At 36.1% G+C, this 144,179-nt stretch overlaps 1 long non-coding RNA gene across 1 annotated transcript; it reads right to left on the bottom strand.

The window, feature by feature from the left end:
* Positions 1-54,643: 54,643 nt before the first annotated feature.
* LOC141421644 (uncharacterized) lies at positions 54,644-143,909 on the bottom strand. Its single transcript, XR_012446285.1, has 4 exons — positions 142,963-143,909; positions 142,051-142,313; positions 140,039-140,139; positions 54,644-68,469 (listed from the first exon to the last, which is right to left on the bottom strand). It is a non-coding gene; the product is annotated as an uncharacterized lncRNA (long non-coding RNA).
* Between the last annotated feature and the right edge of the window lie 270 nt (positions 143,910-144,179).

Below are 144,179 nucleotides of genomic sequence, written 5' to 3'. Positions count from 1 at the left end.
TCCAGACAGAGACACTCTATACATATATGAAAATAATTTGCTGAAACCAACTACCCTGGCAGCATGTCCTCCCCACTCCCTATGTCCAGCACCCCTACAAGAAGACCTTCCATTTGACATTCCAAGCAACACCTTTTGCCTCTTCATAAGTCTCAGAACCAAGCTAAATCTCCTGAGACCTCTGAGCTGCCACTAGCTCTTCTTGATGGACATATATCCTTTTTGTAATCTTCTCACCTGGCTATCATCTCCATCAATTATCTTTAGGAGTTTTAATAAGAGAGAAAACAGTTTAAAAAGTGTGGAACACAAGGGACAAAGTCCCTAGCATCAACACAAAATCCTTGTAGCTTTAAAATTAAATAGGAAGACCTTTGATAGCTTTGTGTGAATGAACAGATGTTGCTTGTGTCTGATAATTCAGAAAAGACATGAATATCCCTACTCCTATTCTACTGCAAAGAGACCAGTACTACTCAATGTGCCTTCATATTCTTCATTACCTTAGGTTTTGCTAATATCTGGTCATCTGGACAGCCCATGAATTCCCAACTACCCTAAAGACAATTTGTGGATTTCTGAAGGTAGTCTACAGACTCCTCCACTACCATCATTGAAAATGAAAAGCAAACAAATAAACAACAAAAGAACTTTTTTTCTATTAAGTAAATCACTGCCTCAAGGTTGAAAGCAGTAGTTTTAGAAAGTAAATAGATTAGTTTCTCAATGCCTTAAGGCTAAAACAATGTGAAAACAAGCATCTCAACTTGGCATGCCACTCATGCTTATAATCTCAGCACTTAGGAAGCTGAGGCAAGAAGATCATGAGCTCAAGTCCAGAGTGAGCTACACAGAGAAACCTTGTCTCAAAAACCCAAAAAGTACTTGAAAGTATTTGATGTGTCCACAGTAGAAGAGTTAGTATAGTAACCTTAAAAGGATAGAGGTCACTATGGGAATGTGACTGGGAAGTAGTGAAGAGATCTGGTAGAGATGAATCAATTCAGGTTGTAATACACATGTGCATAGAAGCAATGCTAGCTGTATAGCTATCCTTATCTCAAACTAGCAAAACTTGTATGTCTTTCTTATTATTGCTTATGTCTTCTCTTCAAGAAAATTGGAGAAAAGGGCAGAACAAATTTTGCCTGGAAGCGAGGGAGGTGGTGGGAAGACAGGGAGGGGTGGTCAGGGTAGAGAAGTGGCCCAAACAATGTATGCACATATAGATAAATAAATAAAAAACAAAAAGTAAACAAGAATCCAACTTATTTCACCTTTATTTCCCTTCTGTTCTTCTCTCAATTGCTACACTAGCAAAACTCAATTATCATATTTATATTATGGAAATTAAATGTCCTCAATATATTCAAACTCTGGACATTCATCACTGATTCCATGTATGGCAGTATAATACAGAGTTACAAATTATTTTACTTCAAAAAATCCAGATGAAGTATCAATAAGATAAACTCCTAACAAGAAGCTCCTGCTGGCATTTTATTACTATTTTTGTTCTTATTCTTAAATTACAGCCAGTCACCCAAAGACTGGCAAAAATTAAAATGACAACATCAAGTGCTGGTGAGGATGAAGGAAAGCCTGGACTTTCACACAGTGCTGGCATGGTATGTAAATTGGTACACTTCTTTTAATACTTGTTCGCAGCCAGGTGTTATGATGAAGACCTATGATCTCAGATATTCAGAAGGTGGAAGGAGGAGGATTTCATGTTCCATGCCAACCAGGGCACAGTAAATAAGACCCTATACAAAAACAAAATAAACAACAGAAGCCAGTGATTCACACCTATATTTCTAGCTACTCAGGAGACTGAGATTGGAAGAATTGTGGCTAGATGCCATCCCAGGCAAATAAGTTAGCATGACCCATCTCAATCAATACTTGGGTATGGTGATGTATTTCTGTCATTCCAGCTATGCAGGAGGCTGAGTTAAGAAGTATCATAATTCCAGGCCAGCCTGTACAAAAAGTCTGTGAGACACCCTCTCAACAGAAAAATACTGGGTGTGGTGACTCATGCCTGTCATCTCAGTAGCTGTGGAAGTCATAAATAAGAGGAAGAGGATCATGGTCCAGGTCAGCCTGGGGAAAAAGCCAGACCCTATTTCAAAAAAAAAAAAAAAAGAACTAAAAGAGCTATAGGTGTGACTACAAAGATGGTAGCATGCCTGCCTAGCAAGTGCAAATCTGAGTTCAAACACCAGTACCACAAAAAAAGTACTGGGAGCATAACACACAACAACAACAACAAAATCCTGAAGGCAGCATCTTCAATGACCGCACTCAGCAGTTCCACTTCTCTGTATGTAACTGTACGAAACGCACACATATATTCACCAGACACACATAAGAGTGGTGAGGGGATCACAGCTCATACAGCATGGAAGTTCAGACAGCCTAGATGTCCATCACCAGAATGGGTCAGGACTACATTCCTACAACAGATAACACAGCAATGAAAATGAACAAATTGCACATGGTATGGCCCCAGCTCAAAATATTACATTGGAGTATACCAACTGAATGAGTCAAACACATGATATGATTCCATCTGGTGAAATTCTAGAGAAGGCAAATCTCTAAGAAAGCCTAATTCTCAAAAAACTAATTCCTGGTATCAGAAAAGGAATAAACTGTAAAAGGATACAGGAAACTGCTAGGTGATGGAAAGATCTTAGAACTTGATGACAAATATACAACAGCATGTAATGGAAACTTGCCTTTCACAATGAGTCAGTTTTATTGTGTGTACTTTATACCTCAAATTTGAATTTTTTAAAAAAGTGGTAAATGAGACAAATTTTAAAAATTACTGGTGAATAGGGTGAAAAAACACAGTAAGATGAGCAAAAGAAGCCAGAAAAACAGGTGTGTATTACTGTGATTCCTTTTACATAAAGTTCAAAACCAGGCAAAACTAAACTGTGTTTTTAGAAGTTAGGCTACAGTTCTCCTTTGCCCCAGGGAGTAATGACTAGGAGATTCCACAGGAAGGCTTTTGGGGTGTTAACACAGGCATACTGACTGTGCACACTTCTACAAATATGTAATTATTCAACTATAAGACATTTACTTTAACAAAAAAATTATTGTTTATCCTAAATACACTTTTGACTTGTATTTTATCTTTAATTTTTTTAGTTGGAAAATTGTAACTATTAATCTACTTATATAACATTTAAAAAAAGAGACTTTTCTCCTTTTTTTTAGGTACAGCCTGATAATGAAGACAGCTTCTGTACCAGAGAAACTGGAGACTGAATGTGCTCTGTCACCCTCCATCTAAGAGGCCTGGATTAAGTGTGTGTTTCCACAAATGATGGGTGAGAGGCTCTCACTGGCCCTTTCTGTCTCAGAGCATTTAGAAAATCTGTCAATCACCAGCCTGGATCTCCTTACTTTCTCCAAACACCTTGAAACATTCTCAAAAAACTTAATATATTTATGTTCAAACATTTATCTAGCCATGAAATCCCACGTTAAATGTCACCTGTCCTAGAAGAAAACAATTTGCACAAATACTAGTTACTTTCACTGGATGGCCAGTATCAATACTCAGATAATCTAGTGTTTAAAAGAGGCAGTAGCCAGGCATGGTGGTACACATCTGTAATCCCAGCATTCTGGATGCAGGAGGATTGGAAGTTCTAGGATTCCTGGGCTGCATAGTGAAATGGTGTCTCAAGAAAACAAAGCCAAACATCTTTCACTGTACTTGATTTTAGAAATTTTAACACGTACTTCAGGCATTTAATACAGTTGAGGTACCTTCCTATGCAAGCACTCATTTTGTACTTCACTATGATAATGAAAAGATGCACAAGTTAAAATATTCATATTAACATTTCATTAAAAATTGTGTTTTCTTCACAGTCTGACTGGCCCACTCCTCCAAGCCAATTTCTCCATGACAGCCAGGTTCCCATGAAAAGAAAATCCATCAGGCCCATGAGAATTCCTCCCAATCAAAGTGTGCCCACCCCTCTCAGAAATAGTGGAGACACCTTCAAGGGAAAGACCATCTAAAACCTCTCCTGGTTTGTCTCTTCATCTTCCTACCTGTCACTCACCAAAGTTACAGCCAAGTGAAATTCTGAGCATTCCCCTATCTAACTAGTGTGTCTCCTGTGTCCTGATCCCTCCTGCTTTCACACAATCCAGTCCTTCCATCTGCCACAACCTCCTCTGGAGAGCTGTGAGCATGTCTCTCACCATCACCACATCTTTACCTTCTTCATGTTGCCAGACTTTAGTTGTTCAATAAATGTAAAAGGAATGGCTTTGAATTCCTGACATTCATGTTATGCCACCAAATTGGCCAAGGATTGACTACCTATGCCATGTACTACACAGGGCAACACATCCTCTCATCTGCTAGTCATGTCAACGTAGATCACCTTCCTTCTCTGCTAGTGCCATCCACTGTATTCCACTGATTTAGTCTCTTTGAAGCAATAAATAGAACAGATTAAACACATTAGGAAAAGTGTCTCTGGAAAAATGTTTAAGGAGCTGGGGAGAATAGGGGAGTGTTTGGGTCCAATTCAGGTCTGACTTGAAGTGAAGGAGAGAGGAGAAAAGGATGGCTGAGGGGAAGCTTCTTGGACTGTATGAAGTTCTAAAGAAAGTGTAACAAGGCCACTGGGGAGTCCCTCAGCCAGGTACCCATCAGAGAATTCCAGAGTCTCTAAGCAAGTAGTCCCTAAGGAACCCTGTCACACTCAGCCACTGTTTGAAGGAGCTCATGGGAAACAGCCAGTCACAAACACAGCAATGGATTTCACAGTGCAGTTCCTGTTCTCATCACTTAAATTGTATTCAGAAATCTGAAAGCTACAATCTCAGGAACTGATCCTTTCTCTAATAGATTTTCATACAATTTTTACCATTTTTTAGTGCTTGTTGGCACTTAGAGTACTTGTCAACATAGACTTTTTAGTGGGAAGGTCTTGGGGTTGGGGATTTAGCTCAGTAGAAGAGCACTTGCCTGGCAAGTGCAAGGCCCTGAGTTTGGTCCCCAGCACCGAAAAAAAGGAAAAATAGAAAAGAAAAGCAAAAGAAAAGAGACAAAAAAAAATGCAAGACAACTTAGTGGAAAGGTTTTAAATTGTGTGTTCATATTCTTTATTGTATAAGGAGCTATTCAGATTTCCTATTTAAGAGCAATTTGTAAACTTTATTTACATTATTATAGGTATTAATAGATAAATATCCTAACATTTCCTTATTATTATATATGTAGGATTTTTGTGCTATACCTCACTTCATTCTTGATTTTGGATACTTTTGATTCCATTATTCTTGGTAAGCATGTATTGACTTAATGAATAATATCAAGTAACCGACTTTTGGCTTTTTAAATTTTCTCAATTATCTTTCCGAATTTCATTTTACTGATTTCTATTATACTTTTATTATTTTACTGTGACATTCATATATTGATTCTTATAAACATATATTCATATATAACATAGAATAGAGAATATAAAAAACTTACAAATATATACGATTAACTAATTTTCTGCTGAGTCCACATGTAATTAGCTGGAGAAATTGTAGTTTTTTTCAACAAATTGTACCAGAACAATTAGATATTAATATATAAAATAATATTTTCTTCACATCAAATGCAAAAAAATGTAGCCCTAAAGGCAGAAACTAAAGACAAAACCATTTGGGAGAAAAAACTTGTGCCTTGAGTTAAACAAAGATTTTCTTTGTATTCTAGTAAAATTCACCATCCAGAATAGAAAACAATGGGTTTTGCCAGAATTAAGGACCTAAAGTTTGCAAAGTACAAATATAAAGAATAAAGGTATAAATTCAAGAATAAAAGAAGAAAGCCATGCCTAAGGGGAATATACTTGTAATTTATATATACATATATATATATATATATATATATATATATATATACACACAATTTATATATATATTATATATACACAATTTATATATATATTATATATACATATATATATATACAAATGACTATATATATATATATATATATATGACAATGGATTTATATCCTGAATGTCTATTTTTAAAAATCCCAAACTTCTATGGGGTTACTGGATTGGATCAAGTGGTAGAGCACCTCCCTAGCAAGAATGAGATACTGAGTTCAAACCCAGATGCTGCCCCTTAATAATTAAAAATCTGAAAGTCAAAACACAATAATAAAGCAAACAGCTCACTTGAACAGATACTTTACATATGTAGAAAATAAGTACCTGAAAAGATGTTCAGCGTTATTATATATTAGGGAAATGCAATTTAAAACCACATTGACTTGCCATTGCTATAACAGAAAGTCTTACTACTAGAAAGTCTAACTTTTGCAGACTGATCATTGCAACTGCTGGCAAGAATGTGAAGAAAGTGAAACTCTCATCCATGAAAGTATGATCACTTTTTGAAACAGTCAAATGAACTGACATTGTTATTGAAGTCTGCTTCAACTTTAGTTGTATTTTGACCTTTCCCCCAACACTTACTGATAGAAGTAGGTCTCCTGGCCTCAATGTGAATCCACAAGTGACAAGAACAAGAATTTGAGGAAAGGAAATAAGATTTATTATTCATCAGATGAAGAGGACAAAGTGAGTCAACGTCCCATACCTCTGTAATCCCCCTTCTGAGAGAAAATATCCTCTTCTTAAAGGGGAGTTTAGGGATGGTGGAGTGGCTCAAGTGGCAGTGCCTTCCTAGAAAGCCTAGCAAATGTTAGACCCTGAGTTCAAGAACCAGAATGACCAAAAAAAAAAAAAAACAAAACCAGAAAAATGAAAACAAAATTAAAGGGGAGTTCAGGGTCTTTGTTTGAAGTAGGTGACAAAATGCGTGTCACACAACATGTCTTGGCTATTATATTCTGCTTTATTGATATCACATCCCTGAGATTAGTATGTCTCATTTAACAGATGTTTACTTCTTGGCAGTCAGCATGAGATAAGAGGGAGATTGCCTGGTTTAGTTGAAGAGTAAGAGTGTTAATTTTGGGACCCACAGAAAGGGGAGAGAGAGAAAGACAAAGGGGAAAATAGTATTAGTTTTAGTAACAAGCACTGCAACTTGCCATCACTCAAACTGGATACAACCAAAAGATATTTGTCCCCTTTTCTGTAGTCCTCTGTACATTTTCCCTACTGTCAACTTGTTCCTTCCATTTCTATGGTGAAGAAGTGTTGCAATCATCTAATTGCTTCCTCTTTAGTTAATTTGTGGCCAAAGTAAGAAGTCAGTTATCCTTAGCAAAATCAGCATTTAACCCCCCCATTACAAAATCACCATTAGTTGCTGAAATTTTTCTATGTTTCCTTTTACTGTGCTTCACCTCCTGCTTCAAATGTTTTTCTTTCCTAGACCCTGAATGGACTCAACTCTTCAAAACAGCACTTCCCAATACTCATACTAAGCACTTCACACTTCAGATTATTTGGTTTTATATTCCCTCATTTGCAAATGTAAGCATGGACTCAGGAACTAGAAAACTAAGCTAAAGCAGCTATCTTAACAGATTCATTGAATCTCAGTAGAGCCACTTAAAATAAAATTCTAACACAGCACATGGACCTTACCATTATAGAACTTTGGCCTTTATATAACAATTTATGCAATATTATATCATGCTTGTTTAAATATCTGAAGAAACATGAAATATTCCACCTGTCAGGTCACAACCATTGCCTTTCACTCAATACTTAAAGCAAAACCACTTCAACTCCTACTCTGAAAATCCACTTAATCCTGAATATCAGATTCTCATCCCTAGGTTTTAGCAATGGTGCATCAGGAATATAATGTATGCAACTCTTACACCTGAACTTTTATCTTAGCAATTCCCTGGGCAGTCATGGAGTTGAATATAAAACAAACTAACATGCACACACACACACACACACACACATGCACACACACTCATATTTCTCTCCCTTCAGCTTTGAAAGACAATACACATCCCATCAATCTGTGGCATCTGAAAGTATAATCAATACCTTGCAGTTGCAAATGTGGTGGCAGGATGTAGTACATAACAGAAGCAGAGTGAGTGGATCCACAGGCATGCCTTCCAAATAGGTTTAAACCATGGCAATTTTCTTAGTGTGTATTCTGATATGGCAATTTTCATGCATCTTTATGATTGTGGAGTAGTCCAGAGGAATCAATTTTATTAGTATCACCATTAGTTGTTCTGTACCCACTCTGTAGCCTAGAAGGGCATGATCAGTCTTGGGGCCATTCACTCTTCGAAAGAAACGTGGCTTCAAATTTGTCAATGAAATTAGCCACAATCAGATCAAAATAGCACATGACCTTGAGATGTGTTTATAATCAAATTTTGATAATGTCTCTGTGTTCTGGGGCATCAGTGATGATTGTGAAGTAATTTCTCATCTAAAATTTTCATCAGAAGACAGCAGTGGTGGCAATATGACTATGCTCAGTGCTGTTTACACAAGACTTAAGCATACTTGAAAGAGTCCTTACACATCCCCGCATTATCAGCATTTTGCCAATTACAACATAATCGTAAATGAGGTGGCAAGCATGGGTTGCCCTAGATGTGAAGAATGTGGGCTCTTCCCTCACTTCAGTCTACCTATGTCACACTTCATACCTCAAATTTCTTTTCTCATACTCTCAGTTTTCCCTCTGTTACAATTTCCCAGCCTTGTAACTGGGAATGCTATTGATTTTTGCTTTAAGTAACCAGGCATCTTTTAAGGAAATTTAAAAAACAGAAACCACCTAAATAAAAAAAATTATTATTTCCAGCAATCTTTTGTCTTCCTGTAAATTTTTTTCCTTCAATCCTAGGAATAGCTTTTAGCATTCATGTGATGTAGGTCTGTTGAAAAGATAGCTCAGATTTTGCTTACCATTCACATTTGAAGCCATTTTATTGGATATAGAACTTATAATTTTTATTTTTTGGTATTTTAAGGAATTTATTCTATTGCTTGATCTCTCTATAGCTTCTGTTAAGAAATCAGTTGAAGCTACTCAGCTACTCAAAGGAGAATGCAGGGAAATTCTTCTTTCCTTCTTTCATTCTTACATTCTAACTTTATTTCCTTCTTCTGTCTTCTCTCTCTTTCTTTTTTATTTTGTTTTTGATTTTATATTTTTACTTAGGGTTATTGAGACTTCTGGACCTCTAAGTCAATTTGTTTTGTTTTTTGAAACAAATTTAAGAAATTTCCCTCATTTATTTTTCCTGTACTTATTTTTCCCTCTTTCTGTGAGGACCTTTGCACTATACAACAGTGTTCCACATGTTCCTTAAACTCTGCTCAGTTCCTTAAAACTTTGCTTCTGCTCTGCAGATTGTGAAGTTTCTAATACTGTCTTTAGATACTTTCTTCTCCAGGTGAAATTCATCTGCTAACTGTGCTCTGAGAAACTTTTTAAGACAGCTCTCTTTTAAATTCTCATGTAGTTCCTTCTTATATTTTCTGTGCAGACATTTTCCATCTTTTCATTTACTATGATTATGAGTATTCCAACATAATGAAAATCACTGTTTTTAATTTTTTTGTACTTAAATTTTTGACTGTTTCAATGTTTCTTTTTACTTTGTGACTATCAATGCTTTTTCCTTGCTGTGTTGAACATATAGTAAGTTTATATTATTAGAGACACTTTGGAGAAGATGTACTCTTGTAATGAAGACACTTGATATTTTACTTTAGTAAGCCAGGTGCTGGTTAATCATCCTCAACGCATGCAGGTTTGTTTTATGGTTTTTTTTTTTTCTACTCTGTGGAAAGGCTGATTTTCATATCACAATGAACATTTGATGTGATGCAAACTCAAACTTTGCAGAGATTTTCCTTATGTGATAAATTTCTCCTTTGCACATTAAAGGTGTGAATTCATTCAATCAGGGTCAATCTTTGTCAATTAGATTATTTATTTCTTATAATTCCAAAACTCCTGTGTCCTTACTCACACAGTGTCTATTGATTTAATGAGTGGTGTAAACTCTCACTGTCATTGAGGAATTACTCTTCTCAGTTTGTGAATTTTTAAACATAATTTTACAGTTAATTTGTTGAGTGAATGTTGTTTAAGATTGAATTTTTTGGGGTTCTTTCTCTTTATTATCACCAAATGCCAGTCTGCTTAATTTAGTGATATTATTTGCTTTATATTCAACAAATCTATTTGATTTTCCACTGTGCTCCATTCTTGAATTCTGTTATATGGATGAAATGTTAGTTTCAGTATTCCATTCATATTCTCTATTAACTTTTGGATATAACATTTTTTTACTCTTCTTTCAGTGGGCAATTTAACTTTCATTCTGAGCTTATTGCAATTTATTGATTTTTAACATATTTGCTACAACTTTTTTTATTTTAACTCTTTTCCCTCTCTTTGGTTATTAGCTTTTAAACTTTTTTTTCTATTTTTTCAAGCTTCTTTATATTCCCCTTTTGATCTCTGTTCCTCTACTTTACATAAATACATTAGTTTTTATGTTTCCTTCTATTATTTTGTTAGTTTGTACTTTTCTTTGTTTTATCAGTTCATTTACAAATTACAGTTTTGATCTTTATTTTTAAATCAAATTTAAGAAATTGTCTCAAAATGTTTAAATTTAGGCAATAAATTTTTTAAATAAGTTAATGAATACTTATTGAGTACTTTGCTTTGCACATTTTGTTTGGAAAATAACAAAACCCACAAAGCACCCATCAGGAAAAGAAAGTGGTGTTGCAATGCAGTTAGCCTCCCTATGCTGGCCCTTTGGCTGGATTTAGAAACCCAGCTAATATGAGTTCAAATTAAGAAAGGGAAAAGAATAACACTTGTATTAATTCACATGTACATGTGATCTTCACCAGACCACAAAGTCTGAGAAACCACTAAAGCTTGTTTCTTTAATAGTTTTTGAATAAAGATCCATAAATTTGTAAAGGACTGCCCAGACAGATGGATCTCTGGGCTAAAGTGGTGGGCACTGGAGATGTTAGGAAGATATGTGTGGGAGGTGGTAGCTAATGGAAAATAAGGGTTACTGCAGAGCTTGTTTATTATTCAAGTTCAATGCAGCCCCATGCAGTTCCTTTGTGATTAAAGACACATTCTAGCCTGGTATAGAAAAAACAGTCAATCTCAGAGAGTGCATGACTTGCTGTTTGTTGAGGAAAACAGGCCATATGTTATTTCTGGAAGCTACAGTTCCTCATGTACTTTCACCTTGAAATATTCAATGTCCCAGTCCAACACACATTGCCTTAACACCTTCCCCCTGTTTCTCAGGGTCAGGATCCTGGAGCCACTTCTGCTATACCATTCTTCCACCAGAGAGGCTCTGAGAGGAGACGATCACTGGCAAAGCATTTCATAAGATTTTTTTTTTCTGAATCATCAAGTGTTTATTTTCTGTTAAATCAAAATTAGACAACATCTTTTGGGGGATTCTGCAGGTATGCACAAAATATTTTCACTCACCTTTCCTGTTCCTTTAGAAATCCTTTACATAAGCAATAGCAAGAAGTATAACTCATTTTAATAAAAATCTTTTTTTTCAGAGCAATGAGATGTCCCACGTGACACTCCTTGAGTCTCAGGACAGCAAGCTCTCCACTTCATGTCAGGATCAGAGGAGAATTCAAGAAGGAGGAACCCAAATATGCAATGAAAAAACAACCTCTGAAGGTCAATGCTGATAGGAAGACAAGACAGAATTGGGAGGAAAGGAGAGAGAGCACAAGTACTGATGAACTAAGAATGTAGAACCTGTGAGGCTGCAGGAGCATATCTGTGATCTCTCAGAAACATCAGGCCATATATTGTGTGAGCAAATAATCCCTAAATCCTCAACCTCAGGGCAAGTTTAGAAGTTTGCAATTTTAAAGTTCATCTGAAAGGTTTCACCTCCAATCCCATCTTGCACAAACTGGAAGAGGTTTAACACCAATGGTGGTTGGATTTGGGGACTCAGGTAGTTCATCTCTAGCCACTATAAGGAGTGGATTCTGAATTCTCTATGCTTTGTCACTGCTGCCATCTGAGGATGATGCTTTCAGTGGAACCCAGAGCCCTGCTATTGTTCCTGTAGCCCAGCCTGAATAAAATGTGTCTACCACTGTTATGACACCAGATTTCCCATGCCTGAGCTAATTGGTGTGAAGAGTAAAAAGCTTACCTTTTCAAATGTTTAAATGAAGTAAGTATTCATTTTTATATGAATAAAATAAGTGTTTTAATAGCAATTTTGACCCCCAAATATGGAAACTGTTTCAGGTTACTAAAACACATAGAACTGTATATTAGCTCACTGTCTGTAAGGTTCACCTACTTTTCTTCCTTCTTATCAGTTCTGCCTTTTTGTGTATACTAATTGCACAAAATAATGTATTTCACCATGCCATCTTCATAGATGCATGCAATGTACTTTGATCATGTTCACTGCATTTACTTTTTAATATCCCCCCTTCTCTAATTCTTTGTCATTAATAGTCCCCATATCTACTTCGATGCTATCTTTTTTTTCTTCTAAGATTCCATATGAGAAAAAACATGAGCTACTTAGAGTCTGGTTTACTTTACTTAGCACAATACTCTCTCGTTCCATCCATTTTCCTGAAAGCTACATATTTTATTCTATTTATGACTGAATAATACTACATATACCACATTCTCTTTGTCCATTCATCTGTTGATGGGCAACTCCACTGATTCCATAACTTGACTATTGTGAATAGTGCCACCATAAACATGGGTATGCAGCTATTTCTGTTTTATTTAAAAATCTAATGTGAAATAGACCATTTTGTTTTTCAACCCCATTCTCCAAATACCTGGCTTCCTAATGAAAATAAAAGGAAATAATTCATGAAATTTTATCAATTCCAAACCACATGCACAAATATAGTAGTCATAAGGACACAATAAATCCAAGACCAACTTAAAGGCAAATTATATTTAATTATTATCTGAAGGGTCACATGCCCTATTTAATTCATTCATTTTGTCTTCCAAAACATATAGATAAGTCATGCTAGCATTGTATTTCCATTCTGCACATTACATCTAATGTATGTTTTAGCACTTATCTAAAGAGAGATTATGACATGTGTAACCACAATGCTTCCTACAAAGCAGTTGTCTAAATCATTCATATGTTCAAACAAGGATTTGTGAGAAAATGAAAGGGAATTATTGTGTTAAAATGTTCAACAGATTCAGAGATGTTTTCTTTATAATATTCCTGACCATGATTCTGTAAAGACTTTGCAGCCCTGGTTGCTCTATTTAGACAGAATACCCATAGAGCATCTTTCCTGAAAGGTATCTCATTTCAAAAATAAAACTTCAGCAGTGAGATATTTTTTTAAATGTCTGAAGGTTTCTGTCTGAAGGTATTAAAATACCAAGAACTCTGTAGTTGATGAATTTGTATTATATTGAAAATTATATCATTTTAAAGGATAAATAACAGTGGTTTTCTTATAGCCTAAACATAGTTTGAGGCTAAGAGAATGTGGGTGAAGTCTATTCTTAATTAAGCTACACATACTTATTAATTTATAAGTAAAATTATTTTTCAATAATTATAAAATGCTCAATTTGTGATTAAGGATATATTCTAGCCCCTGGACAGATTCCTCCTCATATATCCACGATTAATAGTTATTGGAACTGCATTCCAAAATGTAATGTTAAAATATTTAATAATCAATAATGAAACATTCACAAGGTAAACTAGAAAATATACAACTCTCACATCCAGATACAGATTCTAGGAACAAAGGACAATATAAGCATATGTCCTAAGCAGTTGTAGATGTGGATATCCACTTAAACAAGCATTTCCATTTGCTTTCCTTGAAAAAGTATTTGGGTGTGTCATTTCTTATGACAATATGTCATCAGTCTTTGCTTACTCTTCTTGAGCCTGAAAAATTTCAGAAGTACTGGTCAGGTATTTTGTATAAGGACCTTCTACTGATTTTTTCCCATATTTTCCTCATGGTAAAAGAGTGATTTATTCTTGGAATGAAGAACACAGGAGCTCAGTATTATGTTCATCCCACTGTGCCAATGGTTCACGTGCTGTCAACATGACTGATCAGTGTTGATGCTCACTTTTATCACTGAACTGGGACACGGCAAAGTTACTCTTCCTTTCCCCCCTTCCATACTGTACTCTTTGTAAGGAGTGACTATGCATAGTCCACATGTAAGGAGTGGAAAATTATAACCTTCTTCTGCAATGGTAGAGTAAATTCCTTTTGCCTAGGAATTTGATCTTTTATCCTATATATCTATTACAGTCAATTATTTATTTATAGCATTTGGGCTTATATTTATTTTGTACTTGATATTACAATCTAATACTGCCATATTTATTTGTTGCTCAAAGTGTTCCAATCTTAGCCTTTTGGAGCTTTTCCATTAGGCTTTGTACTGCTTTGACATATTTTTGTTCTTGTTGTTAATTTCAGGACTTCCCCAATTTGTGGTACTATAAAATGCATCCAGCTTGTCTTCTATACTCCTGTCCCAGCTCTAGAATCAGCCATTTCTCCAAGAGCTCCTAGTTTCTTTTAATGATGAAAGCCACGATCTATGTAGTAGCTGTGCTTATTCACCAGGGTGTTGTTGCTTCTGTGTCCTCTTAGGTAACAGAACAAAAATATTAGTTTTAATTCTCATTTGGGCATTACCATGTACACATTCACATTCTAATACATACCCATCCATATCTACAGTGAGCTGTACATCAGATCTGCTGGCATGCCTGATCTTACACTGCACAGATAAGTCCAGCCTTCTTCCCTTGCCTGTTTACATTCTCTTACTCCAACAGTCAGAAGCCTGCCTCCCACATTTTGCCATGATTCACTTAATTATTCTATTCCAGGATCTATATGAAATACTGTTAGTTAATCTGTGGAAAACAATTTTATCATCCAGACTCTAGTGAATATAGAGTTTCTTTTTCCTGTGACTTTATAGATAATTCTAATTAACTTCCAAAATTGCATTGGTCACCATCTTTTCCCCTATCACTGATGACACTGCTTCTTATTTTTAATACATTTAGATTGTAACATTCTGCACCCCACCTGGAGATTCTCAACATTTTAAGTGAAATTTTAAATATGAAATTTCCATGCATTAAAATTCACTCTTTGTGCAATACATATCTGTGTCTTTTAACAAACCAACAAGCCTATAGCTCTTGTTTATATATATATATATATATATATATATATATATATAGTTTCCTCTGGTGAATTTCTGTCCTTGTTCATACAGAAATAGAGAATGAATTTCCACAATCTAGATGTCTTGACTCCTTACTGCTCACCTCAGCAATGGAAACACATTTCTAGATCTCATGATCTAAAAAGTCACTGATTTAATCAATAAAAGTCTATTTGTGATTCTGTTTGTGGTATTGCCAAGCATCAACTTCTGATTGAAGCATGTACAAGAGAAGATTCTGTACTAATATCCTACACCCAATCACCTTTGTATTGTGAATTTTGTAATAAAAGATAGAATTACCTTGTAAGCAATCTAATTCATTTTCAGGCTCATAATATTATACATTTAATACAAAAGTATCTTAAGTGTTAATTATGAATGTGTAACATATTTTGACCATTTATAAAGGTTTTCTTCTAAACTAGACATTTTCATGAAGTTTGCAAAGGTTAACTCTCTGACAAAAGTGAACAGCATACACTATGGTACATAAAATATTTTAGCTTTAAAAATTTTTATTAGGATATATGCATTGTACAGGGGGGATTCATAGTGACAATTCTGATTAGGCTTCTATTGTACATTAGTTACATCATCCCCATCTCTCCCACTCAAACACCCCTCCCCACTTAAAGCAATTGCAAGTGTTAAAGAGTTAAAGAGTTTTCTTTGTTCTATTTCATATAGGTATATGAAGCCCATCAACCATATGTCCTATTTTAATCTCTTCCATTCATCTTCCTTCCTCACTAGTACCCCCTGAAACATACTGTTCCTATTATATAGTCCCGGCTTTTTTTCTTAATAGTAAGTTGATGGGCAAAGGGTTTTCTCAATGTATCCCTTATGTGGTTATAATTTACTTTAGTTCATTCAACCTCTTCCCTTGCTCTCCCTTACCCCTTTACTCCCAACCCCCCATAATTCAACAGCTTTCAAGGTACAACCTTATATCCTCTACCTTCACAGACGTAATTTTTATTATATTACTGATGCTCTATCCTTCACTTTTCCTTTCCTTCTTTCCCTGAGTTCACTATTACAAACATGTTCTACATATGCATTTGCATATAATCATGCTTTTTTTGTGAATATGTTTATCTTCTGTATCTGTCTTCCATGTATGAGAGAAAATATGTTGCCTTTGTCTTTCTGAGTCTGTTTTACTTTACTTAACATGATGTCCTTCAATTGCATCCATTTACATTCAAACCACATGTCATTATTCTTATGGCTGAGTCAAATTCCATTATTTGTTTATACCACATTTTCTTTTTTTTTTATTTTAGTATAGTTTTGTTCTGTGATTCAGTCTGATTCTTTATTTTTAATTTAATTTAATTTTTTAAAAATTATTTACATGTGTATACATAGTCTGGGACTTTCTCCTCCCTCCACCTTCCTCTACCCTCCCCCCTGACCCCATTTCCAGGAAAAACTTGTTCTGCCCTTATCTCTAATTTTGTTGAACAGAAGACTTAAGCATAATAAGGAAGGCAAAGCATTTTTACTAGTTGAGTTAAGGACAGCTATACAGAGAGATTCCTAGCATTGCTTTCATGTACAAATGTGTTACAACCCATGTTGATTCATCTCTAACTGATTTTTACACTGGTTCCTGATCAACTGCTCATGTTGACCTCTGTCACTTTAAGGTTTCTGTACTAGTTCCTCTGGAGTAGGGACATCAAAGGCTTTCATGTTTTGGGTTTTCTGTCTATCCCCATATCTCCCATATGTGCTCTCCCCTTGTCATGTGACACAAGTCCAACCACATTGCTATATTTGCCATAGCTCTAAAGTCCACATATGAGGGAGAACATACAATTTTTGGTTTTCTGAGCCTGACTAACTTTGCTTCAGATGATCTTCTCCAATTCCATCCATTTACTTGCAAATGATAAGATTTCATTCTTCGTCATGGCTGAGTAAAATTCCATTGTGTATAAGTACCACATTTTCTTGATCTGTTCATCAGTAGTGGGGCATCTTGGTTGTTTCCATAACTTGGCTATTGTGAATGGTGCTGAAATAACCATGAGTGTACAGGTAACTCTGGAGTACAATATGCCACCCATGTAGTTATTTGTACATCCTAGTATGTACAGTGGATTGAGGTTGCCTAACACATACCCTCCCAGACAAAGCTGTGCTAACTACAATACAGAGCATATGTACAGCGTTTGCACCTGCATTTTTTAGATTCCCCTCATTTTTAGGGTTTCCTATGTTACTTTTTCCTTTGCATCCTTCAGTGAGGTTGTGTTGTAGATTTTCAATACAGATAGAATTTTTATAAGTCCATGCATGGTTAATAAATTTTATACATTTTGTTTTAAGAATTTTATTAGGATTCACTGTTTTGCTGTACAGTTATGTGGATTTTTATATATGCATAGGATTATGTACCCATTGTGACAATATTTATAAAGAATAGTCATTGCAACCCAAAATACAAAACATGTGCCACCTATTCAACTCTGTCCTCTCCTCAAGCCCCTGGAAGCCACTGATCTATTTTTTTTTCATCTCAGTAGGTTTTATTTTTTCTGGAATGTCATACAAATACAATAGTACAGTACCTTGTGTTTGCAAGCTGCCTTTGTAGTTGGTAATGGGCTTTGAAGATTTATCCAGTTCAACAGCCAAGATGCCCCAGCACTGACGAATGGATTAAGAAAATGTGGTATCTATACACAATGGAATTTTATGCAGCCATGAAGAAGAACGAAATGTTATCATTCGCTGGTAAATGGATGGAATTGGAGAACATCATTCTGAGTGAGGTTAGCCTGGCCCAAAAGACCAAAAATCGTATGTTCTCCCTCATATGTGGACATTAGATCAAGGGCAAACACAACAAGGGGATTGGACTATGAGCACATGATAAAAGTGAGAGCACACAAGGGAGGGGTGAGGATAGGTAAGACACCTAAAAAACTAGCTAGCATTTGTTGCTCTCAACGCAGAGAAACTAAAGCAGATACCTTAAAGCAACTGAGGCCAATAGGAAAAGGGGAACAGGTACTAGAGAAAAGGTTAGATCAAAAAGAATTAACCTAGAAGGTAACACCCACGCACAGGAAATCAATGTGAGTCAATGCCCTGTATAGCTATCCTTATCTCAACCAGCAAAAACCCTTGTTCCTTCCTATTATTGCTTATACTCTCTCTACAACAAAATTAGAAATAAGGGCAAAATAGTTTCTGCTGGGTATTGAGGGGGGGGAGAGGGAGGGAGCGGAGTGGGCGGTAAGGGAGGGGGTGGGGGCAGGGGGGAGAAATGAACCAAGCCTTGTATGCACATATGAATAATAAAAGAAAAATGAAAAAAAAAAAGATTTATCCAGTTCACTTCTTGGATTGATTATTAATTTCTTGATATGACTGGACAGAATGCCTGTGTACAGATGAACCATCATATATCCATTCAATTTTGAAGGATATTTGCTTCCTTATACTTTGGGGAAAATTATGAATAAATTAAATACATAAAATTGTTACTGAATCTATTATAGATATTTGTGTACAGGAGTTTGTATTGGCATAACATTTTAAAATCAATTGAGTAAATACAAATTAAATAGTGAATCACATTCTGAGACAATTCTTAGCTTTACAAAAAACTGTTGAAATGTTTTACAAAGTGTTCAGAACAATATGCATTCTTACCAGCAATAAATGAGAGTTTGTAAACTTCTGGAGAGTTGCCAGCATTTCCATTGTCAGTCTTTTGCTTGTGAACCATTCTAATGGGTATAAAATGATATCTCATTGTTGACTTAACTAGAATTTTCCTCCTGATAATGACATTGGGAATCTTTCCATAGGCTTTCTTGCCATTTGCATCTTTTTGATGAGGTATCTGCTGAAATCTTCTGACCATTAATTAACAGGTTTGTTTTCCTAATTTTGAGCTTTAAGAAATCTTTGCATAGTTTGATGATAAATTCTTTATCAAATGTGTGATTTGCAAAGACTTTCCTCCAGTCTGTGGTATAACTCTTTATTCTTCTTAGCAGAAGCAAATATAAAGATTACTTAAACTTTCTCCAATCAGAGATATAGCTATGTTAGCTTTGAAGATAATCCCATAGCTTCAAAATATCCTAATTGATGTTAGTCTTATACTTTGATCCTGGTAATAACCCTGGCTTTGGTTTCAATGTCAGGCTTTAAAGTATTTTAAACTACTAACCATTTCCTCACTTTGTCTGAAGATAAATTTTAAAACTTTAATCTTAATTGTTACATGATCTACCTCAATCATTTCTAAGAGGAACATGGAAACAAATTTTCTTTTAGTCATTCTTCCAAGCACTCTTAACATTTTCTATTGAGACAAATTGTACATGTGTCTTTTTTAAAAAGTCACAGCAACAAACAAGAAGTTAATGGAATAAAGTTACATTATTATGTATCTGCTATCACTACAGAGAATTACAAATGTATTTATCAAAACTTTTAGAGGAATTGTTTCCAGAAGATAGACTACAATATTCATTTAGAAGGAGGTGAGAACACCTAAGTTCTTCTGTGGACTTTTTGCCTCACTGTAGGAACCCAATTAAAATAATAGCTGACACAATGGAAGTTTTCTTTAAATTTACATGTACATCAGGACCTTCATAAGAGTGAAATCTGAAGAAATAACATGAGCATGACCCAATTATACTTTTAGACAAAGAGAAACAGACCTATGAAGGAATGACAGGATAAGTGAATATCTGGACTAGATTCATAAATTCTAGGGATGCTACTGGGAAATTTGGCAGAGGGAGTAGGGTATGTAGAAACTTAGTAGAAGACCAGACAGAGTATGTCAGAGTTACTTTACTTGGGTTCACTATAGTCTCAATGGCCAGTCTCCAGTGATCAAAGATATTTTCTGGCCTTTGTATGTAAAGAATGTCCCTTCCCAAACAGTGTTCATGACTTATTTTGTGTAGCAAAATACAGATCAAATGGTTCTTTCTGAAGTTTTCTCAAGTGACTTTACCTTGAAATAATCAATGCAGCAATTCAGTATATTTCAAGATGGCACATACTTAACACCTTCCATTCCTTGATTGATAAGCTGTATGACATTGCAAAGTCTTAATTACTCTTTTGATGTTCTTGATGCAAATTTAGAAATGGTAATAAAAGGACAGAGGGTTTATGTGAAAATAAATGGCATGGACAATATGTACCCCTTATATGGCATTACAGAAGTTAAAGGTTCAGGTTGCCTGGGGAATAAAAATCAGTTCATGTTCCTATTATTCTTTCACTTACATCTTATTAAGTGGCAAAACTTTAAAATGAAGATCTATAAAATATTACCCAGAATATACTAATATTCTCATAGATTGAAAACCTTGTGCATTTTAGAGGAACTAATAAATAGTGTTATACAGAATTTCAATATGGCTATATCCATTTAATATCTCACTAACAATGTACTAGATTATAGTTACTCTGTAACTTTGCCATTAACATGTGTTCACAGTTTGCTCTGAGTGTTTTCTTTGCTTTAGCCATGGTAATGTGTGCATGTGGTATCTCTTTCTGGTTTTAATTTACTTTTTCCTGCCTAGCAATGAAGCTGAATGTCATTCATTTATGTATCAACAATTTTTACTTTCTCTTTTGTGCTTCTTCAGATGTTTTAACCTGAAATGGCTACATCAGTCAGAGAGTTTTAATATACAAGATCTTCCAGAGAATGGAAAGCTTTTACGTAGAGCAAAAGATACAGAACAGCATTTAAAAAAAGAAAAATAAACACCTGACATACTAAGGGCTTAGTATGTTTCCAGATTCAGTCACCAGAGTTCTCTCAAGTTGCTCAGTGTTCACTTCATCTCTGCCTTGTGAACCAATAAAGGGAGGAGCAAAGGATCTTATTTTCAGGAAAGTCCCCAGCAAGGTTCCCAAGGGAGTCTTCTATTCTTCTGTGGTGAAGTTAGGTGAACGGAGTGGTTCCACCAGGTGTCAGCCACTTACAGACAAGCTTGTCCTTTGTCAACCAGGGGACTTCACAGTCTTGAATTGCATACAATACATAGTCAACTGACCCATTCACCTTTGGAGATGAGCATAGAGCCCAGTGGTAAATTTACTTGTACACATACAAATTTTTAAGATTTCACTTGTTCTTCATTTATAATTTATTAGTTACAGATTTTTAGGAGTTTTTCATATAGACAAGGTAGTATTTCCTTGTTGGAAATATATATTGTGCATATTGTCTTCCATTGTGTAGCATTCTTTTCATTCTGTTATTGATGATCTCTCACAAACATAATTTATTTTCTAAAAACTGTATAAGCAAAATTAATTCTAAGAATTAATCAATAAAATCAATTTTGATGAGTTCCAGTATATCATTTTTAATGGTTAGTGACAGGTAAAAAATTTGTGAATATCTTACATTCAAGAAGATACACTTTTATGGTATCTCTAGAAGTTTGGCTGTATTGCTTTGCACACTTAGGTCTCTAATCCATCTTAACTCTACATTGTGAATTTCTTTATCTTTTCCATTTTGTATCCAATGGCTCCCACACAAGTGATTAAAATATACAAATGCAAGTATAATATGCCCATGGAAGTTTGTGCATATGGGAGATTTCTGCTGGACCCTTTTTTGTTCTAATAATCTATTCATCTAGGTTTGTGCTATTAACACCTGTTTTATTCATATTATATTTTATATTGTAGTAGCATTGATGTGTACTGTAGGTCTTTCAAGTTTACTATTATTTTTAATTTTCAGTACTTTCTGGGATATTCTAGATCATCTGAATTTCTAATCAAATATTAGAAACAGCTCACAAATTTCTAAATATGTAATATGTGATAAATATATTAATATAGTAAATAGTATATAATACATTTTAAATATAATATATGATAGAATGCCTCTTTCCATTTCAACATCCTTAAGAGGACTCATCAAAAATGCTTTGTGTTACATTTATCAAAAGTGTTTCTGCATTTATTGAGTTAATCATGCTTTTCTTTTTATTCAATTAATGTGTTGAATTGTATTGATTGATCTTTCAATGATAAGCTCACTAACACTACTAGGAAGAGCATCATTGATGTATTACTATTCTGACACATCTTGTGGATTCATATTGTCAAAATTTTGCTGTGTTTTTGAGTCAGTGTTCATGATATTGGTCAGTAATTCTTCTTTGTCTTTCCTTCCTCCTTCCCTTCCTTCCTTCCAACTGCTTTTCAGATAACAGCATCTGGATTATGCTGACATTATCAAACATGTAGGGAAGTATTCCTTCTGGCTTATTTTTTTCTAACAATTTTTGAGAGACTTTTGTTCCCTAAAGGATTGACAGAAATCAGTTTTTTAAGACATCATAGTTTGGAGTTTTCATTGTGGAAGAGTTTCAATTTCTTCAATAGACATTGGGTTTATCAGAGCACTTGTTTTACCCTTATCTTATTTGTAAGTTGTTTTTCATTAAAAACTTCATGATAGTCCCAAAATATGCATATAATATAAATCTGTATATATAAAGATAACCAATTTCTGTTTTGATATGAGTAGTGTGTGTTTATTCTTGTTTATTCCTTATACTTACTAAGAATTTATCTTATTAACCATTGCTTTATCTAATTACGCAGGTTTTGCTTTTGCTTTAAATTAGAACAAAGTATTTCTTAATTTGCCTTTTCTTTTTCCATTGGTTATTTGAAAGTATTGAGTATTTTCTAATATAGAATATTTTTAAGATTTCTTTTTTATGCTTTGTTTTGAATGTATATGTTCCTTGTAACCAGATATTATTCTGCATGTGGTCATTTTTTTATATGTGCTGATACTTCTTTTGTGGCCAGCATAGTCACTGTAGGAAATGTCCCATTTGCAATTGCAAGTACTAGGCCTTGGGGATTTGGGGTATGATGTTCTTTTAATGTCAAGTAGGCTAACTTGATAAATCATTGTTAAATTTTCCATCCATTTGCTACTGTTTTTTGCTTTATTTATCAGTTGAGATTTAGAACAATGTCTGTGTAGAATTCTACATTTCATATTAGTTCAGCATTTTTTAGCTTTATGGATTTGATGATATAATCGTATCTTACAATTGTTAAGTTCTTAACATTTTAAGATTATAATATTGTTATGTTGAATTATTACATTCTATATTATTATGTCTTAATCTTTGATAATGCTGCTTGTTTTACTTTCCACCATATCCATTTTTTTTCCTCCAAAGATTAAACCCAGGGTCTCATTCATACTAAGTGTGTGCTCTATCATTGAGCTATATCCTAGCCCTCCAATTCTTTTCTTCTTTTTCAGGTGCTATTGGAGTTGAACTCACACCTTCCACTTCTGAGGCAGGCACTCTGCCACCTGACCTACACCTCCAGGCCACTGTGCGCTGGTTATTTTGGCAAAAAGATATTGCTTTTTGCCTAGGCTGGACTGGGATCCTCCTATCTTCTACTTCCTGCTTCAAGCACTAGAAAGATTACTGCTGCCATTGCTCTCAGGCATCCTGGCCATCCCTTGGCTACCTGATCTAACTCTTTGCTTAATTAACCTACTGGCTGGGGAGTGATGCCCCGGAGCTGAGATACCATGCCCAAGGCCAATCCTCCCTTTTCATAGACATGATTGAAACTTGTTTTGAATTGGGAGACCCTGGGAGGGAGCTGTCATAAGAGCCTTCTTTAACCTGTGGAATGCATTTTTCTGACTTGTCATCCTATTCAATAAAGGGCTGGGTATCCTTCTGTGCTTCCTTAAGGGCCTGGCTAGGTCTACATATCCCAGGATCCAAATTCTACAGTATCCTGTGACCCCCCAAAGGCCCTCAATTGCTTTAGAGTTTTAGGTAGAGGAAATGTCAGGATTGGATGGATTCTGTCTTCTCCTAGGGACCTCATTTCTTTCTCCAGGACAAGACCTAAATATGTAACCCTAGACTGACACAATTGGGCTTTTTCTTTAGAGATTTTATAACCTCTGTCTGCTAAGAAGTTTTGAAAGGACTCAGTGGCTCATGAAATGACAGGCTCATTTTGTCCACAGAGCAGGAGGTCATCTACATATTGTAGCAGAGTAGCTTGTGGATATTGCCATTCTGCCAAGTCTTGGGTCAGAGCTAACCCAAAGTGGTGGGGGCTATCTCTGAATCCCTGGGGGTGGACAGTCCAACTGAACTGTCTAGACTTTCTTGTGAGGTCCTCAAAGGCAAAGAAAGGTTGATTTTTAGGGTGTAAGGGAATGCAAAAGAAAGCAACTTTGAAATCCAGGACAGAGTAGTAAGTAGTACCTGGAGGTTTTGTGCTAAAAGTGTATAGGGATTTGGAACTACAAGATGGAGAGGCACTAATGCTTCATTGATCAGGCGGAGATCCAGGACTAGCTTCCATTTGTTAGGTACCTTCCTAACACTGAGAATAGGAGTATTATGTGGGCAAGAGCATTCTATTAGCAGTCTCTGTCTCTTTAAGTCTTTGATTATGGGAATTAGCCCCTCCTTAACTTCTGGCTTTAAAGGATATTGTTTTTGATGGAGAAACCAGGAGGGGTCCTTGAGATGAATTAGGACTGGGAAAGCTGTTTGTGCCCATCCCACACTGTGCCCATCCAGCCACACTGTGGGGTCTACTTGTTCCTCTATTAGGGGCAAGCAAAAGTACTCTCCTGTGGGTAAAAGTAGCTCTACCCCCAACTTGGATAGAAGGTCTCACCCTAGTACAGGAGTAGGCATTTCTGCGACAATTAAAAGGAGTGACAGAAATGGAAATCTCCCCAGGAGCAGGTTAAATGCTGAGTGAAATAATGCTCTAGAGGCTGGCCTGATATACCTCGAATAGTAATTTTCTTGGAGGACCTGGGTCTGAGAGAGAAAGGAATAGCTGAGATGCTGGCTCCAGTATTGATAAAGAGGCTGACCTTGTGGTTTTTATCATGCATAAAACCTGGGGCTCCCCTGCTTTTATGGTGATCACAGTAACCTGTATTTGAGGGCCTGTGACCCGTCATTGGGTGAGAGGCTCTGACCTGGGTTCCCCTGTGAACCGGGGACAGTGTGCCTTCCAATGTTTTCCCCAAAAAGTGGGGCAGGGTCCTGGAGGTAGCTTTCTTTGGGGGCACTCCCTCCTAAAATAGCCTGCCTGTACACATTGAAAGCATGTCCTTGGGTTTGGACTTTGCCCCAAGGGAGCCTCTCTGAGCACTGTGATCAGAGGCTCGTGCCTCTTATCCTTTCTCTTTTCCGTTTCCAGGTCCTTCCTTTCTTTTTCTAAGTCCCTGTTATAGTATACAGATGTGGCTACATGGACCAAATGGTCCAGATTTCTGCTCCCTTCAGCCACCAACTTCTGAAGCTTTTTACGGATATCTGGTGCTGACTGTGTTAGAAATTTATCTTTTAGAATGATTTCCTCTTCCTGTGACTCTGGTATAAAGTTGGTATGCTTTTGTAAAGCATCCTTAAGTCTCAGTAGGAAAGCTACTGGAGTTTCTAAGGGTCCTTGCTGTACAGCTGTGAATTGGGAGTAATTAAGAGGTTTTACCTTGGCTCTCCTTAGACTCTCAAGATTTCAGTGGATGAAATGGTTACATTTCATTGTCATTTTCGGGGTCCCACTTAGGGTCATACTTAGGCACTTCCCGATCTCCTGTTGGAATTGGGAACTGAAGCTCCATTCTAGGTATCCATCATCTTTGTCTTTCTACTCCTTCCCCCTCCTCCTCCTGTGAGGGCCCAGACAGGGTTGTAGTAGGGCCACTTTTATCTAAGTGATAATTGTCTCCAGCTGTGACTACATAATCTAGAACCTGCTATTTCTCCAGAGAAGTGAGGGTCTAAGATAGCAATAGCATTACATCTTTCCAGCTCAATTCAAAGTTTTGGCTGACTTCTCCAAATGCCTGGATGTACTTATCTGGATTTTCTGTGTAATTTCCTAAATCCTTTTTTATTTCTTTAAGTTCACTCACTCTAAAAGCAACATGAGCTCTGTCCCCTCCAAGAATTAACTGGAGGGGGAAGAGTCCAGTATGTGAGGTAGCTGGGTTAGGGTGTAAAGTGGGAGCTGATGGAGCATTAGATGGGTTTTTTGGCTCAGAGGAGTTCAGTGGCTTTTTACAAAGGGTTACCCTGGTCTGGACATCTAGCCTGCATTTTTTTCACCATTCAGGGTGGTCTCTTATGAAAAAGAACAATTGAACATATGGACCTTTGGTCCACTTTCCCTCCTTTTTACAGAACATATCTAATTGAAGAGTGGTACTATAATTAATGCTCCATCCTTCTGGCCATCTTTCCTCATCTCCCAGAGGATATTGTGGCCAAGCCTGAGTGCAGTAAAACTTGAGTCACTTTTGCTGAAGACTTTCTGGATCAATATTTTTCCAATGTTTTAATAAGCAGGCAAAGGGGGATACTTCTTGGATCCTTGAAGCTTGATTTCCATCTAAAAAGGGAAACAATGGAAAATTGGTCACTTTAACAGAGGTTTCTCCTTTTATCGAAGTGTCCCCAGATGAGGAGAAACTCTAGTGGGAGAGGGCATCCCGATCTCTCTTACTCCTTCCACTGCCACTCATGGGTACAGTTGTGGAGAAGTTACAGATAGAAATCTCAGTTGCACCCACCCCCCTGAGATGATCTTTGACCAATCTCTCATCTATTTTGACTTGCCTGTTTGCCCTGTGACCCAGGTAGGCCTAGTTCTCCTCCACCAGCTGAACACTTGTAATTAAAAAATAATAACTCTATCAAAGTAACCAAGAGGGCTTACATGGCCAGAAGGAGGACTCCTTTAGAGGCATGGATGGTGACCCCTGATGAAGTAGACTTTTTTTCCCTTTATATTTTGTGAGGCATATATGCTTTCTATGAAGAGAGAGAGAGAGAGTGCGAGAGCATCTGGAGGCTTTTGCTCCAGTAAGGGGCAAAATGGAGTCCTGCAGTTTTTGCCTTTTAACTGGTTTTTTTTGCCCCTGAGGGCAAGCTGCAGAACCTGTTTAACTAGTTAACCTGATGCTTGACAAGAAAGCTAAGCCTAAATTGGAGGCTAGCACTTTCTGGTGCCTGTAGGGATATTTCCCAAACTCCCAGAAGAAAGAAGCTCTCTGTTATTTACAGCAAAAGTTGGGAGGGAGACATTTATCCTGAACTGCTCGGGAAAGGAGAAGGAGAGGCTGAGGGTTGGGGGAAAGAGAGTTTCCAGGCTCAACGCATGAGGGATTATTGATCATCCCTGCTGTCCAGGTCAATCCTGCCCAAAGGCAGTACTGGCCAAAGGCAGCCAGTACTGCCCAAAGGCAGCCAGTACTGCCCAAAGGCAGCCCTTGAAACAAGAGGTGACCTCCACTCTCGGGCCATGTAAACTATGAAGGAAGCATAAAAGATCTGATTGTCTGTTTGCTGTGGACATGACTGGAGGGGTCTGAGACTTAGTCATCTTTGGAGCCTCAGGGCAGGTCAGGAAGTTGTGTCTTCAGCCTTTGGGTGACACTGGGGAATGCCTAGGCCAGAACACCATTTATGACTTGAAGACAAACATTCCTTTCCACTGGCTGTTTTTTGGACCTCCCCTTAAGTGGGTCAGATCTTGAAAGAGAGAGTTATCATTTAAGGAGAGGAACAAAGAAAAAGCCTCCATGCACTGAAGTTGAGTTCTGCCAACATAGCATTGGCAGTGTGGCATAATCCCCAACCTGGCGTCCGAGTTTCCTCAGATTGCTTGCCATACAGCTGTAGTGGCCTCAAACATTTCCTCAGTTTCCCAAGGAAAAAACCCTCATTAATCAGACAGAGAGAGAGGGAGAAAAGGTCAACCTGCGATTTCCAACATAGCTAGACCATGGTGGATGGTCTGTCCTGGAAAACAGACTCCACCAGAGTGCCAGATGCTCATGGTCACATTCCTAGGCAGTCTTTCCCAGTTTGGCACAACCTATACTGACCTCAGGTGACAGATGGTCCCTTCATGCATCACCAAATATGATGCATGGATGACACATGCAGGAATTTCAGGTGCTCAGGGCTCTGGAGTCCACTCTGAGGATGAAAGTACAGGTGGTCTCCAACAGCAGAGGTCAGAAAGATTTTATTTGTAGAGAAGAGAAGAGAAAGACTGCATATTGGAGAATGCAGGTGGATCTGGAAACTGGTGATCCCATGGGTCAGGTTGGGGATTGGGTTTTATAGCCTTTTTTGCATTGCCTGGGGGGAGAGATGTCTCTGAGGCGCAGGCAGAGGTTTCCTGGGAAGGAGAGGTTTCTCCTTGATCACTTTTCACCTTTTGAGACCTCCTGCAGTACATCCTGTAGTCCTTCAGTTTTTGTGGTAAAAAAAATTTTCTGGTTTTAAAGTATTGTTTACATGATATAAATACCACCACTTGTGTTTTCTTTTTGGTGGTACTGGGGTTTAAACTCTGGGTTTGGTGCTTGTTAGATAGGTGCTCTACCACTTGATCACTCCCACTGTCTCTGGTTTCTCTTATTAGCATGTGCTGGTTTACATTTTCATCACTTTTCTTCCACCTTTTCAATGTCATTTTATTTGTATTTAATTTTGGTTTGGCCATGGTTAGTTATTCAGGTGTTTAAAACTGCCGTGGTTTTCTAAACATTTAATTGAAGTATTCATATTTAATTTAATTATTGCTATGTTATAACTCAAGACTACTATTTTATTTCTTTTTTCTCTTTGTTCTTTTTTTTGTTTTTTTTGTTGGTACTGGATTTTTGAACTCAGGGCCTTGCACTTGCTAGACACTCACTCTACCATTTTAGGCACATCCCCAGCCCCTGTTCTATTTTTTTTTATGTTTTCTTTTTCCAGCCTTGCTGTGAATGACTCAACATTTATTATAATTTAATTTTGACCTATGTATAGTGTTTTGTGGTATATCTATTTGTGTATCTTTTTAGTGATTGCTGTAGGTATTATGATTACTTAACTTACTAAAGTCTATTGTTTCTTCATTTTAGTAATTTGAATAAAGTATAAAAACTTTACCTCCTTTCCTATGCTCTCATTTAAAACATAATTGTTTTAAATTTATCATCTAGGTACATAGAGATATAATATTGTTTCAACTTTCAACCACAATTTTGGAAACTCAATAGGAGAAGGAGAATTCTTTGTACTTAAACATATGTTTATTTTTATATATTCTTCCTTCATTCCTGACACTCTATACATTTTGCTCTTTTATTATTTACTTTTATTCAGAGAACTTCACTACCAATCTTTTTAGAATATGTCTCCTGCTGACAAGTTCTTTCAGTGCTCACTAGAAATGTCATTTCCCCTTCATTCTTAAAAACCCAAACCAAAACCCAAAGCAAAACTGAAACATTGGATGGGTTCTTTGATCTCTGTGGTTTGTGATAAGAAATATGCTCTATTAGAATTATTTATTCTTTATTAGTGTGATTTTTATTCCTCCTGGGTGTTTTCAAATTGCTTTGTTTTTATAAGCTCAAGTGTATTAGTGTGGATTTGTCTGAAAATCCTGAGAATCATTAAGCTGGCTTTCTCTGGTAGGAAAAGGAGCATTCTATTTCATTTCTACATACATACATGGATGCAGGTATATTCTTCCCACCTAGCCTTGGACACTCAGGGTGGAGGTTCTCTTCTTGTTACCATGTGGAGAGACTTCTGACAATCCACTGGGCCTTCCCTGGCACCTTCCTGGTCAGGAGGTAAAAGTGCATTGCTACTCCTCTCCATGAGTCATCCATGAACACCAGTAAGTCATTTTACCATGGGACTGTGATTAAAATCCACCCCCACGTAGACTCGAGCAGTATGAAGGAGGGACAACTTACTACAACTGGGGGTGTATAGGACCAAAGTTTTTCCATGGTGTTTGGATGAAAGAGAGTGGCTATCATCTAAACATTTTCTAATTTGTTAGACTTTTTTATTCCTGGACTTTTGACACAAGAGAAAAGGCTTTTGGGGGGGGTGGTTTATAAAAACTGTGATTTAAAAAACCTTTTTCAATTCTAATTCTATGATATATGAAGCTAGAGGAAATCACTGGGACTCACTGTAATGGCATACTTCTTTCCTGTGGTTTTATGTGCAGGTAGATTGCTTCCTTGATATTCAGGGCATGAGCAAGAGACAAGAAGATTTATGAAGACTACAGGATCCACAGAGATGCTTTACTCTCAGCCTCAAGTCTTCTTTTCCAGATGGCAGACTCAGCTAGATGCTCAATTTTGTTTTTCACCAGATTTGTGATCAATGAATGAAATTTTTAAATATATAGAATCTTGAAGCTTGCCTATCAATAGTCTTACTTTCATGACAGGAGACAGGCTCGGGGGCAAGGGGATGGCCCCAAAACTCTCAGGACTTTCAGAAACCTGTTCTTGGCCCTTTAGCTGATATGCTTTCTGGACTTCCTTATTTTACACACTTGGAAGCACTTCCCCATCCTTTACCCTTTTAACCATTCATTTTTGTATGGAACAAAGCTGAATGGAAGTGTTTACTACATGGGAAGCATTGCTACTGCAATAGGAAAGCCAGCAGTGAACAAGACACATGAAGTTTCCATTCTCACTCTAGTGTAATCATTTCAGAGAAACTTTATTATTTTTATTGTTGTGCTGGATAGGGGTATATTGTGGCATTTACAAAGGTTCTTGCAACATATCATACTTGAATTCACTCCCTCCACCATTCTTTAACCTCTCATTCCCACATTCCTAGAATAGTTTCAACAGGTATCTTTTTCCCTTTTACATTCATATGCACAGTATTTGTTTTTTTTTTTCATTTTTCTTTTATTATTCATATGTGCATACAAGGCTTGGGTCATTTCTCCCCCCTGCCCCCACCCCCTCCCTTACCACCCACTCCACCCCCTCCCGCTCCCCCCCACTCAATACCCAGCAGAAACTATTTTGCCCTTATTTCTAATTTTGTTGTAGAGAGAGTATAAGTAATAATAGGAAGGAACAAGGGGTTTTGCTGGTTGAGATAAGGATAGCTATACAGGGAGTTGACTCACATTGATTTCCTGTGAGTGTGTGTTACCTTCTAGGTTAATTCTTTTTGATCTAACCTTTTCTCTAGTACCTGTTCCCCTTTTCCTTTTGGCCTCAGTTGCTTTAAGGTATCTGCTTTAGTTTCTCTGCGTTAAGGGCAACAAATGCTAGCTAGTTTTTTAGGTGTCTTACCTATCCTCACCCCTCCCTTGTGTGCTCTCGCTTTTATCATGTGCTCATAGTCCAATCCCCTTGTTGTGTTTGCCCTTGATCTAATGTCCACATATGAGGGAGAACATACGATTTTTGGTCTTTTGGGCCAGGCTAACCTCACTCAGAATGATGTTCTCCAATTCCATCCATTTACCAGCGAATGATAACATTTCGTTCTTCTTCATGGCTGCATAAAATTCCATTGTGTATAGATAACACATTTTCTTAATCCATTCGTCAGTGCTGGGGCATCTTGGCTGTTTCCATAACTTGGCTATTGTGAATAGTTGCACAGTATTTGTAACATTCACCTTCCTACAGCCTTTCCTCACCTTCTCCCTCATCCCATTGTTATCAATCCCTCTAGGCAGGACCTATTCCACCCTCCTATTCTCCAATTTTACAAAAGAGAGAAAAAAATGACATTTTTTCTTGTTTAGGATAATTATACAGAGAGTTTCCTTGAGGCACTTTCATGTATATATGTATTATAGCTCAATTTGTGTCATCGCCTTTAACTTCCTTCTACTTTAGTTTCTTTCTTTCGGTTGTTTCAACCAGTTTAGAAATTCTACATTCATTCTTATATAGAGAATATATCAACCATATTCACCTTAACTTCCTTCTTTCACACTCTCCCTCTCATATGTGACCTCCCCTTAGTGTGACCTGTTTTTCATAATATTTCTGCATTTGTATTAGGTCTGTATTCCACATATAAGAGAAAACATGTGGCTTTTGACCTTTTAAACCTGGCTAACTTCACTTAAGATGATGTTCTCCAGATCCATCCATTTACCTGCAAATGACAAAATTTCATTCTTCTTTGTGACTGAATGAAATTCCACTGTATTTAAGTACCACATTTTCTTAATCCACTCACCAGTAGTGGGGCAGCTTGGATGTTTTCTTAGTTTAGTTAGTGTGAATAGTGCTGCAATATACATGGGTGTGCAGGTACCCTTGTTGTAACCTGACTTACATTCCTTTGGGTATATCCCTAAGAGTGGAATTTCTGGATTATATGGCAGTTCTATGTTTAGATTTTTGAGGAGCCTCCATACTGTTTCCCATAGTAGTTATATGTTTTTATATTATCACCAGCAGTGTATGAGGATTCCTTTTTCACCACATCCTTGCCAACATTTGTTGTTGCTAATGTTCATGATGGTAGCCATTTTAACAAGAGTGAGGTAGAATCTTAACATGATTTTGATTTGCATTTCTTTTATGGCCAGAGATATTGATCATTTCTTTATGTGTTTTTATCATTTGGACTACTTCCTTTGAGAAAACTCTATCCTGTTCTTTTTGCCCATTTCTTCATTGGGTCATTAAATTTTGGGGAGTTTAGTCTTTTGAGCTCCCTGTGTATTCTGGTTATCAAACCCTTGTCTGATGTATAGCTGACAAAGATTTTCTCCCATTATGTGAGTTGCCTGTTCAATTTAGACACCATTTCTTTTGTTGTGCAGGAGTCATTTAATTTCATGTAGTCCCATTTGGCAATCCTTTCTCTTAGTTGCTCTGTCAACTAAGTTCTATTGAGGAAGTCATTGTTTATGCCTATTAATTCCAGTTATTCCCTGCTCTTTTCTGCATTAGCTTCAGTTTCAGGTCTTGTATTGAGGTTCTTAATCAAGGTTGAGTTGATACTTGTAGTTGAATTGAGACAAACATGGATCTAGTTTCAGTTTTCTGTATGCAGATATTCAGTTTTCCCAGCAGCATTTGTTAAAGGGGCTGTCTTTTCTCCATCATATTTTTTTGGTGCCTTTCTCAAAAATAAAGTGGTTATTACTGTGTGGGTTCATATCTGGGTCTTTTATTCTGTTCTATTGGTCTTCATGTCTCTTTTTGTGCCAGGACAATGCTGTTTTTATTGCTATTGCCCTGTAGTATAATTTGAAGTTGGGTATTGTGATATCTCCAGCATTGTTCCTTTTGTTCAGTATTGCCTTTGCTATTTGTGGTCTTTTGTGTTTCCAAATGAACTTTAGGGTAGATTTTTTCAATCTCTATGATGAATGTCACTGGGGTTTTGATGGGAATTGCATTGAACATGTAGATTGCTTTTGGTAGTATAGCCATTTTTACTATGTTGATTCTACCAATCCATGAACATGGGAGATTTCTCCATCTTCTGTAGTCTTCTTCAATTTCTTTCTTCAATCATTGATAATTTTCCTTGTAGAAGTCTTTCACATCCTTTGTTAAGTTTATCCATACGTATTTTTTTTTTTGAGGCTGTTGCAATTGAAATTGCTTTCCTATATTCTTTCCCAGTCTGTTCATTGTTGGTGTATAGAAAGACTACTGATTTTTGTTAATTGATTTTGCATCTTGTTGCTTTTCTGAAGCTATTTATAATGTCTAGAAGTTTTTTGGGTCTTTTAGGTATAAAATCATGTCATCTGTAAATCAGGATAGTTTGACTTCTTCCTTTCCATTTTGTATTATTTTATATCTTCTTCCTATCTTATTGTTATGGTTAGAAATTCCAAGACTATTTTGAATAAGAGTGAAGACAGTAGACACCCTTGTCTCATTCCTGACTTTAGAAGAAATGGTTTTAGTTTTTCCCCATTTAGTATGACGTTGGCTAAAGGCTTGTCTATGTAGCTTTACTATGTTGAGGTACATTCCTTCTGTTCCCTGTTTCATCAGAGCTTTTATCATGAGAAGATGTTGAATTTTGTCAAAGGCTTTTTCTGCATGCATTGAGATGATCATGTGGTTTTTATCTTTGCTTCTGTTAATATTCTTTATTACATTTAATGGTTTGTGTATGATGAGCCATCATTCTTGCATCCCTGGGATGAAGCAGACTTTATCATGGTGTATGATCTTTTTGATATGTTGTTGAATTTGGTTTGCCAATATTATATTGAAGATTTTTGCATCTGTGTTCAGTAAACTGAGTGGCTTCTAATCCTTTTGTATTGTGTCCTTGTCCAGTCTGGGCATGAGTATAATACAGACTTTCTAGAATGAGGTTGGCAGTGTTTCTTCCCTTTGTATTTTGTGAAAAAGTTTGGGAAGTGTTGGTATTAGTTCTTTAAAGGTCTGACAGAATTCAGCAGTGAATCTGACAAGTCTTAGACATTTCAAATTGCTGCTTCAATTTCATTGCTTGTTATAGATCTGTTTAGGTAAGTAATATCATAATCTGTTCAGTTTTGGATGGTCATATGTTTCTAGAGGTTTATCCATTTCTTCTTGATTTTCCAATTTATTTGAATATATGTTTGCAAATATTTTCTGATGATTCCCTTGTTGTTTTTTGTTGTCTCCCCATTTTTGTTTCTGATTTTATTGATTTGGGTCTTTTCCTTCTTCATTTTCATCACATTTGCCAGGGGTTTGTCAATTTTATTTATTTTTCCAAAGAATCAGCTTTTTGTTTCATTGATTGTTTGTATGGTTTTTTTGGTCTCTATGATTTTGGTCCTTATTTTATTTTTTCTGTCCTTCTGTTAGTTTTGGGTTTAGCTTGTTCTTTAGGTTAATAAACAACATTAGGTTGTTTATTTGAGAACTTCCTGTGTTTTTAATATATACATTCATGGCTATAAACTTTTCCCTTAAGACTGCTTTTTCTGATACGTTGTTCTTTCATTCTCATTGAATTCCAGAAACTTTTTGATTTCATCCCTTGTTTCCTCAATGACCCACTGATCATGGAGTAATGTGTTGTTCAGTCTCCAGGTGTCTGAGTATTTTCTGCTTTCTTTTCTTGTTGAGTTGTAGTTTTATTGTGTTGTGGTCAGACAGTAAGTAGGGGGTTATTTCAATTTTCTTATATTTGTTAAAAATTGCTTTTATGTTAAGACCTAAAATATGGTCTATTTTGACAAAAGTTCCATGGGCAGCTGAGGAAAATGTATATTGTGCTGTTGCAGGATGGAATTCTCTGTAGATGTCTGTCAGGTCCATTTCATCTGTGGTGTCATTCAATTCTAGAGTTTGTTGATTTTTTTTCTGTCTGGATGTCCTATCTGTTGGTGATAGAGTAGTACTGAAGTCTCCCACCCCATTGTGTTGGTGTCTCTGTGTTTTTAAGTTCAGTAGTATATGTTTAATGCAGTTGGATGGATTGATATTGAGCATATTTAAGTTAACAATTGTTATTTCCTTTTGATGTATTCTTCCTTTTATTAGTATGAACTGATCTTCTTTTAGACATTTGATTTTCAGTCATTCTACAAATAGGATACAGTTGGCAAAGCAAGGTGTAAGGCTCCTTGAATTGTACTCACTGATTATTCTTCAGAAGTTCAGCAGATACTGTGGATCATGGATTTTTTTACCAAAAAAGAGATGTATAACTTAGGGTTATTATGTGTTGAATACAAAATGTTCTCTGCAGGCTCAAGTGCTGAACACTTGATCCCCACTTGGAGGCACAATTATGGAAGGTTCTGGAAACTCTAAGAGGTTGGAGGAAGTAAGCCACAGTGGATGTGCCTTTGAAGGCTATACCTGGTCCCTAGTCCCTTTGTCACTTTCTGCTTGCTGTCCACCATGAGTTGAACAGAGTCTTCTTTTACACTATCATGTTGCTGTGATGTTGTGCCTTATCATTGACCCAGAATCAACAGAGCTCAACGACTATGGATGAAAATCTCTAAAACCATGAGCCATAATATATCTTTCCTTCTTTAAGTTGTGCTCTCAAGTATTTGTTCTCAGCTATGCAAAATTAACTGATATAAGAGGCATACTATCTTATCCACATCCTAGGTTTTCTAAACCTGTACTTGTAGCAAGTTACATCATTAATCAATTCTGTACCCTGTTAGGTTAATCTCTTACCTCCTATTTGAAGTGTCCTTCTCAAAGAGCCTGATCTTTTTCTGTGCCATCAAGTTTACTGGTGATTTGGCAAATCCATAGGCCCCATGAGAGAATGTGTTCAAATGCACAAATAAGATGCATGAACTTACAAAGAAAATCACTCATATTAAATAAAATACAGCTATCAAAATATTGCACAACTTTAATATAGAAGCATATATGCTATTTGTGTTTCTTAATTAAAACATTAAAAACAAAAGCTGCTTGAAACTTGCAAAGTCTCAATGAGAACAAATTAAATTTCAAGATGAAAGTAAGGGTGTAATATTTTTCTTTCCAAGTTCATGGATCCCATGACTTGTATCCACAGAGTACAGATTAATGGGTCCAGTTAATAATCTGGAACTTAAGAACATACTTAAGAGTATGTTCTTGGCCTATATTTATGCCCCACAATGATTTAACAATAACATCATTGATTATTTTCTGTGAAATGGCTTAAATCGTTTATATAGTATACGGCACAATGTTCTCTGAATAAAGGGTTTAAATTTTAGCACTTAGAGAAATTTTGTCTGTACAAAAAATTAGGAGGTTTATATATAGTGGATTTTGCTTATATTTTGCTCACATTAAATATTGTTTATTGACAGTAATTATATTAATTTTTGCAGCTTGCATATTTGACTTCTCTGATACTTTTAGGGTTTTAATTTTCAACTACTTTTGTACAAAACCAATTTTATGTGTTTTTTTATTATAAGCCACCATGTGTGTGCATGTGTATGCATGTGAGCATATGTATATATATGTATATAAGAGTTATGGTGTAAATATGTAAATAAGAATCATTGTTCTTGGGCTGCAATCCTCACACCCTGTTATCTTTCCTAGACCCAAATACCTGCTTTTTGCTTTATTATTTGCTTACAAAATTAACCTATGAATTAGGTTTTTAATTCCAGAAATGGAAGAGTTAAAATGGTGGTATTGCTGTGTACAAATAAAAGTGACATATTTTCAGGAAGAAGCTTTAGAGCAAGCAGGATGTCTGGAAGAGAGTCTGCAAAGAATAGTGTGTACATCAAACCTCACCTCATTCAGGTACAGGGAAAAAGATTCACTTTTTTCCATGCTAGAGAAGAGTTGATTATTCATCTATAAGTGCAGCAGTTTGGCTTTTTACTTCATCTGTCTATCACATGATGGTTCAAAGGTGTTTCATGAAAATTCCAGGGCATTAAAAAGGTAGCTCACTTAGGAAAGAATAACTACTCTGCTCAGGAGCACTGATGAGTTTCTCTATTTTGTTTTGAACATTTTTGATATTTACAAATTCATATGTATAATTCTATCACCAACTCTCATCTATTTTTTTCCACCAAATCTCACTCCTTCAAACACACACACACAAACACAAATACATACACATACACCCCACAGATTTGATTATTCAGGGATCTGTAGACTTTGAAATAAATCCATCATCAAAAACAAGAGCTAACCTTGAGGTTGGATAGGGGTGGGGTCACAACCACAAAAGTTCTTTGAAACTCCTGCTAAACAATAGGCATAAGGCTTAGGACTGGCTTGTGCTGTAATTAAATAGGGACTTGCAGTGAATTTGCAGTTATATGAGAGGATTTTTTCTCCAGAAGAGAGGAATTGTCTTTGAACAACACCCAAGTGTAGAATAACATTTTGTCTGCTGGGCCTGCTAGAAGAGTTGCATGACTGTGTCTATTGATTGAAACAAATATGTGGGATCAGTCAGAGCCCATATCCAGCAATATTATAATTATATCTCATATTTTAATTTCCCCATCCTCAATTTAAGTGCCATTTTTTCTCATATTCATTTCATTTTTAAAATTCTAGACTTAGGGAGATAAATTAAAGGAGCAATACAATCATTTTTAAAAAGATATTAAAATGACAGAGAAAAAATTAACCTTCTGATCTATTAAATTTGTGGTTTTGCCTGTGTGATGTGCAACAAATCTGTTTGCTGGATTGGAAGGGGGCCTCTCATGGCAGGCAAAGAGAGAATATGAATGAATTGCATGATAAATTTCAGTGCCCTTATTTAGCAAATGCTGTGGGTGTGTTTTTCTTCCCTGTTCAGTTTGAGACTGAACATGACAATAAATGACCACAATTTATCAGCAGTGCTGTCATTAAAGATGTTCTCTATTCTTCTGCCTCTATGAAGGTAACTGTGACAGTACCTGACTCCTTAGAGGCAAGACAATATGATACACAGGTGACACATGCAGGAATTTCAGGTGTTCAGTGTTCTTAAGCCTGCCCTGAGAATGAAAAAGCAGACAGTCTCCAACAGCAGAGGTCAGAAAGATTTTATTTGCAAAGAGAACAGAAAGACTGCATATTGGGGAATGCAGGGGAAACCAAAAATGGTGGGAGGTGTGGGTTTTATAGCCTTTTTGTGCACTGCCTGAGGGCAGATCCGCCTTTCAGATACAGATGGATGTTTCCTGGGGGGCAGAAGTGTCTCCTTGACCTCCTGTAGTCCCTCCTTCACAAACTTAATTGTTCTCTCAGTTCTTCTGTTTCCACACACTGATAACGGGCTTCTTTGATCATCATCAGTCAGTTCCTGATAACTTTGGGGTCTGAATGTCTACTCTTGCCAGGCAGAAGTGGCACAAGATACCATTCAAATGCGTTCAAATGCTCCTTCCTTGGAGCTGAAGAAAAAGAAACCTGTTAAGAGTATCCTAGACATATGCATAACTCTAGGGTGAACGTTTTAATAGTTTTGTCAAAGAACAGTTAAGAACTTTTCTTGCTACCACTTCCTGCACGTGTTGCAGTTAAAGTTTACTGGTTTAATTTCCTTCTCATCTATTGTAGCTTATATTTGTTATGCCTCCTGCTTTGCTCAGGCAGGTTTGCTACCAATATTTCAGTAGTACCCAGCAAATAAAAATCTATGTTGGAGATCTAGAGCCACCATCTATGAAAAAGAAACAAGGGATCACCTATAAATGCTCTAAATGCAATCCTGTAGGAATGTAGGAGGCATCACTCAAGTCTCATTATTCTATCTAACTCTTCCTATACATAATTTCAAAAAAACCTCTCAAAACCCTATGTCCCCCTTATGGGCATTTTGCTGCTCTTTTTGTCTATCATAGAATAATAATAAAAGTCCCTGATGGCTTTAACCATTGCCAGGCATTGTCCAAAGTGATATACATGTATTACCTCATCTAGCACCTCTGCAACATGTGCCACTCTTATCCACATTACTCAGATAAAGAAACCCAAGTTTAGAGAGATCAGATAACTGTGTGAAATACAGAGAACTGTTCACCAAATATTTCTAGGCTTGCACCTTGCATTTTTGTGACATCATAATCATTTGTTGTGGTGATGAGACATTAATTGAAATTCTGGTGTCATTTCTAGGCTGAGTAGTAACTGTAACTCTAACACTGTCCAGAGTTCTCCTTTTCCCTTTGCCATGGCAACTGACAACATTTGAGATGGTAGTTGATGTATATCAGCCTGAATCTCAGAGTAAAGAGACATAAAAAGAGCTCTCAGCTACTCTTCAATGTACATGTAGCATGAGAAATAAACCTTTGTCATAGAAGCCACAAAGAATTGGGGCTGTTTGTCAGTTCAGCATAACTATCCTGTCCTGACTAATACAGGTATCTTCTATATCACATGGCTGGTCAATGGCAGAGATTATTTAATGGCAGATTCCAAGCCCTTAATCCCAGAATAATATATGATCTCATTTAATATTAGTCATACTAGGCAGATTCTCTCTCAGGCATTAAAACAGGAAATACAAGAAAGAGATTAGTAGCAGTGAAAGATAAATGAAAGAGAGATACATTGAGTAAGAGTCCTGGGACTCTTGAAGCTGAAGCAGGGAAAGCTGATCACCCTAGCTGCCCAGGAGCCTGCCAGTTCTCCAGACATGACCTCATCTATGTGGACCAAGAATATGTGAGTCTTTTGGTACTCTCATGAGATTTGTGCCCACATAATTGTCACATTTTCAACCAACAGAATTTAACTGACATAGACAGATCTACCTGGGGTGTCTGGTTTTTTTCTGCCAGCCCCAGCCTGGTGTGTGGAACCGGCCCACCTAGCTGCCTAAACTTCCCCACAGGGCCTACTCCATTGCTGTGGCCCCAACCACGGGCTGCCGCTGCAGCAATTCTGGGCCCCCTGACTCAGCCGGGACACCGGTCCCGGTGCTGTGCTCTGGGCACTGCCAGCAAGGGTCAGCAAGGACACAGGCAGCATTGGGATTAACCAAGACAGCAGGCAGCCAAGGAAGAAAAGCCCCTGAGACACCGGCCCACTCAGGCCAATGCAGCTGAAGCCCAGGCACACCGACAAAAGGTACCACCCACCAGGACTCAGCCTGCAGCCATGGGGGTGGGACTGGATGGCAGAACCCATCTCCGAGCTCGGCAGAGTTCCAAGCGGCCCAGACTTTGCTTGCGAGTGCAGGGCGGCTGACACTGCGACAGCCTGATCATGGGCCCACAGCTCTTCAGATGCCCACTCCCTACACCTACCATCCACTCCCTCCTCTAGCCTCCCCTCCTGCAGATCCCAGCAGGGCACCAGACAGCCCAGCCCAACCCAAAGAAGTCCAGGAGAGGACAACTCCTGCACCCAGGTCTTGGCTCTGCAGTGCAGAATGCCAGCACTTCACAGAGCAGCGTGCTCAGGACCTGGGTGGCCAATGCATGGACCACATGGATCCCTCCAGCCCCTCCAAAGAACATGCCCCACCCCACACTCCTCCTACCCCACCATAATCAGACCTACCATCATTCTCCAAATTTAGAATTCATTTGCTCTAAGTGCTTACCCCATTAGAATTGAAAAGCCTCTCCCTAACTTCCTACTCAAAACTATGTGCTAGAACTCTGTAAGTACCCCAGTTTCCCAATGTCTCTTCCACCATATCCCTGATTGATGAAGCAAATCACAGAGATGTTTCATAATAAAATCCATTCAAAATAAAAGAAGACTTTGACATTGAAACAGACTCATTTCTTTGTTTACGTATGAGACGTAATTTTTAGATATTTCTTCCTTTGAAAGTGAAACATGGCATGAAAGAATGATTATTTTTACAAACAATATCCATATTTTCTCAGATGTCATTTGCTCAAAATTCTTCAATAGCTCTCCATTGCCTGTGAAATAAAACCTAAATTTATTTAGCATGGTCTAAACACATCTGTGATAAGGCTTGTGACTCTTCTCTCTCCACACTTTCCCATTATGTTACACCCCAGCAGTACACATTAAGAGTGATGTCCATCAAAATTCCATGTTCTTTCCTGTCTTTGGACCTTCACACATACCATTCTCCAAAATGACTTCCATTGTGTGCCCAGAAAACTCTTATTATTCATCCTTCAAATCTTGGCTCAAAACCCTAACACTCTACCAACGCTAAACAAACTAATCATACTCTCTCTTATGCTCCTATAGGGGAGAAAATAATGGATCCCTTCACCCCAAAAGATTAATTGGAATTGAAGGACAGACCACAGGAGGTCAAGGAGACACTTCTTCTCCCTAGGAAATGCCTGTTTGCATCTGAAAGGCATCTCCACCCTCAGGCAATGCAAAAATAGGCTATAGAACCCATTCCCCACCCTGGCCAATGGGATCACCAGTTTCTGGGTCCCCCTCACTCCCCAATATGCAGTCTTTCTCTTCTCTTTTCTCCAACAAAATTTTCTACAAATAAAATCTTTCTGACCTCTGCTGTTAGAGTCTGTCTGTGCTTTCATTTTCAGAGCAGGCCCAAGAACCCTGAGTACCTGAAATTGCTGCATGTGTCATCCGTGCATCATATTTGGTGAAGCAGGAAGGGACCAGCTGTCATGTGAGGTCGGTAGAGGTTGTGCCAAACTGGGAAAGACTGCCTAGGAATGTGACCATGAGTGTCTGGCACTCCAGTGGAGTCTGTTTTCCAGGACAGACCACCCACCATGGCCTAGCTATGGAGGAGCTCCCAGGTCCACCTTTTCTCCCTGTCTCTCTGTCTTGCTTAAGAGGATTTCTTCTTTGGAAAACTGAGGCAAAGGTCCAAACCCACTACAGCTGTATTGCAGGCAATCTGAGGAAACTCAGATGGGGGATTATGCCACACTGCCAATGCTACGTGGGCAGAGCTCAATGTCAGTGCACCAAGGCTTTTTCTTTTTCCCTCTCCTTAAATGCTAACTCTCTCTTTCAAGATCTGACCCACTTAAGGGGGGGTCCAAAAACAGCCAGTGTAAAGGAAAGTTTGTCTTCAAGCCAAAAAGGTGTTCTGGCTGGGGCACTCCCTGGTTTCACCCAAAGGCTGAAGACACAACTTCCTGACCTGCTCTGAGGCTCCAAAAGTGGCTAAGTCTCAGACCCCTCCAGCCATGTCCATGGCAAACAATCAGATCCTTTATGTTTCCTTCATAGTTTACATGGCCTGAGAGTGGAAGTCCCTTTTGCTTCAAGTGCTCCAGTACTGCCTTTGGGCAGGATCGATCTGGACAGCAGGAATGATCAATAATCCCTCATGCATTGAACCTGGAAACTCTCTTTCCCCCAACCCTCAGCCTCTCCTTCTCCTTTCCCAAGCAGTTCAGGATGAATGTCTGCCTCCCTGTTTTTGCTGTACATAGCAGTGAGCTTCTTTCTTCAGGGAGTTTGGGAAAAATCCCTACAGGCACCAGAAGTTCTAGACTCCAATTTAGGCTTAACTATCTTTGTCAAGCATCAGGTTAACAGGTTAAACAGGTTCTGCAGCTTGCCCTCAGAGGGAAAAAAAAACAGTTAAAAGGCAAAAACTGCAGGTCTCCATTTTTGTCCCTTACAGGAGCAAAAGCCTCCAGATGTTCTCTCTCTCTCTCTCTCTTTTCACAGAAAGCATATATGCCTCACAAAATATATAGGGGAACAAAAGTCTACTTCTTCAGGAGTCCCCATCCATGCCTCTAAAGGGGTCCTACTTTTGGCCATGTAAGCCTGTTGGTTACTTTAATAGAGTTGTTTTTATTAATTACAAGTGTTCAGCTGGTGGAGGAGAACTATGCCTACCTAGGTTGCAGAGCAAATAGGGAAGTCAAAATAGATGAGAGATTGGTCAAAGATCATCTCATAGGGGTGGGTGCAACTGAGATATCTATCTGTAAATCATCCATGGCTTTACCCACAAGCAGCAGTGGAAGGAGCAAGGGAGAGCAGGACGCCCTCTTCCACTAGAATTTCTCCTCATCTGGGGATGCTTTGATAAATGGAGAAACCTCTGTTAAAGTGACCAATTTTCCCTTGTTTCCCTTTTTCAGATGGGAAATCAAGCCTCAAGCATCCAGGAAGGATCCCCCCTTCCCTGCTTATTAAAACATTGGAAGATCTTGATCCAGAAAGCCTTCAGCAAAAGCGACTCAAGTTTTACTGAACTCAGGCTTGGCCACAATATCCTCTGGGAGATGAGGAAAGATGGCCAGAAGGAGGAGCATTAATTATAATACCATTCTTCAATTAGATATGTTCTGTAAAAAGGAGGGAATGTGGACCGAAGTTTCATAGTTTCAATTGTTCTTTTTCCTAAGAGACCACCCAGAATGACTAAACAAATGCAGGCTAGATACCCAGACTATGGCAACCATTTGCAAAAAGCACCCAAACTCTTTTGAACGAAAAAACCCATCTAATGCCCATCAGCTCCCCCTCTTCCCCCTTACCCAGTTACATCACACACTAGACACTGTCCCACAGGACTCTACCCCCTCCAGTTAATTCCTGGAGGGGACAGAGTTCATGTTCCTTTTAGAATGAGGGAATTTAAACAAATAAAAAAAGATTTAGGAAATTACACAGAAAACCCAGATCAGTACATCCAAGCATTTAGAGAAATCAGCCAAAACTTTGAACTGAGGTAGAAAGATGTAATGTTATTGCTATCTCAGACCCTCACTTCTCTGGAGAAACAGCAGGTTCTAGATGAGGCATTCACAGCTGGAGACAATTATCACTTAGATAAAAGCAGCCCTACTACAACCCTTTCTGGGCCCTTACAGGAGGAGGAGGGGGAAGGAGAAGAAAGACAAAGACATTGGATACCTAAAAGGGAACCTCAATTCCCAATTCCAACAGGATATTAGGCAGTGCCTAGGTATGACCCTAAGTGGAACCCTGAAAATGATAAGGCGAAATGGAGTTGTAACCATTTCATACACTGCATTCTTGAAGGTCTAAGGAGAGCCAAGGTAAAATGTCTTAATTACTTCCAAGTCACAGCTGTACAACAAGGACCCTTAGAAACTCCAGTAGCTTTCCTATAGAGACTTAGGGATGCTTTAAAAAGCATACTAACACTATAGCAGAGTCATAGGAAGAGGAAATCATCCTAAAAGATAAATTTCTAACAGTCAGCACCAGATATCCATAAAAAGCTTCAGAAATCAGTGGCTGATGGGAGCAGAGATCTGGACCAATTGATCTGGGTATCCACAGAGTATACTATAATGGGGACTTAGAAAAAGAAAGTATGGACCTAGAAAAGGAAAAGAGAAAGGATAAGTGGCAGGAGGCTCTGATCATAGCACCAGAGAGGTTTCCCTGGGGCAAAGTCCAAACCCGAGGACATACTTTCAATGTGGACAGGCAGGCTATTTTAGGAGGGAGTGCCCCCAGAGAAAGCTACCTCCAGGACCTTGCCCAATTTTTTGGGGAAAACATTGGAAGGCACACTGTCCCCAGTTCTCAGGGGAACACAGGTCAGAGCTTCCCACCCAATGACTGGTCCCGGGGCCTCTTATACAGGCTCCTGTGGCCACCATAAAAGCAGGGGAGCCCCAGTTTTTACTCACAATTGAAAAGCACAAAGTCAGCCTCATTGTCAATACTGGAGCCAACATCTCAGCTATTCCTTTTTCTCTTGGACTGAGGTCCTCCAAGATAATTACTGTTCAAAGCATATCAGGCCAGACTGTAGAGCATTATTTCCCTCTGCCTTTAGCCTACTCCTGGAGAGATTTCCATTTCTGTCACTCCTTTTTAATTTTCCCAGCAACCCCTACTCCACTTCTAGGGAGAGACCGTCTATACAAATTGGAGTATACCTACTTTTTCCCCCAGGAGAGTACTTTTGCATGCCCATAGTAAAGGAACAAGGTGACCCCACATTGTGGATGGATGGACACATTGTGTGACAGGCACAAACAGCTGTCCCAGTCCTAATTCATCTCAAGGCCTCCTCCTGGTTTCCTCATCAAAAAGAATATCCTTTAAAGCCAGAAGTTAAGGAGGCACTAACTCCCATAATCAAAGGCTTAAAGACACAGGGACTGCTAATAGAATGCTCCAGTCCATATAATATTCCTATTCTTGATGTCAGGAAGGGACCTAATAAATGGAGGCTAATACAAGATCTCTGCCTGACCAACAAAGCAGTAGTGCCTCTCCACCCTGCAGTTCCAAATCCTTATATGCTTTTAGCCCAAATACCTGTAGGTACTACTTACTATTCTGTTCTGGATTTATAGATGACTTCTTTTGCATTTCCTTACACCCTAAAAGTAAGCCTTTCTTTGCCTTTGAAGAACTGAAAAGAAAGTCTGGACAGGTCACTTGGACTGTCCTCCCCCAGATATTCAGAGACAGCCCCCACCTCTTGGCTCAGCTCTAACCCAAGACTTGGCAGAATGGTAATATCCACAAAAACTCTGCTTTGTGGACCAAATGAGCCTGTCATTTCATGAGCCACTGAGTCCTTACTAAACTTCTTACCAGTTAGAGGTTATAAAATCTCTAAGGAAAAAGTCCAATTTTGTCAGTCTAGTGTTACATATTTAGGTCTTGCCCTGGAGAAAGAAATGAGGTCTCTAGAAGAAGACAGAATACGTCCAATCCTAATGTTTCCTCTACCTAAAACTCTAAAGCAATTGAGTGCCTTTTTTGGGGTCACAGGGTACTGTAGAATTTGGATCCTGGGATATGCAGACCTAGCCAGGCCCTTATAGCAAATCCTTGAGGAAGCACAGAAGGACACCCAGCCTTTTATTGAATGGGATGACAAGTCAGAAACTGCATTTCACAGGTTAAAGAAGGCCCTTATGACAGCTCCCACCCTGCATCTCCCAATACAAGATAAGTTTCAATTATATGTTTATGAAAAGGGAGGACTGGCCCTAGGAGTAGTGACTCAAGTCCAGGGCATCACTCCCCAGCCAGTAGGTTAATTAAGCAAAGAGTTAGATCAGGTTGCCAAGGGATTGCCAGGATGCCTCAGAGCAATGGCTGCAGTGAGCCTTCTAGTGCTTGAAGCTCAGAAACTTTTCCTAAACTGCCCCCTAAAGGTTTATGCCCCACACAACCTAGGGGGAATTTTAAACTCAAAAGGAGACCTTTGACTATCTCACAGCCATCTACTTAAATATCAGGCCCAGCTTCTGAGAGGGACAGAAATAACTTTAAGGACCTGTCAAAGTCTAAATCCTGCATCCTTTCTACCAGAGGCAGAGGGAAATCCTGAGCACTCATATTAGGAGGTATTTATGGAAAATTATGCTGCCTGACCTGACTTAACTGATCGGCCCTTAGAAAACCCAGATCTAGAATTATACACTGATGGCAGTTGCTTTTCAAGAATGGTGTCAGAAATGCAGGGTTTGCAGTTGTGACAGAATTTGGCATCCTCAAATCAGGTCCTCTTCCTCCTAATACATGTGCTCAGTTGGCAGAATTAGTGGCCCTGACAGAAACCCTAAGACTGTAAAAAGACAGAGAGTAAAACATGTATACAGATTCTAAGTATGCCTCCTGATCCTGCATGCTCATGCAGCCATTTAGAAGGAAAAGGGAATTCTAACTACAACAGGCTCTCCCATTAGACATGCTCATGACATACTAGCCCTCCTAGATGTTGTTCTATTGCCTAAAGAGGTCTTGGTGATTCATTGTAAAGGTCACCAAAAAGGGGAAGATAAGATAGCAAAGGGAAACAAAGCTGCCGACGAGGCAGCTAAATGACCAGCCATACAGGAATATATAACTGGACTCTCCTTCCCCCAGAGAGGCCACATTATCAGTCAGAGGAACATAATCAAACCTCAGTCCAGGGGTACCAATTATATCACTGAGGCTGGTGGGTATCACCCGGAGGAAAGTTATGGCTCCCTGATGTACTCCAATGGAAAATTCTTAAGACTCTGCACTGACTCTACCATTTTGTCTTAGACAATACTTTGGTTTTGGTCAATAAAATGTTTGGGGGAACTAAATTAAGGGACACTGCCCAACAAGTTGTACAGGGATGTGAAACATATCAAAAAAGTAATCACAATATTAAAAGACTCCAGGTGCCAGGAACAAAGAGACAGGGATCCTATCCTGGAGAAGATTGACAACTAGACTTTACCCATATGCCAGGCAGACCAAAGTCAAACTACTGTTAGTACTTGTGGATATGTTTACTGGATGGGTGGAGGCTTTTCCTTGCAGTAAAGAACATGCTAGGGAGGTGGTCCAAGTTCTAACCACAAAAATAATCCCTAGATTTGCCCTCCCAAAAGCCTTCAAAGTGATAATGGGCCTGCATTTAAGGCAGAAGTAACTCAGGGACTCCCTTGAGCATTAGGCATAGAATACCACCTCCACTGTGCGTGGCATCCCCAATCATCTGGAAAGGTAGAAAAAACAAATAAACTTTTAAAAAGACACCTGGCTAAATTGGCCCAAGAAACCCTTTCCCCCTGGACCAAGCTCCTCCCTATTGCTCTCATCAGGCTCAGAAACACTTCAGGAAAGCAGGGACTGACTCCTTTCTAATCTCTATATGGCAGGACCTTCCTAACCAATGATCAAGATCCTTCTTGACCAAGAGACAGTTCATTTAATTTCCCATGTCAGTCAAATTGCTAAATTCTAACAAAAACTCTCGGAGATAAAACAAGCTACCCCAGGGAGGCATAAAGGGACCCCCTGTCCTTTACCCTGGTGACTTAGTCCTAATAAAGTCTCCAAATCCAACCCGGGATTTAAATAATGACCTCTAACTTTTATCTATATACAAATATTGTTTCTAAGTTGATAAAACTATATACATTTTATATATCTCATAACATTCTTTAGAAGTACTTTCCCTTGATCTTACGTTTTTATATTAGACATTTTAATAGCTGTGCTATATCCATTGTATTTATTTTTTGCATGTGTTTTTTATTTAACAATTTCCTCATTATTAGGTACCAGTTCTGCTTTTAAAAGTTATAGATAACTCTGCTTTGACTCCACACATACGGATTTTCTGCTTTAAATTTTCATAATTCCCTTATTCCAAGATACACATCTTTCTTCTTTTAAATATATTAAATTATATTTTAGTATAAAGATGTCAGTAATTAAAAGTTGTTATCAAATTGATATTGTGTCTTAAAATTGAAATTTAGATTTGGAGAAATACAGTAATCCAGTAATATACATTTGGATTAGAGAGTTTATGAGTCAAAACAAGTTTATGATTTGATAATATATCAGAATGTTTCCTAAAAGGATTTTACCAATAACACCAGCATGGATGTGTATTTCTATTTTTATATAGTTTTTCTGATGTATCCTATGAGATTTGACCTTTCTCTTTGATTTTTTTTTTTTTTTGAGGTTCTGGGGCTTAAACTAAGGGCCTCATTCTTGCTAGGCAGGCACTTTGCCCCATGAACCACTCCACCTGCCCTGTTTTGTGGGTTATTTTTTTTGTTTCATGAGATAGGGTCTCATGAACTATTTCCCCAGTCTTGCTTTGAACCATGATCCTTCTGATCTCTACCTCCCATGTAGCTAGGATTATAGGTGTGAGTCACTGGTGCTCACTGTCTTTGATTCTTAGTAGCTATTTATTTATTGAGATAGTTTCACTGTGTAGCTCAGGCTGGCCTGGAACTCAAGATCCTTCTGCCTCTGCCTCCAGAGTGCTGGAATTACAGGCAGGATTGCAAGCAGGTCAGTGTTACCACCTTATACCTTTTAACAGTGTTGACATGTCAAGTAAATCTGTTCTACACCAAATTAGCAACTGAATTTTACATCTAAAGAAAGGCATTATCATTGTTACTTCCAGTCTTTTGTGACCTTATGAGTTTTCCCACAACAATTAACCTGAATTTCAAGACTTATCAGTTTGTGACAACAAAATTAAGTCATACTTAAATTTCAGACCCATACTGCTATGGCATAAGCTCAAATCAGCAAAGCTGCTGAAAACTGGACTTCCTCAAATTGTTTTCCGAACTATTTCTGAGGTTCTCAGGGTAATGCCTCATGAATATTCAGGACTGGTCACCATCTTTTTACCCCTGCCTCTTTGTGTTTTTTGCTAGACTATAATACTGCTCAACATAATTTTCCTTCCCTGGTGACCACTGTTGATGCATCCTTACTGTGGTCTCAAAGCAAGATTAGTCCTTTAAATTTCCCAAAACTGAACTGTGATGAAATTACTCTCTTAACCATATCTTGAAGGTTAATCTGAGAGAAGTAGGTATGCTTAGAATTTATAAGTCCACCCAAAAATATGAAACCCTACTCCACTCACAGGAGGAGCAAGGAGGCAAATCAAAAAGAAACAGGCAACTCTAGGCATCTCTGTAACTAGTAGTTGAGGTATCACTTAGAGAAAGAAGTTGTTCTCCATATTTTCTAGATCTGAGCCTGGCTTTGTTGTCCTGCACTGGAATGTCCTCATTCCAGAAAGATCAATAAATTGATAACCTATTCCTTTTTGGAGTGGTTGAAATCTTGCATCTGCTCAAAGGATTGATCTGGGCTTCATAGCTTAAACGTGGCAATTGAAATTTTAGGCAGCAATTTTTCCAAAGTTTGACCTAAACAGTTTTAAAGTTACTCCATCGCAGGAAAAAAAAAGACCCAGAAAACTTGTCCTTGATGGTAAACCATGCATTGTCTAGACTAGAGAGCACCCTTCTGGGTTGTCTGCTTCTATGGGGGCTATTTTACAACTTCTTAAGTTTTTGGTAACTGATAGTAATACAGAACACTGTTGTTCATCAAATATTAAATTATTTTCTCTAGCTGGTAGAGGAGTGTGAAGGCTCATTGGATTTCTCTCCCCTGTTGTAGAAAAGCCAGCTGTGTCTCAATTTACACATTCATTTAACTAATCTTCATCCCTAAGTGTACTGTTCTTTGAATTTTCCTTTGAACTGGTTAATATCATAGCACTAATGAGTAGAATTAAAATCTTTGATACATGTTTATCTTTATATAGGAGAGTCATAATTTTATCATTTAAAAATTATCTTTTAATATATTTCTTTATAACTTACTTTTGCATGTAAATGAATTTTAAATATAGTTGGGGTTATGCTGTGTATAGTATTTATATCTTTCCTTCTCTCCACAATATTATTTTATGGATATTTTAGCAGTCAGACAATATTTTCCAAAGTACATTTCTTTCTTTTCTTTTTTTTTGGTGGAACTGGTGTTTGAACTTAGGACTTAGTGCTTGCAAAGCAGGTGCTCTACTGCTTGAACCACACCTCCAGTCCATTTTGCTCTGGTTATTTTGGGGATCAGGACTTGAGAACTATTTTCCTGGGCTGAACTAGATAAATGATGTTCCTTATCTAAGCCTCCCAAGTAGCTCTGATTACAGGCATGAGTCACTGGCACCTGGTTCTGAAGTATGATTCTTCATGATTATATATGACCACTTAATATGTATAATCTTTCCCCTTTCTTTGGTATGTGGTTACATTTCCTATGTAAATGAAAAAAATGATAAGAAAGAACATGAAGAAATACCTGAATAACAGGTATTTAACAGTGAATTCAAACACCAAAATCCAATATAAAAAACCCATACCACAACCAACATGAAAACAGACAACAAAACTTGGACTTTTCTTCATTCCTGACAACACTAGGTTTTATAAATATCTGTTAAGAAATATATCTGTATACACAGATACTGATACTTTTCACTGTGCTCAGAAAATGTGACTGTTGCAGTGCCTGCTTCTACATATGGATAAAATTTGATATGCATAACAGCATTTGATTTTTGAGATAAGTAGCATAGCTTAGAAATGACAGATTTTGTGTGTGTTGGGGGGTTCTTGATTTCTTTTTCATTATCAAAATAGCAATTTTACTATCAATCACAGAAGTTCCAAATTTATTATATAAAATAACTGCTCTTATTTATAACAATATATAATATATATCACATAAATGACAACTATATAATATTATAATTATATCCAGACATAATTGTCAAGATACAAGACATGTAAAATACAGAGTTAATTTCAGAAGTCACATAAATCCTGACCTTACTACTATTTTCTATTATCAGGATAGTCTGGAAAGGAAGGAATTGCAAGAACAAATAATGAAGCTTAATCAGAAACCACCTGGAACATGGAAACAGCTATTTATTACATTCTGTTTCAACTAGTCTCTGGGAAATCTAAAGGAAACAGTTGTCAGGTTTGTAGTCACATGGCTGTTTTCCTGTCAGGAATTATCATGAAATTGTCTCCCACATTGTTGATTTAAAATAGGACCTATATGGTGCTACCTCTATCTCTTGACATTTTACTTGGTTTTCAAAGGAATTAGTGATTAAGAATCACAAGAAATCTAAATATTGTTACTGATAAGAGATTAGGTCATCTAAAAAAATGCAATAAGAAATTTGTGTCTTAAGTAAATGAAAAAGTTTGCTCCAGCAAATGGGTAAGGGGTGTGTGTGTGTGTGTGTGTGTGTGTGTGTCTTTATATGTAAACATATATCAGAAATTTTATATATCAGTAGTTTTAGGGGAGCTAGGTCCATGAATATGTTTGTTAAATATTTTTTCAGCAATTACAGAGCAATAATTACTTAATTTGTTTGTCTTTTTTTTTTTTATTTTTTAGCAAGCTTGCAAATTTTGGGCAAACCAAGATTGTGTAAGCACTTGTTCAGGATTAATGTCATACTAATTAATTTACAATACAAGTATTTAGCCACTTTTTTATTATGTGTCACAATTTAAAAATAATATATTTAAAGGCATATGTAGAGTGAACTAAAACTTTTTTTTTGGTGGGATTGTGGTTTGAACTCAGGCCTTCATGCTTGCAAAGCTGGTGTTTGCCATTTAGGTCTATTTGCTCTGGTTAAGTTGGAGATGGGGTCTTGTGAACTGTTTTCCTGGGCTTGCCTCAAATAACTATCCTCCCTATCTCAGCTTCCCAAGTAGCTGGGATTGCAGCATCAGTCACTGGCATCCAGCTGAAACATTCTTTCATTCATAAACGTCACACAAAAATTTGTGAGAAAATCAAAAATTGATTTATCATTATTTAGCAGTATTTCTCCCTGTTCATTTATTAATTTATTCATGATCAAATCCTGCTCAATACTTAGTAAGTTTTTCTCTTAAAGATAAATGACCTGATGTGCAGCATTTATCAATTTCTGTTGTATAAATACTCCCATCTTGGCCAATTTCAAGGCCACTGAACAGTGAGTTACAAAGACATGCCAATAATCAGCTCTCATTAGATGATGAAGATTAGCTAGAGTACTACACTGCTTGGAACCAAGATACCAAAGGAATGTTTAGGCGAGTTCAACTGCATAGAATGTTACATCACAAGATATGAAGGGAAAGGCAGAGGCCGAGGCTGGTGAGGGGGCAAAGTCAGAACATGAAGAACCTTAAATATGACTATCAGGAGAGTTAGTGACCATAAGATTTGTCAGGTATGCAGGTACAAAGAGGATAGATAGTGCCTTCATCATAGGTAATCAAGGTATTTTGAAGCAATCCAGGGAAAAGATGATGGTGTCCCTGACCATGTCTGCTGAATTCTGTAAATATCCAGATAAGAAATGAGAGTGCTCTTATTATGAGGTTAAACATGAGATACTGAGTTCTACAACTTACAAATGATGATACAAACCTAATCATAGGAGTAACCATGGTATTTTGTAGATATCCAGGTAAGAGATGATAGTAAGCCTAACTATAGACTGGATTTCTCAGATAGACAAATAGGATTTGATAGTTTTCCTTACAATATTAGTGAATATGGCATTTTGTGATATTCCATATATTATGGTGAACCTAACCACAAAAGTGACCATGAGACATTCAGAATCTGGTAAGGAAGTGGTGGCTCCATTAACTCCTAAATGTGATGATGAGATTTTGCAGGTAAACAATCAAGAGGTGGTGCTGATACTAACCACAGTGGTGAACAGAGATTTTTGTAACTATCCAGGTAAAAGGTGATGTCCAAAAATGTTACTATGGGATTTTTCAGATACCTAATTAAGAAATGATGTACAACAAGCAACGGTAGTACCAATGTATTTTTACAATTATCAAGATAAGAAGTTATATGTCCTTAGTACTGGCATTTTTCTGGGTAATTTGTAGGTCTCCATATATGAAATATTTTTCTAAACCTGATAGATACCATGGGCTTCTGCAGATATGACTATGATCAAGGTATTTTGCATGTATCCAGACAAGAGCTGCTGGTGGACTTCAAATGAATGTTGGAATTTGAAAGCATCCTATTAAGTAATAGGGGTGACTTAAACCATGTAAATGCCTTTAAGATTTTCAGGTTGTCCTATAAAAAAATGTGTCCCTAATTTTAATTGCCACTAGATGTTTTTGTAGGTTTTAGTAAAGAAATGAATAAGGCAGTAGTGAGCAGGGGATTTGGCAGTTAACAAAAAAAGAATATGTGCTTCAAGTAAGTGCACACCATGGAATTTTGGAAGTGATCAGTTAAGTTATTGTGATGGCACTCACCACAGTACTAGCCATGGAAGTTTTCATATTTGAAGCAGTAGATTATAGTAATACTAACAGTGATAGTAAAGTTGGGAATTTAATGGTTTCCAGGTAAGAGATGATGCCTTAAACATAGTGACTATATGATTTTCAGAAAGCTAGAAAAGTGGTGATGTTGGCTTGAGCAGTTATCCTAAGCATGTGCTTTTGTAGGTGAAGTTCAGGTAAAAAATGTGTGTCACTAACAAAAGAAGTAGCTGTCATATTTTATTGTTTTACAGCTCAGAGAGAATTAGTCTTAAAACTTAATAGTGACAATGATATTAGCAAGTATTCAGGTAAGGTGTGATAGTTTCTTACCAAAATAATGACCATGGGATTTTTACAGATGTTCAGTGAATAGATGGTGGTGTCTGAAACTGCTGTCTTGAACTTAGAATTCTTTTGTATTTGTGTGTGTGTGTGTGTGTGTATTATAGAGAAGATTTAAACTTTATATATTCTATTTTATTTTATTTTTATTTTTGTAGTATTGGGGTACATTTTGACATTTACAGAAGTTCTTACAATATATCATAATTAAATTTAACCCCTCAAACATTCTCTTTTATCCGCCATGCTCTCATTCCTGGAATAGTTTCAACAGATCACATTTTTCCATTTTCATACAGGAGTACCTAATATTTACACCATATTTGCCCTCCTACACCATTTCTTTATACCCTTCCCCCTCCCACTCATGTCAACCCCCAGATGGGACCTGTTTTACCTTCTTGTTCTCCATTTTTGAAAAAAATGTCACTTTTGTTTGTTCAAGATACAAATACAAGGGGTTTCATTGTGGCATTTACATGTATATATGTGTTATCACTCAAGTGGTTCACTCTCTCTAATTTCTCCTTTCTACCTTCTTCTTATTATTATTGTGATTACAACAGGTTTGAAAATTCTATATTCATTCTTGTATAGAAAGTACATCACCACATTCACCTTCTTAACTTCCTTCTTTTATCCTCCCTCTCCCATTAGTGACTTCCCCTTAGTCACTAGTGACTTAGAGTCCTATTTTTCATAATATTGCTTATATTTGTAATAGTCTTATATTTCACATATGAGAGAAAACATGCACCCTTTGGCTTTCTGAACCTGGCTAACTTCACTTAAGATGTTGTTCTCCAGGTCCATCCATTTAACTGCAAATGACAAAATTTCATTATTTTTATGGGCCAATAAAATTCCATTATATATAAATACTACATTTTCTTAATCCATTTATTGGTTGTGGGGCATCTTTACTATTTTCATAGTTTAGCTATTGTGAAAAATGTTGCAAAAACATGGATGTACAGTTATTGTAACCTGACTTACATTCCTTCAGATATATCCTTAGGAGTGGAATTTCTGGATCATATGGTAGTTTCAGTTTTTTGATGAGCCTGCATACTATTTTACATGGTAGTTTTATTAATTTATATTCCACCAACAGTGTGTGAGGGCTCCTTTTCCCCCATATCCTCACCTACATTTGTTGTTGTTGTTCTTGATGATGGCCTTTCTAACAGAAATGAGATAGAATTTTAAAGCGGTTTTGATTTGCATTTCCTTTATTGCCATGGATGTTAAGCATTTCTTCATGCAGTTTTTGGCCATTTGGACTTCTTCCTTTGAAAAAGCTCTGTTCAGTTCATTTTGCCATTTCTTTTTTAGGTCATTGATTCTCTGGGAGTTTAGGTTTTGAGCTCCTTATGATCTAATTATCCAGTTGCAGTTGAGAGATCCCTTAGTAATTGCTGAGAACAGATGAATAGGTGGGCATGTTAGTGCAGACTATATTCTGAAATTCATTTTTTACATCTATGTTTTCCCTGGTTCCCATTAAGAGACAGAGTGATCCACAAAAGATTACTGAGAGAACCTTGCTAATAATCAAGTAAATAATAAAGCGATCATACCACAGTGAGACCATCTGATCTTCAATAACCTGGCAAATGGGGAGGGTGTACCTAGTCTGGTTTTATCATGTTTTTTTGTGATGGTCTTGCTAGTGTACAGGTATGAGATGGTGCACCATTCTCACTCATTAGGCACCATATCATTTTCTCAAGTTAATTTGATGCATATCTTGTACACTGTTATAATTATTACCTCTTCTTTCTGTTAAACCACAAACATCTTCATCATATTACTAGCAAGCATCAAATTTTATTGTATCTTGCTGTCAGTCACTGTATATTTGCTTCTCATAGTGGTAGAGGCATAAGCAGAGTTGATCAAGTAACTTTTATAGTATCTATCACTGTGATACTGACAGTGAAATATTTTCAGGTGCTCCTTAAAGACAATAAGAATTTTCTTACAAGACTTTCTCTGAGGACATTGGCAATTATTCAACAAGCAGAGACCAGTCATCAGTCCTAAAGCAATACAATTGTTTAGCCAGTTTTCAGGTTACATGCAGAGTGAGACATATTTAATGTTTGAAGAGGTAGAGGCATTAGGTCTCATAATTTTCTTAGTGTATTTCTCTGAGACACTGGCCATGTAATTTGTGCATGAATCCTCTCAAGATAGTTAGTTTTGTTACAAGGAAGTAACATGATTCTTAACCATGGAAGTCTATAAATATCTAAGTAGTAGTGTAGATGGATCCTGAGATGATGCAGTGGCTTGAGAATTTGCAGATGTGTAGGTAAGATAATAAATGTACCACATAGTTATTCCATGATATGTTTTCCAGAGACAGGTAAAGACATCTCAGTGAACCAAAAAAAAGGACATCAAGTGGAGTACTGCTTATATACAGGGAAGTCTGATGTTAGCGCATTCAAAGGACAGGAAATCCAATTTTCATACACATTAGTAAGTGTTGATTCTGCCCCAAATATTTTCAGTAATCATGATTTTGTTACAGATATTCAGGTAGGGTGTCCTTTTCAATGCTTGTGAAGACAAGGTTACATGTTTCACATAGTAGAGAAAGTTTCTGTTGATCCTGTGAATATGGGGGATTTATTGTATTCTGGGTTGTTGTTATTGTTGTCAACAATGAAGTCAACTTGTCAACCCAGTACTGAGCATAGACACTTGACATGTTTCAGGTCAACAAAGGATGGACACTCCTGAAATACTGTTAAATATGAAGTAATCCAAATTGAAGTTTCCCTTAATAATAGTTATGGGCAAGAGAGTGGGCAGGTGTCCTGGTTGAGCAAGATGTATCCTGAAACATAGTATTGTATGTTTCCATTTTTCATATTCTCTTCAAGCAAGCACAGTGACCATGAAGATTGTTTAGAGAGCATTACTAATTATCAGGTAAGTGATAAACTGGACATAATACTGTGTAGATGATTTGATCTTAAATACCCACGTATGTAAGAAGGGTTTTTCACACATGGTGTTGTTTGTTTTTTCTTTATTGTTTTGTTTTCAAGTTTCTAGAAAAGTGTTGTGTAGTGTTTAGGTTTAAGAGGACACCACATTCATTCATTAAATACTTCTTATCAGATTTGCACATGAGGAATACTTGGGGCAATTTTACATTTTCCTCTATTTTTCAATTGCTAAAACATGAATATGTTCCTAACAACACTAATAAGCCTCATATCCTTGCGATCAGATAATGCATATTTCAGGCAAGTAATTGTAGAAGCATAAACAGTGATCAAGGTAACTTTTTTAGTGTTCATCACAGGTCTGGGATATGACTCAAGAAAGGCATTTGTGCATGTGTTTTTACAGGTTGCCTGCAAGAGAACTCAGAAACTCAGGAGAGAGGTTGCAGTAGTAGCCTATAATCCCAGCTACTACTAGTAAGCAGACAGTGAGAAGAGGATCACTGTTGAATGACAGCTTTGGTAAACAAGGTAACATGGTCATTTCTCAAAAACCAAGCTAGGCATAGTGTACACATCTGTGATCCCAGCTACTCAGATCCACAGGAGGTAAGAGGATAATGGTCTGAGGCCAGTCCTGTACAAAAAGTGTGAAACCTAATCTGGGAAGAAAAAAAAACCTAAAAAAGCAAAAATGGTTGGGGCATAGCTAAGGTGGTAAAGTGGTTGTTTAGCAAGGCAGAGGCCCTGAGTTCAAACCCCAGTAGTGCCAAAAGCAAGATAAAACAAAAACCCAGAAAAGATTCTTGATGGAAGCTTGCTAAATAACCAAGTAAGTGATAATCTGGTCATGCTGAAGTAGGCTAAATGTGGGACAGGGGGCATGGGAACCAAAGGAAGCCAGAATCTGGAGCTACGACTGCAAAGTTAAACATGTTACTAAATAATCTTTAAGAAAACAGAGGCAGACTTCCTTCCAGCACCTTATTCTCATTAATTTACAATATAAAGTAAAAAATTTTTCTATGTAATTCCTCTGACTTGTCCCAGATGATTCCAGTACCATGAAAACTAACATGTTTCATACAGTAATTCTTTAATTGATATATGCCTGTAAAAGTTACAAAAATCAGGCACCCATGTAACAAGACACTTTGATTAGTAAAGTAATACTGTACCAAATGGTATTACACACTATGCTTGGATAGTATCATCAAAACATTAGAAATACAAAATGATTAAAAGTTACCAGTGCCAGATCAGTTGTTGGTGACTTATGCCTATACATTAACTACTTGGGAGGCTAAGGTCAGCAGGATGGTGTTTCAAGCCCAGCCTTCGCAAATACTTCTCAAGACCCCATGTCCAAAACAAACAAACAACAGCAAAAATGAAAACCAATCCCCTAAGAAGAGCTTTAAACAAAACTCTAATCTTCTTTAGATTTTGTAAAAAAGCCTTGGTGGGAGAACTGCTCCTTGTTGTCTCAAGCCCTTGTATTCCCCTTTACTTCCTTACTCCTCACTGTTTTGTTTTATCTCATAATATGACTTTTGCTGGTATTTTACCTCACAAATCATCTTAAATTTTTTTTCTCCAAGAATCAGGAAAACCATGGTTAATTAGTTGATGGGTTGTATTCTATAATTAATTTCCTATACTCCTGTCTGGTTTTAAAAGTTTAGTTGAGACAGCCAGGATGTCATGTTGTTCCTACATCATCAGAGAAGATCACCAGGTAAGAGGCAAAGCATTGTCCATAAGTTAATTTGTTTTTGCTTTACCTCCTTTCTTGTTTCTCCAGCTTTCTCTCCCATTCCCTGCATTATGATGACTTCTGGATACACTTTGGGACTCACCACTCCCTTATTCCCTTATTGAAAAACTACCATTTAGAAAATGAGAGTTTTACATGAGAACTCCAAAGATAAACTTCCATTAGGTACTAAATACCTTGTCTCCAAATGAGATGGAACATCGGGGCTGGCCAGATGGAACCTTTAAGACTGATCAGTCAGTTACTGAAGCTGCTATTTTTTTTCACATAAAAAAGAAGAATTTCTTCTGAGACCCTGTAGTGGCCCTGCAGCTCTTGCAGTAATGCCAAGGAGTATGAAATCACTATTTGCAGCAAAACTCCTTTCAGAACATACCTTATTCCTAGATTGCTAAGAAGGATTAGAGCTTATCAAGAAGGTGACATATAAGATTAGTCTTCTCACCCTTGAGTCACCCATCTCCCCTTAGTTCTGGAATAATCCAAGACATGTAAGATATGATAGATATGTGGTCCATTTCTGGGAAAATTCCCATCAGCAAACTTTCTAGACCCCCAAATATCTAACTCCCATGGTGGAAACTGACTGTAACTATTGTTTTCACTTTTGCCACTGTTGACAGCAAGAAGCTAAAATATTAACACTTTCTTTATCATTCAGTCTCTCCCCTTATATTTTTGTGATCACTCCACCTAACATCAAGACACTAAGTCTGTCAGAACACTGGCTGCAAAGGCCTTCCTTCTTTATATGACTCATGAGGATTCTTGAGTTTATCTTCATTTTCTTTAAAAACAAAATTATAAATTGTCTAGCTAGGTTTTTTTCATTAGGGTTATTAGGTAATATTTTATTCTTAGAGTTGCACAATTTAGGAAAAAAGTTAAACAAATGCCTTTTTTTTATCCTAAATTGCAATTACAGGGTTAACTTACAAAGAGTTTGGCTCTTGTTATATTCTCTGTCCCTTTTGCTTTCTTGCTTGCATTTAGATAGTTTTACCACGTAAACTCATTTTAAAGTTTTGTTTTTTTACCAGTCTTAGCCAAAATGTAACATTCTATGACTTTTAAACTCAGATAAAACCAACAAAAATTTCATTGAAAAGGCTTTTAAAAATCCAAGCAGCATCTGGGCACTTGTGGCTCCTGCCTATAATCCTAGTTACTTGGGAGGCTGAGATTGGGAGGATTGCAGTTCAAGGCCAGCCCAGGTAAATATTTTGCAGGACCCCATCTTCAAAATAACCAGAGCAAACTGGACTGGGGATGAGGCTCAAGTGGTACAGTGCTTGCTTTGTGAGTGTGATGCCCTTAGCTCAAATTCCAGCCCAGCCCACTCCCCCCTCCAAAAAATTCAAGTACATTTCACTAACCACAAAGGATCTTACAGGATTGGAGCCCCTCACTGGCCACACCACTAACAAGATAACCAAGAGTCCTTACAAATGTGGGCCACACAAGACAACCAGCAACCATGGCTTTAATCAAACATCTCTCTAAAAAAATAAATATAAAAATCACAAAAGTTATTTTCTCTTAAACATTAACCAAAGTTAAATATTATGAAAACAACACTTCAGCATTTAAAATTGACCCACAAAAAGTTACATATTTATTCAATCCTCTCCAGCCAGGACAGCTGGCTACCACTAGCTTTTAACAAAAAACAAATATTTGCCATGTTTAAAAGCAGACTCTCCCATCCCCCTTCTATTGTCCAGAGAAGATGACAAGTTGTTGACTCTACCCAAAGACCAAGCTCTTTAGATTAACTTTAAAAAGGTTTATTTAATATAAATATAGCTACAACCCTAGCTACCTATTATAATTACAGAACATAATAAAAATTAAAAAGAACACCTAAAAATTCTTAATAAACTGTTTTAGTATCCAAAAAGGCCACTTTTCATAGATTTAAAATTCTGTTCCCTCCTTGTTTTAAGGTGCTAAACTCCTTATTTAAAAAGTTCCAAATGGACTAAAAAAATAGGCTTGGTGAGAAACACTTCTGTGTGAGAGAGAGAGAGAGAGAGAGCTACCCCTTTTTCAGACCATAAGAAATTCAGTAAACATTCTCTAAAATATTAAAGGTACCCTTTTGTCAAAGTATGACTGTCACGGGCACTTAATTAAAAAGTAGTTCCAATAAAAGTCCTCTAGTTCCATTCTTTTCATCCTTATTCCTTTTCCTCCAAACACAAACAACACAACTATACAGGTGGGAGACATCATCAACACTCCTAACACTTCTCTTTTAAAGTGTATAGTAAAATATAAAAATTAAAAAATTAAACAGCTCATTTTCAATACAATGTTTTATTTACTACAGTACATCATGGCTCAATATAAATTAAAAATTAAAAATTTGGCCTATTAATAAAATCCTAAACTATATAAAATGGCCTAAAATTCCATATATGTATGTATGTATGTATGTATGTAAATTCCATATATATATATATATATAACTTTTATGACACTGCAAAAATCCTAAAACAAACAAAAATTTATTATACTCCCATATCCACATCTAAAAATTAAATAAAAGATGGTTTTTTAAGAACCCCCCCCAAACCCTCAATGAGGTGGCACACAGGTATAATCTCAGCAACTCAGGAGGCAGAGGCAGTAGGATCAAGATTTTGAGCCCAGTCCAGGCAAAGTTAGGGGGACCCCATCTCATAAACAAAATACAGACAAAAGAGCCAGGAAATCTAATAGAGCAGGTAAACTTATTCAAAGCACACACTATATGCAACTATTGAATTGCCACAATGAAACTACCTTATATAATTAATATGGGCTAATAATTTTTTAATCCATGATTTGAACTGAACTTGTTATCAAAATAAAAACTTAAAAAGCTCACACAAAGGTTAACTTCCTCAAAAAACTACCCCCACAAAACTTCTACATGAAACCTAAATTCCACAAAATAAAAAGCTGGTACTTTGAAAGTCTACATGCACCAAAGAGATAAAATAAACCAAGGGTATACTACCTCTGCTATGAAAAAACGTACAAAAAATGTTCCTCTCTCTGGATAGAGATGGGACAACTGCTTCTGTGATGGCAGACCTTAAAGACTAGAGATGCCCAAAGCTTTCCTCCATCAAACCCCAAATTGTCAATTTTCATTGTCTTATTAATAAATCTCAGGTGTTTCTCAATGTTAAAAAAATGATAAACATCATTTTTATATTGTAACTTAACATTATGCATTAAATTAATTATCTAGACCCCTTTCTAAAAAGACTTATGCAAGAAAAAAGAATCACAAAGGCCTCAAAGATCAAAAGATTCATGCCTCTTTTGACCTACAGGTAAAAAAAAAAATTCTCACAAAATCTCTTGTTTTACCAAAATGTGTAACTCCATTATTAGACAAAAGCATATTTTTTTATCTTAAAGCAATAATGCCAGGTCTGGGAATACTTTCAATAAAAGGAATATATATGGCATATGCATTAGGCAGATAATTACAATGATGTTATTGATATGAAAATGGAAATATTCAATAAAAATTTAGTAAGCCAGTTAATATATATCCATATAATAGAATGGTTTGATGCTACTAGAACCATTTTATTATAAACTTGAAAGTATAGATCCCACATTGTTATCACAGGGTGGTTGGATTCTTTTTTTTAATAAATATTTTTATTATGATGTATTTGTTACACAGGAAGGAATTCATAGTGACAATTCCAATTAGACTTACTTTGTACATTACTTTGCCCTCAATTGTGTTTCCCCCTCCACCTCCTCCTTGTCCTATTTAAAGCAATTGTAAGAGGTTTCTTTGTTCTATCTTGTATTGTTATATGAAGCCCATCAACCATATACTCTCACCTTAGTTTCCTTCATTCACTCCCCTACAACTAGTACCCCTCCCATACAGTAGACCTATTTGGACTATGTTACAAGCCACAGCACATCTACATATTGGCTATTCTATGTCATTCTTGAACCCTAATAAGCCTCCAGCCAAAACAAACAAAAAAATCTTAAGTTCCCCTAAAAAGCGTACTAAAAGTAAATCCTCAGGTCTAAAGCCCAAAAAATCTAACAGAACAATAACAACTCAGTCTATTGCTATTTATTTAAAAGCTCCTCCCATTTCTTTCATGAAAAACAATATTTTATTAAGCTCAACACTAAATAAGAATCACAACCTTTAATTTTTAAGTTTATGAAATTTAGATTATTGGTGCCTTGTCAAACGCCTTATAACTTACTCTTCCTGTATTAAAACCAGGTAACAAATACAAATTCACACAAAACTTAAAGAAATCTATAGTGCTTATTCATTCCATAATCTATAATCCCTGTAATATTTTGTATCAAATACCTACAAACTATTCTTGTTTTAATATTCTTGAATTAAAAAACACTTTCTTCTATATTCCCCTTTATCCAAAGTCACAATTGTTATTTATATTTAAACAAACATACCCAGCCACTTTAAAACGGCCTAGGACAGCCAGGCGCCAGTGGGTCACACTGGCAATCTTAGCTACTCAGGAGGCAGAGAGATCGGGAGGATCACATTTCAAGGCCAGCTATGAGCAAAGGATTCACCAGACCCTATTTTGAAAATACTCAACACAAAAACAGGAGTGAAGGAATGGCAAGTGGTAGGAGCCTGCCTAGCAAGCTTGATACCCTGAGTTTATTCCCCGGTGTGGGTAAAAAGAAAAAAAAAAAAAAAAAAACCAAACAAAAACCCAAAGCCAAAAAGATAGCCCACAAGACCTAAAATATGGTTCTGAGAATGTTTAAAAACTGTCCACATTTAAAAAATATATTAGGAATAAAAAACTTACAAATTATAACTCGTACAGAAAAGCCCTCTAATATATAATTTGTTAATCTATAACCGCATAAATAAAAGTTAAAATTATATTAATTGATAATATTCTAAAAGACAAAAAATACAGCTAAATACAACTACAAAATGACCTATTAACAACAATCTCTAATATCTTAAACATAGAAAAAAATTCAGACTCACAACAATGATTAATCAAGGTTCAAAATATATGTGCTTTCAAAAAAGGCCTTAAAAATCTCCACAACAACTTACGATAAAAATTAACAATAAAAATACTTTAAAAATATTGTTAACTTGAAATTAACATATGTAATAATTCCCACTGTAGATCAGCTAAGTCAGAAGACCCCTTTTCTGTTAAGAACTATAAATCACACCTATAATAAAAAATGCCACTGAAAGACTGTGTTAAATCACTCTATTTATAAAAACATATTAATACTCAAAACTACTAATTGGTATGTCACTAATTAAATACAAAATAAATATATATGTCAAAAATCTCACTGAAAAACTCCTAATAAGACAAGACAGTTATGTGAGAACACCCTACAGCCCTGCCTACCCATATGTTGGATAGGAAAATGTACTATCACACTCAAAAAAGAGAAATACCTTATAAATCCTAGTAACTTACCAGTATTTCTTCATAGATAAATCTATTTTCCACTGGTATATCAACTGATAATTATCCTCCTTTCTCATACCTTTAACATCCTTAAATAATATAACATATAAAGTCCCTTATCAGCTTTACTCAAAAGACCTTCTATGACACAGCTAACCCAAGACGTTTATTTCATAAATTCAAATATAATGATGACAAAACAAAGCATTCTTCAAAACCAAATGTCCCTAAACCTTCATATTGCTGGCCAAGGAAGACAGTGTGGCTTCATGAAAGTTGTGTGCTGGGTTTATATTCCAGCTACCTCAGTGTTACTTCAGTATATTAATCTCCACAACAAGATCAATTTATGTCTAATTGTGTACTCAACATAAAAGGTCTTCTAACCTCATGGTTTTGTGGGGACTCCTGTTTTCAACATATTGCATAGCTACTTATGTTTATACAGTTACTATTCTGCTACACTTGATGTTGTTTTAATGGTGTATGGTCCTCTTTCATTTCTCACATAACTTCTTTTCTAGTACAAAAATGCATCATACTTCTGATATCATTTGCTTCCAGGTCACTTTTTGAACAAATATGGTGCACTTGTCAGTCCCTTGTTAGGCAGATCTAATTCTACTTCTCAACAGAAGAGCCATAAAAGACAGACCATCAATGCTCCCCACCTCCTTAAGATTAAATCAAAGACATTTTCCCGGATGTGTTTCTCAGAGACAGGTTAAGATCCATAGTGACTCTAAGAGACCTAGAGGAAAATTCCTTCCATATAGGTAAGTGCTTATATGATCCTAAATCAAAGAATAAGACATCTTACCTTCAGATAAGTAAGGAGGACATTCCCAACCCCTCCCTTCAACATGTTTTTTTTTTCATGTGCTGAGTTAAGGAACTATAGAATTGTCAGCAATTCTAGAGAATATGTGTTTGTAATTTTTCTGTGGAAAAAAATTATTTTGACCTGTATGCACCAAGGGATTTATGGCATACTAATGTTCTTTGTCATTGTTAACCTGCCAACAGAAGATGAAAATTTAAGACCTTTTTGTTTTCAGTTGCACATCTGAGGAAAGCCTTGGGCACTTTCACCTTTACTCCTCTTTTTTGCAAGAGTGGGTGAAAAAAAAACATGGATGTTTATAATAACACTAGTAAGTCACATTATTGTATCTTTGCTAACAGGTAATGCATATGGCGACACCAGACATTAGAGGCATAAAGAATGATGTAAAGCTGGGTGCAAGGGGCTTACACCTGTAACCCTACCTACCCAGGAGGCAGAGCTCAGGAGGATCATGGTATGAAGCCAGCCTGGGCAAATAGTTCTCGAGACCCTATCTTGAAAAATATTCAACCAAAAAATGGCTGTTGGAGTGGCTCAAGTGACTTGCTAGGCAGGCAAGAGGCCTGGAATTCAAACCACAGTATTCCCAAAAAAGAGTGATGTAAGTAGTCTTCTGGGTTTCCATCAAGGAGTTAGGGATGGGAGAATATTTCCAAATATCCTCTTAAGAGAGGGAGAGTTCTTGTACAAGGCCATGTCCTTGGACCCTTGTGGTGTTGCTGAACCCTGAAATGATACAATGACCTCGGGAACCTCATTGTCACATAGGATTTCCCTGATATGTTTGAGACAGGTATACATATCCCAGTGAGACAACAGTGGTCACCAATTGGAACAATCCTGGTATCCAGGTTAGTGCTGCACAAGACTTCTGACCTTCACATACAAAGCTAAGAGATGATGGTGTCTCTAGTACTCTTGTCACTAAGCTTTTATTGCAAGTGTTCTGGTAAGAAATGATGGACCTCTTCACAATTGTTAGTGCCCATGAGCTTACACTTTTTACATAGCAGTGAAAATTCACATTGAACCTATGCATGTTGGGGCATTGGTTGTGTCCTGGTTCTTTGTCACTGTTGCTGAAATTGAGCATGGTTATAAGCACAGAATATTTTGTAAATGCCTGGTCAAGGATGGATGGAATCTCTGAAAAATAAGGGTTCCTATTAATGTATTCAAGCAGAGTATGCCACAACAAATGGTATTGTTCAAGGTAATATATATGTATCTTGGTAGATTAACTTGTGTCCTGAAAGCTGTTTATGATTGTTTTCTCACAGGTTCTCTGCAGGAGAACAGAGTGCTTCCTAATATATTATTGACCAAACATTTCTGAGAACCCAGTAGTCCTAATGCCATGTATACCATCTGATTGTCAATATTTGGGTAGGTGAAGAGGATGTGTCTGCATATTGCCATGTTTCTTAGCATTAATTGTGTGAAAGTTGTGACTCATGTACCAATGTAAAATTCCACATTCACTCATTTGAGAAGTCTTTGTGGTCAGATGTAACTTTGACGAATGCTTTGTGCATTCTTATATTTCCCTATATTTTTACCCTATGTGATGTTAAAAGGTGTTTTTCCTTATATTTGAAAATGAGAGTCAGATGTTACTATATCTTTTCCCACAGAAAATGTACATTTATTGTGCCCAATTATAGAAGGGAAAGGAGGGATCTGAGCAAACTTTGCACTGTCTATCCCAGCAATCTCAACTAAGGAATTTCTGTAGGAATCCTCTCAGTAGGGTAATAGGGCTCTTACAAGTCTTCATACATAGATATCTGCAGTTATTCAGGCAGTGCTCTGGATCCTGAAGTGATACAATGACATAGGCTATTACCACAACTACAGATATCTTCAGGTATGTACTAAATTTGTTCACCATGATGTGTTTTTCAGAGACAGGCCAAAACAAAACAGCAAGCTAAAAAAATCCTCATGTGGAACATCGCTGGTATTCATGTATAATCTGGTGTAGGTGTAAGTCACAGCACAGAAAATCTGCCCTTCAAAAACACAGGAAAGTGATTATTGTGGCTCTATCCTTACTGTCATCATGTTTCAGTATAGTGTCTTACGAAAAACTGGCAGTGTCCTTAGGAAATGTAGTGACTAACATTGTTTAAACATTTTATATGGCACAAAATTTTATGTCAAAAATGTGAATGTTGAGAAAAGATGATATCATGCTTCCTTGTCATTGATCTGGTCCTGTCAGCCTAGTAATAAGCACAATATTTTTTGTTGCTATTTGAAGAAGTGATAGACCCTACTCCTGCTACCACCAGTCTCAGCTTAATCCAAGTATCCAGTTGAAGTGTCTCTTAATGATTTTGAAGACATCAATGGGCAGGTGTACTTGATGTGCAATTGTAGCTTGAACAATTGTAGGCCTTAAGGTGCTACATTGATTCACGTGAAACCTCTTTATTGTCAGGTGTACATTTGAAGAATTCTCTGTGCATTCTTTTATTTCTCCCTACTTGTGGCCTATATGTGGTGAAAACATGAGTATGTGGCTCATATTTCTAATCACAAATTAGATTTGATTGTATTCTCACAGGCAGATAATGTATACTTAATGCTGACGGCGATAGAGACATAAGCAGGGAACCAAGTAACTTTTATAATGTTCATCCCTGTCATCTTGATTACTGAGGAAACCTTAGTTATTAATAGGTAAGTGGCAAATTGCAGATATTACAGTGCAGGCAACCTGATCTTAAATTTCCAGGTAAGGCAGGAGGTTGTGTCTCATGTAGTGCTGCAAAGTTCCTTCTAATTCCCAGTGAAGGTCACACGGCTCTTTGGGTAATGCCCAGGAGAAGTCAGTCTTCTCTTTTTAATCACATGTGTCATTCCTAGTTTGCAAGGAACATTCACTGCTTGTCTGAAAGGCGGATATAAAATGTTTGTCTCCTCACACCTTGGCCACTCAGCTTCCCAGAAGACAGAGACAACCTGAGAAACATAAAAGAACATCATAAACATTTCTTAAAAACAAAACAGAGTAAAACAAAACAAAACAAAAAAGCACCCAAAACATCAAACAGCAATTTTGCATGCCTCGACGTCTAACTTCCATGGCTGGAAACCTACCTTAATTAAATATCTCTTTAGCTTTTGCTGTTATTGACTTTTAAACATATACCTTTTAGAACATAAACTGCAATTATAAGGGCTGACATACAAAGACTGTTGAGTGTTGGTGTATTCCCTCTCCCTTCTTCCTTCTTGCTTATACTGAGACAGCTTGCTAGTCAAGGTCTTTTCAAGGTTTTGTTCTTAGACAGCCTTAGCTAAAATGTAATATTCTGAAAGTTCTAAGCTGGGGTGAAACTAAAACATTATATAAAAATCCTTTTAAAATCTGAACAAAATTTACCAAACAAGAGGATCTTATGAGATGTGAGTATCTCCCTTACTCTTCCTCTAATGAGATGACAAAAAGCCAGAATTGAGGGCCATATATGGCAACTATCACTCTAATCATACATCTCTTATTTTAATTAATATGATAAAAGTCATAAAAGCTATTTCCTCTTATCTTTATTTAACAAAAGTTAAACATTCCAAAAGAAACACCTAACCCCTTAAAATTAACCTTTCAAGAGTTTGTTTAATCATCTCCATGATAGACAAGACAGCTGCCTCCTACTAATTTCAACAAAAGCAAATACTTACCATCATAAAAAGCAGACTCTCCATGTCCTTTCCTTTATTTAGAGGAGATGTGTTGCCAACTCTATACCTAAAGAGCAAGCTCCCTAAGTAACTCTTAACAGGTTTAGCTAATTAAAAATGTTGCTATAACCCTAGTTAGACTATTAATAAAGATGAAACAGCCTCTAAAAGTTAATTCTTAAAAATCTCTGTTCAAGATACAGAAAGCTTACTTGCCATTAATGTAAAATCCTTCTCTTCACTATGTGCCTCAATGTGGCTTTGAGCTAGATTCCTGCTAAATACTGAATTCCATATGGTCTAAAAATAGGCCTGAGATGTCACAATTCTGGAAGCAAAGGATACCCCCTCACCACACTGTAACACATCTACTAAGCACATTCCACAATAGTAAATACATTCTTTGATAAAGTACCATGGTCTAGGGCTAGTAATCAAAATGTAGTGTCTATAAAAAGTATTTTTTTCATTCCTCCTTCTTTTCCAAACATGTACAACAAAGAAGACAGGCAATTTCATTAACCTTCCTATCAATTCTCCCTGAAAATATATACTAAAATATGAAAATAAAAATTTTTTACAAAGTTAAGCTTACACTACAATACAAATACCACCAATATAAACTAAAAATAAAAGTATCTGCCCTATAAATAAAAATCTAAAATGTACTGGTTTTCCAGTTATTTAATAAAATCAAAAAACAATGATCAAAATATTCATCATGTACATCCTTACGACATTATTCAGAAACCCTAAAATTAAAAACAATAAAGAATTGATTATAATGCTACAAGCACATTTAGAAATCCAACCTATGGTGATTTTTTTAAACAGCCAGGCATGGTGTCCTATGGCTGCAACCCTAACTACTGAGGAGTTACAGGCAAGATGAGCATGAATTTGTTGCCAACTCAGGCATAGTTATCTATTTTTAGGGAGATTCTATCTTAAAAACAAAACACTAAAGACATTGTCTGGGGTAACACTAAAGACATTGTCTGGGGTCATGGCTTTACTGGAGTGCTTGAGTATCAGTTGCAATGGTCTCCTTTCGGTCCTCAGTATTGCAAAAAATAAAAATAAAAGTGCCCAGAAAAATGCCCTACAGAAAAAGAAAATTCCTCATATACCTACTATACCTCCTACTGCCAAGTCTCCAACTCCTCATTCAATTTTGGGCTGCCTGACTCCTCCTGTACTTCTCCCATTTCATACCCCATCTTACCACTGTTTTTTTAAAGCATAAATTCCTTTACCTTTTCTTCACAAAGATAAGCCCCATTAAAACAACCTATAAAATCATCATATCATCAGAAAGCAAATATAATGTGTGCCCTAAGAAATGACAAAAGTAAATATGAAGAAATGCAAATATATTTTGCTTTTCCTACAATAGACATATCTTAATATAAAGACAGAAATTGTTCTCCAAAGAGGGGTGATGCAGTTTGAGGCCAGCACTGACAAAAGAAGCCAGACCCTATCTAAACAAATAAATTGGGCATTGTGTTTCATGACTGTAATGCAGTTATGTGGGAGGCACAGGGAGAAGAATTACAGTCCCAGATTGGCCCTGGCAAAAAGCAAGACCATATTTGAAAAATAACGTATAAAAGTAGATAGGGCTGGAGGCATAGCTCAAGTTGTATAGTGCTTGCCTAGCGAGCACCAGGCCCTGAACACAAATCCTAGTTACCTCTACTCAAAAATGGTTCTCCAAATACACCAAAAAATTTGTAAATAAATTCAAAAATATATATCTATTACTTTTAATGTAACATAGATACACTTATATATCATAGTTTCAGTTGAATGTACTCCTAAAAAGAAACACAAAATTTGGACAATGACTCAGGCCTATGCTGATGAGATTCAGGTCAAAAAGCCAAACAACTAGTAAAGAGAACTACAGTTCCCAACACTGACCTTAGTTAAAATGACCACATTTAAAGTACTAATTTAAGCTTCAAAAGTCATAGGATCCATATTAAAATAGAATATTGAAATCTTTTAAAATTGTTTTTAAAAGAGGAGAATGATGACAAGAAGGAGTAATGGAGGAAGTAAATTTGATCTATGTATATTATATGCCTGTATGGAAATATCACACTAAGACCACTTTGTTGCTGATATGCTCATAAATATATTGTAGTGAAAACAGTGATAAGATACTCAATCTGGTTAAAAACACAAATCAATCAGTCAATAAGACAGAGAATTATAAAAAAATTAAAAATGTGAACACAAAGAAAATAAAAATGCCGCTTTATTCTTTGGCCAAGTGAGAATGACAATAAAAACATACAAGCATCAACCCTAATCCAAAACTGAACATTTTGTAAATGCAATTCATTATTCATTCAACAAATATCATTCACAAAGTGCAAAAACACGCAATGTGTCCTCAAGCTTCACTTAAAACACTTGTAATTTGGAATTTAGTGTTTTCAACAATCAAACTATAATATAAAACAAGCAAGGGTTAAAAATACAAATTATAAGATTCTTCAAGGGATTCTGCACACAGAAAGTGAAAGCCAACTTAACCAAACCACAAGAAAAGAAAAAACAAGACAGTAGAGAGTAACCTCAACTTAGGTACACCCAATCAAACCTTCAAACAATTAAGACAATTAAATGACAGGAATCACCACATACCTGTTAGTACTAACACTTAATGTTAACGGACTTAATTCACTCATCAAAAGGCACCGCTTGATGAAATGGGTTAAAAGGCAAGATCCAACAATTTGTTGCTTACAGGAGACCCATCTCACCGACAGAAATAAGCATAGGCTTAGGATGAAAGGCTGGAAGAAGATCTACAAAGCCAATGGCCCCAGAAAACAGGCAGGAGTAGCAATACTTATCTCTGACAAAGTAGACTTCAAACCTACATTGATCAAATGAGATAAAGAAGGACATTCCATTACTAATAAAAGGGGAAGTAGACCAAAAGGAAATAATAAACATCAACCTGTATGCACCCAATGTCAACACACCCAATTTCATCAAACATACCCTGAAAGACCTAAAAGCATATATTAACGCCAACACAGTGGTTGTGGGAGACTTTAACACCCCATTATCATCAATAGATATGTCATCCAAACAAAAAATCAATAAAGAAATCCAAGATCTAAAATATACAATAGATCAAATGGACCTAGTTGATGTCTACAGAGCATTTCACCCAACTTCTACACAATATACATTCTTCTCAGCAGCCCATGGAACCTTCTCCAAAATAGATCATATCCTAGGGCACAAAGCAAGCTTCAGCAAATATAAGAAAATAGAAATTATACCATGCATACTATCTGATCACAAGGCAGTAAAAGTAGAACTCAACAACAAAAGTAAAGAAAAAAACATGCAAACAGCTGGAAACTAAATAACTCATTACTTAATGAAGAATGGATCATCAATGAAATAAAAGAGGACGTTAAAAAGTTCCTGGAAGTCAGTGAAAATGAAAACACAACCTACCGGAACCTATGGGAAGTCCAGGAAATCATCAGAGACTACTTCGAGAACCTATATTCAAATAAATTTGAAAATCTTAAAGAAATCGACAGATTTCTAGATACACATGATCATCCAAGACTGAACCAAGAGGAAATTAATCACCTGAATAGACCTAAAACACAAAATGAAATTGAAGCAGCAATCAAGAGTCTCCCCAAAAAGAAAAGTCCAGGACCTGATGGATTCTCTGCTGAATTCTATCAGACCTTTAAAGAAGAACGGATACCAACCCTCCTTAAACTGTTCCACGAAATAGAAAGGGAAGGAAAACTGCCGAACACATTTTATGAAGCCAGTATTACACTTATCCCAAAACCAGGCAAAGACACCTCCAAAAAGGAGAACTATAAGTCAGTCTCCTTAATGAACATTGACACAAAAATCCACAACAAAATAACGGCAAACCAAATTCAAAAACACATCAAAAAGATTATTCACCACAACCAAGTAGGCTTCATCCCAGGGATGCAGGGGTGGTTCAACATACGAAAATCAATAAATGTAATAAACCACATTAACAGAAGCAAAGACAAAAACCTCGTGATCATCTCAATAGATGCAGAAAAAGCCTTTGATAAGATCCAACACCATTTCATGATAAAAGCTCTAAGAAAACTAGGAATAGAAGGAAAGTACCTCAACATTATAAAAGCTATATATGACAAACCTACAGCCAGCATTATACTTAACGGAGAAAAACTAAAACCATTCCCTCTAAAATCAGGAACCAGACAAGGATGCCCACTATCTCCACTCCTATTCAACATAGTACTGGAATTCCTAGCCAGAGCAATTAGGCAAGAAGAAGGAATAAAAGGAATACAAATAGGTAAAGAAACTGTCAAAATATCCCTATTTGCAGACGACATGATCCTATATCTTAAAGACCCAAAAAACTCTACTCAGAAGCTTCTAGACAACATCAACAGCTATAGCAAGGTAGCAGGATATAAAATCAACATAGAAAAATCATTAGCATTTCTATACACTAACAATGAGCAAACTGAAAGAGAATGTATGAAAACAATTCCATTTACAATAGCCTCAAAGAAAATCAAATACCTAGGTGTAAACCTAACAAAAGATGTGAAGGACCTCTACAAGGAAAACTAGAAACTTCTTAAGAAACAGGTTGAGGAAGACTATAGAAAGTGGAGAGATCTCCCATGCTCATGGGTTGGCAGAATCAACATAGTAAATATGTCTATACTCCCAAAAGTAATCTATATGTTTAATGCAATCCCCATCAAAATTCCAGTGACATTCATTAAAGAGACGGAAAAATCTACTGTGAAAATTATATGGAAACACAAGAGGCCATGAATAGCCAAGGCAATACTCAGTCAAAAGAACAATGCTGGAGGTATCATGATACCTGACTTCAAACTATATTACAAAGCAATAACAATAAAAACAGCATGGTACTGGCACAAAAACAGACATGAAGACCAGTGCAACAGAATAGAGGACCCAGATATGAAGCCACAGAACTTCATATCTTCATACCAACTTATCTTTGACAAAGGAGCTAAAAATATATGATGGAGAAATAGCAACCTCTTCAACAGAAACTGCTGGGAAAACTGGTTAGCAGTCTGCAAAAAACTGAAACTAGACCCATTGATATAGGGTATATCACCCTATACCAATATTAAGTCAAAATGGATCAAGGATCTCAATATCAGACCACAAACTCTAAAGCTGATACAGGAAAGAGTAGGAAATACTCTGGAGTTAGTAGGTATAGGTAAGAACTTTCTCAATGAAACCCCAGCAGCACAGCAACTAAGAGATAGCATAGATAAATGGGACCTCATAAAACTAAAAAGCTTCTGTTCATCAAAAGAAATGGTCTCTAAACTGAAGAGAACACCCACAAGTGGGAGAAAATATTTGCCAACTATACATCAGACAAAGGACTGATAACCAGAATATATAGGGAACTTAAAAAACTAAATTCTCCCAAAACTAATGAACCAATAAAGAAATGGTCAAGTGAACTAAACAGAACTTTCTTAAAGAAGAAATTCTAATGGCCAAAAAACAAATGAAAAAATGCTCACCATCTCTACTAATAAAGGAAATGCATATTAAAACCACACTAAGATTTCACCTCACCCCTGTTAGAATAGCCATCATTAGCAACACCACCACCAACAGGTGTTGGCGAGGATGCAAGGAAAAAGAAACCCTCTTACACTGTTGGTGGGAGTGTAAACTAGTACAACCACTCTGGAAAAACATTGGAGGCTACTTAAAAAGCTAGACATTGATCTATCATTTGATCCAGCAATACCACTCTTGGGGATATACCCAAAAGACTGTGACACAGGTTACTCCAGAGGCACCTGCACACCCATGTTTATTGTGGCACTATTCACAATAGCCAAGTTATGGAAACAGCCAAGATGCCCCACCACTGATGAATGGATTAAGAAAATGTGTTATCTATACACAATGGAATTTTATGCAGCCATGAAGAAGAATGAAATGTTATCATTCACTGGTAAATGGATGGAATTGGAGAACATCATTCTGAGTGAGGTTAGCCTGGTCCAAAAGACCAAAAATCATATGTTCTCCCTCATATGTGGACATTAGATCAAGGGCAAACACAACAATGGGATTGGACTTTGAGCACATGATAAAAGTGAGAGCACACAAGGGAGGGGTGAGGATAGGTAAGACACCTAAAAAATTAGCTAGCATTTGTTGCCCTTAACATAGAGAAACTAAAGCAGGTACTTTAAAAGCAACTGAGGCCAATAGGAAAAGGGGACCAGGAACTAGAGAAAAGGGTAGATCAAAAAGAATTAACCTAGAAGGTAACACACACACACAGGAAATTAATGTGAGTCAACTCCGTGTATAGCTATCCTTATCTCAACCAGCAAAAACCCTTGTTCCTTCCTATTATGGCTTATACTCTCTTTACAACAAAATTAGAAATAAGGGCAAAATAGTTTCTGGTGGGTATTGAGGGGATTGGGGGGAGAGGGAGGGGGCAGAGTGGGTGGTAAGGATGGGGTGGGGGCAGGGGGGAGAAATGACCCAAGCCTTATTTGCACATATGAGTAATAAAAAAATAAAAAATTAACACATGCTCAAGCCATGCTCAGGCCAGACCCAAGGAACTTAAGAGTTAATGATGGATGGAGAGAACAAGTGAATGAATAAATGAGTTATTTAGTTGAGTTGCTTCATGTTTTTGTTAGTTGAAAAGGAGTGTCTATCAATCAAGAGATTTTAGTCTTGTTATTCTTTGGCCATAATTCACTTTCTAAAAATTATTAGTAGGTTCATTTGCTTCTATTTTGAAAAAAATAGAACCAAGTCCTCAGCACAGACTTGTCTTCCCTTTTACCCTACTGGGAAAGCATGGATCGTATTATTTTGCATAATGAGAAAAAGTTACTGAAATATATATTGAAAAGGTAGGACATGGTAGTACATTCCTGCAATTCCAGCTACTCAGGAGACAGAGACAGGAAGATCGTGGTTTGAGGTCCAATCAGCCAAAGGCAACATGAAATCCTATCTCAAAAACAAAATAAAAGCAAAAGAATTTAAAAAAATACAAATTATAGTCAAAAAGCAAGTCCTAATATTTCCTAAATAAGAAAGCTTAGGTTTTAAACATAATGATAAAATGAAATTTCTCATAAAGTGTTCAAAAAAGACCCTAAATAAAAGAATTTAACTGAACTGGGTACTGTTGGCTCAGCTCTTTAATCCTAGCTACTTAGGAAGCAGAAATCAGGAGGATCATGGTTTGAAGCCAGCCCCAGGCAAATAGTTAGCAAGGTCCTATCTCAAAAATACCCAACACAAAAAATTAGCCTGATGGAATGGTTCAAGTTTTATAGTGTCTGCCTATCATATATGAGGCACAGAGTTCAAACCCCTGTGCCACAAGAAAAAAATGAATTTAACTAAAATTTTCCAAAATTCTATAAATTCAAAAGCTGTCACCATATTAGTTAAATGCAGGGGTTTTTTTTTGTTTGCAGGTGTACAGACAAAAAATGATAGCCTCTGTTCTTGATACTATCAACCTCAAATTAATGCAAGTGTCCAGTTTGAGTTGAATTTTCCCTTACCATTAATTTTGTGGACTTCACTCTGCTGGTATCTTTGAAGAGCTATTGTATCTTGAGACACATTTGTGCATTTATTTTTTCAGATTTCTTAGAAGACCACTCAAAAATGCAAAAAAAAAAAAAAAACAGAAAAGGTCTCTTGACAGAAGCTTGCAAATACCACAGTGCAGACCATCTCATTTTCAATACACAGGTAGTTGAAGAGGATGTGGTTAACCTGGTACCACCATGGTTTTTTTGCAGGTCACCTGTTACCATTATGGATACTCTACAGGTATTAGGTGAAACCAAATGCAATCAGTGGATACCTTCCTGTTTTTGATATGTTTAATAAATCATTATGAGATCATTCTATTTCATCAACTGTCTTTTTTCTCTCACCATACATGCTTTTAATACTCTAATAGCTCCCTAATATTACTAGGAACAATCACATATTGTATATTTGCTGAAAGACAATAATGAATTTAATGCTCAGATAGAGACATAAAAAGGTTTCCATGTAAATTTGATTTTGTCCATTTCTTTGATATTGATGCAGAAATTTTACAGGTTTCATTTTACAGAGTAAGAGTATACATATAAGTTTGTGTGAGTGGACCTCTGCAAGTATCTAGGGCAGGTAGATGCATCAGAAAGTGATACAGTGACCTATGGAATTTTCAAATGTATGTGTTCTACGAGATGTGCAAGAATTTGGTTTTGCATAATATCTTTCTCAAAGGCAGGGTAAGGGCTCCAAATTTAATCACACAGAGCATTAAGAATAAAATTTCTCCAATATGTGATATGAGCCTAAATCACAGCACCAGGCCTCCTGCCTTAAGCTAAGGAATGAGAGTGTTCCTAATCATTCTTTTAATAAATTTTTGAAGCAAGTGCACTGATAAGAATCCTTGGAGCCTTTACAGATTTAAGTGAATATGTATTTTTAGTTTTTCTGTGGCTAGTAAATTTATGTTGAAGCTTTGAATGTTGAGGAAATTATGGTATCTTGGTTCATTGTTGTTGGCCTGCCTATACATGAGGAAACTTAAGATAGTTTCTATGTTCCTGGTCTAGAAATGATAGATGCTTTTGAGTTCTGTTAACTCTGAAATAATCTGTGAATCTAGGTAGAATTTAAGTGTTATTTCATAATGGTCACATGCAAGGTCCTGGTAGACCTTTACCTTTTTCAGAAACATGGGATATTTGCAGGTGCCTTACTAAGTGAAGATGTGACTGGAAAATATAGCTTACATCACATTAATCTAAGTATTCAGGTAGTCTTCATGGGTTCCTCAACAATGGGGGTGGTCAAAACAATAGAAAGTTTTCCTTATTTAAGAAATTGTATTATGAAGCATATATTTTTTATTTTATTCTATGTACATACAATGTTTGGGTCATTTCTCCACCCTCCCCCCCATCCCCTTAACCACCCCACCCCACCTCTCCTCCCCTACTCCCTCACTTCCAGGCAGAAACTATTTTTCCCTTATATCTAATTTTGCTGAAGAGAGAGTATAAGCAATAATAGGAAGGACCAAGTGTTTTTACAAGTTGAGGTAAGGATAGCTATACAGGGAGTTGACTTGCATTGCTTTCCTGTACATGTGTGTTACCTTCTAAATTAATTCTTCTCAAACTAACCTTTTCTTTAGTTCCTGGTCCCCTTCTCCTATTGGCTTCTGTCACTTTGAAGTATCTGCTTTTATTTCTCTGTGTTGAGGGCAAGAAAGGCTGTCTAGGTTTTTGGGTGTCTTACCTACCCTCATACCTTGTGTGCTCTCGCTTTATCATGTGACCAAAGTCCCATCCCCTTGTTATGTTTGCCCTTGACCTAATGTCCACATATGAGGGAGAACATATCATTTTTGTCTTTTGGGACATGCTAACCTCACTCAGAATAATATTCTACACTTGCATCCATTTACCAGCGAATGATAACATTTCATTCTTCTTCATGGCTGCACAAAATTCCTTTGTGTATAAATACCACATTTTCTTAACCTAATCATCAGTAGTGGGGCATCTTGGCTGTTTCCATAACGTGGCTATTGTGAATAGTGCTGCAATAAACATGGGTGAGCAGGTGCCTCTGGAGTAACCTGTGTCACAGTCTTTTGGGTATATCCCCAAGAGTGGTATTGCTGGATCATATGGTAGATCTATGTTTACATTTTTAAGAAGCCTCCAATTTTTTTTCAGAGTGGTTGTACTAGTTTACCTTCCCACCAGCAGTGTAAGAGGGTTCCTTTTTCCCCACATCCTTGCGAACATCTGTTGTTAGTGGTGTTGCTAATGATGGCTATTCTAACAGGGGTGAGGTGGAATCTTAGTGTGGTTTTAATTTTCATTTCCTTTATTGCTAGGGATGGTAAGCATTTTTTCATGTGTGTTTTGGCCAATTGAATTTCTTCTTTTGAGAAAGTTCTGTTTAGTTCACTTGCCCATTTCTTTATTGGTTTATTATTTTGGGGAGAATTAAGTTTTTCGAGTTCCCTATATGTTCTGGTTATTAGTCCTTTGTCTGAACACATTTTTGTAAGTTTTCTAACAGTTTCTCTGAAAGACAACAGAGTAGTCCCTAAAAGATTGTTGAATTGACATTGTTAAGAATGAGTTAGGCAATAAAATGTTGAAACTAAAGTGTAGCCAACATCAAGGTAGATGAAGAGGGTGTGTGGATCTGTGTATTGCCAAGTTTCTTTTTAGTTATACTGTGAATGTGTTAGCTTTTGTAAGGTATCATAAGTTGGAATATCTTCTCATTGGACACATTATATTTTCAGATGTATATTTGGTGAATGCTGTGATAGGATGGTGGCCCTAGCCTTTCTTGTCACCATGGTGTGATTGTGGCTTAGGTAAAATATGATGAAATTTGTGTGCATTGAGATAATCAAGCATTATGGAATAAAAATTAATGTTAACCTAATAAATCCTGAGGGAATGATTATATCATAACTCTTTATCATTGATGGGGTCCTCTCAGTCCATCAAAAAACCAAGATTTTTTATAGGTATCTTGTCAAGAAAGGATAACCTTTACATCTGACACCTTTAATCTCAAATTAATCTGAGCATCCAAGTACAGCTCAAGTGTCCCTCAAAATGGTTAGGTGAGCAAGTATTTTAGAAGAAAAACTGTATTTTGAGACATGTTTGTGAATTTGTTTATTTTTCAGGTTTCTTACAAGAAAATTTTAAAAACCTAGAAAGGATTCTTTTTTTGTTGTTTTAATATTATTTATTTGATTATAAGTTTACAAGAATGCAAAAATTACAAACTTTAAGAATGGTCTTTCTTAAAATTTAAATTTCCTAAAAATTTAACAATCAGGTCTCAAGAGTCAGTAGAAGCCTGCTTAAGCCCATCACTGTACATTCTTCTCTTTTCCATATAACTGAAGTGATGTTTATTTATTTATTATTTTTTTAAGTTGTTTTTTTTTCTTGTTGGTTTTTTTTTTGTTAAGTTTTTTTTTCTTTTATTATTCATATGTGCATACAAGGCTTGGTTCATTTCTCCCCCCTGCCCCCACCCCCTCCCTTACCACCCACTCTGCCCCCTCCCTCTCCCCCCCCCTCAATACCCAGCAGAAACTATTTTGCCCTTATTCCTAGAAAGGATTCTTGATGGAAGCTTGCTAATAACCAGTTAGGTCATGAAGTAGGCTAAAATAGGTACAGATTTCCTGGGATCAAAAGGAAGGTAGAATCTGAGACTAGGATTTTATAGTTAAATATTGTATGTAATATACCTTAAGAAAACATGTACATGTACTCCATCAGGATATCCCTCTCCATTAATTTAAATATACAGTAAAAATCATCTAGTGGTCCTCTGACATACCCCATATTACTCATGCACCTTTGAAATTATGAATGGCTGTTACAGAAATCTTTTTGATCAACACATTGTCCATAATATAGAAAAATATAGGCACACAAATCACAAGGAACTCTTACTAGACAGGACAAGCCAGACCCAATATTTCATGTTTGGATTATAGTGCTTTAGCACTATAACTCCAACATGACTAAAAGTTACAAGGTGCCTAACACAAATAATCCACCTATCTAAAATTGGTCTTAAGCCCAATTTACTGACATGATTTAGGAAGTTTGTAAAAGAATTGCTCCTTGTGTCTCTAACCTCTCTATTCCAATCTGCTCGGGGTGTCTTTTTCTCTCTTCCTACTCCTCCCTCCTTTTTCTTACTTGCTTAATAAAATCTTTTGCAGTCTTTCACCTCATAAATCATCTTAAAATTCTTTTCTCCAACACACTCAAGAACCATGAAAAGCACAGGTAATAGATTGAGGACTTGTTCTGTATCAAAAGCCTTTTCAACCCATCTCAAGTGACATATGTTTGGTGAGCCAGTTAGGAGGTTGCACTGTTCCTGTATCATCAAGGAACAGTGTAGGTAGGAGGTGAGACATTACTCTTCTTATTAATTTGCTTTTGCTTCTCCTCTTTTGTCTGTTTTCCTCTTTGCTACTCTGCCTTATGAAGCCTTTTGGATGTACTTTGGGACTCACCCTGTCTTTAATTTCTTTCTGAGAATGTGCCTTTTAGAAACTGAGAGCTTCACATGACAACTCCAAAGATAAACTCACATTAGATCCTAAGAGCTGGTCCCTGGGTGAGGTGGGACACATCAAGGCAGCTGGAACCTATAAAGCTGATCAGTGAGTTATCACTGCTGCTGGTTTTTCACACAAAGAGGAAGTATTTCCATCTGAGAACAAGTGGAGACCCCGTGCCACTTGGAATAATGCCCAGGAAAATTGAGCCTTCATATACAGTGCACTTTTGATCCAAACCCTCTTGTAGGCACATGCCTCATCCTCAGGATCAAATGAACATTTTTATCTCATCAAAAGGTTGTAAATGAAGAAATGTTTCCTCATACCTGAACACTCAGCTCCCTATGGTCCTGAGATAATATGATACATATAAGATGGGGTAGCTGACCCATTTCTAGGAAAAAATTCCCCAACAACACACTTTATAGAACCCAACATCTAACTTCCATGACAGAAACTCACTATTCACAGCAAGAAGCTAAAATATTACCTGTTTCTCTATCTTACCTTTTGCTTATATTCTTGTGATCATTCCACCCAATGCCAAGCCTGTGAGCCTGTCAAAATACCTGCCACGACAGCCTTTCTTCTTTATACTAAATATGAATTTACTTTTTTGACTAGCTGGGTTCTTTATTGGAGACATTACAGAATATTTTAGCTTTAGGTTTGCTTAACTTAGGAAAAACTTTTAAATACATGCCTTTTGCATTCTAACTTAACAATTACAGGGTTAAAATATGCATATATATCTTGGTATATTCACATTCACTTCTGCTTTCTTGCTTGTACTAAAATAGTTACACTATTCAAGGTCATTTTAAAGTTTTGTTATCTTAGCCAGCCTTAGCTAAAATATAGTGTTCTATAGTTCTTAATCTCATATTAATCAAAATAATTATGTTAAAAACATTTAAATTGTTTAAATTGTTAACACTCAAAATAAAATATTTGATAATGAAAAATAGATTTTCAATACCACAGAAAATTCCCTAGGATCTACTTACATATTTGCCAGAATCTAGAATTCTACTAAATTTAGAATTTACTAGAGAAGAGGATATAACCAAACGTGGTTTTATTCATGTTTCCTCATATATATTAAGCCCAAATCTTGTACTTTTTTGATCTGTGCACGAAACCTTGAAAATAATTTAGCACTCATTCAGTTTGAATTTCTACAAAGATTTACATATATATTGTATTTACTATATTATATTTATAGTATACTAGGCAAAATAATTGGGAAATTATAAGTATAAAAAATTTAAAAAGATAGTAGTAAGATGTGAATTAATTTGGAGAATGATAGTCTTTTAAAGGTAACTGTCTTGCCATTTCTTCCACAGTGTTCCCAGTTTTAATTATTTGAGCAATCTGTGTGAGTTCTTTGAAAATGGTAACCACAGTATACACCCAACCCCCACCACACCACAACTCACAGCATCTGTACTATACTGCCAAACACTTATGTACTCTAAAAATTTCTGTTGAATAACAGAATGAGTGAGTACATGAAACTTTAAAGAGGTGAATATGAGCCAACTGTGATAGCCCATCTGTATAACCCACATTAGGATGGCTGAGACAGAAGTATCATAAGGGCTAGGCCAGTACTAGGAAGGCTGAGATAGGTCTATTATAAGTTTGAGGCCAGTGTGGGGTACAAAGTGAGTTTGCAGGTAGCCTGAGATCTATAGCAAGATTCTGACTCAAAAACAAAAATAAAACCCCAGACTGACTATATCTTGTGCCATTCAGTAATGTCATTCAGACTAGAACAGATTTTCACTAGTATAAATGCATTTTATAAAGCTGGAGAGAAATGCTTGATATTACACATTGGGATTTAAAAATGCTGCACAGCAAGGAGCAGTAATCCCAAAGGGTAGGCAATAACCTGACAGTCTTGATTGGCTAGATGCAGTTGTATTCTGATAGGTGATTGGCTCTAGAGGTAGCACAAAATTGGTTGTGACATCAGGCACTCAGCATTAGGTTGTAGCTAAGCAGCCTGTGTTGCTATCCACCAAGAGTCAACAGATTTCGTCTTGTTTCCTCATCTGCAAAGCTATTCTTAAGGTGAGAAAGAGTGGCTTTGAAGTGATGACAGCATCTCTGCTGCTGATGGAGTTAGGGGAGGCCATGGCCAACTGTCTGAGAGAAATACAATTCCTACTCCTAAGATGGTTAACACTCATGGTGGGGACCCAGAATGTTATACCTTGTCACATAAATCAGCTGCTTACCTTCATTTTTTTTATAGTGTTTTCAGGTTTAGGTGACTTGAAATTCCCAGTGATGCTATTGTGGGGATAATCAAACAGGCAGATAGCTCCAAAATACATTTGTTGAAAAATTTTGAAGCTATGACCTCAGTGCCCACTGAGACCAATTAAATCCTTCAGGATAATACATATATTTTGGGGGAAAATGAACTAATAGGCCTGAGGTATCATACTGTGAGAAGGGAGCAATGCCTGATACCAGACTGTAACCATGCTACAAATATTAAAAATATCCCTTTGTCAAAGTAAAATCTCTTCAGCTCCTAATTAAAAAGAGTTCCAGTAGAAGTCTTTATTTTCCTTTCTTTACTGCTTTCATCCTTTTCCTCCTACAACAAGCAGCAAAACTAAACAAGATGAGTAATGTCATTAACATCTGTACCTATTCTTTAAATATATATATACTGAAAAATTTTAAGAAATGAAATATTCTTCTACTATATTACAACATGAGTCTAAATACTATATACACATGTATGTAAATGAAAAAATGATACCTGTTGAAACTATTTCAGGAATGGGGGAAAGGAGGGAATAAAGGAGAATGGTGGAGGGAGTGAATTCAAATATGCTATATTTGATATGTTGTAAAGAATTTTTTAAATGTCAAAATGTACCCTCACCCAGCACAACAATAAAAAATTTACAATGCAAGAAAAAAAATGTAAAAAAAAAAGATATATGGGCTACAAATTCAGTACCTGAATCCTGAAATGATTCCACGAACTTGGGAATCACATGTGCAACATAGGATTTCCATAGTGTGTTATTTTGAGATGGTGAGTATACATCCCAGTTAGCCATAACAGGTCATAAAGTTGAACATATCTCGTATCTATAAGTGTTGGTTTTGGTCTAAATCCACAAATTATAGAGAACAAAGACAACTATGTCTCTAACTTCTTTTGTCACTAAGCTTTTGGTACTGGTGCTCAGGTAAGGAATGACTCTTTCCTTAACAATTGTACTAAACATGAACTTTAGTTTTTATAAGATTGAAAAATTCATGCTGAACTTGTGTGTGTTGAGGTTATCTCATGGTTGTCACTTTTTGTTGACTTTGAGTTAGGTTGTTAGCATAGGATAATTTACAAATACCTAGTTAAGATTGGACCTAGGAATAATCTAAGTATGCAGGTAGATTTAAAGTGTACTTCATCAACAGGTGTCCTGGCAGAGCAATTTGCTTGCCGAAACACATTTGTGCATATTTTCTTACAGTTTCTTAGGAAAAGAGGAGGTTGATCTCTAAAACTTTATTGACTGAGTATTGCTAAGAACCAGGTAAGTAAATACAGGTAGGAAAATACCATGAATATAGTCAGTTCTAGATATGTACCAATTTTAGAAACATGTCTAAACATCACAATGGGCCAATAAATTCCTCATGTGGAACATGGATAGTAACTATTCAGGTACACACTGGTGTGAGCCTAAATCACAGTGTAGGACATCTGCTGTTCAAAAACACAGGTAAGTGTTGACAGCATCTGTACCACTTCTTGTCACTATGGATTAGATGTAGTAGCTCAGGTAAAAAAGGATAGAGATCTTAGCAATTGTAGTGACCATGAGTTTAAACATTTAATGCAGCAAAAATCTGTGCAGAACCTGAAAAAATCAAGGGACTAATACAATTTTTGATAGTCCATCTGTGGTCTTGCCAGCACAGTAATAAAACCAGATTTTGTTTTTTTGCAGCTATCCAGTGAAAAAAAGGATAGCTGGTTCTCTGATACTATTAGCCTCAAAATAACCCCAAGTATCAAGGTAGAGCTCAAATGTCCCTTAACAGCTACTTTGAAGATGAAATTTGGTAAGCATCCTGAAAAGCAAGTATGTTCTAAAAAACATTTTTTCATGTTTTTTTTCGGGTTCCCTACAAAAGAACTCAAAGCTCATGGAAAGATTCTTGACAGAGGTTTCTTAATAACCAGGGTAATAAAGTGATCATACTGCACCAGGATAAAGTAGGTCTAGGTGGCATGAATACCAAAGCAATGCAGAATCACTGAGGAAATTTCATAATAAAGTTAATATACCGAGCTAGGTGTCAGTGGTTCATGCCTATAAATCCTTGCTAGTTGTTTGGGAGGCTAGCAAGTCCAGTAGGAACACGATTTGAGGGTAACCTAGGGAAATAGTTCACAAGACAACATCTCAACAATAGCTGGGCACAGTGGCATGCCTGCCATCCCAGCTAAGGCTGAAACCATAAAATAGGATTGTGAACCAGGTTGGCCTTGGCAAAAAGCAAGACCCTATCTCCAAAATAACCAGAGCAAAAAGAGTAGGAAGCATGACTCAAGAAGTAGAGCACTGGCCTAGCAAGCATAAATCTCTGAGTTCAACCCCAGTACTGCCAAATAAATGAATAAAGCTCACATACACTATGAAGATCTCAAAATTTCTTCTCTCTCTCTCTCTCTCTTATTCTCTGTCTCTCTCTCTCACATATAAACACACATGCAAACATACACTTTTGTCCCACACATGTAAGCTTCATTCTTAATTTCTTAGAAAAATATTTTTAAGAACTTCAACTTTTATTTTAGCATGTCTTTCTATTGTGTTTCCCATAGTGCATTGAGCTACTGGATCTTCATAGAAATGGGCCTAGGGAGAGAAGACTCAGAACAGCATTGGAAGGGCCCCACAAGGCCTCCTGGCACTCAGCTTTTTTCTAACAAAGGTAGCCATTGGCTAGCGATTTCAGTTGACCACCTGGAATAGGCCATGGTGAGAGTAGTTCCACCATAGATATTGTGAGTACTATCAATCAGGGCTTGGAGTTTTGTTTGTTTGATTGTCAAGACGTAAGAAAATGAGGGGGAATATATTAGTAACAAATTTAACTTGAAAGTTTGTTGTGCCAATAGCTATTATACTATCAATAGCACAAAAATTTGAGGAAATATTCTTCCAGGGCTCAAAAACTATTACATAGTTCAACAAAGCCACTCACACCAGTGACTAACAAATGAACTTCCAACATGTCTTGTCTTTGTCATTTCATTTTCATCTGACATACATGAAAGCATCAACCAGCATTCATATCAGAACTTATTGATGCTTACCCATTAATTACAGCTGACTACAGATACAAAAGTTCAGAAAATCTCAATAAAAATACTCTGTAGGAATCAATTGACTATATAGAATTAATAATAAAAAAGCATTGCATATTTATTATTTTCCTATGTATTGTATATAAGATATTGTATTATATTCTAAACAATCTCTATGCCAGTACATTTCATTAGAAACTGATGTAAATATATGTGTCCATGCTCTTTAAAGGAGATAGAATTAGTTGTTAAGTATATATGAATATACATTTAGAATTGCTGTAATTTGTAATTGCTTTAAAGATACCAAGTTCTAGTGTGAAACATTGACATTATAGCAATAGAGAAGTACAAAAGGAATGTGAGAACACAGAGGAGGAAATCTATCCTACAAAGATGCTACTGGACAGTTTTCCTTGAGGTTCTAGTAGAATTTAGGGTTATGTAGGAGTTGCACTATGTGTTAAAATAATAGTTAATAATACCATATTATTGTGCACTTAAATTTCTGAAGAGTAAATCTCATGTGAAGTATTCTTATCACCACAAAAACCTAAACTTCTTAATACAATAATTTGCTGGTGATATGTTCAAGATTATTTTATTTGTATAAATCAATAGCTAAGGAACTCTGACACACATACTTATAATGATTCTGCACGTTTGCAAAGAGTATTAATATAGAAATTTACCAAAAATATAGTTGTTTAAGAATTTCAAAAATAAGAATCAGGGAATAGGACTATGAAATTAAACACTGTACTAAATGATCTTTGGGAAATCACACAGGTATATTGCTTCTAGCATACCCTCTCCATCAATTTGCAATATGTAGCAAAAATAATACAGCTGTTCTATGATTCCCCTGTCCTTTCCCAGATGATACTACACCCAGACATTACAGATACCTGACACATTAATTCTTTGACAATAAAATAACAAGAAAATAGGTACACATGTTACAAGATGATAGTTTGGTATAAGCACACCAGACTCATTGTCTCCATGCATGGTTAATGTGAAACCATTACAGTACAAAATGATTAAAAGTTGTAAGGTGTCTAACACAACCCCACTTTGTCTTACTTGTGTAATAATATCTTTGCTCTTCTTTTACCTCATAAGTTGTTTTAAAATTCTTTTCTTCAATGCATTCAAGAACCATGAAAACCACAAATAATGAATTGAGGATTTTTCCTATATCGAAAAGCTACTTGATCTGTCTCTAGTGACAGTTTTGGTGAACCATCTAGGGGGTTGCACCACCCCTGCATCATCAGGGAGATAATCAGTTAGGAGTCAGGCCATTGCCCTGCTTATCAGCTTGCTTTTGCTTTTCATCTGTTCTCTGTTTCCTTACATGTCTCTCTCTCTCTCCACCTTTCAGAAAAAAATAAGAGCTTCACATCAAAGTTCTTAAGGTAAGCCTCCATTAGATTCTAAATATTGTGCTCCTGAGTGTGATGGGACAAATCACAGAATATGGATGAATGGAACCTGTAAGTTTGATCATTAAGTTTCCATAATTGTTTTTCTTTTTTCATGCAAAAAGGCAACATTTCCTTCTGAGATCCAGTGGAAGCCCTGCAGCACTTGAGGTAATGTACAGGAGAATTTAGCCTTCTTTAGCAGTGCACTTTGATTCCAAACTCTTTTTAAGTGCATGCCTCATTCCTAGGATCAAAGAAACATTCAAAGTTCATACAAAAGGTGTACATCTTTGGTTTTCTCTCACCTGAGTCAGTCATGGTGGTATGATGATCTAAGTTACATAAGATGGCATATCTGATCCATTTCTGAAAAATCAGTCCCAATCAGCACATTTTACATACCCCAAACATTTAATTCAACACACCGTTTGCATTCCTTTTGCCCTTACCATTATTGGCAATAAGAAGCTAAAATATTAACAGTTTCTTTATTTTCACTTCCCTTCTTCCATGCACCATACCAGTGGCAAGTAATGCCTTCTGTCTTTCTCCTACACATGAGAATTCTTGAGTTTTCATTTTCCTTTAACAGTTTAATTTGAAAAATTACTTTATAATTATAAATTGCCTAACTTTTTATTAGGTACATTAGGCCATAGTTTTGCCTTAGATTTGCTTAACTGAAGAAAACTTTTGCACAAATGCCTTTTGTATTATAAATTACAATTACAAGGTTAACCTACATAAATTGCTGGCTCTTGATATATCCTCTCCATACTCTTTTCTTGGTTATGCTAATGTGGTTTCATTACTCAAGGTTATTTTAGAGATTTGTTATCTTTGCCAGGATTAGCTTAAATGGAGCATTGTGTTGCACTTAAACTAATATTAAACAAAAATATAAAAATTATACACAGAGTATCTCTTAGAATTGGAGTCCCTCCCCTGCTTCTCTTCTAATTCCATGACTGTTCAAAGATTATACATTTATTCACTCCTTTCCACTACTGACAAGATACCTGCAAACAACTAATTTCAACAAAGTATAATACTTGTTGTCATAAAAGGCAGACTCTCCCTGTTTCTCCCTTATCTAGAGATGGAGATGAAATGCCAAATCTGTACCTAAAGACAAGACCTCTTTGATTACCTCTAAATTGTTTACCTAACTAAAAATATTTCTATAACCCTAGGTAGACTATTATTAAGATTAAAAACCTCCAAAATCAAGTCTTAAGTATATCAGCTTTAATATCCAAAGGCCACTTTCATAAATTTAAAATCTTTTTCTCTGATTACGATCATAGCCATAATTATTTGTCACCAAATGCTTTTTGGCTAGAATCCTAATTAAAAAGGAGCTCCAAGTGGCCTCAGAAATAGTCACTAACACATTTACTAACAATGCTCTAAAATGAGAAAGATGTGCTCTTGTCAAAACTCAGTTGTCTTGGGCACTAAATAAAAAATGTATTTCAATAAAAGTCTTCTGTTTTATTTCTTGTTTTCCTCCAAACACAAATAACAAAACTAAACAAGATAAGTAACCTCATTAGCATTCCTAACAATTCTCTCTTAAGATATGTATTAAGAAATTAAAATGTAAGCTTTTTTGAAGTTATCTTCTAATATAATACAAATGTCCTAAATATTAATTAAGAAATAAAAATACTTGGCCTATAAATGCCTAAAATTTACTAATTTTTTTCACTTATGCCTGTTTTGTAAAGTAAAAAAAGAGCTAAACTTATATGTGTACGTTTTGATGATACGCCAATATCAACATTTTAACATCCAATAAAAGTTGTGTTTTATTGACAGCCATAAAAACCTGGCCAGGTAGCCCACAGATGTTAACTGTTCTGAAGGTGGAGGCAAGAGAATAGGGAATTTGAGGTCAACACAGGAAAACTTAGAGAGATCCTAACTGAAAAAGAAAATAAAAAAAATAAATAAAAGGGTTTGGTGACATAGCTCTAGCGATAGAGTGTCTGCCTGACAAACTTAAGGCACTAGGTTCAGTATCAGGCTTAAAAAATGCCCTGAAAATACATCTTTTACTGCAGTTACCCCTTTGAATTAAAACAAAAAAAAAAAGAATAGAAAAACCTGACCAACTACTCTCACTATTTTAACCACAACCAATACTCCCAACATTTCTCACCATTTCATCCCATACAGAGTATTGGAATCCTCCCCTTCACTTCCTACATCATCCCTAATCTCACCACCAGTTTAACAGCCTCAGTTTAGTTTACAATTCCTTAATGTTATTCTCTACTAGAACAACCCACAATAAAGCTTCATACCATTCAAAACCAAGCCAAATTTGTCTCCTAAAAATTAGATAATACAAATTCATCTTCTCTTTACTATAACAGATGTATTTCAATATAAGGTGAGGCTTAAATGATATTCCAAAGACACCAAAATTTTATCAATAAATTCATAGTAGTAAGTTCAACTTTTTATCTAACCTAGATGTTTTACATATTATATTTTCAGCCGAGTCTATTACTAAAAAGAAGTATAAAATATGGTCAGTGACTCAGGACTAAGCTGATAATATCTAGGTCAAGAGCCAAATAAAACAGTAAAAATAGTTTTCATTCTGAGATTGACCCAAATAAAAACTACTAATTTAAAGTACAAATTTTAGTTGGGTGCCAGTGGCTCATGCTTATAATCCTACCTACTCAGAAGGCAGATATCAGGAGGATTGGGATTCAAAGCTAGAGGGTCAAATAGTTCATGAGACCTTATCTTGAAAATACCCAACACAAACGAACATGGATGGTGGAGTGGCTTAAGGAGTAGACCCAAATTTCAAGCCCCAGTACCACAAAAATAAATAAATAAAAGTACAAATTTAAACTTAAAAAGTTATTATCAACTGTCCAATTAAAAATACAAAATGATCAATACATAAGACCATTAATTATGAAAAATTTAAATGTTGTACACATAAAATGTAAAAATCTTAATCTGATCCTAGACCAACTGACAAAGACCTTAAAAAAATATGCTACCATCAACCATAATTCAACAAAAGGATGAAAACTTTTAAAAATAGCCATTAGACAATCCAAAATAATGATCACAAGTTACAAAATGAAGCAATGAGACTGCAAACTCTCCTTAAAAATTAATCATTGCATCTTAGGATTTTCAGCAACCAAAATATAATTTTTAAAATGAAAAAAGTTTAAGACAGGAAAATTATAACAAAAGAGAAGACAAAATATTTACAAATAAACAGTTCCACATGTTAAATATAGGTGTAAAAATGACTTCCCACCAAAACTGGTTATCTACATGTAGAGACTGACACTAGATCTTTGTCTCTAACTCTGTACAGTAATTAATTCAAATGAATAAAAGTCCTTAAATGTAAGATTTGAGATTTTAAAAGTACTACAGGAAAACACAAGAAAACACTGGAAGACATAACATAGACAATTGTTTTCTGACTCCAAATTAGAACCAGAATTGACCTAAGGATTGCATCAAGTTAAAAAGCTTGATTTTTAAAGGAAAGAGTTACCAGGAAAAGGGTTAATATTCAGAATATACAAAGAGCTCAAAAAATTGAACACCAAAATTGCTGATGAAGTGCCTCAAGTGGTAAGAGTGTTTGTCTACCAAGTGTGAGGCACTGAGTTCAAACCCCAGTGCTGCCAAAAAACAAACACCAAAAGAACAGGCATCCAACAAATAATTTGGAAAATACATCAAACAGACAGTTCTCTGAAGAAGTACACATGGCTAATAAATATATGAAGAAATGTTCAACATCCTTTCTCATAATGGAAAGGCAAATCATAATTACACTGACATTCCATCTCACAACAGTCAGAATGGCAGTCATCAAGAAGAGATACCATACAAAATGTTGATGAGGATGTGGGAAAAAAGGAACCCTCATATGCTTTTGGTGGGAATGAAAACTAGTGCAAGCACTATGGAAATCATATGGAGATTCATCAAAAAACATCAAAACCCTGCTAATACTTCTCTTTAGCATATATTCAAAGGAGTGTAAAGTAACATACAAGACAGACTTGCGTTTCTGTGTTTATCATAGCCCTATTCACATTACTCAAGCTGTGGAATCAGCCTACACACCCAACAACCAATGAATGAGTAAAGGAGTGTGGTGTCTGTACAAAATGAAGCATTATTCACCCTAAAGAAGAATGATACCATGTTGCTGAATAAGATAAATCAAGCTCAGAAAGCTAAATACCACATTTTTCACTCATGTGGAAACTTTACCTAAAATGATTATGGTGATAATAGTAGTAATAAAAATAATGATAGTGGACATGAGTGTAAAGGGAGATTCTCTGGATGTATCAGCATGATGGGGGAAGCAAACAGGCAGGGTACTTCAGAGTGATGAACATAGAGGTAGGTTACATATATACATGATGATAGAATAATGAAACCTATCACATACTGTTTGAAAAAGTATGGTCAGGGAAGAAGGTGTTGTTAAGAAGGGTGAAATTATTCAAATAACATATGCAATTATTGAATAATCACAATGAATCTTCCATATATTATTAATGCACAAAATAAAAATAACCAATGATTTGAATGCAACTGGTTATCAAAATGAAACTTGAATTTAAAAAAAATTTCCTACAAAGGTTATGCCCTAACAATAAATGACGCAAAAACAGTCCAGAAAAGAAAGGTTCCCTGAAAATACTATAAACATAAATTTAAAATATTATAAATAGAAAGACTAATAAAAGTCAATTACAGCAAAAGGAGAAGGTTTACATGAACTAATGGTATACTCCCTCTGCTATGGAAAAAGCCCAGGTATGTCCCTTTCTCTAGATAGAGGGTGGATCATCTGCCTCTGAGACAGCAGACCTTAAAGACTAAATATGCTCAAGGGGCTCCATAGAGCCCCTCAGGTATTTGTCAGTGTAACAAAAATCATGACTAACTTCATTTAAATATTGTGGGGCTTAGTATTTTGCTTAAGTAAATTCTCTAGACACCCTTGTAAAAAGAGCTATGCAAAAAAATGAAAATATCAACAAAACATACAGGTGTACAATTTTAATTCATTACAAAATTTTCTTGTTTTACCAAAATGTCATATCCATTATTAGACAAAAATATTTTGAATCCTTTAACAGCCATAATACATCTAAATATTGACTGTTCTGTACCATTCCTGAGAGTTGTAATAAGAACCCAGCATAAAAAAAATTCCCCAAAACATCTTATCAAAAATAAACCTTTATAACACCCACACACAGGAAATCAATGTGAGTCAATGCCCTGTATAGCTATCCTTATCTCAACCAGCAAAACCCCTTGTTCCTTCCTATTATTGCTTATACTCTCTCTACAACAAAATTAGAGATAAGGGCAAAATAGTTTCTGCTGGGTATTGAGGGGGGGAGTGGGAGGGGGTGGAGTGGGTGGTAAGGGAGGGGGTGGGGGCAGGGGGGAGAAATGAACCAAGCCTTGTATGCACATATGAATAATAAAAGAAAAATGAAAAAAAAAAAAATAAACCTTTAGATCTAAAATACAAAAACATTAGTAGAACAATAACACCTTATTATTTATATTTGTTCAAATGAAATTTCTCACCATTGCCTCATGAAAAACAATATCCCACTAAGCACAAAACAAATGAGAACCAAATTTTTAATAACTATTTTTATTCTATTTGGGTTATTGGTGCCATAGCACTCTCCTTGGTACCTCAGTTAATCTCAATGTAGGAAAACAAAGTAAAAAATTCAAATTTATACACAACTTTAAAAACCAACTCTAATGCCAATTTTTTCGTATAGTTGGTAACTCTGTATTTTTCTCCAATACTCATAGCCAGTTTTTGATTTAATGTTCTTAAATTTAAAAAATTCTTCTATATGATTCTAAATCCAAAGTCTCACTTTTTTGTTTACTTTTAGATAAGAATATCCAGGCATTTTAGAAAGAATCTTGTACACATAAACTGTATTTCCTCAGAGGTTTAAGAATAGTCCACATCTAGATAAGTGTTAAGATGAATAAAAATTATAAAGTACAACTCTTATCCAAAAAAGTCCTAGTACAACATATAATTTGTTAATCTATAACCTCACAAAACAAAAATTTAAATTAAAATAATAAGTAATATTCTCCAATATGCAGCTAACCAAATTAGAAAATGGCCTGTTGACAACAGTATCCAACATCTTAAACATAAAAAAAATCAGTCTCACAACAACTATTAACCAGGTTTCAAAACATGTACTCTCAAGTAAGAAAGGCTTAAAAATCTTCACAACCATCTAAGTTAAAAAAATAACAATAATACATACTTCAAAAATATTACTAACTTTAAAATGACTCTATCTAATTAATAACCAATATGGGGCAAATATGGTAGAAGATTCATTTGTGTTAAAAGTAACAAAAATCATATCTGCGACAAACAAAAAATGTCACTAAAGTGATGTTAAATCTCTCCAACTGAATACACTAATGCTCAAAACTAGTAAAGGGTATGCCAGTAATTAATTACAAAAGAATATATGCATCAAAGAACTCGCTGAAAATTTCCTATGTGACAACAGCTTATAGCCCTTCTTATACCTAGATTGCATAGGAAAATGTATTATCACAATCCCATAGGTAAAAAAAATAAAGAACTTACAAAACCTACTAGCTTAATGGTATTTCTTCATAAATGAACATCACATATTTTTCACTGGTCATCAATTATCTTCTATTTCCATCCTTCACATTAAAAACTATTATCTAACCTTTACTATTCATTAGAAATGTTACTCAAAAAGCCTGCTATGACACATGCCAAAATTTTTCTCTCCTAAATTAAAAATAAAAATAACTAAACAAAACCTTCAAAATAAAATGTCCCTAAAGATTTTTGTTGCCAGAGAGGTATTTGTGCCTTCATAAAAGTTGCATGCTCTGTTTATATTTTAAATAGCTCAGTGTCTCTTCCATCTTGAAGGATCTCTAGAACCAGATCAATGTTATGTCTAATTGGGCACTACAACAATAATGATCTTCTAACCTTGTGCTCTTTGGGGGAATCCTGCCTAAAAAATAGTAATTCTGTTATAATATTTATATGATTACTACTTCTCTGGTACTCTTATATTGCATTTGTGGTGTATTGTCCTCTCTAATGTTGCACGTAACTTATTTTCCAATATGAAAACATATCATGCTCTTGATGTCCAATCCTGAATGTCCAGTGACTGACATTTCCATGACAGCTCTTGACCAAATATGGTGAGACTGTGAGTCCCTCAATAGGCAAGTCTGAGGCCCCTTAGGAACTCAAAGTCATAAAACATAGATCACTGACCCTCAGTGACTCCTAAAAATTAAAGGACCAAGGTGGCTTAGGGGCAAATAAGGCAGGCTAAAATAAGTATAAGTGGCATGGGAACAAAAGAAAACTAGAACTGGGCCTACACAATAAAACATTGTGCTAAATAATTTTTAAGAAGCCACATTAGACACACACCTCTATTAAGTTATTATACATAACAAAATGAAAAACAAAACCAAAAAGAATACCTGGTCTTCTATAATTCCTCTGACCTGCTTCCTGATGTGTAATCTGCCCCCAGAATGACATAAGTCTGATGTAGCAATCCATTGAGCAGAAATAAGCCCATAAAAGTCCCAAAATATATGCACCCATAACACGAGACCCTTTGATTGGAAAGATCTCCACAAACATAATGTCTTTATCCTTGGAGAGTAATGTCAAAATATTAAAACAACAAAATATTTTAATTTAGAAGGTGCATAGCAAAAACCACTACTCAAAAAAATAGGTTTATGCTAAACTCAGTAATCTACATGAGATTATTTAAAGAGCTTGGGTGGAATAACTACTATTTGTACCTGTAATACCAAAAATCCACTCTATTGGAGTATGTTTACCTGTTTCTTGTAGAGCAAACTGCTTTATTTCCTTACAAAAGAATCTTTGCAATACTTTTACCTCATAAATGCTCATGAAATTCTTTCATGTGACACATTCAAGAAGAAGAAAACACAACGGTAATAAGGATTTACCCCAACTGAAAACTTTGACCTTCTCTTCTGACCAAGTGACAGTACAGCCTATCAGATGTTCAATATCCAGGTAGGTTTGAGAGATGCCTAAATTGGTGTTCCCAAGTGTTCATGCAGCCTGAGTTGGGTAGTTTAGTGATATGAGATGGTGTCACATTCAAACATTAGAGATGCTTATAATTTTATATATGTATATATATAATAAATCATCAAGAGATAATTACATTTTACATTTTTTGCATGCATACTTTTTAAACCATAGTAGCTATCTAATCATACTAGAAAGTCAAATTTTATTGTATGCTTGCTGAAAATGTGACATTAAAGCTTATAGTAGTAGAGATATAGTAGGAGAGAACCATGTAATTTCATTGTTTCATTTAAATTGACATTGACAGTGGAATTTTCAGATGCATATTTGAAGAAGGCATAGTGAACTCCTATCTCTCCCCATGTTAGGCATATTTGTGATGAAAATGTCACTATCTACTTCACGTTTCTATCAACAATTTGATTTTTTGTTTGTCCTTGCAGATAAATAATGCATATTAACTTCTTGAAGGGAGATAGGCATAAACAGATACTCCAGCAATATTCTTTGTGCTTATCACTTTGATATGAACTGTGGAAATCTTACAGGTGTCCTCTCAAAACAGAAAGAGCTTCCTTACAAAGTTGTGTACCTGAACCTCAGCAAGTATCCAGACACTGTAGATGAAACCCAAAGTGAGGCAATGACATGAGGAATTTTCACATGTACAGGTAGAATGAGTCAAGTAGCAAATTCATTTTTTTCTCAGAATGTTTTTCTCAGAGATAGGACCTGACACAATGACTCACAGAAATCTCCAAGAGTAAAATTTCTCCTACCTAGGTAAGTCTTCAGATTGTCCTAAATCACATCATAGGAAATATTACCTCCATCTATATAGGTGAGGGATGAGGATGTCCCTAATCTCTCTTTGCAACATGTTTTTGTTATAGGTGCTGAGGTACAATGACATAGAGGAGGCCATAGGCCACAACTGGTCTCTACCTGCCTGACAAACACGTGGATTTAGTCTTCTATTTTATTTTCTGATTTACAAAATGAAGAAACATGTGAGTGGATGCAGATATTTCAATTGCAACAGAGTTAACAATAAGAGAGGATCCAAGATGGTGACTGGGGAACAAGCACAGACAGCCTGAGCTCTGTGAATCAGGGACCTTGCTGAGATGCTGGAGGTGAAGGACCAGGGAGGGTTTAAACATTGGCCCCCTGAACCCCTAGCCCATGGAAGTCTTCTCCACACCATGATACACCTTGAGAACAGGAAGGCTGTCACCCTTACACTGCTGCCACAGCCAGCTGTGGGATCCAAACATGCTTGGGAGAATTTTGGCAGACAAACAAATGAGCACCAAGTGTCACATGGTATCCCTCAGCCACCCATGGAATAAATCAGCACAACCTCCCTGGACAGACTAATCCCCCAGCAAAAAACAAAAAAACAAAAAAAATTAATAAAAAATGGAACTGAAAACTAGTGCACAGTGGATGGGGCAAGGGTTCCTGAAAGTGCACTGGAGAAAGGGGAAGGGGCAATGAGCTGAACTAGTGAGAACCATCAGTAAACAAAAGGCAGGAGGGCCAATAGCAGGTGGGTGATAGGTCACTGCCTGGAGTAGGGAGGAAGTGAAGGTGGCAGACTACAGGACTCAGTCCCTGGGCACCCACAATCAGATGGCTCTGTAGCATGGACAAACAGTGAACCATCACAACACGCTGACAGCAGCAGTTGGCTGATGGATCACTGACCTTGCCCTTGACCCAGAGAAAGAAGCTGAGGCAAAAATACAAGCCCCTAGTAAACAAGCACAGAGATACGTCAACTCCAAAGCAGCACAGCTAGTAGACTGCAGAGTTGCCACACCTCATTGCAGGAGAAGCTGACCAAGCAGCAGCTGCTGAAGGACAGAAGAAAAAAAAAACTCTACCCATAGGCCAACCACCTGGCAAGACTAAGACAGAGCTTCTGCTTAAATACCAACACCAGGATTGGATGCTGGAAGAGTAACACCAGAACTTAAACTAAGACTGAAATTCAATGATCCTGAACCTGGAGTTTTTTGTTTGTTTCTTGTTTGTTTGCTCATCTGTCCCCATTGATTTCTTTGGGTTTTTTTGTTTTTTTTTGTTTGTTTTCTCACTGTTAATTAGTTAATACTAAATTACACTCAAACCAGGGACAGAAACAGCACATACACAATTAGATAAAAACCCAATATAGCCAAAACAGGAGACTGAAACCACCAAGTAGCATATCAAGAACAGTTACGCAATACCAACAGGAACAATGGAAAGAAGAAAAAGGGATGGAAACCATTCCCTCCCAAAAAATTAATTTAATACAGGATTCAGAGGGAAATGAAGAAATTGGATACCCAGTTTTGAACACCAACAAAACACAGATAAATGATTCCAAGGAACACAATGATGTCCATAAGAACAAACTTAAAGAAGATATCCTGCAAGTAATCAAGAATTTCATGGACATGATACTAGACATGGTTAACCAAAATGTACAAGAGGCAATCAAGAAATTTCAAGACACCAAAAATAAAGAATATGAGAAGACACAGAAACAAATAAATGAAATCATAGGAGCCATAAATAAACACCAAAGTGAAACAGAGAATACTATAAATAGGGAGATAAATGAATTAAAGATGAAAATAGACAATATTAAAGAGGAAGTGAACCATGACATGGAAAACCTCAGAAAAAAGAATGAAACAGAAACACAAAACATAATGGAAATCCACTCCACAGACTAGAACAAGAGAAGACAGAATCACAGAACTTGAAGATAAAATGGAAATTCAAGGAAAGACTGAAGAGCTATTAGTCAAACAACTCAAGACCTGTGAAAGGAATATGCCAGAACTCTCTCCATCAAAAGACCAAGCCTGACAATCATGGGCATTGAAGAAAGAGAAGAAGTGCAAGCAAAAGGGATTTGCAATATATTCAACAATATAATAACAGAAAATTTCCCAAATCTAAGAGAAAGTTATGCCCATTCAGGTACAGGAAGCCTCCAGAGGCTACTTAAAAAGCTAGACATCGATCTACCATTTGATCCAGCAATACCACTCTTGGGGATATACCCAAAAGAGTATTACTCCAGAGGCACCTGCACATCCATGTTTATTGCAGCACTATTCACAATAGCCAAGTTATGGAAACAGCCAAGATGCCCCAGCACTGATGAATGGATTAAGAAAATGTGGTATCTATACACAATGGAATTTTATGCAGCCATGAAGAAGAACAAAATGTTATCATTCGCTGGTAAATGGATGGAATTGGAGAACATCATTCTGAGTGAGGTTAGCCTGGCCCAAAAAACCAAAAATCGTATGTTCTCCCTCATATGTGGACATTAGATCAAGGGCAAACACAACAAGGGGATTGGACTATGAGCACATGATAAAAGCGAGAGCACACAAGGGAGGGGTGAGGATAGGTAAGACACCTAAAAAACTAGCTAGCATTTGTTGCCCTTAACGCAGAGAAACTAAAGCAGATACCTTAAAGCAACTGAGGCCAAAAGGAAAAGGGGAACAGGTACTAGAGAAAAGGTTAGATCAAAAAGAATTAACCTAGAAGGTAACACACACACACAGGAAATTAATGTGAGTCAACTCCGTGTATAGCTATCCTTATCTCAACCAGCAAAACCCCTTGTTCCTTCCTATTATTGCTTATACTCTCTCTACAACAAAATTAGAGATAAGGGCAAAATAGTTTCTGCTGGGTATTGAGGGGGGGGAGCAGGAGGGGGTGGAGTGGGTGGTAAGGGAGGGGGCGGGGGCAGGTGGGAGAAATGAACCAAGCCTTGTATGCACATATGAATAATAAAAGAAAAATGAAAAAAAAAAAAAAGGAAGCCTCCAGAACACCAAACAGACTTGACCAAAATAGAACTACCCCACAACATATTATTGTTAAAACAACAAGCACAGAGAAAAGAGAAAGAATACTGAAGGCTGTAAGGGAGAAAAACCAGATAATATACAAAGGTAAACCCATCAAAATCACAGCAGATTTCTCAACAGAACCCTTAAAACAAGAAGGGCATGGAGTGAGTTAGGTATTTCAGGAACTGAATGAAAATAACTTCAACCCTAGGATACTCTACACAGCAAAACTATCATTCAAAATAGATGGAGCAATAAAAATTTTCCATGATAAGTAGAAGTTAAAACAATGTATGACCATCAATATATGACCACTACAAAATATTCTCCAAGGAATTCTGCACATAGAAAATAAAAGCAAACAAAACCATGTGAGGACAGGCAGTACCAAACCACAGGAGAAGAAAGATAAGTAATCAGAGAGTAACATAGATTCAGCTGTACACAATCAAACCTGTAAACAACAAAAACAACTAAATGACAAGAATCACTACACACCTATCAATATTAACACTGAATGTTAATGGACTTAAGAACGCCATCAAAAGATACTGTTTGGCAAACTGGATTAAAAAGGAAGACCCAACAATTTGTTGTTTACAAGAGACTGATCTCATTGACAGAAACAAGCACTGGCTTGGGGTGAAAGTCTGGAAGCAGATTGACCAAGCCCATGGCCCCTGAAAACAGGCAGGAATAACAATACTTATCTCTGAGAAAGTAGACTGCAAACTTACATTGATCAAATGAGATAAAGAAGGGCATTCCATACTAATAAAAGAAGAAATACACAAAAAGGAAATAACAATTATCAATCTATATGCACCAATGTCAGTACACCCAATTTCATCAAGCATACTATGAAGTACCTAAAAGCATATAAAAACTCCAGTACAGTGGTAATAGGAGACTTTCACACCCCCCATCACCAAACAAAAAATCATTAAAGAAATTCTAGAACAAAACCACACCATAGGTCAAATGGACCTAGCTGATGTCTACAAAATATTTCATACAACATCCACACAATATACATTCTTCTCAGCAGCTCATGAAACTTTCTCCAAAATTCACCATATCTTAGGCCACAAAACAAGCCTCAGCATATATGAGAAAATATAAATAATCCAATGCATTCTATCAGATCACAATGCATTAAAACTAGAACTCAACAAAAAAAAGAAACCAGCAGAAAATATGTAAACAATTGGAAGCTGAGCAACACATTGCTCAGTGACCAATGGGTCATTGATGAAATAAAAGGAGAAATTAAAAGGTTCCTGGAAGTTAATGAAAATGAAACACAACCTACCAGAACATATGGGACACAGCAAAGGCAATCTTAAGAAGAAAGTTTATAGCCATGAATGCATATATTAAAAGTACAGAAAGATCTCAAATCAGTGACCTAAGGCTACATCTCAAACTCCCAGAAAACAAGAACAAGCAAATTTCAAAAGAACCAAAAGGAGAGAAATAACAAAAATAATGGCTAAAATCAATGAAATAGAAACAAATAAACAAAAAAACCATAGAAAGAATAAATGAAACAAAAAGCTGGTTCTTTGAACAAATAAATAAGATTGCCAGACCCCTGGCAAACCTGACTAAAATGAGGAGAGAAAAAACCCAAATCAGTAAAATCAGAAATGCAAAAGGGGAGACAATAACAAAGACCACAGAAATCCAAGAAATCATCAGAGACTACTTTGAGAACCTGTATTCAAATAAATATGAAAATCTTGAAGAAATGGACAGATTTCTAGGTACTTATGGTCACCCAAAATTGAACCAAGAGGACATTAATCACCTGAATAGATCTATAACACAAAATGAAATTGAAGTAGGAATGAAGAGTCTCCCAAAAAAGGAAGCATCCAGGACCTGATGGATTCTCTGCTGAATTCTATCAGACCTTTAAAGAAGAACTAATACCAACCCTCCTTAACCTGTTCCATGAAATAGAAAGGAAAGGAACAATGCTTAATTCATTTTATGAAGCAAATATTACACTCATCCAAAAATCAGAAATGACACTTCCATAAGGGTAAACTATAGGTCAATCTCCTTAATGAATATCAATGCAAAACTCCTCAATAAAATAATGGCAAACCAAGTCCAACAACATATCAGAAATATCATTCACCATGACCAAGTTGGCTTTATCCCAGGGATGCAGGGGCGGTTCAACATATGCAAATCTATAAATGTAATACAACATGTTAATAGAAGCAAAGACAAAAACCACTTGATCATCTCAATAGATGCACAAAAAGCCTTTGATAAGATCCAACACCACTTCATGATAAAAGTTCTAAGAAAACTAGGAATAGAAGGAAAGTACCTTAACTTCATATGTAAAGGCTACATATGAAAAACATACATCCAACATCATAGTTAATGGTGAAAAACTGAAACCATTTCCTCTAAAATCAGGAATGAGACAAGGGTTTCCCACTCTCCCCACTCCTATTCAACATAGTACTGGAATTTCTACCCAGAGCAATTAGGCAAGAAGAAGAAATAAGAGGAATACAAATAGGTGGAGAAACTGTCAAAATATCCCTACTTGCAGATGATATGATTCTATACCTTAAAGACCCAAAAAGTTCTACCCAAAAACTCCAAGACACCATAAACAGCTATAGTAAGGTGGCAGGATACAAAATCAACTTGCAATTAAGTTGTAAGTTAACCTTTCTCTACACCAGTAATGAACAAACTGAGAGAGAATATATAGAAAGCCTGAAAAAAATATCAAATGCCTAGGAGTAAACTTTACAAAGGATGTGAATGACTGCAAAACCCTGAAGAAAGAGATTGAGGATGATGACAGAAGGTGGAGAGATCTCCTGTGCTATTGGATTGGTATAATCAATATAGTGAAAATGGCTATACTACCAAAAGCAATCTACATGATTAATGTGATTCCACTCAAAATCCCAATGACATTCATCACAGAGATTGAAAAATCTGAAGTTCATTTGGACACACAAAAGACCACAAATAGCCAAGGCAACACTCACCAAAAAGAGCAATGCTGGAGGTATCGCAATACCTGACTTCAAAATACATTCAAAGCAGTAGCAATAAAAACAGCATGGTACTGGCACAAAAACAGACATGAAGACCAGTGGAACAGAATAGAGCACCCAGATATGAATCCATACAGCTACCCCCACCTTATTTTTGACAAAGGCACCAAACATATGCAATGGAGAAAAGACAGCCTATTCCAAAAATATTGCTGGGAAAAGTGGTTATCCGCCTACAAAAAACTGAAACTAGATGCATGTTTATCATCCTGTATTAGTATCAACACAAAATGAATCAAGGACCTTAATATCAGACCTGAAACTCTGAGGTTAGTACAGGAAATTCTGAAGTTAGCAAGGAATATGATGGAAGTAATGGGTATAGGCAATGACTTCCTCAATAGAACCCCAGCATCCCAGCAACTAAGAGAAAGGGTGGACAAATGGGACTTCATAAAATTAAAAAGCTTCTGCACAACAAAAAGAAATGGCCTCTAAACTGAAGAGACCACCCACAGAGTGGGAGAAAATATTTGCCAGCTATACATCAGACAAAGGACTGATAACCAGAATATACAGGGAACTTAAAAAACTAAACTCTCCCAAAATCAATGAACCAATAAAGAAATGGGCAACTGAACTCAACTTTCAAAAGAAGAAATTCAAATGCCTAAAGGCTATGAAAAAAGGCTCACCATTTCTATCCATAAAGGAAATGCAAATCAAAACCCCGTTAAGATTCCATCTCACCCCTGTTAGAATAGCCATCATAAAAACACCACCAACAACAGGTGTTGGTGAGGATGTGGGGAAGATGGAACCCAATACACTGCTGGTGGGAATGCAAGCTGTTGCAACCACTCTGGAAAAAAACTATGGAGGCTTCTTAAAAATCTATATATAGATCTGCCATACGATCCAGCAATCCCACTCCTGGGAATGGGACACAGGTTACTGCAGAGGCACCTGCACACCCATGTTTATTGCAGCACTATTCACAATAGCCATGTTATGGATATAGCCAAGATCCCCTACTACTGACAAATGGATTAAGAAAATGTGGTATTTATACACAATGGAATTTTATTCAGCCATGAAGAAGAATGAAATATTACCATTCACAAGTCAATGAATGGAACTGGAGAACATCATTGTGAGCGAGGTTAGCCAGGTTCAGAAGACCAAAAGTCATATGTTCTCCCTCATATGTGGACTTTAGATCTAGGACAAATACAGCAATGTTGTTGGACTTGGGTCATATGGCAAGGGGAGAGCACATATGGGAGGTATGGGGATAGGTAGAAAACCCAAAACATGAAAGTGTTTGATGTCCCTACTGCAGATGAACTAACACAGAAACCTTAAAGTGACAGAGGTCAATATGGGAAGGGGATCAGGAACTAGTGAAAAGGTCAGGTAGAGATGAATCAACCTGGCTTGTAACAGATTTGAACATGGAAGCAATGCTAGGAATCTCTCTGTATAGGTGTCCTTATCTCAATGAGCAAAAACATGTTGTCTTTCTTATTATTGCTTATGTTTTCTCTTCAACAAAATTAGAAATAAGGGGTGGGGTAGAGGAGGGGAGCAGGAGGCAAATGGGAGAAATGGCTCAAACAATGTATACACATGTGAATAAGTGAATAAAGGAAAAAGATAACATAGAGTCCTTAGCAAGTCTAGTGAATGTGTGTTTTCCCTTTTTCTATGGCAAGAATATTTCTGATAAGCATGTGTACACTGAGGGACTTATGAAATACTGCCTCATTATCCTGCCAACTTAGGAGGAAGGTTAAGAATTTTCAAGGCTTGCAGTCAAGAAAAGGTGGATGCTCCTGAAATTCCATTAATACTGAATTAATTTATGAATTCAGGTAGAGATGACATGTTCCATAAAAATAGTCACAGACAAGGGAAGGTGCAGACATTCTGGTAGAGGAAGCCATAACCTGAAACACAGTTTTGTATATTTTCTTTTTCTTATCACCTTCATAAGAGCACAGCAACCATTAAAGAAATGTTGATGGAGCATTGCTAATTACTTGATAGGTGACAAATTGTATGTACAGCCACACAGAGAATCTGATGTTAAATATTCAGGTAGGTGGGGAGGTTGTACATCTTATGACATTATTATCAATATTATTTTTTGCTTAGTCTAGTTAGGTCTTAGGTAGAGTACAGGATTGAGAGGATGACATGTTCAATCATTAAGGCCTGCAAATTCCTAGATGACAATCTGAGAAATGTTTTGGAAATGTGTTTCCCCCTCTTTTTTACATAATGTGGTAAAATAATCTCACCTCCAAAACAAACCTCTCCCAAAACCACATATGCACCTAACAACACTTATAAGCCTCATAACATTGTCTCTTCGCTAACAGGTAATACATATGGAGACACCTATTTTTAGAGAAATAACAAGTAGTGTGGGGCTACATCACAGCACAGAATGTCTGCCCATTAAAAACACAGGTAAGTTATGATTGTGGCACTTAATCCCACTATCACCACAGTTGGATGCTGTGGATCAGGTCAAAACTGACAGGCTCCTCAAGAATTATAATATCCAAGGTTTGAATTTTTTATGTGGCAGAAAACTGTAAGTTGAACACATGAATTTTGAGGGAATGGTTATAATGTCCTTCCTTGTCATTGCTCTGTTCCTGTAGACAATAGGCACAGTATTTTTTGCAGGTGTCCTTTCAACAAACAAAGGGCCATTCTGCTGATGCCATCAACTCAAATTAACCCTCTTTTAATGGGCTTTTGATTCTTGTTGTAGGAAACTTAAAAAAACAAATTCATAAATACATCTCAAGATACAACTACTATTCAAGGACACCTGCACAGTGAAGTCCACAAAATCATTGCTAAGGGACACTGGACTTTTAATGCAAGGCCTTTGATGGGAATCCTTGGTGCTCTTAGCAATTCAAGTTAATATGTGTTTTTCATTTTTTTCTGGTCAGCAAATTTTAACCTTCCTGGTTCATTGTCACTGTTGTTGACCTGCCCAAGACAAAAGGAACCTTAAGATATTTCCATGTTTCCAGTCTAGAAATGATGGATGTTCTTGAATTCTGTCAACTCTGAAGTAATCCATGAATCTATGTAGAGTTTAAGTGTCACTTCATAATGGACTTGGACAAGGAAGGGGAATGTGTCCTTGTAGGGCAAACCTGTACCCTGAAAAATAGTTTTGTGTGTATTTTTTTCTTTTCCAAGCACAAGAATAGAGCAAACCATTACAAGGTAAGTGACAAACTACACTCATGATATTAGACATTCTGATCGTCAATATCCTGATAGGTGAGCAGATCATGCCTCAGGTGGTGTTGTCATGCTCCTTCTGATTCTCAATGGGGACCATGTGTCTATTGGGGTAATATCCATGAGAAGTCAGTCTTCATATGCTACCCACTTTTTATCCAAACCCCTTTTAGGCACATGTTTCATTATTTGGCTTCAAGGAATATTCCTGGGTAGTATGGAGGTATTCATAAAGGGTTGGTCTCCCCATACCTGAACTGTAATCCCATATATGTGGGAGGCATAGGTAGGAGGATTGTGGTCCCAGGCTGGCTCAGGAAAAAAGCAAAATATATCTGAAAAATAACCTATAAAAGCAGAAAGGGCTGCAAGTATAGCTAAAGTTCCAATTCTTGTCTAGGCAGTGCCAGGACCTGAGTACTAATCCCAGTTACCCCAAACAAAATTGATTCCCCAAATATACCAAAAAACCCATAAATTCAAGACACACCACCCACTATTTTTAATCTAATCTAGATAGACTTATGTGTCATATGTAAAGCTGACTATACACCTAAAAACAAATGCAAGATAAAGTTAGAACAGGAAAATTACACTAAAAATGCATTATTTAAGAATAAACATTCCAATTTTAAATATAGATAAAAATAACTTCTACAAAACTGATTGTATACACATAGACAAATGAAACTAGTCTGTTAACTCTTACCCTCTACAAAAATGAACTGAAAATCGATCAAAACTCTTAATGTAAATCACAAAACTTTGAAACTGCTTCAAGTTTTTTGGGCAATATTGGAGTAGAAATCAGTGCTTTAGGCTTGTTAAGCAGGCATTCTAATACTTGAGCCACTTTACCAGTCCTGAAACTACAATGGGTAAACACTGGAAGATACAGATACAGGGAATTATTTTCTGAACAGGACTAATTGCCTGAGCAATAAGAGAAGAATTGGCAAAGGGAATTGCATCAAATGAAAAAGATTCTGAAAATCAAAGGTAACAGTTACCAGAGTCAAGAGACAACCCACAGAATGAGGAAGTATTTGGAAGATATTCAAAGGATAAAGGGTTAAAATCTATAATATACAAACAACTCAGACAAACACCAAAGGAATAAAAAGTCTAATTAATAAATGGGCATATTGAATTGAACACATAGTTCTCAGAAGTGATGAAGGCTAGTAAATCCATTAAAAAGTTTTGAAACTTCTTATCCATAAAGTCAATGTGTGTCACTAGTACACTGAGATTCAGTCTTGTTCTTGTCAGAATGATAATCATCAAGAACCAAACAATGACAAATTCTTGTCAGGGTGTGAGGAAAAAGGAACCCTCGTATACTGTTATTGGGAATGTACACAAGTGCCAGCAGTATGGAAATCAGTATGGAGGCTCATCAAAAAACAAAAGACATTAAAAATAGCCCTACTTAAACACCCTGCTATATCACTGTTGGGCATAAAATCAAACGAGTGTAAATCAACATACAAGAGCAACACCTGCACTCCCATGTTCATCGAAGCACTATTCACAACAGCCAAGCTATGGAATCATATGTTGTCTGCAAGAGAATGGATGGAATTGTTGATTGTCATGGTAAATAAGATAAGACAAGCTCAAAAAGTCAAATATCATACACTTTTGCTCATATGTTGAATCTAGGCTTACCATGAGAATGACAATAATGGGAGAGGAGTGTGAAAGATAAACAGTCTGGTGGATTAGTGGGAGGGTTGTAGGGGAAGGAGAGAGAGTGACTCTAAGTAGGTTATGCATATATGTGAAGATAGCATAATGAAGCCTACAGAATAGATTTGATAAAGAAGGGTGCCAGAGATGGTTTCAAGATTACATAATAGAGGGAGGGACATGTTCAAAGTATACTGTATGCAACTATGGAACTGTCAAAATGAAATCTACTTGTATTGTCAATGTAGGTTAAGAAAAGAAATCCACAATTAGAATTCAAATGATTATCAAAATAAAAATTTCAGTAAAAAATAACTGTCTACAAAGGTTAAGTGTCCTCTGCAGAAGATCTAAAAAACTCCAAAATAAGTTCATGCCCAAAAGGATATGAAAAGAGGTTGCTAATCTGTAGCCCTACAAAAATTAATAATATCTGAAGAGACATAATTAATCAAAATACAGATACTGAAACTTTACAGAATGGCCTATTAAGAATATCCAGTATCCTAGATATAATAAACCATCCAGAATCACAATAATCAATAATCAGGATTCAAAACATGCATTCTCAAATGAAGAAGACCTTAAAATCTCTACAGTCACCAAAGATAAAAATAAGCAACCATAAATAGTTAATAAACATTATAAGCTTTAAAACGAGTATATCTATTTAATTCACAGTATAGACCATTGAATTTAGAAGACCCCTTTAAGTTAGAAATAACAAAACTAATGCATAAGTAGAAAATGCCACTAAATGAATGAAATACCCACATTAATCATAAAATTATTTTAATATCAATAATTACCAATTGGTGTGCCACTAATTAAATACAAATAATTTTCCTCAAAAACCTCACTGAAAAACCTCACTGAAAAGCTCATAACAAAAGGTGATAGTGATATGACAACAAACTATAGCCTGGCCTAACCCCACATTGGATTGGAAAGTCACACTTCTCTAGGCACACAAACAATAAATAAAGATCTTAAAAAATTACTAATTTTCCAGTATTGAATCATAAATAAACAAGCTCTATGTTCAACAGGTATGATCAATTAGACTCTTTTCATCTACTCAATAACATTAAAAATATAACATAAAACCCCTCACCAATTTTACTCAAAAGTTTTTCTACGACACAATTGAGTTCAAAATAAATATAGCAAAAGCAAATATTGTTCAAAATAAAATGTCTTTAATCTTCTGTTTTATGTCCTCATAAAGTTTGCATGTGTGTTTATATCCCAAATATCTCATTGCATCCTCAGCTCTGAAAGATTACTCATAAGCAGATCAATGTTATGTCTAAGCACTAAAATTAATGATTTCATAAATTCATGATTTTCTGGGGTCATTGTTTTAAAAAACTACAATAATTATTTTAGTGGTTATATACCTATAACACTGCTAGGCCTTACATTGTTGTTGTGCTGTACTTTCCCCTGTGATGTATCACATAACTTCTTTGCCAATGTAAAAATACACCAAACTCCAAGTATTATTCTATTTTGACAGTTCAATAACTAATTTTTCCCTGTTACCTCTCCACCAAACAGGGTGTGATTGTAAGTATCCTGTTAGGCAAAACTGACACCTCTTATCAACTGAAAAGACCCATTTTAACAGACAAATGGTCAACCGTCCAGTATTTCTTAAGATTAAGAGACCAAAGTCCTGTAGAGAGAAAATGAGGAAGGCTAAAGTAGGGACAGGTAGCATTAAAACAAAGCAAGCCATATTATGGATTTGGGAATATAAGATGAAACATTGTACTAAGCAATCTTTGAAGATGGCATTGGTTGCATTCTTTCTAGCATACCTCCCATTAAGTTACAATATACATTAAACAGCAACAAGAACGAAAACCCAGTTCCTCTATTATTCCTCTGACCTTGACCGTGTTAAGTAATGTTTCCAGAAAATGAAGAATGCCTGGTTCAGCAATTCCTTTGAGCAAAACTATGCCCTCAAAATTTACAAAGTATTGGTGTCTCATTACAAGACCCTTTGGTTGGAAAGATCTCCCTAGACACAATGCCTTCATGCTAGGATAATAACATCAAAGCGTACAACATAAAAAAGATTAACAGTTACCAGGGAACCAATGCAAAAAACACAGCCCCCCAAATAGGTTGAAGCTAAACTATTTAACCTACATTGCAGCATGTAAACAGCCTTTGGGTAAGAACTAATACTTGTGACTTAATGCCCCCAATCCATTCCAGTTGGTATGCATCTACAGCTTTCCCCCTACTTCACTGCTTGCTTCTTTATTTAATATTGTATTATCTTTCTTACACTTTTACCTCAAAAATACTCTTAAAATCCTTTTGTCCAGCCCATTCAAGAACAATAAATCCCACTGGCAATAAGTTAAGGATTTGTCTCTACTGAAAACCTTCTTCACCCCTCTTCACTGAGTATACCGCAGTGCAGTTCATGTTCTGTTCAGTATCCAGGTTGGTTTGAATGGTGTCTAAACTGGTATTGTCAAGTATTAATTCAGCAACCCTGTTACCCACTTGGCAAGTACATAGATTTGGGATAATGCCACATTTAGTTATTAGAGGTCTTCATAATTTCAGAAATATGTAATAAGTCATTAGTGGAGACACATTTCCCAACATTTTCTGCATGTGTGGTTTTCAAACCATAATAGCTACTTGATATTATTGGAAAGGGCCATGATGATAATATGACTTTAAAGCTTATAGTTGTAGAGGCACAAGGAGAAATCAATGTAATTTTCATTGCTCACAATTTGCAAATGCTTGGTGCATTCCCATATTCCATTTGTTTGGCATATACGTTGTGAAAACAGGTGTGTCTCCCCCAAATTTCTGTCAAGCATTTTGTGTGTGTTTTTGTAGACAAATAATATGTATTTAATTCTCACAGGGGTAAAAGGATAATCAGACATTCAGGTAATATTCCTTGTGCCCATTACTTTGTCATTGACTGTGGAATGCTTACAGATATCCCCTCAAGGGAACAAGAGTTCTCTTAGAGGCAGTGTGCATGGACTTCTGTAAGTATCCAGGTAGTGGAGATGATTCCTAAAGTGATACAAAGCCTTCCAGAATTTTCATATGCACAGATAGGATAAGACAAATAGTAAATTCATTTTCCAAATGTGTTTCTCAGAGACATGTCAAGACCCAAATTGACCCTCCCAGAAATCTTCAAGAGTAAAATTTCTCCTGCACAGGTAAGTGCTCATATGACCTGAAATCACAAACATCTTACTTTCATCTACAAATTAAGGAATGGGGTGTCCCTTAATCCCTCTTTTCTTTTTGTGCATGTGTTGAGGTAAGAAACCTTAAGGAGTCCTTAACAATTTTAATGAATGTAGCTTTGTAGATTTTCTTCAGCATTGACAGTTTATGATCAATTTTAGAATTTAGAAGGATTCCTGATATCCTGGTATATTGTCATTTTTGTTAACACGGAAACATAGGAAGATTTTCATTGTTCTAGTATAAATTTGATGAGTGATCATGAAATTCTGTTAATGCTGACACAGTTAATGAATTGGGTAGAGTATACATGGCCCATAATAATAGTTGAATGCACAGGAAGGCAGAAATGTGACCCGGTAGAACAAGCTGTTTCCTGAAACACAGATTTGTATTTTTCCTTTTTAACATTTCCTTCAGAGGACACAGAGACCCTGAAATGATTGTTGTTGGGGCATTGATAATTGCTAAGAAGTGATCATTTCCCCAGGTTACAGTATAGACACTCTGATCTTAAATGTCCAGGTGGATGGGGAGGTTGTGCCTCACATGGTATTGCCATAATTTTTCATGCTTTTAGTGAGGTATCTGTGAGTATAGAGGTTTGAAAGGATGGCATATTTGATCTTTGAAATCTGTCATTCTAATGCACATCTAAGAATTGTTTTGGATAATGACATATTTCCTCCTTTTCATATATAATGTTATTAAAACCCCCTCCTATGTTCATAACAACAGTAGTGGGCCTAATATGATTGCATCCTTGGTAAAAAGTAATGCACATCTGACACTGACTACTTTTATAAGCATAAATATTCATCCAGGTCCTTCTTAATGCATCCATCACAGAAAAAGTAGTTGGGGAAATATTAGCAGGTGTATTCTCAAGAGAGAAAGGCACAAATCCAGAATGGATGCAATGTCCAGACCATACAGCTCACCATGAATTAATTAATCAAGCTATCCAGGTAGAGTTGAAAGTTATTTCATTCATGCTGGCATTCAAGGTAATAGGTAGATGTCCTGGTAGAGCACTTTGTATCTTGATACACATCTGTGCATGTTTTCACACAGGTTCTCTGAAGGAGAATAGAATATTTTATGAAAGATTGTTTACCTAACATGGCTAATAATCAGGTAGGCAATAAAATGGTCCAAGTGCAGAGCAGACCATGTGATATTCAGTATTCCCAAAGTTGTCTGGTTATTGCAGTGGTTTTTGCTGGAAACCTCTGTAGGTCTTGCTTAATGTTCAGCGATCTGATGGGGCTCCATTTATTCATGAAAAGCCTCTTTATTTTTTTATACACATTTAGAGAATGTTTTTGCATTTAGATTTCTCCTTGGTTGGGCCCATATATAATGAAAATAAAAATGTGTGCCTCAAACTCCTAATCAAGAACAAGATTTTCTTGTATCCTTGCAGATAGATACAGTATAGTTAATGCTCCTGGTGGTGGAGGCATAAGAAGTGGTCCACATAATGTTCATAATGTCCACCCCTGCAGTCTTGAATGAGGATTATCTTTGGGCATTTTTTGTAGAGTAATTGGTCTCTTAAAATTCTGTTATTGGATACCTGGAATTACTCAGGTGGTGTAACTGGATCCTAAGATGAAACAGTAACCTAGGATATTATTATGAGCACAGATAACATAAGGTATTTAGCAAATTGGTTTTCAATGATGTCTCCTACAGCAAAGATTCCAAGCATTACACTGAGACCTCATTGGAAGGTGGCTAGTATTCAGGTACATGGTGATGGGGCTTATGTGACATCACAGAATGTCTGTCCATCAGAAACAAGGGTAAGTTATGACTCTGGCCCTAAGCCTTCCTGTCACATGTTTTGGTGGTCCTGACTTGGGTCAAATTAGACAGTGTCTTTACTAATTTCAGTGAGCAAGGATTAAACATTTTAAGTGTTATAAAAATTTATTTTGAACCCATGAATTTTGAGGGAATGATTATATTCAGCATTCTTATCATTGCAGTGATCCTGTCAACCTAGAAAGAAGAACATTTTTTTTTAGTTGTCTAAAGATGAAACAGTGGTCCCGCATGCTGATACCAACAATCTCAAGTAAATCCAAACATCTGGGTAGTGCTCCAGTATCCCTAGCAATGATTTTGTGGACATCACAATGCAGATCCTTGAAGAAGAATTGTGGCCTGAGACATGTTCATGTGTATTTTTTCAGGCTTCTGACAAGACAACTGAAAAATGGAGAAAAGATTCTTAAGGAGGCTTGCTAATATCCAGAGAGTGATAAAGTGGTTTTAGCACAGTGCAGATCATTTCATCTTCAGTATTCAGGTAGGTAAGGAGGCCTTGCCTAACCTGTTGTCATCATTTATTTGCAGGATGCCAGTTTCCATCTTGTTTAGTGTATGAGGTCAAGCCACATTCAATCATTAGAAACCAGTGTAATTTTCAGATTTATTTAAGAAATCATTATGAGTCTCTTCCATTTCCCCAACCTTTTTTTTTAACCATACATGGCTTCTCAGTTCTAGAGAGCATTACATACTATTATATGCTTGCTGAGAGACATGTGAATTTAAATCTTATCTGTGGAGGCATAAGGAAGGTTCCATGTAGTTTTCTTTTCTTTTACTTTTGACTTGGGAGTGGGGTTTGAACTCAAGGCTTCATGATTGCAGAGCCAGGCACTCTACCACTTGAGCAACAACTCCAGTTTCTACATCAAAAAAAAGCCCCATTCTTTTGTTTTGGCTAATTTTTTGATGGGAGTCACTGGGGTTTGAACTAAAGGCCTTATGCTTGCTAGGCAGGCACTCTTACTGCTTGAGCACCTTCTCTTTCTATTTTGAAGACTGGGACTGGGGTTTAAACTCAGGGCTTCACATTTGCATAGCCAGGCACTCTACCACTTGAAACATACCTCCAGTCCATTTCTTTCTCTAGTTATTTTGGAGAATGAGTCTTGCAAACTGTTTGCAGGGCTGGCCTCGAAGTGTGATTCTCCTAATCTCAGTGTCCAAAGTAGCTAGGACTACAAGTGTGAACTACCATCCTCCAACTGTTCAATGTAAATTTTACTGTGTTCATCCATAGAATGCTGAGGGTGGAATTTTTACAGGTTTTTTTTCAAGAGTAAGAATATTTTTATATGGCTGTGTGGGTAGATATCTACAAGTATACATTAAGTATAAGTGGATCATGAATTGATATGATGTTGGGGAATTTTCAAACATATGTGTTCAGTAACACATGCTACAACTTGGTTTTGCTTGATATCTTTCTCAGAGGCAGGTAAAGACTCCAAATGTAAAGATCTGATAAGTGTAAAATGTTTCCTAAATATTTAAGCACTGTTGAGAGCCTAATCACAGTACCGGATATCTTACCATCACCTACACACTTAAGGAAAAAGAAGGTTCATAATCCTTTTAATATGCAGTTGATGTACATGCTTTGATATGAATCCTTGCAGCCTCAGCAATTCTAAGAAATGTGAAGTTTTAGTTTTCCTCTGGCCAAAATTTTATGTTGACCCTATCAGTGCTGAGAGAGTTACAGTGTTTTGGTTCATTGTCATTATTGTTGACCTGTCCTCACATGAGGAAGCTTAAGATATTTTCTACATTTCCAGTCTAGAAATGGTGGCCATTGCTGAAGTTCTGTGAACTCTGAAGAAATTCCTGAATCTAAGTATAGTTTAAGTGACACTTCATAATGGTCATAGGAAAGGGAATGGGAAGGTGTCTTGGTAGATAGAACTGTACCCTGAAACACATTTTATATATATTTTTTCATTCCAGTCATGAGAACACAGTGAATTTGTAGAATTATTGACTAAATCTTGCTTATTGGTAGGTAAGTGATAAACTGTGCATATGACAGTGTGGGCAATCTGATACAAATGTCCTGATAGGTGAGGTGGTTGTGGTTGTGGATCATATGGTGTTGCCATGATCCTTTTTATTCCCAAGGCCATGTGGTTCTTGGGGGAATATTCTCAATTATTCCGTAGGTGAACATAAAAGGTTGTTCTTCTTACAGATAAGCACTCAGATCCCCTAAAGGCAGGGACAATCTGAGATGGTTGAAACAAGACCTTATACTGATCTGAAAAGAAAAAAACTTTCCAAACATCAAGTTACACACCCTAAACATCTAACTCCCACAGTAGAAACCTATCCTTAGTATCTCTCACTCTCTCCATTATTGGCAGCAAGAAGTTCAAATATTATCAGGGTTTTTATCTACACTACCCTCTTCCATTTTCTTGTGACCTAATTCCAAGCCTCTACAGCAAGAAAATAGAGGGAATACACTGGAAGACATAGGTATAGGCAACTATTTTTTGATGTCTGATTCAGAACAGTCTTCTTTCTTCCAGAATGAGTACATAGATTATTCAACTCCTTATAGCAGGGCCATTCAGGTGTCCATCGGGCACAGAAAATATGAGATACAAGACACAAGATCTTTTATATACATGAAAAAAAAAAAACAAAAACACACAAACAGTAAGTTTACAATATCCAGGCATCTAACTGCCATGGTGAAAACCTACCCTTAGGTATTTTTCACTCTCACCATTATTGACAGCAAGAATCAGAAGCATTAAAAGCTTTATTACCTCCACCTTTCTCCTTATATTCCTGTAAACACCCCACTAACACCCAGCCTCTAAGTCTGTTAAAACTGCAGCCACTAACTGCTTTCTTCATTTTGCATGTGGAATCTCAATTTTTTTCATTTTTTTTTTAGAGATTACTATTTTAAAAAATTATGAATTGTGTTACTAGGTTCTTTTATTAGGAATTTAAGACCTTTTTTTTTTGCTTTAGGTTTACTTAATTCATGAAAAACTTTGAAATGCACCATTTTGTAAAATAAACTACAATTACAGTGTAATATACAAAGATTGTTCTCTCTTTTTAGTGCTTGCTTGCTTGTACCAATATAGCTAAGCTGATCAAAGTCATTTTATAGTTTTTGCTATCTTAGCCACCCTTCATTAAAATGTAACATGTAATAGCTGTTAAGCTCATAGAAAATTTTAAAAAATATCTAAAAATTCTTTGCAAAATCCAAACTATGTTTAGCAAACACAGTATCTCATGGGGTGGGGCCCTTTCCCTGGCCGTCCTCTGATGAAATGACCAAGATTGTCTCTGAAGGAAGGCCATACATGGCAAACGTGACTTTCATCAGACATCTCTTTCTTACAAATACATTTAAAAAATCACAAAATCTATCTCCTCTTAAATTTTGCTTAAATATATTAAATATTCCCAAAAAGCACCTCATCCTTTAAAATTAACCTTTCAAAGATTATACATTTATTCAGTCCTTTCCACCCTAGCCAAGACAGCTGCTTACCAATAATTTCAACAAAAACAAACACTTGCCATCACAAAAAAAAAAAAAAAAAAAAAAAAAAAAAAAAAAAAAAAACCACTTCCATGTCCTTTCTCTTATCTGGAGAAGGAAATGTAATGCTACTTCTGTACCCGAAGACCAGGTTCTCTAAATTAATTCTAAAATTCTTACCTAATTAAAAATATTGCTATAATTCTATGTAGACTATTATTAGAGATCAACCACCTTCTAAAAATGAACTCTTAAAAATCTGCTTCAATATCCAAAAGTGCCACTTATCCTAAATTTCAAATACTGCTCCTTTACCATCATAGCCCACAATGTTGGTCTCATTGTAACTTTTTGCTAGACTCATGATTATAGGGGAATTCCAAGTGGCCTCCCAAAAAAGAAGGCCAGGGTTGTCACATACCTGGAAGGAAGGAATGCCCATTCACCAGACTGTAACCAATTAACTAATGTCACTTTAAAATATTAAGGATCTGCTCTTGTCAAAACACAGTGATGGACTGCAGCTATGTCTAAATAGTAGAGTGCCTGCCTAGCAATCATGAAGCCCTGAAGTTAAACCCAATTACAGCCATATCCCCCTAAAAAACCCATAACAAAAACAAAAATGAACACAACATTCTTGTACACTTATTTAAAAAGTAGTTCTCATAAAAAATCTTCTATTTAATTTCTTGGAAGCTTGCTAATAAGCAGGAGGGTGATAAACTCATCATACTGTAGCAGGCTAAAATAGGTATGGGTTTGTGGAATCCGAAGGAATGCAGGATTTGGGAGTAGGGTTTTAAAATTAAACATTGTACAAAGTAAACTTTAAGAAAGCATGAGCATGTATTCCTTCAGCACACTCCTCTCCATTAATTTAAATTTAGAGTTAAAAATCATCTAATGATTTTCTGACATATCTTACATTGCACCTTTCAAATTCTAAATGACTGTTACAGCAATTCTTATGATCAAAACAATGCCCATAGTACAGAAAAACATAAGCACACAATTCACAAGGACCTTTTATGGAGATACAAAACCCAGTATCTCCATGCTTAGATAATAGTGATACAATGTTACAACTTCAACATGACTAAAAGTTACAAGGCACCTAACACAAATAATCCATTTATCTAAAAATGTTGTGAAATCAGTTCTCTAAACTAATTTAGCCAATGCAAGAGTCTTGGTGGAAGAACTGTTCCTTGTGTCTCTCTACCCCCTGCACTCCAGTTTCCTTGTGTGCCTTTTTCACTCTTTCTGCTGCTCCCTCCTTTGCCTTAGTTGTTTAATAAAATTTGTGCCAGTCTTTTACCTTATTGTCTTAAAATTCTTTGTTCTGACACAATCAAGAACCACAAAAACCACAGGCAATAAGTTGAGGATTTTTCCTATATCAAAAACCTCATCAGCCTACCTCTAGTGACATGATTATTGGTGATAAACCCAGGAGCTCATCCTGGTTCTGCCTGCATCAGGGAAGATCACTAGATAGGGGACAGGGCATGTCCCTGATTATTAATTTATTTTTGCTTCTCTCTCTCTCTCTCTCTCTCTCTCTCTCTCTCTCTCTCTCTCCTTTCTCAATTCTCCCTCCCCCACTCCTACTTTGCCTTATAAAGTCTTCTGGGACTCACTCACTCTCTATTTCCTTTTTGAGGAACTGCCTTCTAGAAAATGAGAGGTTTGCATTAGAACTCCAAAAATAACCTCCCAACACATATTCAATATGAAACAGTGTATCCATGGGTGAGATAGAAATCAAGGCAACTGGAACTTACAAAGCCAATCAGTGAGTTAATACAGTTTCTGATTTTTCCACACAAAAAGGAAAGATTTCCTTCTGAGAACCAGTGAAGGCCCTGTGGCAGTTGGGATAATGCCCAGGACAAGTCAGCCTTCATAAATAACACACTTTTGGTCCAATCCCCCTTGTAGGTACATGACTCATTCCTCAGATGGAAATCTAGAAGGAATGATTTTCTCATTACTGAGCAATTCATATCCCCATAGAACTGAGACAATATGACATACATAATATGGATTATCTGACCTATTTCTGGGGAAAAAACTTTCCGAAACAGCACACTTGATACTATTCACAGCAAGATGCTAAAACTTTTAACACTTTCTTCATCTCCACTTCCCTTTCCTTATATTCATGAGATCACTCCATCAGAATCCAAGCCTCTCATCCTGTAAAAATTCTAGTCACTAACCAACTTTCTTCTTTTTACTACACATGAGGATTTTTAAGTTTACTTTTTTTTTCTTACTAAGTTGTTTTATTAGGGTGATTCAGGAATATTTTTGCCTTAGATTTTCTTTACTTCACAAACACCTTTAAACACATGCCTTTTGTTTCCTAAACTACAAATGCAGAGTTAACATATAAAGGTTGTTGGCTGTTGGTGTATTCTGTCTCCTTTCTACTTTCTAATTTACATTCAGATAGTTCTACTGTTCAGTATCATTTTAAAGTTTTGCTATCATAGTTAGCCTTAGATAAAATGGAACATTCTATAGTTCTTAAACTCTTACAAACCAAAAAGCTTCTATTAAAAAATCATTTTCCCCAATGATTTTTTGTTCATTTATTAGCCATAAAAAGCCTTTAAATTAATAACACTGAAGATAAAATATTTGATAAGGAAAAATAGATTTTCAGGATAATGAGAAGTGCTCCAGAATCTACTTCCACAATTGCTAGAATCTTAAGTTCATATTTTATTAAAGAAGTGTATATAACAAAATTTCTGATTTTATTCATGTTTTCCACATATATATATATATATATATATATATATATTAAGCCCAAGTCTTGTAATTTTTTGATCTGTGCACAGAGGATTACAAAGAACTTAGCACTCATTCAGTGAGGATCTCTGCATGAACTCATATATATCATTTACTTATTTATATTTCTAGTGCATTTGTCAAATAATTTGGGAATTACAGGTTTGTGAAAAATTTAAAAAGATAGTGATAAGATGTGACTTAATTTGGAGAATGATAATATTTCAAAGGTGACTGTTTTGCCATTTCTTCCAGAATGTTCCCAGTTCTAATGATTTGATTAAGGAATGTTACTTCTTTGAGAATAGTAACCACAGTGTACTCCCAACCCCCACCCTACTATAACAAAAGCATCTCTAGTGTTCTGCTGAACTCTTATGCACTCCAAACATTTCTGTTGAATAACTGAATGAGTGAATACATGAATCTTTAAAGAAGTGGCTATGAGCTGGCTCTGGTGGTACATCTGTAATCACAGCACTAGGAGGGCTCAGGAAGGAGGATCATGAGTTCAAGGCCAGCCCTAGGAAGCTGAGGTAAAAGGATCATGAGACAAAGCCCAAGATGGAGTACATAATGAGTTTCCAGTTAGCCTTGCCTATATAATCAGCCTGCCTCAATAAAACAAAAAAGCATAAAAAAGTGACTAGAAGTCACTAGATGTTGTGGTATTCAGTAACTAAGAGAACAGACTAGAACAAATTTTCACTAGTAAAAATATATTTTATAAAGCTATAGGGAAATGATTGAAATTAAGCACAGGGCTTTAAAAATATTGCACAGCAACAAACAGCATACCCCAAAGGGTTATCACATGGGGTAAATGTAGGAGGCCTCAATTGGCTGGAGGCAGCTGCATTCTGATAGCTGATTGGCTCTACAGAGAAGCTGATTATGACATCATAGGGTGTAGTAGCCTGTGTAGCAGTCTGTCAGGAATCAAATCTCTCAGCATTTTGTCTCATCCTCTGCCATAGCTATCCTTAAGGTGAGAAAGAGAAGGTTTGGGAGCAATGGCAGCATCTCTGCTGCTGATGGGGTAAGGGGAAGGTAAGGGGAACCCATGGCCAACCTTCTGAGAGGGGTGCAATACCTACTCCTAAGATGATAACACTCAGGGTGGGAAAACAGAACATCTTATCTTGTTGGTTAGACCAGCTTTTCTGCTCCACTCTTGTTGACAATGTCAACAGGATTGGGGGTTTTGAAGTGTCACATGTTGCTGTTAAGGGGATAATGAGACAGGTAAACATAGCTCCAAAATACATTTGTTGCAAATTTGATTATATGACCTCAGAGCCTATTGAGGCATGGCAAAACTTTGAGGATAATATTCCTATTCTGGGGGAACAGGAACAATTGGAAGCAGGGACATCTAAGTGTGAGGAATAGTTCAGATAGCAGAGTGAGAATCAGGGATGATGAAGTCAGTGGGAGTCTTCCAAAGGTTCTAGGAGAGAATCTTTTCTCTTAAAGCTGGGGGCATTCATGACTTGTGGCCAGTCTCTGTCTTCATCAATACATGGATTTCTCTATCCCTATGTAAAAAGTACTTTTAAAATCCAAACACCAAGTGCAGAGGGTTTCAGAATATTGGATTTCCCCACACATGATCCTCCTACACATGACTACCTTGCTTACAAAGTAAAGCTGTCCAGGGCAACCATCGCTTTTCTCAGACATTTCTTTTTTAGGAGTCTTTCGTGATGCCATTTAGCAAGATCTCTAAAAGCAAGTTCAAAGGCCTCAAAAATACAGCTGGGGTTTCACACTTCTGGAAGGGAGCAATGCCCTTATATCAGACTGTAACAAATGTAATTACCATGCTAAAAATGTTAAAGAGGAACCTTTGTCAAAACACACAGCTTCTCAGTTCCTTACGAAAAAGGAGTTCTAATAAAAAGTCTTATTTTTTTTTCTTTTCTGGCTTCCTGTTTTTCTTCTTATAGCAAACAGTAAAACTACACAAGATAAGTAATGCCACTAACATTTCTAATAATTCTCTTTTAATTATTAAAAAATTAAAAATTACAAATTTAATTATGTACTATATTCCAAAATGGCCTAATATATAAATGAAAAAATAATAAAATCTGGCTTATAAATGAAATCCTAAAATTTGACACTTGTTTTCAATTATATCTATTTTATGAAAACAAATATTTGTCTAAAATTCCATTTGTACACTTATATGATAGTATACAAAACTGCTAAAATCAAAACAATATAAAACTTATTCTTCCACATCCACATTTAAAAATCCAATAGAAAGTGCATTTTTGAAGAGCTGAGTGTAGTAATTCCCAATTGTAATTTCAACTACTTGGGAGGCAAGGCAGGATGATCATGAATTCGAGGCTACCCTAGGCAGAGTTAGTGAAGCCTTTGCTCATAAACAAAATAGAAAACAAAAATTGTGAGAGGACTCATGTAGAGCATTTATCTACCTAGCAAATACAAGGGCCTGCTTTAAATCTCTGGTAACATGAAAACAAAATAACAAGAAAAATAATAACAATGTCAAAAATACCTCCTCTCAAAACAGGCTTCTATACCACAGGTCCCCTCCCTACAACAGAAACAAACAAACCCCTATACAACAAGTAAGCATACTACTTCAAGGTCTTCAACAAAACTATTCAATCCTGGGTCATATGACCCTCTGTTTCTCCCATATGATCTCCCACATCACTTGTAGATTTTCAGCATGAATTCCTTTATCATTCCTTAACAAAGAAAAATTCTATTAAAAGAATTTTTAAAAACCCTCCTACCATTGAAAACCAAATAAAGGATCCTCACTATGAATAACAAAAATTAAAAGCTAAGAAGCATTGTCTTTGTCCTTGATCTTGGGACTAATTGTAAGTACAGGATATTTTGCAGGTGTGTAGTCTAGAATAGAAAAGAAAATGTGGTACATATGGACAATGGAGTATTATTTAGGCAAAAAGTAGAATGAAATTATTTTGTTACAGGAAAAATAGATGGAACTGGAGATTATCATGTTAAGTGAGATAAACCAAGTTCAGAAAGGATGGCACCTGTAATCCCAGCTACTCAGGAGGGAGAGGTCCAGAAGGTCATGGTTCAAGACAGACTAGGCAAGAAGTTAGCACGATCCTATCACAACAAATAAGCCTGGCATGGTAATGAGAAATCTGTAGTTCCAACTACACAGGAGTATGTAGGTATGACAATTATGGTCTGAGGCCAGCCCTGGGCAAAGGCATGAGACCTATTTGAAAAATAACTAAAGCCAAAAGATGGATGGGGGTATGGCTCAAAAGCCCGCATAGCAAGCATGATGTCCTGAGTTCAACCTCCAGTACCACAAAAAGAAAAGAATGACATAGATTGGATGTTTCACTCATATAGGGAATCTAGACCTAAAAAAATTTTATATGACATAATTGCAAAAGGAGGACTGATAGAGGAAATAGGAAGGAGAGGGGGAGAGGAAAAGGAGAGGGCAATGGGAGAGTACGATAGAAGTATATTTTATGTGTGTGTGTGTGTGTGTGTGCATTTAGGAAAATGGCTTAATGGTACTTAAGACAGAGGGAAACAGAGTTAAGGAAAAGAAATATAATGTAGTTTGATCCAGTTTGCCCTAGATCAAACTACATTATATGGCTATATTTAAATATCATAATGAAACCCCTTCATACAATTAATTTGTGCTAATAAAAATAAATGTTCAAAAAAAAGTATGGGCTCTCAAGACAATCCATTTCACTTGGCATTCATCTATGTATTCAGGCAGAGTTGAAGGGTACATCAACAATTCTGGTGGTCACAGTAACAGAGGGGCATTCTGGTAGAAGAAATTGTATCATAAAACATATTTATGCATGTTTTCTCAGAGGTTCTCTGAGGTAGAACAGAGAGGTACCTAAAAGATTGTTCACCGAACATTGCTAAGAATGAGGGAGGTGATAAAGTGGTCATACAACAGTGCAGAACAATGGGTTTTCAATATCCAAGTAAATGAGGAGGATTTGAGAATCTGGGCAATTTCCATGTTTCCCTGCAGGAATCTTGTGATGGTCTTGTCTATGGTACAGGTATTGGATGGTGCTACATTCTCTCATTTGAGACTCTTTTATTTGAGAAGTGTATTTGTTGGATACTGGTTTTTTTTAAGTTTTGATGAAGTTGGGGTTTGAACTCAGGGCTTTGTGCTAGCAAAGCAGGCACTATACTGCTTGAGCCACCACTTTAGTTGCATTTGGAGATGGGGGTCTCATGAACTATTTGCTTGGGCTGGCATTAAAAGTTGATCTTCCTCATCTCAGCCTCCCCAGTAGTGAGGATTACAGGCATGAGACACCAGTTTGTTGAATGCTTTTTAAACTCCTACATTTTTCCCTCTTTTGGCAGTTAAAACACAATTATATCTATTATATTTCCATGCAATATTGCATACATTCTGACAGATACTGTGTATTAAATGCTCACAGGGATAGACTACTAAGCAGTGACTGGGTAATTTTCATAATGTCCATCCCAGCTGTATTCATCAAGGAATTTCTGTAGTTATCCTCAAAGGAGACTAATAGATCTCTTTAAAGTCCTTGTTTATGGAAATCTGCAATTATCCAAGTAGTGTAACTGATCCTGAAATGATTCAATGACCTAGCTAATTACCAAAAATATAGGTATGAAAAGGTATGCACCAGATTGGTTGGAAATGATGTGTTTTTTGGTGATAGGCCAAAACGAGAGAGCTAATAATTCCCCATAAGGAATTTGGCTGATATTCAGGTTTGTGCTTGTGTGGGCCTAAGTCATAGCATAAAATACTGCCCTTCAAAAACATAAGCAAGTGGTGATTGTGGCTGTAACACTACTTGTCACCATGGTCTGCTTATAGTTTTCCAGGCAAAAAATGATAGAGTCTTTAGGAATCATAACATTTTATGTGGCTGAAAATAACATCTGGAACCTGTGACAGTTGAGGGAAGATTATATTGTAGTTCCTTATCATTGCTATGGTCCTATCAGCACATCAGTAATCCCAGGGTTTTTTGCACATGTTTGGTCAAGAAATAATAACCTTTCTTGCTGGTTCCATCAACCTCAAATTAATCCACCTTTCCAAGTGGAGCTCCAGTGTTCTTTAACAATGATTTTATGCACATCAGGGGCAAGTGTGTTTGAAGAGCTATTGTATCCTGAGCCCGGTTTGCTTGTGCTTTTCCAGGTTTGGTACAAGGTAATTCAAAACCCAGAAAAGATTCTTGACAAAAACTTACTAAAAGCCAGGTAAGTGTTAAACTAATCAGAACATAGTACATAGTACCTCTTATCCAATATCCAGGCAGGTGAGAAGGGTTTGCCTAACTTGATGTTGCCATGTTTTTCATGCAGATTCCCTGCTACCCTTTTGACAACTGTGCAGTTAACAGACAATGCCACATTCAGTCATTAGATACTTTTCTATTTTTAGATATATTTAATAAACTTTTAGGAGACTCTTCTATTTCTCTAACATTTTTGCCACTCAAGCCTTTCATATGCTAATGGATCCCTAGTATTTCTAGAAAGGATCCTATTTTATTGTATGCTTGCTAACAGACAATGTGAATTTAATACCCATATTTGTAGAGTCATAAGAATGGTTCCAGCGATTTTCATGGTATCCATTCCATTGATATTTATTGATGGTGGAATTTTTACAGATTTCCCCTTCAGAGTGCTTTTACAAGACTGGGTGGATGGACTTTGAAAGTAATCGATAATATCAATATATCCTGAATTGGTACAAAGAACTCAGGAATTTTCACATGTATAGGTAGAATGAGAAATGTAATAAATTGACTTTGCATTGTGTGTTTTTCATAGGCAGGTCAAGTTCCTAGAGTGACTCACAGAGATCTTAAAGAGTACAATTTCTTCTATGTAGGTAAGTGCTGATAGGAGCCTAAATCACTGCCTAGCATGTCCTGCCTTCATCTATAAATTAAGGGAGAAGGGTGCTATTAACCACTCATCCAACAAGGTTTCATTCTGGAGGTATAACGCATTTCTCTATGGCAAGAAAACTTATGTTGAACTTGTGAATACTAAGGAATTTACTGGTATACTCATTCATTGTATTTTTTTCCCTGAAAAAAATAGCAGGCTTCAGAATTTTCATGTTTCCTATCTAGACATGATGGACCCTTCTGAAATTCTCTTAATTCTGAAATAATCTTTGAATCTATGTAGACTTTCAATGTTACTTAATAATGGTCACAGGCAATTGAAGTAGCAAGTTGTCTCCTACAACTCACCATTTTTTCACTTTTCCTTCATGAGAACACAATGGCTCTTAAAGGATTCTTGATGAAGTCTTGGAAACTGATATGTAAGTCAGAAACCGCATATGTGACAGGTTACACACACTGACTTTATATATCCATGTAGGTGAGGAGGTTGTGCCTCTCAGAGCTGCCATGTTTTTTAGCATGTTTATAGTCAAGTGTCAGGTAGTGTACAGGTTTGAGAGGATGACATATTCTATCATCAACACCTATTATTCTCAGATATGCATCTGAGGAATGTTTGGGGCAATATCATGCTTTTCCATCTTTTTTACATGATACCATCAAAATACATCCATCCATAACAATGTTGCCAATCTTCATGTTATTCTAAACTTGATAATAGGTAATGTGTATATGAAACACAAAATATTTGATTACAAGCAGTGATCCAAGCTGTTTTGAGATTAATTGTCTCAGTGACAAAGAGCAGGGAATATTTGCAGTTATTCTCAAATTTGCAAAACTCTCAAGAGAGGAAAGTTACTCTTACAAGTCTGTGTCCTTGCTAAATGATATAATGACCTTGGGAACCTCATGTGTCACGTAGGATTTCCATAATGTTTTTCCAGACAGAGGATTATATCCCAGTTAGCCAAAAATGGTCATCAAATTAAACATCTTTGGTATCTATTTTATCTAATCTATTTATCTAAATCTGACCTTCATGTATATTGTCCAATGATAAGTGTCCTGAATAATTCTTGTCACTAAGATTTAGCCCCTGGCTTTCAGCAAGAATGTCAGTTTCCTTAGCAATTGTAGTGAACATGACCTTCTCAAGTTTTACATAATTGAGAAATTCATGCTAAATAACGAATGCCTCAACATTGGCCACAGTGTCATTCAGTGTGGTTGTAAGCAGATACCTAATCAAGAAAGGATGGACTCTTCTGATAAGAGAGTTCACTTATAATTAATCTAAATATCCAAGTAGAATCAAAGTGTATGTCATCAGTGGTGTTAGTCAACTTAATAGATAGATATCCCGGTTGAGCAGTTTGTATCCTGAAACATAGTTGTGCATGTTTTCTCACCCAGTTTTTCAGAGAGGTGTCAATCCCTAAAACATTATTGACTGAATACTGTTAAGAACCAGGTCGGTGAATGCAGGTAGGTAAATATCACAAATACATTTAGTTCTAGATACGTAGCAAATAGGTTTTGTTTGTTTTTAGAGACATGCCTAAATGTCACAATGAGCCAAGGACCTCAATACATATAAATATTGATCATTTTCTGTCATTCCTGAGGGCCCTAATAAGGAACCCACATAAAAACAATTCTATCTTTCGGGCTCCTGGAGTGGCTCAGGTGGTAAGAGCATTTGCTTAGCAAGTGTGAGGCTCTGAGTTCAAACATCAGTACCAGCCACCCCCCAAATCATATCTTTCCAAAAAAGATCTTATCAAAAGTAAATCCTCAGGTCTAAAATACAAAAATTCAGTAGAATAACAACTCAGCCTGAGGTTGTTCAGTTAAAATGTTCCTGCTATTACCTTCATGAAAAACAATAACATAGTAAGACAAAAACGAATAAAAACCAAATTCTTTACTTTATATCTGGATTACTATTGCCCCCACTCTCCTTGTTTCTCGTCTATTCACAGTGTAGGAAAACAAAATAAAAAATTCAAATTTATGCAAAACATAAAAAAAAACTATAATGCCATTTCATCCTGTAGTTGGTAACCCTATGATAGTTTTCTGAAATTCCTGTAGACAGTTCTGGATTTAATGTTTGTCACACATTCTTCAATATAACACTATATCCAAAGTCTCAATTTTTGTTTACTTAAATAATCATGTCCAGGCCTTTTAGAAACAACCACGTACACATAAACTATATGTGGACAAAGATTTAAAAACAGTCCAAATTTAAATAAATTTATGATGCATAATTTACAAATTTTAACTAACCAAAAAGCCATAATACAATATATAAATAATTTGTTAATATGTACCCCAAAACAAAAATTAAAATTAAAATAATGAATAACATTCCACAAGATACAACTAATCAAAATACAGCTAAGTATTTCTTTACCAAACGGCGTATTAACAATACTATACCACATCCTATAAATAAAAAAAGTTCACGGTAGAAAGAACTTGACCAATGTTGAAATCCTGATTAAGAATGATAATACAGCTATAATGTTTATATAGGTGTTATTCTGCTATACTTTATAATTGTATTTTCCTTCCTAATATCCTAGATAGCTTCTTTCCTATACAAAAACATACCATACTCCTGGTGCCCTATCCTGAAAGTACAACTACTACCTATTCTGTGACACCTCTAGATGGAATAGGATGAAATTGTCAGTTTGTCCTTAAGCAGGACTGATGCCCTTTAGGAACTGAAAAAGCGTCATAAAAGACTCCTAAAGATTAAGGAACCAAAGCAACTTAGGAGGTAAATGAGGCAGTCTAAAATAAGGACAGGTAGCATGGGAACAAAAGAAAGCTAGACTAAGGAGGTTGAGGCAAAATAAAATGTTGTACTAACTAATCTTTTAAGAAGGCACATGATGAATTCTTTCCAGCACACCTCCCATTAAGTTATAATATATAAACAAACAAAAGAAAAAACCCAATTCCTCTGACCTACTCCCTGGTGAGTAATATGCTCAGAGAATGAAGAATGTCTAGTGTAGCAATCCTTTTGAGCAGAAATAAAACCAAAAAAGTTACCAAATATAAGCACCATGTCAAGAGATAGTTTGATTGGTAATATCTCCCCAGATATGATGCCTTTATTCTTGGAGAGTAATGTCAAAACATTACAGCACCAAAATATGTTAATTTAGCATGTACATTACAAAAAGCACTACTCCAAATTATGTTCAAGTAAAACACCCAAACCTGCCTGAGTTCACTAAAAGAGCCTTGGTAGAAGTACTACTGCTCGTTTCTGTAAAGCTCCAAATCCAGTCCACTCCACTGGAGTATGTTGACTCATTTCTCCTATAGCTAACTGCTTCAATTCTTCATCTAAAAGAATCTTGCTACACTCTTTTTCATAAATACTCATAAATTTTTTGCATGAAATATTCAAGAATGAAAAAAGCCATGGAAAAGGTAAGTTAAGGTTTTACCTCTTCTGAAAGTCTTCTTGTTCCTCTCTACCGACAGTGCCACAGTGTATCCCATCAGATGTTCAGTACCCAGGTAGATAAATGGGTGCCTAAACTGGTGCTCCCAAGTTTTCATGCAGCTGTCCTGTCACTAACTTGGCTAGAGAAGAGATATGCAATGCTGTCACAATCAGTCATTAATGATGTTCATAATTTTAGATATATAATAAATCATCAGGAGATAAGTCACATTTTTGCACAAATGCTTTTCAAACCATAATACCAACTGAATATTACTAGAAAAAACAAATTTTATTGTGTGATTGCTGACAATATTACATTCAAGCTTTCAGTCATGGAGACATAGGAGAGAACCATGCAATTTTCATTATTTCAATTAATTTGACATTGACAGTGGAACATTCAGAATTGCATTTGATGAATATTTTGTGCTCTCTCATATTTCTCTCTATTTGGCGTATATTTGGTGGAAATATGAATACCTTCCTTATATTTCTATCAAGAGTTTGATTTTTTTTTGTGTGTCCTCATAGACAAACATTGTGCATCCCAGGGATAGACATAAGGAGACATCCTGATAATATTCATTGTGTATTTCACTTTGACATTAAGTATGGATATATCACAGATATCTTCTCAAGATAGTAGGATCATCCTTACAAGGCTGTGTAATTGGACCTCGCCAAGTACCCATGTATTAAAAATGAATTCCTTCAGGAATTTTCATATGCACATGAAGAATAATAGAAGTAGCAAGTGCATTTTCCAGGATGTTTTTTTCAAAGAGAGGTCCTGACAATAATGACTCACAGAGATCTTCAGGAGTAAAATTTCTCCTATATAGGTAAGTACCTACATGATCCCAAATCACATCACAGGACTTCATGCCTTCATCTACATAGGTAAGTGATAATGATGTTCCTAATCCCTCATTTTAACATGTTTTTGTTTCGGGTGCTGAGATAAGATAGTACAGAGTCCCTAGCAGTTCTGCAGTTATAGTGAATATGCACTTGTAGTTTTTTTATAGCAAGAATATTTATGATAAGCCTGTGTGCACTGATGAGGGATGGAGTGCATACTGGTTCATTGTCATAGTTGTTGACGCAGGAGGAAGATTAAGAATTTTCAGTGTTTTCTTCATGTTAAGAATCAGGAAATGGTGGTTTCTCCTGAAATTCTGTTCACTGTGAAGCAATTCATGAATCCAGGTAGAAGTGAGATGTCCCATAATAATGGTTACAGCAAGGGGAAGGGCTTAGAAGGAGTCCTGGCAGAGCAAGCTATGAACAGATTCTGCATGCTTTTTTTTCACATCCCCTTCCCAAGAACAGAGTGCCCCTTAAAGGAATGTTGACAGAGCATTGCTAGTTCCTTGGTAAATGCCAAAATGCATATATGACACTGCAGGCCATCTGATGTTAAATATTCAGATAGGTGGAGAGGTTGTACATATCATGGTTTTGTCATGTTATTATTATTAGGATTATTGCTTAGTCTAGTAAGGTGTCATGTAGTGTACAGGATTGAGAAGATGCCACCTTCAATCATTAAGACCTGCTAAATCCCAGAAGCCATCTGAAGAAGTTGGGGAAGTGTCATAACACTTCCTCCTCTTTTCTACATGATATTCTGAAAAAAGCACTTATGTCCATAACAACACTACTAAGCCTCATATTACTGCATTCTTTCTAACAGGAAATGTGTATGGAGAAACCTAATTTTAGAGACATAAAGAGTGGTATGGGACTAAGTCATAGCACAGAACTTCACTGCCTGTGACATCACAGACATGTAAGTGAAGCTCTTGGTCTAAAAGCTCCTTGTCACCATGTTTGGTTGTTAGTGACTGAGATTAAAGCAGACAGTCTCCTTAGAAATTGATATTTCCAAGGGTGTGAACATTTTATATGGCACAAAATTTTATGTCAAATCCATGAATGGTGAGGGAATGATTGGAACTGCTTTCTTGTCATTGTTGTGGTCCTCTCACCAAGCAATAGACACAGGATTTTTTTGTCAAGTGTTCAGAGGAGAAATGAAGGGCCATCCTACAGATACCATCAACTCAAATTAATCCCAGTATTTTGGTGGAGCTCCAGTGTCCCTAAAAAATGAATTTGTGGAACTCATTGTGCAGGGGCCCTTGAAGGGCAATTGCATCCTAAGCCATATTTATATATGAATTTTTCAGGTTTCCTACAAGCTGTATCCAAATACAGAAAAGATTCATGACAGAACCTAGCAAAAACGAAGTGAGGAATAAGCTGGTGATGCAACACTGAAAGTCATCTCCTGTTCAATATGAAGTTTGATGAGAAAGTTTTCTCTACACTGCTGTTCCCATATTTTCTTCATGCTCACTTGGTGTGACCATGTTTTCTTGAAAGTTAGCCAATACTGTCTTGGGTAGTGTGTAGGTATAAGGTGATGCCACATTCAGTTCATAGATACCTTCCTATTTTCAGGTATATTTAACAAGTCATTAGGAGATCGGACTCTTTCCCAATCTTTTTACCATAGTTTCCCTCTTACCCTACACATTTAACTATTCTGGGTAGTACTACAGTAACCTGGTTTCACATGATTTTTTTTTCAGAGGAAGGTGAAGGTTCCAAATTTATTCACAGAGACCATCAAGTGTAAAATTCCTACTAAATGATTAAGCAGTGATATAAGCCTAAATCACAGTGCAAGATGTCTGACCTTCTTCTACAAAGCTAAGGAATGAGGTTGTAACCCCTCTTTTAACAGATATGTGATGCAAGTGCTTGGATATGAATTCTTGTTGCATCTAAAAATTGTAGTGAATAAACATTTTTAGTTTCACTTTGGCCAGCAAATTTTTGTTGAACCTCCCAATGCTGAGCAAGTTATGGAATCCTGGTACATTGTCCCTTTTTTGACCCTCCTAGACTGGAGGAAGGTTAAGAGATTTCCATGTGTCTAGTCTAGAAATGACACTTTCTGAATTCTGAAGTTTACTATGAAGTAATCTATGAATCTAGGGAGAATTTAAGTGTCACTTCATAATTGTCATGAGAGTAAGAAGAGGATGGTGTCCTGGTAGACCAAACTACCCAGAAACGTAATTTTGTATATTTTGTTATTTCCTATCATGAGAAAACTGTGAAACTTAGAGGATTTTTGATAAAACTTGGTCATTACTAAGTAACTTGCAAACTGTACACATGACAGTGCAGATAATCTGATCTTAAATATCTTCTTAGGTGAGGAGGTGGTGCCTCAGGTGTTGGTGCCGTGTTCCTTTTGATTCTCAGTGGCAGTCATGTGCCACTTGGGATAATGACCATGAGAAGTCAGCCTTCATATGCTGTGCACATTTTATCCAAAACCACTTTTAAGCATTCCTAAACTTTAAAGAGCATTCCTGGCTAGTACACAGGTATACATAAAATGTTGGTTTCCCTACACCTGGGACACTCAATCCCCATAGGATGGAGATAATATTGCACAGATGATACAATATCTAACATATTTCTGAAAAAATCCTCAAACAGCAAATTTACAGGCCTCAGAATCTGTCATGACAGAAACCTACCCTTAGGAGCCCTTTGGCTCTTGCCATTATTGACAGCAAGAAGCTAAAATATTAACAGCTTCTCCATCTCTACTTGTCATCCCCTTACAGTCTTGTTACCATTCCACCTAATCACAAACCTCTAAGTCTGTTAAACCTCATGCTGCTAATGCCTTTTTTTCTTTTTACTACACATGAGGTTTCTTTCATTTTCTTCATTTATTTTTTAGAGCTTACTTTGAAACAAAATTATAAATGACCTATGTAGGTCTTCTTATAAGGGACTTTAAATTTCCTTAAGAAAACTTTTAAACAGAAGACTTTTGTTACATGAGCTATCATTACAGGGTTAACATATAAAGATTGTTAGCTCTTGATGTATTCTCTTTACCTTCTGCTTTCCTACTTGTACTAAGATAGTTGTTCAAGGTCATTTTCAAGTTTTGTTTTCTTAGCTAGTCTTAGCTAAAATGTAACATTCTGTAGCTACTGATTCACATGAAATCAAAAGCTTATAGAATTTTTTTTCCAAAATCCAAACAATGTTTAACATGCAGAGATTATGTCATGGGATGGAACCTGTCCCATGCCCCTTCTCTGAAGAGATGACCAAGACTGATTACAAAGGAGGGCCATAATGGCAACCATTGCTTTATTCACACATCTCTTGTTTTATTAAGATGATAAAATCACCAAAGCTATTTCCTTGTTAAATTTCACTTAAATATTAGTACAAAAATACCTCATTGCTTAAAATTAGCCTTTTGAAAGTTATACATTTATTCAGTCTTCTACACCTTAGTGAAGACAGCTTCCTACCCATTATTTCAATACAAAGGAATACTTAGTATCTCAAACAACATACTGTCCCATGTTCTTTTGTTTATCTGGAGAAGGAGATGAGATGCCAACTCTGTACCCAAAGACTAGGATCCCTTAATTCATTATAAAATGGATTATCTAATTTAAAAATACTGCTATAACCCTAGGTGGACTAGGTTATACACCAAACACCCTATAAATCCTAATTCATAAAACTTCTGATTTAATATTCAAAAAGGCCTCTTGTCATAAATTTAAATTCCTGTTTTGTGTTGACCATCTCAGCCCTGACTGTTTGTCTCATTGTTCCTTTTGGCTAGACTACTGATTAAAAAGGAGTTCCAATTGGCCTCAAGAATAGGCCTGAGTTGTGATACTTCTGGAGTGAAGGGATGGCCCCCTCATCAGACTCTTAACAAATTTACTAAACACTCTCTAAAATGTAAAAGTTGTCTCTTTGTCAAATACTATGGTCTTGGGTTCCTAATTAAAATAAAGTTCCAATAAAAAGTCTTTTTTTCTTCTCTTTTCTCATTTTAACTTTTCTTCCTCCTTTTCCTTCAAATACAAAAATATAAATTAAACGAGATGAGTAATGTTGTTGACATTCCTAGCAATTCTTTTTATATATATAAAAATTATACAAAGTTAATGTTCTACTAAAATACAAATCCTCACAATACAGATTTAAAAATAAAAACATCTGGTCTAAAGATTATAGCCTATTATTTACTTTTTTCAATTGTACCTATTTTGCAAAAATCTAGAAATAATAATCTAAAATACATTACATAGACCATTGTGACATTATATGGAAACTCTAAAACCAAAAACAGAAAAAAAATTATCATCCACATTAAAAAATACAAAATTTGGACAATGACTCAGCCATAGGACAATGATATTCAGGTAAAAGAACCAAGCTCACCAGAAAAACAAATTATGGTTCCCAAGACTCTGACCCAAATTAAGGTGTTAAATTTTTAAAGTACTTTCAAGTACTAGTTTCAACTTAAAAAGTTATATTATCACCTGTCCAATTACAGACATTGAACAATCAATACATAAGACCATTAAGTCTAAAAACACTTAATAATAACAATGACAAAAAATTACTCTAAAATTCCCCTGAACTATTCTCTCTGGAATAACTTCCCCCAGAATTCAAGAATGCAATGCGTAGCTATCCTTTTCAGCAAAAATATGCCTTAAAAAGTATAGGCAGCCTTGTCACAACATCCTATGATTGGTAAGATCTCTCTAGGCACAATGCTTTCATGTTTGGGTAAAATGTCAAAACAACAACAAAAGTATTAAAAGTTACCAAGTATCTAATAGAAAAACACAACCCCCAAGATAGACTGAAGTTAAATTCCTTCATCTACATTACAGCAAGTAAGAAAATTTGTGAAAAACTTGTGCCTTACTATTCCCACTCCACTGCAATTGGTATGCACTTCCTTCTTTCCTTATGCTTTACTCCCTGTCTCTCAGAATGTGTACCATGCTTTTAACTCATAAATACTCTCAAAAGTCTTTTATCTGAGACATTCAAACATAAGAAAAACCACAAGCAGTATATTAAACTATAATCCCTTTGAAAACTATCTTAATCCCACTCCACTGACAAGATTACAGTGCAGCTCACCTGATGCTCAATATCCAGGTAGGCAATAGTGGTGCCTAAACTGGATTGCCAAATTTTCCTGTAGCTATTCTGTTAGCCTACTTGGCTAGGATGTAGTTAGGACATGATGTCACATTGACAATTTCAGAATATGTAATAGATCGCTAGGAGGTGAATACCTCCCAACATGTTTAGCATGCATGCTTTTCAAAGCACAATAGCTACCTAATATTACTGGTAAGTACCTATTCTTATTTTTTGATTGCTGATCATTGTAACATTAAAGCTTGTAATAACAGAGGCATAAATAGAGATTCATATAATGTTCATTTCCAGTTTGATAAATGATTTGAGAACTATATTTTCCAGTATTTGGCATATATGTGTGAAAAAAGGAGTACCTCCCTCACAATTCTGTCAAGTGTTGGACATCTCGTGTGTCTTTTCAGCCAAATAGCATGTATTTCACTCTCACAGGGACAGAAGTAAAATCAGACCATCCAGGTAATATTCTTGTGTCCATCACTTTGACAATGACTGTGGAATGCTTACAGGAATCCTTTTAAGCTAATAAGAGTTCCTTAACAAGGCAGTGTGCGTGATAGTGTAGATGATTTCTGAAGTGGTACAAAGACTTCAGTAGTTTTCATATGCACAGATAGGGTGAGGCAAGTAGCAAATGTATTTTCCAGAAAGTATTTCGCATGGACAGGTCAAGATGTACAGTGATTCTCAGTGATCATCAAGTGTTAAATTTCTCCTGGGTAGGTAAGTTATCATAGGATCCTAAATTATAGTTCAAGGACTCTTACCTTCATACACAAATTCAGGGTGATGGTGTTCCTAACCCTTCTTTTCTTTTGATGCAAGTGTTGAGATAAGAAACCAGGGGGCTCATAAAAATTGTAATGAGTATAGCTTTGTAGTTTTTCTGTGGCAGAAAATGTACGTTTAACTTTGTAATTCAGAAGGATTCCTGATGTCCTAGTTTATTGTCATTTTTGTTGACAAGCCAATACAGAAGAAAAATTACAAATTTTTCATTGTTCCAGTATACATTTGATAGGTGATCTTAAAATTCTGTAAAATCTGAAGTGATCCATGATCTAGGTAGAGCTTGTGGCCCATAATAATAGTTGAGGGCAAGTGAACTGGGGAACGTGTGTGGTAGTGAAGCTGCTTCTGACACTCAGATTTATGTTTTCTTTTTAGTATTTCCTTTGCAAGGACAGAACAACCATTAGAAGATTGTTGCTGAGCAATTGTAATTGCTACAAAGTAACAATCTGCCCACATGACAGTGCAGACACTGTTGTCTTAAATGTCCAGTAAAGTGAGGAGGTTTTGCCTTACATGGTATTGCCATGGTTTTTTTTTTTCATGCTGTTTGTAAAGTATCTGTTTGTTTATAAGTTTGAAAGGAGAGTACATTATATCTTTAAGACTTCTAATTCTCAAATGCATATCTGAGGACTGTTTCATGCAATTACATATTTCCCCCTTGTTATACATGATATGGAAAAAGAAAACCTCATGTTTTTCAAACAATAGTACTAGGCATATCCTTGTTAACAAGCAATGCATGTTTTATGCAGACTACTTTTAGAAGTGTAGGTATTTATCGAGGTCCGTTATTTCACATATTGATATTTTTTAATTAGCATTTAATAGTTGTACAGGGGTATACATTATGATATTTACATATGGGCTTATAATATATCATGGAAATCTATATCTTATTCAGTCCAAATGTAAATCAAAGCCACAAGCTTCATTTACTAAGTTTAAGAAATTTAGATTATTGATGCCTTTCCAATCCCCATGTAAATTACCTATTCTTTCAAATAACAACTACAGAATTACAGAAATCTTTAAAAAAAACACTATAGCACATGTTTACCCCATACTTCTAAATCGCTATGCTATTTTAGCTCAAATACTTACATTATATTTTCTATATTCTTCCAGATCTAAAGTCTCAATTTTTGGTTATTTTTAAAAAATAAATCAAGATACATTAAAAACAACAGAATATACTTGCACTACTTTACTCCAAGTGTACAAAAATTGTTCGCATAAATTTATACTGTGAAAAAACACAAAATACAACTTCTAGACAAAAATCCATTAAAATATGCAAATTATTTGTGAATCTATACTCCACACAATCATTAAAATTAAAATAATAGTATTTCAGTATATACAAGTAATAAAGAAAAAACAAAACACTTTACAAAACAGCTCTATCCAACATCCAAAACAAAAAATTTCAGAATCACAACTACCATTAACCAGGGTTCATGACTTATGTGCTCTCAAACAGAAAAGACACTGAATCTCCACAATCACCTAAGATATTGAAAAACCATAAATGTTTAAAAGTATTATCAACTTTAAAATGACTATTACATCTAATTAATTTACACTATAGTCCAACTATTTAGAAGACCTTTTATCTTAAAAAACACACATAAAATGAAATTTAAAATTCCAGTAATTGGCTAGATTAAATCTTTCCCACTAATGATAAAAAACCTTTTTAGTCAAAACTACAAATTAACATTCCAATCATTAAATACATACAATATTTCAGAAGCCTCACTGAAAATCTCATAAAAAGATGTCATATTTATGTGACATTCCTGAGTCTAGTTCAGATAGGAAAATGTACTGTCATATTTGCCTAGATGTAAAAACAATAGATAAGATCTCACAGAATGTACTACAACACTAGTATTTCTAACATGTAAATAAGATCTATTTTCAACAGGTTTTGGCCAATTAGCCTCTATTTTAATCTCTTAAATAACAAATATAACATATGAAATATCTTAACAACTTTACTCTAAAGTCCATGACACAGGTCAAAACATCTCTCTCATAAATTCAAAAACAAAAATTAAATGAAATGTGATTCAAAATAAAATGTCCCTCAATCTTGTTATTGCTGCCCAGATAGGGACTAATATCCTCCAAAAGCTTACATGCAGTGTTTAGGCAGACAGTATAACCTTTTTTTTTGGTTATACTCAAGGCTTTGTGCTTACTAGGCAGGAGCTCTACCATTGAACCACACCGTCAGCCTTTCATGCAGTGTTTAAATCACAAATATCTCATGTATCCTTTGTACTGAAGGATCTCCAGAACTAGGCCAATGCTATGTCAAATTGTACACCCAACATAAAAGATTTACTAAGATAATGGTTTAATGGAAAGCACTGATTAAAAAACTATAAAAATTATTTTAATGTTTATAAACCTACTACTCTATTATTATATTGTGAATTGTCACCTCTAATATATCATGTAGCTTCTTTGCCAATACAAAAACACAAAATAATTCTGGTACCATCCTATCCTTATAGTCAAAGGTCTAAGTTTTCCATGTCATCTCTCCATCAAATAGAGTGCAATTGTCAGTACAATCTTAGAGACTGATGCTCCTTTAAAATTGACAAGACCCAACAAAGACAGATTATTGACTCTCCACAACTCCTTAAGATTAAAGAACCAAAGTGATTTAGAGGTAAATAAGGCAGGCTAACATAGGGAAAGGTGACACTAAACTAATGTAAGCCAGAATATGGATTTGGGATTATAGAATAAAACATTTCACTAAAGAAGGTTTAAAGACAGCATTGGTTGTATTCTTTCCAGCACACCTCCAACTAAGTTACACTGTATACTAAATAATGACAACAACAATAAAAACTAGTTCCTCTAAAATTCCTCTGACCTGTACTATTGAGTAATATGCCCTTAGCATAAAGAAAGGGTGGCACAACAAACCTTTTGGATAAAAATTTGTCAAAAAATGTTACAATACTTAGCCATGTCACAAGATGCTTTGATTTATAAGATCTCCTCAGACCAGTGCCTTCATCCTTGGATAATAACATCAAAGCAATAAAACAATAAAAGGATTAAAAGCTTACAGGGACCTAATACAAAAACACAATTGGTTGAGCTAAACACTTTAGTCTATGTTATGGCATATAGATTACCTGTATGTAAGAACTAATGCTTGTGCCTTAACAATGTAATCTACTCTACTTGGTGTTCATTTACCTGTTTTCCTAGCCCTCTCACTGCTTTGCTTCCTTACCTAACAGAAACTTTGCCACACTTTTACCTAATAAATACTCTTAAAATTCTTTTTTCTAACATACTCAAGAGTTCCTTCCTTGTTCCTTCCTATTATTGCTTATACTCTCTCTACAACAAAATTAGAAATAAGGGCAAAATAGTTTCTGCTGGGTATTGAGGGGGGGAGAGGGAGGGGGCGGAGTGGGTGGTAAGGGAGGGGGTGGGGGCAGTGGGGAGAAATGAACCAATCCTTGTATGCACATATGAATAATAAAAGAAAAATGAAAAAAAAAAAAGAGTAACAAAACACATGGGCAATACGTTAAGCTTTTATTTCTTTGAAAGCCTCCTTAACCCTACTCTACTGAGAACTCATCCGATATTCATTATCCAGGTCAGTGAGAGTGGTGCTTATTCTGATATTGCTAAGTTTTCATGTAAGTATCTTCTTTTTGACTTGGTTAGTGTGGAGATATGAGATGACATCATATTCTATCATTAGATGTCTTCCTTATTTTAGAGATATGTAATAAATCATTAGGAAATATATTTTCCAACATTTTTTGGATGCAGTCTTTTCAGCTGTCAATATTACTGGCAAAGGCCAATTTTCATTCTATGCTTGCTGAGAATGTTGATATTAAAAGCTTGTAGAGGTACATGGATAAGAAAAAAACAATGTAATTTTCACTATTTTCAGTATGATGAATGCTTTGAGCACTCCTAAATTTCCTCCTACTTGTTATATACATGGTGAACTCTTACATTTCTTTCAAGAATTTGGTTTTCTTCTGTGCCCTTACAGACAAGTAATAAATATTTACTTCTTGGAGTGGTACAGCCATAGCAGACATACAGATAATATTTCTTGTGCCCATCCCTGTAATATTGACTGTCAAATGTTACCTCTTAAGAAAGTAAAGGTTTCCTTACCATGCTATGTGCTGTGCAGGTACCTCTGTAAGCATACAGGTAGAGTAGATTATTCCTGAAATGATGTAGGACGTAGCAAATGCATTATCCAGAATGTGTTTCTTAGAGACAGGTCAAAACATACAGTGAGTAATAGAGTCCTTCAAGAATAAAATATCTTCTACATAGGTAAGTGCTCATATGATCATAAATCACAGCACAAGGCATATTACATTCATCTACCAATCAAGGTATGAAGGCAATGTCTTTTAGTGCCATACTGAGATAAGAAACCATGGAGTCCTTAACAGTTTTAATAAATATGGCTTTGTAGTTTTCTATAGAAAGAAAATTTATGTTCTACTTTGGATTCAGAAGGCCTTATGTATTCTAGTTTATTGTCATTTTTGTTGATATATAGCACTTGAGGAAGATGAAGAATTTTTTATGATTCCAGCCTAGATTTGATTGGTGATCCTGAAGTTCTCTAAACTCTGAAGCAATTTTGTAGGTATAACTTATATGGACTATAATAATGGTTGAGGGCAGAGGATGGGGGATATGTGGCTTGGTAGAGTAAATTCTTTCCTAATCACAGATTTGTGTGTTTTCTTTTTCATATTTCCTTCCCAAGGACACAGTGACTATTAAAGGATTGTTACCAGAACATTGGTGTTTGTAAGAAGTGACAATTTGCCCATGCAGACATTCTGACCATAAATGCCTAGGTAAATGAAGAAGTTATTCCTCACAACTTATTGCCAAATTTTTTCATGCTTTTAGTGAGGTATTTGTTAATGTAGAAGTTTGACATGGTGGCACATTCAATCTTTGACAACTCATTCTCAAATTCACATCTGAAGACTGTTTTGAACAATGTTACATTTCCCACTTACTTATACATTATGTGCTTTCAAAAATGTTGTATATGCATAACAACACTATTGGTGCAATAAGGCAATATTCTTGCCTTATTGGTGCAATAAGGCAAAATTCTATACATATTTGACAAGTACTACTATTAGAAGCATAGGCATTTCAAGTTCTTTTAACAGGGACCATTACAGAGACAGAGAGGTAGGTTTGTCTTATAAGTATTTTCTATATGCAGGTAGGTGACGTGGCTATGTCTACCTGGTGTCACCATGTGTTTTATTTATTTTTTTTGCCTGTTCCTAATTTTTACTAGTGTATAGTTTTGAGGGAAAGCCACACACAGTCATTAGATATATTTCAGACTTTTAAGAAATCATTATGAGACCTGTTTCCCCAACATTTTTACCATACATGCCTTCATCTCTTAATACCTCTCTTAATATCTCTGTAGTATTTCTAGGAATCATCACATATTATTGTGGTTTTCTGAGAGAAAATGTGAATTTAATGCTATACAGGTAGGGGCACAAGAAAGGTTCCATATCATTTTGATTTTTGTCCATCCCTAAGATGTTTTGGGTAGAATTTTACAGGTTTCCTTTCAAGAATTTAAGACTGTGTGGGTGGACCTCTGCAAGTATGTAATAAGTGTAGCTCAATAATGAATTGATATAATGACTTGGAAGTTTTTGAATATGTGTGTTAAATGACATGTAACAATTTGGTTTGGCATGTTGTGTTTCTTAGAGGAAAATAAGGGTTTCAAATTTACTCACAGAGATTGTCAAGAGTAAAATGTCTCCTCAATAGTTAAGCACTGATATGAGCCTAAATTACAATTCAGGATTACCTTCATCTACCAAACTAAGGAATGAGGGTATTGCAAAATTCTCTTTAGTACACTTCTGATGCATGTGCTTTGATATGAGTTCTTGAAGCCCTATCAATTCCAATGAATGTGCATATCTAGTTTTTCTTTGGCCAGCAAAATTATGTTGATGTCCTCTTATAGAAAATGGTATCCTGAAACACAGTTTTTTTGTTTTTTTTCCATTCCAGTTATGAGAACACAGAGAATTTTAGAGGATTGTAAATGAAACCTTGGTTATAAGTTAGTAAGCAGCAAAGTACACACATGATAGTGCAGACAATCTGACCTTAAAAATCCTGATAGGTGAGTAAATCATGCTCAGATAGTGTCATGTTCCTTCTGATTCCCAGTGGAGGCCATGCATTTGTTGGGTCAATGCCCATGAGAAGTCAGCCTTCATATGAGGCATACATTTTTATCCATAGCCACTTTTAGGCACATGTCTCATTCCTAGGCTGCTAAGAACATTCCTGTCTTGTACAGAGGTATACATAAAGGGCTGGTCTCTTCATATCCAGGCCACATAGCTCCTCACATGTTGTAGGTAATCTGAGACAAATAACAAAATATTGAACATATTTCTCTAACCAAAATCCCTAAACAGCAAATTTAAAGACTCACAATCTAAGCCATGATGGTAACTTACCCTTAGAATCCCTTTAGATCTCAGTGTTATTGACAGCAAGAAGCTAAAATATAACAGCTTCTTTATCTCTACTCCTTCTCCTTTCATTCTTGCCATTACTACACCTGACACCAAGCCTGCAATATGATAATCCAAAGGTCCCTAATGCCTTTCATATTTTTAGGATCCATGATGATTCTCCAGTTTTCTTCATTTACTTTTTTAGAGCTTACTTTGAAAATATAATTATGAATTGCCTAGCTAGGTTCTCATATAAGGCATTTTAAGTCATATTTTTGCCTTAGATTTGCTGAATTAGGAAAAACTTTTAAACACAAGACTTTGTATCATCAAGTAAATTATAGGGTTAACATACAAAGATTGTTGGCTCTTGGTATATTCTCTCCCCCTTCTGTTTTCTTGAATGGACAAGGATAGTTGTGCTGTTCAAGGTCATTTTAAAATTCTTTTATTTTAGCCAGTCTTAGCTAAAATTTAACATTCTGAAGCTCTTAAATTCATATGAAACAAAAATTTTATACAAATTCTTTGTAAAATCTAAACAATATTTACCATATGAAGAGCATCTCATGGGATGGGGGCCTCTTCCATGATCTTACTCTAATGAGATGACCAAGATTGCCTGCAAAGGAAGGCCATACATGGCAGCCATTGCTTTTTTTCACAAGTATTTTTTTCAACTAAGATGATAAAACCATCATCAAAGTTATTTCCTCTTAAATTTCATTTTAAAAAATGTTAAATCATCTGAAAAACTTCACCCCTCAATGTTTACTTTTCAACAGTTATACATTTATTATTTGGTTCTCTTCACTTTAGCCAAAATAACTTCCTACACATTTTTCAACATAAAGAAACACTTACCATTTTTATTATAAAGAATGTACTCTCTAGATTCTTTTCCTTTACTTGCATGACACAAGATGCCATCTCTGCACCCAAAGAATAGGATTCCTAAATTCACTCTAAAAAAGGTTTATCTAATTCAAAAATAGTTCTGTAACCCTAGGGAGACTACTAGTACATAGCAAACACCCTATAAATCTTAATTCCTAAAAGTCTCTTTTAATATTCATAAAAGCCGCCTTTCATAAATTTAAAATTGTGTGTTGTGTTGACAATGTCAGCCCTTGCTGACAAATTATGCCTTTTTTCATTGATTTTGGATTAATAAGGAGTTCCAATTGGCCTAAAAAATAGGCATGCATTGTCATACACCCCCTCACCAGACTGTAACAAATTTACTAACTACTCTTTAATTCATCCCTTTTTCAAATACCAAGGTCTTAGGGTCCTGATTAACATACCAATAAAATTCCTTTATTTTATTGTTCTTTATTTTCAGTTTTTTTTTCTTTTGTTGCTTTTCTTTGCTCCCTTCTTCCTTTCCCTCTAGACACAGATAAGGAAACTAAACATTAGCAATACTGTTGACATTCCTAAAAAACCTTCCTTCAAATATATATTGAAGCATTAGAATTAAACAAAAATTTCATAGATTTAATCTTCTTCAATAATGCAAATTCCTTGAATATAAATTTCAAAAGAAAACCCTGAACTTTATTTCAAATGCCAATAGTTACTGTTTTATTTAAAATTACACCTAGGTTATAAAAATCTAAAAGCAATGGTCTAAAATACATTATGTAGACCTTTTTGACATTGTGGAAATTCTAAATCAAAAGGAGTAAAGAAAATGTTATAATACCTCATCCACATTTAAAAATCTAAAATTTATACAAAGAATTTCAGTTTCTAAAGTTACATAA

The sequence above is a fragment of the Castor canadensis genome, chromosome 3 (assembly GCF_047511655.1).
Source record: "Castor canadensis chromosome 3, mCasCan1.hap1v2, whole genome shotgun sequence".
Classification (NCBI taxonomy): Eukaryota; Metazoa; Chordata; class Mammalia; order Rodentia; family Castoridae; genus Castor; species Castor canadensis.
Note: the sequence above shows the minus strand (reverse complement) of the source record. Positions and strands in the feature narration are given on the sequence as shown.